Source organism: Hydra vulgaris, chromosome 12 (genome assembly GCF_038396675.1).
Source record: "Hydra vulgaris chromosome 12, alternate assembly HydraT2T_AEP".
Taxonomy (NCBI): Eukaryota; Metazoa; Cnidaria; class Hydrozoa; order Anthoathecata; family Hydridae; genus Hydra; species Hydra vulgaris.
The window spans coordinates 52,312,688-52,456,866 of NC_088931.1; the positions used below are offsets into that span (position 1 = coordinate 52,312,688).

Consider the following 144,179-nt stretch of genomic DNA (forward strand, 5'->3'; position numbering starts at 1 on the left):
GATTATTTAAAAAAAAAAAAATTAATAATACCTAACTTGCTACTTATAAAGACCTATTTAATTTCAGGTAAAGATATTGCATGTGGAATATTAAATTTTTTGTTATAGCCATTCAAACTTGTGTCACAGTTCCTTCCGTTCACAAGTTTTAAATGCCGATAACTAAAAATTTAGAATTCTACTAACAATGTCTTTTCTCAAAATTAAATAGATATTTATAGATAGTATGTTATTTATTATTGCCTTCTTCTAACCTCTTTTATTTTTTTTTGAATTTTCAATTTAGTTTACAAAGGTTAATCTTTAAGGATCGATTTATACGCGAGCATATTAGGTTTATATATAATTATTTTAGCAGCAGATTTTTCCGATTATCATTATTATTAACCACTAATTATTTACAACTAATAAAAGGTTAATAATTTTTTTTTGTTTTTTTTTGTTTCAGGTCGTGAACTGAATAAGAAAGAAAACTTCCAATATACACACTCAGTATTTTTAATGTCCAATCAAAAGGATTTGATACAGTAGATAATGCCATCTTACTTCATAAACTTATATACTATGGAATAAATAGCAAGGTTAAAAAGTGGTTTAAAATTCATTTTTGGTGTTTATCAAAAGGATTTATTAATTATATCTTGTGGTGTTCCGGTAAACTCTACATTTAAGTCACTTCTTTTCTTGACTTGTATTTATGACTTGAAAAAGTTCATTAAGTATTATGTTTCCAGAAGACACTAACACTAACTCCTTTTAAATAATGATATATGTAAACTTTTTTCTACTATGCATGACGAGCTTAAAAATATTTCAATGTAAAAAATTAACTTTACATTTTAATAAAACAAAACGTATTGTTTTCCATTTGCTTAAAAGAAAGCGTTATATACCCATAAGTCTGCTTCCAATTTTTAGTGACAAAATGGATAAACACGTTACATGGAAACATCACACTGATTACATCTATACCAAATATTCTAAAGAATATTGAAATTTTATTTAAAACTAGAGACTTTTTAAATGAAAAGAGCTTAAACCAACTTTATTATTAGTTTATCTATAAACATTTAAGTTATGCAAATATTGTCTGGGGAAGTACTGATAAAAATAGATTGAAACGTCTTTGTTACCGCAAAAAGCACGCGTTTCGAATTATAATTTTTGCGGATCGTCTTACTTATTCAAAGCCTTTACCCAAAAAAATGAGATTAATTAATATATATGAAGTAAATGTATTCAATGTCTTATGTTTTGAACATAACGTTTTGAAAAATACCTTTACTTTAAAACCTGGCAATAAGTATATCTTAAGAAATAATGATTTATTAAACCAAATTTTTTTGTCGAACTAAGTTTAAATAGTTTTGAATTGATTACCATGCATCATATCTTAGGAATAAAGTTGTTTTGTAAACTTTGATTTACCTTCTTCTTTCCCTAATTTTAAAGGTCAACTTAAAAGTTTTATTTCCATGGACAACTTGTATACTACTACTAGTTAATTTATTTATTTTAGTGTTTATTTCAGTTTCCTTTGTTTATATTATTAATCTATATGCTTTATAAAGTTTACTTTATTTCATCATTGTGAGAGGTTTATTACAGTTTATTTTATCTCATCATTGTAAGAAGCTTATAAGTTTATAACTGCATTTTGAAGAAGTGTAAAACAAAACATGAACAAAAAAATCAAAAAATCAAAAAAAGTTTCCACCAAAAAATCATCAGACAACTTACATACCATAGTAGAGTTTGCTATCATGGTGTACGTGCCATATTGGTTTCGCATCACAATCCATTATTCAAATGAGGAGTACGGTATCTTTACCATTTCATTCAGTCATCCAGACACTAGGATCAAGTTAACCACAACGTCATCAACCCAGCGGTTTCTTGGAATACTTATCTTGCATCTTCAGATTATCTGAATATGCAAAATAAGCACCAGAATCAATTGAGACGGTTAAACACGTTGGAATGAGAAAGTTCTATAAAAATAATCCAAATATAAACTTCAAAGCAAACGACTACATTAACCTAATTGATTGGTCATCTAGCAAACTCCAACAATACTACATAATAGGGTGGAGCGATTTTGAAAATTTTTGAAATTTGATTTGCCTGAGCAGCAAATCAATATCTTTTGGTGAAAAAAGAACCTTACTCTTTTTTTTTTTAGTTTAGATGAGTTCTTGAGGTTCCTCTTTGGATTCTAAATTTTTGATGGGTCCTAATATTGTTTAAATTTTTTTTTTCTAAACTATATCAACTTGATACTTAAAAGAAGCAAAATAATATGCTGATTTTGAAAATAATATTTGTTTTTATTAAAAAATTAAAATTAAAAAAGTAGAGTTGTTTTTTTTTTTTTTTTAATTTTTTTTTTTTATATATATATTCGTCATTATTAATATAAGTTTGTACAACACTTTACCGTGAAATATATGACTGGAGCAGTAGAAGACAATAGTCTTATCATCTTGCCCCATTTTTGTCGTTGACAAAATATAACAAAAATATAAACCAAATACAAATATAATAAAATATTTAAAATACATATAAATTTTTTTTTTTTTTTTTTTTTTTTTTACAATGAACATCATTAAATAACCAAGTAAGTAATATAATAGAATTTCAAGAAAAAATGAAGATTTAAAATGAAAAAGGAAAAATCTTAAAAATAAGAGATTGTTTCATTAATGTTGAGGTCTAGTAGCTGTTGTTTTACAACGCATTTAAAATGTTGGAATGAGTTTATCGTTTTTATTTTGTTTGTTAGAAATGAGTTCCACAATTGGGGTCCTCTGCTGGATATTGAGAATTTAGATTGTCTTAAAGAGGTTTTCGGAATATAGTAGTTCTTGATAGAGTATTTTGTTTGATATTTGTGATTGATAAGGCGAAAAAAGTTATGGAAGACTTCAGGGACCAGATCATTTTTGAGTTTAATCATGAACTGAAGAATGCAATAGATATTTTGTTCATAGATATTAAGAACTCTCAGTTCCTTCATTAAATGTTTAGAATTGTATTGTTTAAATTGCATTTCTATTTGCGTTTGTTAATATACGGCATGCTTGTTTCTGTTTTTTATATATTAAATCTAGTTTTGATTGGTAGGTACTACCCCAGGCAATATTGCAGTAGTTAATATAGCTATGTACATATGCAAAATAAAAACTTTTAAGGCATGCATTATTTAAAATATATCTGGTTTTATGCATAATTCCAATGTTTTTAGATATTTTGTTTTTTAATATATTAATGTGGTCTTTCCAGTTAATATGTTCATCTAAGAATACCCCGAGGAATTTGACTGAGAACGCTCGATTTAGTCTAACTTTGTCTAATAGAATATCTGGAAGTTTTAATGGTAGCTTGTCTGAATTGTATGGTTTTGTGAAAAAGATATAATTACTTTTCTCAATGTTGACAGAAAGTTTGTTTGCTTTAAACCAATCGCTCAACTCTTCAAGTTCCTGATTTACTGTATTAAAAAGTGTAGTAATGTTAGAGTGGGTATAGAAAGCTTGAGTGTCATCTGCGAAAAGAATGAAATTCAATATACTGGAAGATAAAAATATGTCATTTATATAGATTAGGAAAAGCAGAGGTCCTAGAATAGACCCCTGGGGAACACCACATGTGACGATTTCAAGAGGAGTGTATGTTTTATTGTAAAATAAGGCTTGTTTACGGTTTTTTAGATAGCATTTAGATTTTAGTTTTTTTCATTAAAAACCCCCGTCCTCAACAAAACGGGGGTTTTAAGGTATATTTTTGCAAGTATTTTTTTCACTGAAAATTTTTTTTAATAAAATTATTATTTATGAAACAAGCATTTTTTTCTGCTTTTTTTGAGTCCAAGGTTGATATGGTTTAGAAAAAAAAAAATTCAAAAATATTAGGACTTGTCAAGAATTTAAATTCCAAAGAGGACCCTCAAGATCTCATCAAAATCAAAAAATATTTTTTTACTTTTATCTTATAATTAATAGACATTGATTCGTGTCTCAGTAATATTGGTTTTTAAACTCTTTTTTTTTTGCTATGAAAATCGCTCCACCCTACTACATAATGTGACTACAGAAGATTTGAATAAAATGCTAGAAGAAGCAATACCAATTGACTGGACTTTTTCCATGCCACATACAAGCTGCGGAAAGAACAGTAAAATTGGTTCCGGAAGCCTCAAAGAAAGTTTGTGCTCATAAGAAACGGGGCGGATTTATTCGCTCCACTAGGAAATCGAGAAAGATCATGTCTGAATTAAGGTTCAAGAGACAGTACGAAACCTAAAGACCTAACAAAACATACAATTTCGTACTCTTAATTTTGAATACCTGTTTCTTAGTTCTTATAATAGTACGCAAGTATACTACAATTCAGGTTTAGTAGCCACGGCTTTGATATATATATATATATATATATATATATATATATATATATATATATATATATATATATATATATATATATATATATATATATATATATATATATATATATATATATATGCTGTTTCCAATATAAAAAACAGATGAACTTTGGTTTGAAAGTAATTGAAAAGTCATTGGTTTTATTTAGTTTTTGAAAAAAGTCACCCGCCATGACCCTTGATTACTGGGCTGGGTCTTAAAAGAACCAGGATTTCAAAAAGATTTCAGAAATAATAATAGTTTTAAATAACAATAAATTGCTTAAATTTTATATACAAAGAAACACAATATTTAATTAAAAATTGAGAAGGTCGTTTTTTATGATATCTTGTTACACTTAATGACTCACTTAATGAAGTGTCTTATCAACATTAAATTTATGATAAACCTAACTAAAAATAAAAATGCATGTTTAAAATGCTACATATTTTTGCATATAATAATTATATATATGTGCTAATAATTTACATTTTTTATATGAAACTTCTAAATAATACAACAATTGTCTTCTTTTTAAAACCTTTTTCCAAAGTAATAAAAAAGAGTGATTGTAAAAAAAATTTCGAGCTCACCCAAGACTCACCTGGTATTCATGTGATTGATTCATCAATCACATAAATACCAGGTGGGAAATCGGCTAGCGAATAGCTAGCTATAATCGTAATGATAAAGACAGCGATTTGGTCACGAGGATCGCTACCTTTTTTAAGTTAGCGAAAAATTATCGACATTTGTAAAGATAGCGATTTAGCTACAAGAACATCTAGCTTAATAAGCTAAAGACCCACTAGCTATTGTAGCTAGAGCCATATCGTAATAAAATCGCTGTCTAATCAATTTTAATATGTAACTATCAACCAGCTATAGATTTGTAGATATTTTGTAGCTAGCTACAAAGCTATGATATGTAACTAGCGACACATTGCTTCAAAACCGCAATGTTGAAAGTTTAATTATTCTTATAATTATATAATAGACTCAACACTAAAAATCAAATTTTTAAAGATGTTAAAGACATTAGGAAAAAATTAAAATAAGAAAAAAAAATCGTTAAACAGCTATAAAGCTAGCTAGTCGCTCGCTATGCCTTACCTCATTGCCCACCAGGTACATTCTCAAGACTCAAAACTCGACCAACATCTCATGAATACATTTTCCAGACTCAAAACTTGATCAATATCACATGAATACATTTTCATAAAGAATAAAAGATTACACTTAAAAATATCAAAAAGTTTCATAAAGCATTTGACTTAAAAATTACAACAAGTTTCATTGAAAAGTAATGATAGTAATTTACAAATGCAGAAATATTAACTAAATGATTTATGTAGCATTAATTACTTAATTAATTTAGATTAATTTTTTAAGAATAGACAATTCATTCTGATTTCAACAATTGAACTTTGAGAATTGGAAAATATAGTAGTGCAGTCGGTTGATGCTTTTTTACGTAACAATATTTCACTGCCGGACACCAACAAATCCTTTTGCACAACTTAAGTTTATATATTCCTGTATGTAAAACGATCGAGACACAAACCGTTAAGCGAATAAAATTGGTTAAATAGTGCAGCTGGCTATCATAAAAACATTTCACTTCTGGACACCAGCGTGTAACTTTGCATAGTGATAGTGGACGGTATGAGCAACAAAAAAATAGCGAGACACAAACTTGTTATGCATCTGGAATCGTTTTACAGATGAATTATTCAAAATGGCCAATGGCGGCCATTTTGAATGTATTTAAATGGTCATAACTGTAGAACTAGTAGTAATATCCACTTCAAATAAACATCGATTTGTTCTAAGAGAAAAGTTACATAAAACTGACTGAAATCAATGTTTTGAAATTTCAAGATGGCTGCCATCGGCCATCTTGAAAGTTTTTAAATGGTCATAACTTTAGAACTAGTAGTGACATCCACTTAAAATAAACGCCGTCTTGTTCGATGATGTAACAAGAAACTCATATTTACATATTTACATACATTTACGTATTTACATAATTACAATACACTTTTGGATTACAATTCGTCATGGAAGGAGATCTGGAGAACATGGTCGAATTCCGGGTCTTCTTCAACTTCTAGTTCTTCATATGAATCACCATTTGTTTCTTTGTAACAATAGCCGTTACATGCACACAGCTTAGTGCATGGTAAACCATGTCGTTTACATGAACAGTTTTTACACTCAGTTTTGCACGAACAACGAATCAGTTCCTGGCAATGTCGAGAAATCTCCGGCAGAGTGCACCAAAGTGGTGTATAGCACTCATCAGCAGTATCTTTCCATCCCCATTCAGTGGGTAAATATCCTGGAGTAACAGCAGACAAGCATTGTTTCCATAAGTGTGCCTGCAGTGCTGCTCTCTTTGTGTGCTGCAGAAGAGCGTCTGCAGTCGGCGGAATGTTTTCAATTGCTCTATTCTTTATGGTGTAGAGTATACGGCGGCATTCGTTTACGCCAGCAGCGGTTGATGATCGATCGTACATCAATACTACAAATCGCTCAATGGCCTTCATTGCCGTATCAGTTAAGACATCATTTTTTAAGTCTGACGTGGAAAGATTGTGAAATGCAGCATCAACTACTCGGTAGTTCATCCACGCTTTCCATGCCGTTCGTTTTCCAATCCCACAGAATGTTGATACTGTGTCACATCCGGTGAAGGCATGGAAGAATGGTAAATTTGACGATACACCATCTGGAATGTGTTGATGTAGATGGTGAACTCCTATCATTCGTCTTCCTTTTCCAACTCCAAAATCAATCCACAACTCTTTCACTCCAATCATCTGGCTAAACACAGAGAGAGCTATAACGACCACATCGGAGTCCACAGTGCGTATAGTTATAGTTAAGTTGCCATTTTTCAGTGCATGATTAGCATGGAGCAAAAGACGGCCATCTGCCTCTTCAGCACTACAAGGAGATATGGACGATACATCTAAATCTTGTTGACTGGCACATGCAGTTTCTTCAATGGTACAAACAATAACTTTTCCAACTACGGATTGCGTTAAAACGAATCTGGAAATAAGGCCGAACAGTTGCGTCTTATTGAAGTCCACAGATAGGAATTTGTCAAACTTTTTTGGAATAAGTGTACCCATTGTGACGTTTATGCGTTGCCCTGATCCACGATCTTCCCGTGTTTCGGACTTCAAGCTTTTTGGGACATACCGATCAAAAACAATGTCAAGGCGCTGCACGGATCTCAGAAGTCTGTCCACGAATGGTCCAATCACATTTTCGCAGTAGTCAGAGAATGTCTTTGACGATCTCGGGTGAAGCATGTGTACGAGTGCTGCACCATCAACAATCAGAGCAGAAACCTTATAGTCAAGGTTGAAGTCTTGTTGTTTCTCGCTACCATACTGTTCCAAACAAATGAGGACATCTGATTTGCTGGTGGCCTTACGCTTCCTTCCGAATTCAGAAATTGACGGCGGATAACGGTTGTTTTCGTGTGAAAAGAAATCCTCTATATCACTAACACGATTTTGACTTGCTACATACATTTTACAAAAGTAGTTGGAGTCATGTTTAAGATCAGCGATTTTAGTTTTATGTTTGGAACCTGGAATTTTCAAACTGTGGAACAATTCAAATTTGTTTCTTTTCAAAGGCTCATGAATTGACTTTTGTCTGGACACAAGACGGTCAGCTACGTACTCGTTGTATTGCTGTTGCCCTGTGATCTTGGCTTCTTGAACAGTTTTTTCGGCTGAATTGGACATTATAATCTTATGGTTGTCTGCTGTCTGCAGTAACTGCTCCGCAAAAGGATTCCCATCATCGCGCATAGATTTCACCACTTCAGACACGTGATGAAGATAACGAGTCTGAAAACTATTTCTGTCTTCATGATGGCGACGGTGTTGATAACCCAAAGAAGTGGAACTGCGAACTTCATTCTCAAACTCATTAATCATTCGAGAAATTTCTGGACCAGCCACCATCCACTTAAGAAGAGCAGTTTCGTTATGAAGTACATTGATTGCTCCTCCGTCACTCTTGATCAATTTGTTGTTCTGTTCATGAAGCTGGTCATCAGACATGGCAGAGAAGTCCGCGTTAGTTTTCCTACTTGTGAAGTGGCCCTTTTTGAATTCCTCAAACACATAAGGGTGTCGGACAGGTAGCTCTTCCAAGGTTTTGATGAAAACCGGCAACCAGCGAGAGTAATTAAGCGAATAAAATTGGTTAAATTGGTCTTTAAAGATAAGAAAGATTTGTGTCTTGTTGACGCCATTATATTACGTCACGGTCGTAGTAATAACCAAATTCGGACGAATAACGGACGAATAAATAAAAACATGGCACGTTGTTAATGATTGAACTTTGCAATGACATCGCAAACGGTGGACACTTTTTATTAACAACTATAAATAATTTTTTAAAGAGTGAAAAAAGAAAAAGAAAAATCAATAAATCAGGAGATATTTTGCTTTAGTTTTTCAAAAATATAATCAATTATAAAGAAAAAACGAAATATCTAAAAAGAAGAAAAAAGAACGAACTATTTGAAAGGATATAAAATAAACTACAAAAGTAACGAAAATAATAATAAACAAAAAAAAGTTTAAAAATGAATGAAAAAGGAAAGAAAACATTCGAAAATTTGGGAAAACTCGGCATAACAAGATTTTATATTGTTTTTACTTTTTTCATATTTCGTTAGTTATTCATTTCATATTATGATTTATTTTAAGGTAGTTTTATTTAGCTATGCAATGATGTTTTCCGTTATGTAATGATATTTTCTTTTCTTTAGTTTTTAGTATATGTAGTGCATATAGCTTTACTTATTATTTGTTGCTAATCATTAAAATCATTTGCTAGTTATTTACTCCATCATGTTAGTTTTATAAAGTGTTTCTTTTTTTCTTTCTATGTTTTATGAATTATTTATTGTTACTAGTTTGCTTGATTACATTATTATGCTTTGTACTTTTTTAGCGGTAGCTTTGTTTGTAATGTTTATCCCTTTTTTTGGTTTTTGTTTTTCACAGTGTTTTTCTGTTTTTGTTTTTTTTGTTTATTGTGTTATTGTGTTATTGTACAATATATTATGGTTTTCATATTTTAACAATTATGATTAACATATTTACTAAATCTATATAATTTTTTTAGTAGTAGTCGTTTTTATGTCATCGTTAATTGTTACGTTTTGTCAATTTTTTACTGTTTGTAACTGTAGCTATGTATGTATAAATGATTATTGTATAAAATGTAATATTGATTTATTTTATTTATTGTAATTACTGTATTACTATTATTATTATTATTACTATTAATAATATAATTATTAATATTACCAAGATTATTTGTATATATGTAAATTATTTTTTTAAGGTATTTACTTGTATGCTCTGTATGTTGTATTACTCTGTATGCTTATTTCGTGATGCGCTTTTCATTTCTTTCAGTTTTAATAACAATCATGTCTACCAGTAAAAGAAGAAAAATAGAGCTTGTTGATGTCACACAATTTCCTGAGGTACTTGTTCCTGTGCGTGATATCAATTGGGAATTGTGCATTTTGTGTCAGCGTGTTTCACCGGAACCTCTTATAATTCCCAAAGAGGCAGGTTATAAAACTCTAAGTGAAAACTTGATCGAGTTCGATAATCATGAAGCTTTGCCACCAACTATTCGCTTGGATAAAATAAGTGATGGAAAGGAGTTATTGCACGCATTAATTGTTAATAAGGCAAAGTACCACAAGCTTTGCCGAAACAAGTACGACTCTCAGAAACTGCAGAGAATCATTGAGAGAAACCAAAATGTGCAAGATGATTCTGAAAACGCCCAGAGCTCTGCTAGGTGCATGCGATCCTCATGTAAAGCAGTTGACATAAAAAGTTGTTGTTTGTTTTGTGATGGTGAATCTGTGACAGGCAACCCCTTAGTACAGGCAAGCACAAAAGAAATTGGCCCAAAAGTGTATGCTCTAGCCATTGAAATGCAGGACACAAATCTGCTTAACAAAATAGCAAACCAAGATTTCATAGCACTCGAAGTCAAATATCATAAAGACTGTTACAGGGGATTTCTCAACAGAGCCCGCAGTCATGAGCGCTCCTTTAGCAATGATGAACACAATCTCTATCGATTGACTTATGGCTCTGTCATTGCGGAATTGGTTAGTTACATGGAAGAGATGTTTATATATGGTACATCATCCCCTGTTTTTAAGCTGTCTGACATCAATAAACTTTGTGCAGATCGTATGTCGAGTCTCGGAGTTCAGTCTGAGTCTATCAACCGAACTAGACTGAAGGACGATTTAATTTCCTTAGTTCCTGGTTTGAGGGAAGACAAGTGTGGTAAAGAAGTCATCTTAAGCTTTGAGCCAGATGTGGGTAATGCCATACGTGATGCTTGCAACTTCAACGATATGTCGGACGGTATTTGCATTGCTCAGGCAGCTGGTATTCTCCGTAGAGATATGTTTAGAGAGTTTCCCAAATTCAGCGGCTCGCTTATAGGCGACTTTGGATCTCGTGATTGTGTGCCACCTTCCCTTGTAAATTTTGTTAATACTCTTTTAGGAGGCTACAATATCGACAATGGTTCACCTGCTTCCGCACCCGAGCAGGAAGCTGCTTATTCCATTGCACAGTTAATTCGATTTAATAGTGTAAAGCGTAGCAGAGCCAACAGACCTCAACAAATACGTCATCAAGCAAACCAAGAAACTCCATTGGCCGTGTACCTTGGTTTGATGATCCATAACTGCACTCGGAAAAGATCAGTTGTCGACAAATTGAATTCTCTAGGTTTAAGTATTTCATATGACCGAGTTCAAGAAATTGAATCAAGTTTGACTAATGAAAAGTGCAAATTTTATGAGCAAATAGGTCATGTGATACCAAGTTGCCTGTCTGAAGGTGTTTTTACAACAGCTGCGATAGACAATATTGATCACAATCCATCTTCAACTACATCTAACGATTCATTCCACGGCTCTAGCGTCACAATTATTCAGCATCCGGATACTCCCCATTCAAATTCAAAATCCACTTCAGATGGACTCCTTTGGTCTAGGAAAATCAATAGCAAATTGCCGGATACATACACCACTCTCCCTGCAACGAATAATGTTGTTTCCGAACCACTAATGACCACCGTGAATGCATCACCTATTGCTAGTGATCCAATAACCATTGAGCAGTTGACACCTTGGCTATATTCTGTGCAGGAGTCTGTGTATAACACATCAACAAATAAAACTTCATTCGCTGCTTTCCATGCGGAAAGAAATATGCATCCAGCAACCTTTCCATGTCATAACATACTATTGCCATTGCTAACAGATCACATTCAGTCTCCAGCAACAGTACGCCATTTGATGGATGTAATAATAAAAATAACGAGTGCTGTCAATAACAAACAAGGTGCTGTTATAACTGGTGATCAGCCCGTGTACGCAGTTGCAAAGTATATACAATGGAAGTTTCCGGATGTTTATGGAGAGGATAAAATAGTCATTATGATGGGTGGACTCCATATTGAAATGGCCATTCAAAACATGATTGGAAAGTGGTTGAAGGGCAGTGGTTGGACTGAAATGTTCATAAAAGCAGAGGTTGCTAGCATTGGAAGGAGTGAGTCGCTGCTTAAATCGTCGCACATAAAGAGAACAAGATATGCGCACGAAGTGAGCCTGGCATCTCTTTTCATTCTTCGTGATGAGGCGTATAAGCTAGATTGTAAGGACTTTGTTGAGTCATTGGAAGAGTGGATTTCCAGGAAAAGCAACGAATCTAATCAGTTTCTTTATTAGCAAACCGTTATGGAGTTGGAGAGCCTGCTACTGAGTTTTGTGCGCAGTATTCGCGAATCAAACTTCGAGGAGTACGTGCGAATGCTAAAGCAGATTGCTCCGTGGTTCTTCGCACTTGATCTAACTAATTACTCTCGCTGGTTGCCGGTTTTCATCAAAACCTTGGAAGAGCTACCTGTCCGACACCCTTATGTGTTTGAGGAATTCAAAAAGGGCCACTTCACAAGTAGGAAAACTAACGCGGACTTCTCTGCCATGTCTGATGACCAGCTTCATGAACAGAACAACAAATTGATCAAGAGTGACGGAGGAGCAATCAATGTACTTCATAACGAAACTGCTCTTCTTAAGTGGATGGTGGCTGGTCCAGAAATTTCTCGAATGATTAATGAGTTTGAGAATGAAGTTCGCAGTTCCACTTCTTTGGGTTATCAACACCGTCGCCATCATGAAGACAGAAATAGTTTTCAGACTCGTTATCTTCATCACGTGTCTGAAGTGGTGAAATCTATGCGCGATGATGGGAATCCTTTTGCGGAGCAGTTACTGCAGACAGCAGACAACCATAAGATTATAATGTCCAATTCAGCCGAAAAAACTGTTCAAGAAGCCAAGATCACAGGGCAACAGCAATACAACGAGTACGTAGCTGACCGTCTTGTGTCCAGACAAAAGTCAATTCATGAGCCTTTGAAAAGAAACAAATTTGAATTGTTCCACAGTTTGAAAATTCCAGGTTCCAAACATAAAACTAAAATCGCTGATCTTAAACATGACTCCAACTACTTTTGTAAAATGTATGTAGCAAGTCAAAATCGTGTTAGTGATATAGAGGATTTCTTTTCACACGAAAACAACCGTTATCCGCCGTCAATTTCTGAATTCGGAAGGAAGCGTAAGGCCACCAGCAAATCAGATGTCCTCATTTGTTTGGAACAGTATGGTAGCGAGAAACAACAAGACTTCAACCTTGACTATAAGGTTTCTGCTCTGATTGTTGATGGTGCAGCACTCGTACACATGCTTCACCCGAGATCGTCAAAGACATTCTCTGACTACTGCGAAAATGTGATTGGACCATTCGTGGACAGACTTCTGAGATCCGTGCAGCGCCTTGACATTGTTTTTGATCGGTATGTCCCAAAAAGCTTGAAGTCCGAAACACGGGAAGATCGTGGATCAGGGCAACGCATAAACGTCACAATGGGTACACTTATTCCAAAAAAGTTTGACAAATTCCTATCTGTGGACTTCAATAAGACGCAACTGTTCGGCCTTATTTCCAGATTCGTTTTAACGCAATCCGTAGTTGGAAAAGTTATTGTTTGTACCATTGAAGAAACTGCATGTGCCAGTCAACAAGATTTAGATGTATCGTCCATATCTCCTTGTAGTGCTGAAGAGGCAGATGGCCGTCTTTTGCTCCATGCTAATCATGCACTGAAAAATGGCAACTTAACTATAACTATACGCACTGTGGACTCCGATGTGGTCGTTATAGCTCTCTCTGTGTTTAGCCAGATGATTGGAGTGAAAGAGTTGTGGATTGATTTTGGAGTTGGAAAAGGAAGACGAATGATAGGAGTTCACCATCTACATCAACACATTCCAGATGGTGTATCGTCAAATTTACCATTCTTCCATGCCTTCACCGGATGTGACACAGTATCAACATTCTGTGGGATTGGAAAACGAACGGCATGGAAAGCGTGGATGAACTACCGAGTAGTTGATGCTGCATTTCACAATCTTTCCACGTCAGACTTAAAAAATGATGTCTTAACTGATACGGCAATGAAGGCCATTGAGCGATTTGTAGTATTGATGTACGATCGATCATCAACCGCTGCTGGCGTAAACGAATGCCGCCGTATACTCTACACCATAAAGAATAGAGCAATTGAAAACATTCCGCCGACTGCAGACGCTCTTCTGCAGCACACAAAGAGAGCAGCACTGCAGGCACACTTATGGAAACAATGCTTGTCTGCTGTTACTCCAGGATATTTACCCACTGAATGGGGATGGAAAGATACTGCTGATGAGTGCTATACACCACTTTGGTGCACTCTGCCGGAGATTTCTCGACATTGCCAGGAACTGATTCGTTGTTCGTGCAAAACTGAGTGTAAAAACTGTTCATGTAAACGACATGGTTTACCATGCACTAAGCTGTGTGCATGTAACGGCTATTGTTACAAAGAAACAAATGGTGATTCATATGAAGAACTAGAAGTTGAAGAAGACCCGGAATTCGACCATGTTCTCCAGATCTCCTTCCATGACGAATTGTAATCCAAAAGTGTATTGTAATTATGTAAATACGTAAATGTATGTAAATATGTAAATATGAGTTTCTTGTTACATCATCGAACAAGACGGCGTTTATTTTAAGTGGATGTCACTACTAGTTCTAAAGTTATGACCATTTAAAAACTTTCAAGATGGCCGATGGCAGCCATCTTGAAATTTCAAAACATTGATTTCAGTCAGTTTTATGTAACTTTTCTCTTAGAACAAATCGATGTTTATTTGAAGTGGATATTACTACTAGTTCTACAGTTATGACCATTTAAATACATTCAAAATGGCCGCCATTGGCCATTTTGAATAATTCATCTGTAAAACGATTCCAGATGCATAACAAGTTTGTGTCTCGCTATTTTTTTGTTGCTCATACCGTCCACTATCACTATGCAAAGTTACACGCTGGTGTCCAGAAGTGAAATGTTTTTATGATAGCCAGCTGCACTATAGAGGAAAAAACATATATTTTCTTGTCTTTTTTTATTTTTTAGTTCTCAATACTTTTTTGTTAAAATCAAACTTTAAAAAAATTTTTTTTTAAATGTACTCCTTGTCACAAAGCACCGCGGAAAAGCATTTAACAAGGAAGTTCACGCCTCTTTACTTACCGATGATGCGAAATATTCCCAGAGAGATTAAGTCACCATCCGTATCTATGAGATTTAGAAAAACCGGGATTTGCTTTTAATTTCGTTTAACTTCTGCTGTCACGTGCGGTACTCGCTTGCAATGACACCTAAGAGCATCTTGAATAGGTGTAAGCTCTTTGGGATTTCAAAAGCAACTATGGCATCTACTCAAAACTTCTTTCTTGGCAATACAATATAATTTACATATAAATTTTTCATTAAATAAAAATGTTATAAATTTAGTCAAAATTATATATTTATAAACTATAAGTTTTTCTATTCAGTCAAAATGGGTTACATTAAAGGTAAAAGAGTCGTAAAAATTCAGTCGTAAAGAAGTTTGAAAACTTATCGAACCCGGGAAAAAAACTTGTGTCATAGTCCCCGTTAAATGTATGAGGCAATATTATTTATATCAAGAATCCGTTTTGCGATAAAAACACCAATATCCACAAAAAAGTGTTTACCAAACTGGAAGAATAGAATGTAAATAGCAACACCTGTGTGACACAGGCTGTATCAACAGTGTGAATACAAACGGTGTTTAAACCAGTATATTCAACATGTTTTGTATCAACCTCATCTTAAGTTGTTTTTAGTGACATAATTTCTTTGCAGGAAACTTTTATATAAATATATATTTATTAGATAAAAAACAGAGAATAAGTCATTTGAAGAAACTTTTTGGTAGATCTCTTATTTATTGAAGTGAGTAACCCAAAAGACAAGTTTAGAATGGCGAATGATAAAAAGAATAACTTAGCTGATGAACTTGACTGCGTGTTTACAACAAAAATATGCACGTTGAGCTGTTATGCAAATATTTCATACTGTAACTAATTGTTTAGTAGAAATAAAAAAAGCTATTTAGGTCTTGCTTCTTCTCTTTGCTGAACCTGAAAACAGAGAGATCTTAATGGTTCTTCAATGGTTTTAATGATCCGGGTTGATAATGGTCTCTCACAGATTGTGTTTGTGAAAGCTTTGATAGTTAGTTCTAAAATAGAATCTAAAACTTCTCCGAACATGTTAAGTGTAACGTAAAAATAATATTTTCCTCAAACTGCTGTCAAACCAAAGATTTTATTTGATAAATATAAATGACTGAGGTATAAATTGAATTCAGTATAGTTTTTAATGAATTCAGTCTAGTTGTTAAATAAATGAAAAGATTCTAAGTTTAGTTAAAAGTAAAATAACAGCAAACTTACGAAGAAAGTTTACTTAGTCTAAACAAAGCGTCAGTCTGGTAATCCCAAATCCTGTTAGAATTTTAGGGAAGTTATTTTGACTAGCCTTCTATTTCTCACTCTAAAACAAAAGAGAACTTTCGTAAAAAGTCAATCGAGAAGAGGTGAAATTTTTCTATTAACCTCTTTCAAGTCATCTTCATAAGAAGGCCGTTCCAATTATATTTTTTTCCATAAATAAAATCTCGTGACGAATTTTTTGTGCAACTCAATAATCTTCTCAATCGGTTTAGGATAGATCATCTCTTTTAAGTTGGTTTTAGGATAGATCATCTCTTTTAAGTTGGTTTTAGGATAGATCATCTCTTTTAAGTTGGTTTTAGGATAGATCATCTCTTTTAAGTTGGTTTTAGGATAGATCATCTCTTTTAAGTTGGTTTTAGGATAGATCATCTCTTTTAAGTTGGTTTTAGGATAGATCATCTCTTTTAAGTTGGTTTTAGGATAGATCATTTCTTTTAAGTTGGTTTTAGGATAGATCATCTCTTTTAAGTTTTCAATCTACTTTAAAAGAACTTCAATGACCTTTCTCCTTTCAATAGTGTTGTTGTATAAAAAAGAATGGCAGTTTTTGGTGACCACAATTGAACAAAACTGTTGAATTCTGTAACGACAACATCGTTTCCTTTTCAACAGTGTCGTTGTCTGTAACAACAGCATCCTGCAAATTCCTTTCAATTGAAATCTTTTTTCCATCTATGCAATTTTCACAATAAAATTTAACTAGTTTGCTCGTATCGGCAGTTTCTAAATTATTTAATACGCGCCAGGGGCGCCAAAAACATTTTTTAGTCTTTGAGATAGCTAACTTCCAGACATGGAGCAAACTTCAAACATTTATATGTTTATACTTATGTCAAATAAGGATGCTTTGCAAAAAATTATGATGATTGGAGCTTGGGAACCAAAAGCTTTATGGTATTCACAAAACATCTTAAGAAAGTGCTCAGCTAGATTTAAGCAAGAAAAGCCCTAACTAAAATTTTAATCATTTTCTAAATTTATAACTCCTTTAGAATAGTGCTTTTAATAGTTGCACAGGCCAACAACAACACAAATTTTCTGTTGCTGAACAAACATTACGATTTATTATAGCATTTCCCAGCATTTGGGGTTAAGATCATAATATTCATAAATCAGGGGTAACGTTCATATATTCATATTGTCAAAAAAAAATTTTTTTGTCAAAGTATGTCAACTTACGTCTCTAATAAAGAGTATTTTCATAGATTTTAAATGTATCTATAATCCCTTAAAATATTGTTTAAATTTAAATTCATTTTTAGTCAAGTTTAAATTTATTTTTACTAATTAACCAATGCTTAAACTTAAATTTAAAAAAAATGTTTCTATAGTAATTTCAAAAGTAGGTAAGTATATATAATAGTTGCTCTTTTTATACATTTATACTACCTTGTTTATTTTAGTTAAATATGTAAACGCATATAAACTGCCTCGGATAATAAACAAATATTCAGAGTACAGCATTCTATATCGAGGTCCAAAAGTATGGAATACTTTTCAAAAAGGATTCAAAGGTACGGTAAATTCGTTAAGTTCATTCAAGTTTTTAACAAAAAAAGAAATTTTTAAAATATAAGAAACGTTTTTGGTTAATGATACTTTGAATAATTTCTCATAAATCTGTTTTTGTGTTATTTTTACTTTTGTTGGTTGCTTATCAATTTTATTAGCGAATTACGCGTTTTATAACGACATTTTACTGAAATTTTATTACGCATATTGTAACATATTACGATATTTTTTTGAAATCTTGTTATAGGGGCTCTATGAAAAGATTGCGATAACGTACTGTCATCCTCATCTTCTTTGAGCCCCTATCTGTTTTAATTATTTTATTTATTAAAATTTTATATTACGAAGTTGTAAAATCTTATATTATATTAAAACAGAGAAAGAAAAAAAAAAAAAAAAAAAAAAAAAAGATTTCTAATTTGTTTATAATTTAACTCTAACTTACGCAAAAAATCTATAGATTTTATGCGTAAGTTAAGAGTACCTTTTGCGCAACCTTAACTTTACGCTTATGCTGTGAAATGTTTGTAAATATCAAATCGTCGCGTTGGTTTGACAAGGTTCTAACTGATTCTTTTTATATTAGGAGAATAGCAAATAAATCGTTTTTTCTTTTTTTTTTTTATTGTCTAAATAAAAATATTTATATAATCGTTTTTTGTTTATTTATTTATTTTTATACATCAACCAAAAAAAGAGTACTTAGACAAATAAAAAAAACAATGATATAAATAATTTTAATCAAACATTAAAAAAAATTAAAAGATTTTTTCTAAATTATAAGCATCTGAAATTTATGTTGCCGAATGTGGTGGCAGCTTACGAGTAACAAACTTTGATTAAGCACTTTTTGTGTTGCAAGAAACGCCTCTTTTTAATGCATTAGGCTTGGAAAAAACATTTTAATATTTTCGCCAAACAAAAGCAACTATGGTTAAAATCAAATTTATTAAACTAATTCAGTTTCTTTTTTTAGCTCTGTTATATTTATAGTTTAGAAACACAACCCAGATCCGGTCAACCAAGAAAAACTACTAAAAGGGACGATCGTCACCTTTGTCAAGTGTCAAAAGGTGGTGCTCACCTTACTGGACCGCAGATTACCTTTGAAAACAACAAATATTCTGAAGTAAAAATATCAACTGTGAGAAAAAGTTTACGTGACAACAATTTATTTGGAAGACGGCCTTTTTTTGAAAACCATTGATTTCAAAAAAGAACTGAATAGCTCGAATAAATTTTCCAAAGAGCTTGTACTGGAATAATCAAGATTGGGGAAAATTGTTGTAGAATGATGAAAGTAAATATAGTTTGTTTTTATCGAATGGTATTCAGTATGTTAGACATCCACAAAATAAAAGAATAGACCCCGGTATACTGTACCAACCGTAAAACACGGAGGTGGTAGCACATGATGTGGGGATGTTTTTCCCGTGCTTGTGTAGGACCTTTAGTTCAAATTGAGGGCATCATAGATGCCAAATACTATACCAATTTGATGAAAAATCAAATTGGTATAGTATTTGGTAAAGTCCAATAAAAATTTCATTCTGCAGTAGAATGTCTCTAATGTACATTTAACAAAAAATAAATTAATGATCTCCACTTATCGTCAATGATCTCCACTTACCGTCAATGATCTCCACTTACCGTCAATGATCTCCACTTACCGTCAATGATCTCCACTTACCGTCAATTTTTTTTTTTGAGCAAAAACTAGTAGTAAAAATATTTTCGAACGCAACTGTACACCACGCAGTGGATCATATCAATTTAGTTTGTACTGAATTTCATCAGCTTCTCTTTAATGAATGTTGCGGCTCTGTTATCCCAAGTACATCGAATGCAATGTTTGACAGAGTTTCACTTAACGATTTTTACCAAAATCAAAGTTTGCAAAGATAAAAAATAAATTAATTAATAAAAGGCAAAATTAAAAGCAATTAAACGAAAAAATAAAAACCAAAAACCATATTAGAAGAAATATTAGCAGAATTTCCTTCGTTTCCTCATAAGTGTAAAAGTTTTTCAAGCATGCACTAACAATGTTAAATAAAAAGCTAGCGGAAAATATAAAAGCTCATCAATGTTGAACTTCTATATTTTTTATATTTTTGACAATGAGAGAAAAAAAGTTGCTGAATGTGTTGAGCAAAATGACGATTAAATGACTATGGCGCAAAATTTAGGGCCTGCTTCAAAAGTTACAAACATACATTTGATTGCAGCTATATCAACAACAAATGTCGTCATGATGGAAACTCGCAGAGAATCATTTAATATAGAATCTTGTAACGAGTAGATTTTGGTTATGTTTCACCAGTGGGTCACATCCGGGAATTTTTTAGAGGACTTAGATATCTGTTAAATACAATGCTCTATGTCACGCTCGTTCGGAAAGGGTGTTTAAAATTCTCCAGCTAAGTTGTTACGTTTAGGACTCAACAGTCCAATGTTAAACCCGATGGAAACGATCTGGTCAAAATTTAAATGTAACGTTAAAAAAGCGATACGCATTCCGTCTGTATTCGGTGCTGGGATTGTGGAACAACGAATACAGTATTTGGAAAGAATTGATACTGCGGCAAAAAATGCAATAATAGGAGATAATTGTGCACGTGCTGCTCAACATACTTCGAACCATTACGCAGCAATTTTAAATATGTGAAAGTGCCCAACTTGGTGTTTAACTCAATATTTCAAGGATTTTTAATAACATTGTTTAAATTTAATTAAAGTCGAATAATAGGAGCAAACGTAGTTTTTATAATATTTCTATTTCCGCTCACTGATAAATAATATGCCATTTTTTTGTTTTTTTATATATAAGATAATATTTTGTTTTTTATAATTTTTTTAAAATTAACAAGTTGGTAAATAAAAACAATTTAATCCACTTATATATTTTCCATAATTTAAATTTAATTCAAATCTTTAAATTTTTTGTAGATAAATTATTTTTGTTTTACTTACTATTCATCTGAATTTTTCACAAACAAAAAAAAAATGTCTAACTAACACCCGAAAGGATTTTTCCAGTTACCGTTAAAACCGCAAATGTCTTTTTCATCACTTTTTTTATTTTATTGATAGTATATTATTGTTAATTGAAAACCAACCCAGACGACCACCTCGGCTCAATTATGAACCAACCTTTAATTACAAGGTAAATTAAGGCAACAAAATTAAAAAATCAAAGATTTTTATTTTGAGAATCTACATTATAAACTTTTCTTATTTACAACTGTTATGTTCTGCATCTTACGATTTCTTATTTACAACTTTCATGTACTTAATTGCATTTGCGTTTACGTTATTTTATTTAAGTTTTTGTGTTTCATAATTACAACTTTCATGTTTCAAATAACATCTTATGTTTCTCAATTACAACTTTCACCTTCTCAATTTCATCTTACGTATCTTAATTACAACTTTCAAGTTTTCAATAACATCTTGAAAAGGTGGAGTGGATCCCATTTCACTGTTATCAGTAAACCAATTACGCTATAATTTTATTTTTTCATTAGAATTTAAAATTATTTTTTATTTAAATGAATTGCATCGTTAGTTATCTTCATTTTAAATACCCAGTTTTCTTTAGAATCGTATATTAAAGAATTTACCTATAATCTCAAATATTTTTTGGCATTGTTCCTCTGCTCACCTTTCTTGATATCAAATCAAATCAAATCAATTCAAATCTAATATAATATACTAATATAAAGTAAATACCTGAATATACAACATAACCTTATAGTCAATGATGAAAATAGATATAATAACTGATAACAATAATACTAATTATAACCATAATAATGTTAATAATAATAATAACAATAATAGTAATAATAATAATAATAATAATAATAATAATAATAATAATAATAATAGTAACAAAATGATAACAATTATAATAAAAGAAGAATTTCATAAATAAGGACAATAACAGCAGCAGCAAAAATTTAGTGAATAATGACAGCGACAACAAACATTTAGTACGAAGTAGAGAATGGTTGAATGAAAAGAGATAAATAGATAGATAAATAAAGAATGCCAAATTATTGGTACTAATATTAATAATATTAGAATGAAAAAAGTTTAAAAATGGCAGATAAAAAAAAATTTCAAAATGTTAAAAATATCAAATAATAAACTGAAAGATCACAAATTAATATACATAATAAAGAATTCCAATATTAATTTGTAGAAATATTTAATTGTATTTTTTTTTACAAATAATTAAAAAGCTTGATTTTGAATTCAGAGATTGAATTTAGAGATTTTAGATCAGGAGGTAGTTTGTTCCATGAGCTAATAGATTGATATTTAATGGATTTATTTCCATAATTAGTAGAGTGGTTTTTTTGGAATAACTAAGTTTAAGCTACTTGATGGAGCGAAGAGGATAGTGACTATTTGTACTTGTAAAGAAATTGTTAAATGATATGGGAAGGTTTTTGTGATGATAATTCCAAACGAATTGGTAGTTAAGGAATATCACAAGGTCGCTTAATTTTAATATATTGGAAATAAGGTATAGCACATTAGATTTAAAGTTATTGTACTGAAAATATATTATTTTCAAAGCTTTATTTTAGAGGACAACCTTGAAATGATTTGCCTATGGGACTGTCCCCATACTTGACATACATATCTTAGATGGGACCCAAAAATAGCATGATATATATTTAGTAGAGTTTCGAGATTTACATAATGGCGGACTTTGGCTAGCATTCCGTTAGATCTGCTGAGTTTCATTGCTAAGTCATTCAGATGGTCTTGAAAAGAAAGATTAGAATCAATCTAAATCCCAAGATATTTAATAGAGTTTAAAGGATAAATTTTTTTGTCCACTTAGTCTGAAATTTAAGTGCTTATTATTTGGTGCCAGATTGGATTTAAAGATGATCAGCTCTGCTTTGAACAAAGTTTCCAAGATCATGATTAATACATTTGTTGATTCTTTTAAGTGATTTGTCAACCAGTAGCATATTAGTATCATCAGCAAAGTGGTAAGCAGTTGCAAATTTATAAGAAGTATTTAAGTCATTAATAAAAAGAAGAAAAAGAAGTTGTCCTAACACTGAGCCTTGTGGGACGCCATTTGAGCAATTCTGCAAATCAGATTTAGTGGTATTAACGGAAACAAACTGTGTTCTGTTTTGGAGATATGAAGTAAACCATTTTAGTGGGATGCCTCTGATTCCATAGTATTCCAATTTTGTGAGAAGGATGGAGTGATCCACATTACCAAAAGCTCTTTGCAAATCTATATACACCCCATATTTACAATTAAAAGAAATCTAGATAGCCCATATAAAAAGGTTTCTGAAAGTGTTTATGTGTTCTACAACCAGGGGTGTCTTTTTTTTGTTGCTACAACCAGGAACAATTTTTAAGAAATGTCGGGAGGCCAGCTGGCCCCCAACATTTTTAAAAAGTTGACCTCTACATGAGCTGACTTAAGAGAGGGTCTATATTCCTAGGTAACACAGTTTTAAAAGCCCAATATTTGTGCATATTTCTTTAACTCGTGTTTTTTCAAAGTATTATAACATAAATTATATCATGTTGAAATTTATATTTTACACTGCTTCATATTTTAAAACTTTACGCATGAATGAAATTTCCCGCCCGTGTTGACCGTGGGTAAAGACGGTATTGACTACAACAATCTTATGGAGTCACGCTAAGTATTTGGAGCAGATAGTACAGTAGTAATTTTATGCAAACGAACCAAAAAAAAACAAACGATTCTCAGACGAACGCCTGAAAGACGTAAGGCTTGTATTGTCAAGATTATTGAATCGCAAAATTAAAAATTTTAAAGTTATCAAGAAAGAGTAAAAATTTGTGGCACAAAAGTACGAGTTTTCCGGTGTCGTAATTATTTATTACACGAGTAGAAATTGATTTTAAAATGTCACGAAAAAACAAAACAATAAAAGCACCTTTTTTAAGTATTTTTGATTTTTGCTTCATTTAAAATAATTTCGTCAGTGCAGTTATTTTTAAACCCATTTCATAAATAAAGATACCGTCACATATAATAAAAATATCGCCTTTACAATTTTATAAACGAAGGTGAATTACATAATGAAACGTGCAAATCTCTATAATTTAATATAAGAAGCATATTGATAAGGAATATCATTGGATTTGATAGTAAAAAGATCGAAAACTAATGCTTCGACTTGTTTTCGTTTACAAATCAAATATTGTTTGTGCAGTCTTCAGCCATATATTGGTCATATAAACAAAATCATCAATAAATTTTTATTTGCGTTAAATGAATAATAAAAATAAAATAAGAAACAAATGAATAAAACGAAATCTCAACAAAACCGTCTCAATTATGTTTTCCATGACCTAAAAAAATGGAGAAAATTTAATGAAAACGTGATATGAAAAACGTTACAAAATAATTAACTAAATTAGTATTTTAAAATTGTTTTCTTAATTCCATTTATTGCGACAATATTGTAGATTATCATAACCACTTTTTTTTAACTAAATTATTATATTACGTAATTACAGTTTCAATTTATTAATTATAAGTAGAATTCTGACCAACTGAGCTATTATAATTTGGTCAGAATGCTACTTATAATTTATTAATTATAAGTAGCATTCTGACCAACTGAGCTATCTCAGTTGGTCAGAATGCTAAACAATTTGTAAAAATTTGGACTGGTTGCGTTAAGAGTTCATCTCCGGCCATCGCTAACTCAGCGATAAGTTTTACTTTGCTACGCAAAAATATTGGTCGCTAATTTTGGATTAGTCTTTATGACTATTTGTGGTTGATCATACGCTACGCCAATAATATCTTTTGATATAAGAGCATTGTTTAACAAAATATAGTATTAAATTAAATTTTATAAAATTATAATGAAAGGACATACGCAGGTACGCGAGGAGAGAGGGGGGTAGGTTTACTCAAAAACATATGGATGCGTACAAGGGAGTACGCGGTTTGACTATCTCTCGTTCTCTGTTTCTGCTAAACTTGATTTCTTTTTTTTTTAAAGTTATAGAATTTCACAAGTTAAAAAATCAGTATTATTTTATGTAACATAGATATGTCAAACTAACTAAAAAAAATTTTGTTTTTAATGCTATGAAAAATTTATGAGTTGCAGAGTGGCATGGTCTTGTTATAAATAACGCCTGCGTACGCAGAGAAGGGGAATTGTTGAAAGCATACAATTGCGTACAAGAAAGAGAGAGAGAGGGGGGGGGGGAGAGGGAAAGGGGATCCTAAAACATTGGTTTTCACTGCGTACGCACTTTATGAATGCCCCCTTATCTGAACGAAAACATTAAGTTGATCCCGAACGATAAAAAAAATTATTTTAATATATATATCAAGACTTTTAATTATTACATATACTTTTAATCTTTCCTGCATTATTTTCAATTAAAAACTTTTAATTTCATTGTTAAACACATTATTTATTTAAAATATAGATTTTAAATCTATATTTCAGTATAATTAGATTTGTATTTGTTTTTCTTAGAAAGATTTATTCTGGCTAGGCATGGTGCTGTCTTTTATTGTATAGTACAAAAATCCATTCATACAAATTCATACATTTATCTATCAATATATATATATGTATATATATATATATATATATATATATATATATATATATATATATATATATATATATATATATATATATATATATATATATATATATATATATATATAAAGAAATACAGTTTCTCTCAGTACTAATAGTTTTATGATTTAAGAAATTTTTGCTGGGTTATGGATACCAGCATCATCAGCTTATTAAATATTACAATAATTAATAAGAAACAATAGTATATAATAAACAATATAGTCAGGGCCGGCGCGAGTAGGTGTCACGTGGGGGGAAGGGTCGAGCTATTACAACTTTTGCCAACTAAAAAAAAAAAAAGGTCCTTGTTTTTTAGAATTTGCCGACTACCTTATCGACATTTTCTGACTGACTGTCTAAATTTACCGACTAACATGTCTGAAGAGTCTACATTTGCCGACTAATTTGTCAAAAAGGGTCAAATTGTTGACTAAATGAACGAAAAAATCATTGATGGGGGGTGTCACATCCCCCACTAACCCCTATTGCACCGGCCTTGAATATTGTATATAATAATATAATAAACAATAGTCAATAGTAAATATTTTATATAAACTATAACGGTTAAAAATTATTGTAATAAAACGTATTTTAATATTAATTATTGTAATAAAACGTATTTTAATATTAATTATTGTAATAAAACGTATTTTAATATTAATTATTGTAATAAAACGTATTTAGTTTTTTTTACTCAAAGTTATAAGAAGAGAACCTTATAAGTTTGAGTGAAAAATTTTTATTTTTTATTTTATTGAATTAAATACATTGTAAAAGTTCTAGATTTTTTGATCTATATTCATGTCCAAATTAAAAACGTCTTTAAGTTTTATTTAAAATAGTATGAAGCAAACCGACTGAGCAAAACCCTAAGGAAGTTCAAAAAGAGACTTTAATTTTTCTAAAAATACAAGCAGAAGAAGTTGTTATAAAAAAAAAAATTACATTCATTTCATTTTATTTAAAACCTAAGTTATAGATTGTCAAAGATGAGATTTTTTTCTTTAATTTCGATTTAAGTTTTACTAATTTGCCTCAGCTAAGTGAGTGAGTGAGTGGTTTTTAACTTGATTGAAAATTTTCTGATAAGAATTAAAACCAATGATCTTGAGTCATTTTATTTTTTCTGCACAAAAAAAATTATATCGTATTTTCATCTCATAAGGTAATACCTCCCCCCCCCCAATTTTATTTCTTTGCAAAGTAGGCCCAGTCAGAGGCGATTTTTGTCAGAGGAGAAAAAAAAGTAACGGAATGGTATTCAGTAAATTAAAAATACCATCCTATCTAATCATTGTTATATATAGAGATTTATAAAAAGGTGGCGGAATGGTTTATACTTTTTAAAAAGGTGACGGGATGGCATCTCGCCTCATCCCGCCTCACTTCGAGCACAGATAGTATGTAAAAAAACGAGCAAATAGACAGTCTGTTTAATCAATTGTTATAGCATCAGATATAAAAAATATTTTAAAACAACTTATACCTTGCTCATGACGTTGTTTATAATTTTCTGGTTCTAAAACAATAAAAAGTTAATTTACAACTTAAATGTTATAATGTTGAATCTTTAAAAAAATGGAAATTACCTCGAGAATGGGTGTGGTGTATCGTGGGTGTAGGGTGTATTTTATTCTTTTTATTTTCTAAAAGGTGAAAACAATATTTTAATCAAAATTATGTTTTATTTTAAAAAACAAAGAAAATAGAACTCTATTTTAAAATATTTTTTTTTACTAATAAAAAAATTGCAATTAATATTCAAACTTCAATAACCACTAATAAAAAAAAAAAAATTTAAATTAATATCTTGTTGATGGTCTTGTTTATTCAGTTTTTCTATAAGAAAATTATTATTTATGTTTTATTTAAATTTTGTTGCAGAAGACATGAAAGTATAATAATGATTACTAATTTTATTATTTATTTTTATAATTTTATATAAATATGATATAAAATATTCATAACTTATAGACAAGTTTAATTAATTAATTGATAATTTCAATTTTAGAAGTTATGGTTGTCAAATTAAGCTTTTAATTAATTTTAGTATGTAATTAATTTGTTTTCAAGTTGCTGCCAATTTTATAATTTCAAGGAAAACAACTTCAAAATAGAAGAAATGGGATGATTAGGTGGAATGGATGAAACTTATAGAACTTTCTGATTTAGATCAAATTTGTAATTACCTTTATTTTTATGAAAAATGCTAAGTAGTAAAAAACTTTTCGAACTTTGTACATTCATTAGAATTTATAGAAAACTATATAGTATCAAACTCTATTTTTTTGTAAAATAAAATAAAAAACTTTATTTGTCTTTTCCAATTCTATACACCCTGTGTTGTGTACTCAGGCACGATTCTAAGAATAAAATGAGAAAGGGGCAAATCCTTAAAAACTGCCGACTGCCTTCGCTCTCTCTCTTTCTCTCTCTCTCTCTCTCTCTCTCTCTCTCTCTCTCTCTCTCTCTCTCTCCCTCTCTCTCTCTCTCTCTCTCTCTCTCTCTCTCTCTCTCTATATATACATATATATATATATATATATATATATATATATATATATATATATATATATATATATATATATAAAACCAACTATACTCCTAAAAAAACCAACTATAAGTTGAAGTTCGCCTTCTTTGGAGGTGTAGGGGAAGGAGACTACCCCATCCTTCCTCCCTTACCCCCCCCCCCCCCTACATAGACCCATAGAATTGCTATTAGTTGGTATATTTGATTTTGTTTCAAATAGTTTAATCTTAAAGAGTATTATTTTTAAAACTAAATATACCTTGTTTATGAGGTCGTTCAAAATTTTTAGGCCCTAAAAGAAAAAATAATAATGTTAGTTTTACCATTTTAGAGTAACTATGATGAATCGTAAGAAAAAATGTAAGTTACCGTGAGAATGAGTGTGGTATAAAGAAGGCGTGGGGTGTATTTCATTCATTTTATTTTCTAAAAAGAATTAAAATTAAATTTTTAATTTAGTACTTTTCAGATTATTTTTAGCTAAACTTGGAGTATCAGATATCCGGTTTTTGCGTAGGAAAGCGCCAAACCTACTTTTAGTAGGTTTGGCGCTGCGCTTTCTCTCATAAAAACCAGACATCCTAAGCTAAACAAACTTATTTTAAAATTTATTAAAATATTTATTAATTAAAACCACTTTGCAATTTTATTTATTCAAACAATGCAGTAGAATCTCATTCACTTGGACCCTAGATAAGTCGGGCTTTTACTAAGTCAACTTTTAATTCCCCTTGAATTATCTCTATTAACTTTGTATAAAATCATCAGCTTAAGTCGTACCGTATCGTAGTCGTATAAAATCAAAAGCCGTCGTAAAGTCGGACCATTCATCAAAACGTTTTTTTTTTGTGTCTCTTCGGCAAATAACTTTACTTAACTAAGACTTTTTCAAATGGCACATAGGTGTGTATATATATATGAATATATATATGCATATATATGTATATATATATACAGTGCTGGCAAAAAGTCTTGCAACAAGGCACAATTTTACACAAATCAAAGTTTTCACGCCAGTAGGCTCAGTGTTATCATCTTCTATTTTTATCTTTAGGTATAAATATATTTATAAAGACAATTTTGTAGCTTAAACAGTTAATTCAGTGAAAATCATGGCTAAGATTCGGCAGCTTAGTAAAGAAGAAAAAGCATGCACTCAACGTCTTGCTAAAAGTAGTATGTCTCATGCAGACATTGCAACAATTTACATGATCGAACGCACTACAATTTGGCGTGTTGTAAAGAAGGTTATCCCCCTGTCTCCTAAAAAGAGGTCTGGACGTCCTAGAGTCACTTCACAGCGTACTGACCTCAGGATGGTAACAATGGTCAGAACAGCATACCAACACTTTCTAATGTCTCAAAGCGCACAATCCGTCACAGACTTTCTGCGGAACTAAACTTACCTGCACGAAGGCCATTTAAGAAGCCATTAGTAACTGAAAAGATGAGAAAAAAGCGCATTGAGTTCTGCAAGAAGCATCAAGATTGGACAGAAGAGCAGTGGACACAGGTGATGTTCAGTGATGAGTCCATGTTTTGTCAGTTCTCTGATGTTAAGCTTTTTGTTCGTCGACCTACTAGTTCTAATCCTACCAATCCTAAATACACATGCAAAACTGTGAAGCATTCACCTTCTGTAATGGTGTGGCGTTATTTTTCTGCTCATGGCCTCCGAGATTTATACTTTTTGCCCAAAGGAGAATCTATGAATGCAAAAAAGTACCTCAACGTTTTAAATGAATCTCTAATCAATTTCATGATTATTCATCAGTGCACAATTTTTCAACATGATTCAGCACCATGCCACACTGCGAAGTCTGTGAAGCAGTGGCTTGGATCAAAAAACATACAGTTGCTTGATTGGCCTGGAAATTCTCCAGATCTCAACCCAATTGAAAATCTTTGGATGTGAATCAAGAAGCGTGTATCTGCTAACAACTGCAGTTCATTAGATGGCTTAAAAAATGCTATTCATCATGTATGTTGTACAGAAATTACATCAGGACTATGTGAAAATCTTGCCAAATCCATGCCCAAATGAATTAGTGCTGTGTTAAAAAACAAAGGATATCCTACCAAATATTAATAGTACATCTGTTTAAAATGATTATACAATGTAATAAAAATAATTTAACTTGTTTTTGGTGAAAATATAATATTTTTAGAAGTATTATTGTTTTTGGAAGTAATTATGAAAAGTAATTATGATGTTGCAAGACTTTTTGCATTTGTGTACACATTGCAAACATTGATTTGTGTAAAATTGTGCCTTGTTGCAAGAATTTTTGCCAGCACTGTATATATATACATATATATATATATATATATATATATATATATATATATATATATATAATATATATATATATATATATATATATATATATATATATATATATATATATATATATATATATATATATATATATATATATATATATACATACATATATATATGTACATACTTTTTTTTTCACAAATAGATATTTTTTTCAATTTTTTCACGTCATAATATAAGCAAAATATACTTCCTTTACAAAAGATTATATTTAACCAAATACCAATAATATATTTATGTATAATATATTTATATATTTACAAAAGATTATATTTAACCAATAAGATATATGTACAATAAGTAGTACAAATAAAAGTAAACCTCTTGATTGTCAACCTCTTGATTGTCAACCTCTTGATTGTCAACCTCTTGATTGTCAACCTCTTGATTGTCAACCTCTTGATTGTCAACCTCTTGATTGTCAACCTCTTGATTGTCAACCTCTTGATTGTCAACCTCTTGATTGTCAACCTCTTGATTGTCAACCTCTTGATTGTCAACCTCTTGATTGTCAACCTCTTGATTGTTAACCTCTTGATTGTCAACCTCTTGATTGTCAACCTCTTGATTGTCAACCTCTTGATTGTCAACCTCTTGATTGTCAACCTCTTGATTGTCAACCTCTTGATTGTCAACCTCTTGATTGTCAACCTCTTGATTGTCAACCTCTTGATTGTCAACCTCTTGATTGTCAACCTCTTGATTGTCAACCTCTTGATTGTCAACCTCTTGATTGTCAACCTCTTGATTGTCAACCTCTTGATTGTCAACCTCTTGATTGTCAACCTCTTGATTGTCAACCTCTTGATTGTCAACCTCTTGATTGTCAACCTCTTGATTGTCAACCTCTTGATTGTCAACCTCTTGATTGTCAACCTCTTGATTGTCAACCTCTTGATTGTCAACCTCTTGATTGTCAACGGATGTAGCGCGTCTTATATATTTTAAAGATCGATATACTCATGCCAAGGTTCTATTATATATGAGCATAATGTTTTTAATATTCTTTGTTTTATGTTTAAATTTAAAACTAATTCGTCCCCTGTTTCTTTCCATAATTTGTATTCATCAAAAGATAAAAATAAATGCATTTTACGCAATGATAATTTTGATAAGCAGCCCATTTTTCAAACAAATTTAAATTTTGTATTGATTATTGCGGACCATTTTCATGGGATAAAATAGTTTTAAAAAATTTTACTGAGGATTTTATTCATCAAAGTAACTGCTTTTCTTTTAAACGAAAGCTTAAAGAACTCATTTTTACAATTGAAGATTTAACAATATACTTCTGATATTTTTTAGTGATCTTCCTTTTTACCCTCTATTTAGATATGAATTTATAAAAATTATACATTTATCATTAACAACTGTTATCTACATATATAGTAGACATAACGCATTTTGTATTTATAACGGAATATTTTTATTTTACTTATTTTTTTATTTTTTGTTTTTATTTTTTCGTTTATCTTCAAGTATATATACTCTTAAAGAAAGTTTCTTCGTTAACTTATTATTTATCTTGAAAATATCTTAAATTTTAACGCGAACATTTCTTAGCGGTACTTGACGACAAGGTCTTCTACGAGTCCCCGTGTTTTTTTACTTTTTAATAACGATCATTATATATATATATATATATATATATATATATATATATATATATATATATATATATATATATATATATATATATATATATATACATATATATGTAAATATATATATATATATATATATATATATATATATATATATGTATATATATGTATATATATGTATTTATATATATATATATATATATATAATATATATATATGTATATATATATATATATGTATATATATAATATATATATATGTATATTATATATATATATATATATATATATATATATATATATATATATATATAGAGAGAGAGAGAGAGAGAGAGAGAGAGAGAGAGAGAGATATTATTATAAACTTGTATTTTTAATATAGTAACGAAACGCTTATTTAAAATGTAATAAAAAAAACAAAACAACAACTACAAAAAATATATGCAACAAAAAATAATAATAATAATAAAATAAAATAACATAAAGTTATAAACAAAAAAAATTAAATTTTAGGAAGCATTAATTGAATATAATATGAAAGACTTGATAAGATAGATTATGTTGTTGTAGGGAACTCGTAGAAGACTGATATAAGTCTTACTGTTGAGAACCTTGGGGTATTACGCAAAATATACAAAAACATTATGATTCTTATGTACAAACATTTTTAAAGTTATTGTGGAAAAATTTTGTTTTGTTTTTTCTAATAACATTATAATTTTTTTTAAATTGGTTATTATTATTTTTTAATGTTCTTGATTACTTATTAGCACTGAACCATAAGTTGACTCTATCAAAAAGGGGTCATTAATAGAAGTAGATGAAAAAACCGATTTGTATCATCTGCAAACATTATACAATCAAGATTTGTAACGGCTTTAGGAAGGTCATTAATGTAAATAAGGAATAAAAAGGGGGCAAAAATTGATTCCTGTGGAACACCACAGAAAAAAAATCTCTACAAAAAGAGTGAAGATGCATGTTTTCGTACATGAGGATTTGGATAAAGCATGTTATATGTGTTTAATTTTTTTTTTAAACCATCAAGCAATTTGTTTAAGGGTTAAAAATTTACTTTGATGAAAAAAAGTAATAACTTTCACAAAGACTTTGTTTTTATGTTTCTTCTAAAGTTCGAGTCATCGAAAGAATATTAGCCGCGTAAACAGATAGAATGGTTTGAGTGAAATTTCGAGTTATGATGAGTTGGAGTGTTTTTTATGCAAAAGTATAAAGGAGAGTTCAAGAGGAATTCAAAAGCACCTCGAGTTACTAGAAGCTCGAGTTTTCGGGTGTTCCAGCTTACTCCTGATAAATTGAAGAAGAACATACTATAATAGAATTATTGCCTTCAAACAATGATATGTTCAATATGTTAGTTATGACCAAAATCCTCTCACCACTCATAACTATTATAAATAAGCACTTACAAATTCAAAGTAAGCATGCTTGTAACACACTAAACAATCAACCGTTGTGTGAGCGATTGCGTTGTTATGAAGCAATAGGAAAATATATTTTATGATCTACATACATTAAAATCATGTGTAATTTAATTATTATTATTTTAAAATATGATTACTGTCTCAATGATTTATTGTTGCACGTTCGCATATGTCTCAGACTATTGTTCATGATGTTGTTCAGCGCATTAAAACAACTAAGATTTGTGTTAAGAATTTTATAAAAAGAAAACCAAGACTTCCATTAATCCTTTGATTGATCTTAATTAAACAAATAGTTTGGTATTTAACAGAAACGTAACAATATGGTTCATGTATTTTATTACTTTTTTTATTCCAATATTTTGCAATTAATTTATTGAATGAAAAATAAAACTGTTCTATTTTTAATGACTGTTTAAAATATAAGTTGTTTCTTGATTTGTAATAATTTTAATTAATTTCAATTAATTAACCATTTATCCAAAATTATAAAAAATGCTTTCACATATTCATATTTTATTATATAAAATAGGCGTGTGATAAACAGCATGCCGGGTCATTATCTTCCTTGTTTCAAGATAGTAGAAATTGAACTCTTTGTTTATTTATTTCAGGCATAAATATGTTTACTTTTAATCTTCTTCAGACAAAGACAAAAAAAATAAAAAGAATAATGAAAAAAACAAATTTTTTCGTAGTAAATGGTTGTACCCACCCAAATCGAAATCATCAGTCGATGTATGTAAAAGAGTGTTAGTACGCAAGAAAACAGTGTTTAAAGCCACAATTTTAAGGGCGATCAATTTTGTTTAATGTATATTTTCAATAATATTTGAAAAATGGTAAAAAACCCTCTTGAATATGCTTAATGTTTAAAAATTTAGAGGAAAATAGTTTAATTTGAATAAATTGCGAGACGTCTAAATTTTCAAGCTTAAACAGGTTTGACTTGGAAGCTCTAATCTCCACCAATGAAAAAATAATTTTATTCAAAACAAATACCTTGTTTATGATCATGTTCATTCTCTTTTCCTAAATAAATAAAAGAAAAAACACTAATTATAAAAAGTTGACTTTTTTTTTCTTAAATAAAACTTGACTTTCAAGAAATAATTGTTATAACTGCTATTACAAAATTTTTAATCAAAAGTTTTGTAATAGTAATTTTAACAACCATTTCCTGAATTTAATCAAAAATTATATTTTTCTTAAAATTTATTTTAGTTATAAACTCAACACAATTTTTTTAAAAAACCTTTTTAAATTTGTTGATAATGAAAATTAATATATTATGAGGAAATACAATTTTTGTTTCGAAAAACCACATTTCGCTGAGTGAGAAATATTTTTTGGTTTATTTTTGTTCCCATGCTGTTGTTAATGAAATTTTTGAAAATTCAATAAAAATAGATAAAAATCGCAAAGAAACAAATGAAAGTAGAAGAATCCAATGAACAAAACGAAAAAATTGGAAAAAACAAAATGAAAGTAGAAGAATCCAAAAAACAAAACGAAAAAATTGGAAAGAGCAGAATGAAAGTAGAAGAATCCAAAATACAAAACGAAAGAATTGGAAAGAATGAAATGAAAGTAGAAGAAAATACAAATAGAAAGAGTCGGAAAAAATCAAATAAAAGTATAAGAATCTAAATTAGAAAAAAAAATTAAGAAATTTACTATTTATAATCTTCTCTTTTAATGTTTTTTGTAAATTTTTAAGTCTTTCTAAATTTTACCGTTTACTATACAAGAAATCATTAACAATTAAAAATAAATGTAAATTTAAAAAAAAATGGAAATATGAATATATAAAATAGATTTAAGTAATTTTTTTTTTAAACAAGTTTATAAAAATAAATTCATATAGAGAAACTTGACGATTACCAAATATTGCAGCCACTAGCAAAGCAACGACAATGGCGAATAAAACTTGTCTAAATACAAAATACATTGAATTTTTGGTATTTTAATTTTATTTTTTCAAAACAAATTGAATAAAAAACAAAAGCTTTAAAAAAAAAAAAAAATTTACCTCATTTTGCAGCACAAAATATTTTGTTAATAAAAAATTCAAATGCAATATGTCGACGCGCACTCTTATAGCAAATTCTGACGTAAGTATGACAAAAATAACACATGAAGAATTCAATGGACAAATGAAATAGTTCCGTAATTCAATTAGGGATTTTTTCAATATTCGTATTCAAAATCAAGTTAGCAAAATTGCTCATCAATTTTTGAACTGAATAAAACAAGTTTAACTGGTTGCAGGTGATGGAACAATTTAATTATTTACAAATAGAACTATTCGTTCTATTTGTAAATACTTAAATTGTTAATAAGTTTTCTAAAAAAATATTAATAAGGATTAAATTTAAGGAAATTTAGTTCAAATTAAAAAGACTATTTTGATGTATCAATGATGTATACACATTGGAGATAACATATAGATGTGTCAAGAATGTATTCACATTAAAGAGAACACATGTTCTCTTTAATGTGAATATATAAATGTATGAATGTATAAACACAGGGCCACAGAGAAAAACTTCGGGCATAATAAAAAAAATCTAACTTAAAAAAAATTGAAAAAAATATATATATATAATTAAATATATTAATTATACATTATATATAATTATGTATTATATATATATATATATATATATATATATACATATATATATATATATATATATATATATATATATATATATAAAAGCTTTTCTCTGGTTATAAAAATACATTTAAACATCTTTTATTTTGCCAGTTTGTAGAGTGCTGTAAACTTTACAACATTAAATCAAAAGATATATACCTATATATATATATATATATATACCTATATATATATATATATATATATATATATATATATATATATATATATATATATATATATATATATATATATATATATATATATATATATATATATATATATATATATATATATATATATATATATATATATATATATATATATATATATATATATATATAGGTATATATTATTTTTTTAAATCTAAACCCTTTTTATTTTAGGTGTTCCAAGAAGTCCTCATGGTCTTATCCTAGAGCACCGCAGAAAAGCATTTGAAAGGAAAATATTTGATGAGTTTTTATTGATAAAACGCGTAAAAAGTGTAAAAATAAAAAATTTTGATAAGTGACTTTCTTCTAATTCATTATTGCTCTGTTCTTATAAAAACATACAGCAATCTACGTAGAATACGTTTTAAGTTATTCATATATATGTATATATATATATATATATATATATTATATATATATATATATATATATATATATATATATATATATATATATATATATATATATAAATATATATATATATATATATCTTTTCTATTTTGAGGGTTCTGACCTCGTTAATTGAAATGTATATTGTGGGAGGAATACTGGCAAAAGACGTTAAGTCAAAAAATGGCTCTTTTGATTTAATGTTGTAAAGTTTACAACACTCTACAAACTGGCAAAATAAAAGATGTTTAAATGTATTTTTATAACCAGAGAAAAGCTTTTCTTTTAATCCCATAGTTCGGCAAAACAACTTTTGAATAAAACATTTTAGAAAAATTTATATTATTCATTTATACATAATCATCTTAGCTATTGTAATATTGTCTTGGCAAACAATCATTCATCTTTCCTTAAAAGTATTTAAACAAAACAACAGCGAGCAAGTCGATTAATTTTTTACGCAGATAAGTGCGAAAGTGCCGAGTTGTTACGCAAGGAAATAAATACTTGAAACATATACGAACTAAATATCTACCACAGAGCCAGCGACACCTGGAGAAGGAGAGAGGGGGACCGGGGGGCGCTAGCCTTCAACATTTTTTTCAAAAAGACTTTTTTTTTAAAGAAAATTCTAGATATAGAGGACTTTTTTTAAAAACTGACAACTGTGCCCCTATTTAAAACCTGTGTCGTCGGCCCTGTACCATAACTTGTTATTTATGTTTAAACCTCAAAATGAAATAATTCCAAAATATTTTAATAAAAATTTTTCTCTAATTAATTATTAATATGAAACAAGACACTCAATAAGTAATTACTATATTCCACTAACATCGCTGAAAAAATCTGGCTTCTCAATTACATGTCGGGGAATACGTTTGAGGAACTCGGTTCTTGACGAAAAAACACTTATTAAAATTAAACAACATATATGTTTCTGGTTGTTTTTGTTTGTCTGTTTTAATTTTGTATAAAAAATGTAAATAGATGAATTTAAATCTTCAAAATGTTTTGAATCTTCTTAAATTCTAAATCTCTTTTAAATATTTAGATATATATAGTTATAAATTACGTATTGTATTAAAAATGTATACGTATATGTACCGATTTGTAAATTTTTTTTTTTTAAAGTTTGCTTAAAAATTAAAAGTTTGCAAAAAAGATTTTTCTTTTTTGCAAACTTTACATTTTTAAGCAAACTTTTTAATTTTTTTTAATCATTTTAGATTTACTCTTTTGTATAATATTAGAACTTGCAAAATTTTATTTTACTTTTCTCTGTTTTGCGAAAAGGTTTGATTATAAAACATCTTGCCTTCTACTCGCCCCAGTCAGACTGTAATATATAGAGTAGGTCAAAAAGGGGGTCAAACCGAACACCGAACAATAAAAAGGGGGTCAAACCGAACACCGAACAATAAAAGTCAAATAACTTTGTTATTTTTAAAACTTTTAAACTATTTTTATAAAATAAAATAGGAAATACCAAAAAGCACATTATTTATTAACTTTTTCATTTTTATTTTTAATTGAATTTGAAAATATAAAACCAAAAGTAAAAAAAATGATCGCTTTTGGCAGAAATTCTGTTAAAAGCGATCAATATAAAATACATTTAATAAGTTTAACATTTTATACATCTAAATGTATATGTATTTATATAGCATACAAACATAGGCTGTATATTTTTTACATAGCATACAGAAATAATAAAAGGTTTAAGATTTACATTTTTTACAAAAAATTTGAACCTATTACACATTTTTTCGGCAAATATGTTTTGTTGCAGAGTAAAGTATTGCAATTTGGATTCTCGCTTGACATCATGTCCGAATGTAACTCTTTTTTACACTTTTTACATTTAATAACTTTTCTTCTTTTGGCTGAAGGTGATGTAATCGGTTCTATATTTTGAGTTACTTCTTTTTCTGCATTGTTTGGCAAATACATTGGCATGAGGCAATGGCATTGGCAATTTACAATGGCAAGAGTTTGCTGATGCTTTTACGTTTTTTAGCTTTTTTTTCTAATGTTTTGCTAATTTCTTGTTTTGCTAATTTAAGCTGCTTAACTTCTTCTTTTTATTTGAGATGATCTGCAACATTGTGTTCTGCAATACATAGGCCAGCAATTTTTGGAATATTAGGTTGCCTCGATATTTTTACATAAGATTAAGAAAACTCTTTAGATCATTTTCCATTTTTGATTTTCATTCTCTCATACAGTGCTCCATACTTGTCAAACCTCAAAGCTGGTGTTGCTATTTCAGAAGATAATGCTATGGATGAAATTTTCTTTATCTATGTTTTTGCATTTTGTGTCTTTGTAATATTTGGTAAGAACTGCCTCCAACACTTGCTAAACATAGCAATAGATAACTCTATCCTGTGGCTGAAGAATGTGAGATAAATGGGCTGGTAGACAAATTAAAATTATATTTTTTTCCTGTCATAGCAATACACCTGCTAAACTGACGTGAGATGTATGTCCATCAAGTGTAAAATATGAGTGCCACGAATAGCTTGACATTCTGGCATATACGCTTCAACCATTCAATAAATGTGTCATGCTCTATCCAACCAGAATTCGATATTGAATATTGGTGCCAGTCGGACCACCTAAAGCTCTCAAGTTTCGTTTTTACTTGCTGTCATCTTGAAAGTGAATAGTTAACGGGTGAGGCGGAAGTTATCGGACAAAATAAAAACGTCAATAACTTATTTATAAATAAAAAAACAAACTACTATTATATTTTTTTTAAATAAAGCATTTATATTTTAATAAAAATATATTATTTCTTATATGAAAAAACACCACCATCTGCAATTGATCTCAATTTTGCTCTGACGCCTTTCATATGCGACTGTAAAAAGTTTAAATCAATTTCTTATAGTTTTAGTTAATGCGATCAATCAAAACTTGCTCTGTTGAAGCTTGCCAATCTCCTTTGTAAACCTTCTGTGCCAAATGTCCCCAAAAATTTTCAATTGGTCGTGCTTGAGGCACATTTGGGGAATTGGATTCTTTATCAACGTAATAGACATATTGGTCCAACCAATTTAGAGAATCTTTAGAATAATGAGAACTTGCTAAATCTGGCCAAAATAAATAGTTAAAGTCTCCATGATACTTGTGAATAAATGAAAGAAGTCGTTTTTCTAACCATTCATTAATATAGATTGATGAATTGATCGCTACAGCCTTGGAAGTGCGAAACAATGGCTCGGACGTACCACGGTCAGATATGGCTATCCACATTAATAATTTTTTTGGAAATTTCTCTTTTCCTATAAAACGAACACTTTCTGGGCATGTCTTTTTGTTGTTTGTGTAGTATCCAGAATTTCTAGGCATGTTGTCCCCTGCAAAACAAAAGTTATTTTCGTCATCGATGACTAGAAGCGATTTTGTGTTATAGAGTTGGTTAACTAGTTTCCTGCTTCTTTTCTTTGCCTTTGTTTGTTGTTCTATAGTGTATTTTGGAGTCTTTTCACGTTTTCTATATTTAATATTCATTTTTTTTAACTGACGACCAATTGTCGATTGATTTACACCGAATTTAAAACCTATTTTTCTCTGACTGACCCCTTTTCGATTTTTTGACAAGTCTTGTTAATTCGGGTTTCTTTTCTCTAGTCCAGGATGTCGGACGACCAGGCTGCTTTCTATCAGAAAACGATTGAACAGTTTCAAGCCTTTTTAGGTTATCATATATTGTACTTCGAGCAAATCCTTCCTTTTCAAAATGATTTACTATTTTTTTTTTTTTCATATCAGGTTTATTTACAAAAAACATTTTTAGTCGCTTTCGAAAAGATTCTCGTTCAGCTGCATTTAACCTCATTTTAAATAATTGTGTTTCAAATAATAAAGTTTATATTTTATAGAACGTTTATGCTTACGCATAAAACCACAAAAACTACCTATTATGCTCAAATAATGAAATTAGAATTTGTCCGATAACTTCCTCATCACCCGTTAATTAATATCATTGAGTCATCTTTATAAAATAACTTTATATAGGAAGAATCCGGAACAAACAAAGGAAAAAATCCAACACTTTATTTCACACAGGTACCTAATTTAAAAATTTACATACTACTTAATAAAAGAATTCAAAGTAAATATGTAAATGATTGGTTTTACCAGAAAAAATTTAATATTAATTTTTCTTACTTTTTTGTCTAACTTTTAACAATAAAACGAAAAAAAAAATGTAATCGGTATTAAAATTAAATTTTCTTCAAGATAGGAGTAAAACTATTTTTAAACGAATTATAGTCCCCAAGTTATTACGATAGCAAATAAAAAAAAAAGTAAATATTGTTGACTCCTTTTTTAAACTTTGATAAAAATAAAATGACTGAAAAATGACTTGGATTTTATTTTGACACATTTGAATAGAGGAGATGGTTCTCTTTCTTCTGATATTTTTATTTTTTAAATATTCCTTTAAGTTCCGGCTTTATTTAAATTTTTCGATCAGTAATCGAAAAAATGGTATGATCGGTGTGACCCGCTTTTACTCTATATATTTATGAGAACTTTAGGATAAAACTGTGATACTATGCATATTGACGAAATAAATAAACTAACTAACTGATTGTAGTAAGTAATTTTGTCTTTTTAGCTCAAGAAAAACAATTTTTTACCAATCTAGAAATTAACTTTGGGCAAATGTCCTCAGTTACTAGTTGTAACCTTGTGTATAATACATAATATTGTTAATTTTACTTTTAATTTAAAATTTTAAAATTTAAAATTAAATGTAATATTAATTAGAGTCAAAATTTTTTTTGCAAATTTTTAAATTATTTCAATGATCATTGTTGTACTGTTACCTTTGTTTGTACTGTTAAGATATTTATAATATTTATTAAAATCAACGTTTTACATTGATAACCTCCTAATTATTTGATTTATCTCCGTTATTTTACCTATTACTTTTGTAATCATTTAACTTTTTTAAAGAATACTTTTACAAATTTTAATTTCTTTTAACTATTATTAGTGAATTTCTTGTTTGTTTTTTGTTGTTAATAAGCCTGATGAATAAAAAAAAAGCAATTGCTTTTACTTAACGTTTTTGGAGTAATTTCTCAGCTTTACGTGAATAGAAATTTGAGCAAAACCGCTCACATTTTTATTCACGTAAAGTTGAGCGATTTACTCCAAAAACGCCGATTAATTTTTCCGCTTCACGCGAATAAAAGTTTGGGCAAAATTGCTCAAATTTTTGTTCTCATTGAGTTGAGCAGTTACTCCAAAAATGAAATGCTGAGAAAAAGTAATTGCTTTTTTTTATTCACCCGGCCTAATAATCGTTGTAAACCTTTAAGGGGAGTTTTTATATTTCTAGATAATATAATTATATATCAGTACTCTGTAACTTAATAATGTTTAGGATCTTTAATTTTGTACTTTTGTTCATTTAATACTAAAAAATCCGGAAAAGTAGACATATCTTGCTATAAAGTAATGAAAACGATGTCATGCTTTCAGTCAAAGATAACATGTAAACTTTAGAATAAAGTAGTTCTTAGTATTTCTATTAGCATTTTAACTTTCCTAGGTTAAAAAAATGTTAAAAACATGATTTTTGGCTTTATTATAAAGTGAAAGTAATCAATTTTCAACCAAAATTGACAGAAAATATGAGGCACATTTATCTTTAAATTTACAATACAATTTAATATACAAAAACAATGTTCCGCTATAGTAGAGGATTGTTTTGTATATTAATTCGTATAGTTGTCTTTTACATTGATCGAATGTTGTATTTTAATTATTTTATCTCTATTCGCCGAACGCTCACCTGCTACTCTCCTTAACGTTTCAAATGATTGTGAATCTGCTCAAAATGATCTGCCAGAACACATTGCCAGCAAAAGCATTTGCAAAATGTATGCAGATGACACAAAAGTCTTCGGTGTAGGTATTACTTCGGAAAGCAAATTTTGTCTGCAAGCTGAGGTTGATAATATGTCAATTGGGCCTAAAGTACAAGAGTCAAGAGTCTACTTACCTGTTTTATAACTTTGTCACAAAATTAATAACTTTACAAATGTTGACGTCTATTAAATGTGTGTGTGCTTTTCGTTAGAATAAAAATCGTAATATATTTCATATTATTATTATATTCGTATTCATATTTCATATGAATTTAATATAATACTATTAATTAATATAAAAGATAAATCATAACAGCTCAAAAAAAAAATATTTGAGTCGTTATAATTTATTATTTATATTAAATAAAATTGTATAATGACATTTTGGTTTAAATACGCGTTTAACTTTAAAGTTTTTATAATATTTATAATATTATATATATTATAATATATATATATATATATATTTTACTTTTAGTTTACATTTATTCGTCGTTGTACAACTTTATATAACCAATAAAATAATAGAATTATAAAACTATGATAGAAAATATGACAAATTTCAATAGGGTATCTGAAAGAAGATCACGAGGATTTTGTCGTCAGAACCTTAAATAACCATTTAACAACGACAAGATAAACAAAAAATTAATAAACGTTTACAAAATTGCAAGTTAAATAATCTATGTATCTGAAGAAAGATCAAGAGGATCTTTTCATTAGAGTTTTATACCGGCGTAAACCAAAACATAAATTAAAAAGTTAAAAATATAGGAACAATAAATAAAATAAGTAAGAATAAACTTCTATAAACGTAGACATATATGTAAACAATAAAAAAGTCAACCAAAATATATTTTTAACTTTTACTACTAATTTTTTAGTTTATTTTTAAAAAGGCAAAAAGTAATAGGTACTTCAATTAAAATTCGGTAAAACAATTTTATTAATTTTAAGGTGTGGCGCTCGATAGGTAATACAAAAGTCATTAAAGTTTGTTTGACAAAAAAGTTCATTTAAAAGTTTTTATTTCTAAATATATATTTACTGATTGGTTTAAAAGTAAAAAAGACCTTTGAAAACTTTTGTTATTTTTTAATATATAATATATATATATATATAATATGTTATTATTTTGTATCATAAAAAAAAATTATACAAAACATAAAATATTAAATAAATTTAACTCGTATATAATTAGAACTCTCATTTCAATAAAATAAATCTTCTAATGAGTGAAGCGATTTGCAAAATTAATTATACGGATTGTGCGTTTCTGACGTAGGAAAGACGTTGCAGCTTTTTTTCTGTACTTTCCCAAGCAATATTAGCATAATTTAAATAACAATGTATAAATGAATAAAAAATTTGGATTAAGACTTTTTTATTGAGGTAGATTCGTAGTTTATATAAGGCCCCATGTTTTTAAAAATCAGTGTATATATATATATATATATTTATATATATATATATATGTATAAATATATGTATAAATATATGTATAAATATATGTATATATATATATATATATATATATATATATATATATATATATATATATATATATATATATATATATATATATATATATATTATCGCTAAAAACTTCGGTTAATTGACCCAAAAAAGTTACTCCGGATCTAATACTATCTATTATATATCCAGAAAGCCGATAGGATTTGGTATTCCTGCTAATTTGCATTGACATGGTAGAATTGCTCACAAAAAGTATTCTTGGACAAGTTCATACAATGCTACCAAAATAAGTTTTTTTATTCGCAGAAAATATTGCAAAGAATAGTAAACCTTTTTTTACTGGAAACTTGATTTAAAAAAAAATTGTGTAAAACTATTTTGGTTTTAAAAAAGAAGCATGTTAAAACAGAACAGAGAAATAGATTGAAAGATCAACACCTAACTGATACTCTTCGAATTTTGTCATCCAGTATAAATGCAAGCATTGACAGTTTATGGAAAGAAAATGCCTACTTTTACATTAAATAAGTTTTTTTTACAGTTTGTTTAAATTTAATTAAAAAAGTTTTAAGTTTAAATAATTGAATATTTTAGAATTTATTTTTTGGCCCTCATATTGACACCAGAATAAAATAATGGTTCTTAATGCAAAAAAGATTGGACATTCCTGTTCTACGGTATACGGTACTTATATGTTAAACTTTATTTTGCAATTGTTAGTTATTTAAGTATTAAAATGACCAACAAAACAACCAAGACAAAAACAATTTTGAAAATTTTGTAATAGACACTCTTTTTTTAAACAGTAGCATCAACCCAGCTGAAAACTTTTTCGAACACGTTTAACTCTAACTACTTTTGTAACGAGGAAGTTTTTTTTTTAGTTAATGCATCACAAATTGCTTTTACAGTACTGACCTCAAATATACGCAGCGTGAGTAAAAGCTTTGATAAGTTTAAAGCAATACAAGACATTACCAAAAAAATTCCAGTAATTTTTATGTAATGTCTAAATGCCTTTTAAAAACATGGTGCGACGACGAAAAAATTTTAAACTTAAAATTTCAAATACAGTGATAGAAAGCTTTTCATCAAACTTGGAGTTGAGGTACTAGCGTAAGTTTCGACAGAGAGAAAACATTCACCTTTAAGGATGTAAAACACATGAGTGTTCTAAACGCAAACTGAGAACTTTTTACGGTTGAATTAACAAACAAAGATAAATCCAACGCATTTTAGAAAAAAATTCTAGCTGCAAAGAAAGATAAAACAAATGCGTATATAACTACAAACCACCAGCATATAAGCGTTAAGTCGAGGCAGTAGTAGGAATGCAAAAGAATTTCCGTAAATAATAAATATATCTTAGGGACTAATCAACGCGGTTAATGCATGTACTGGAAAATACACGAATTTTGCGTTTTTATAATAAGGTTATGTTTCGCTTCATTTTTTTAACCCGAATAATTTTTAGAAAAAAAAGTTTTTTTTTCTCCCAGCGCTTTAGTTTGTCTAAAATCAAACAAAGTTAAATTTTTTTTTAATTACTCAAGTTTAGATATAAAATTTTGCTTTATAGTTGATGGACCATATCTTGCTATAAAATAGTGCTGCTCTCAATGAAGATAAAACATTAAACTGAGAAAACAACTTTTTCAAACAAGTTTTAAGTTATATGTTTAATTTCTAACCAGTCATATGTCTGCAAACATATTAAAGGTCGAAAAAAATTAGTTATTTCAAGTTTAAAATCTGTTTTTTCCATTTTATATGAAAGTTTTTATTAGTATGAGTGTGAAGAACATACAAATTGACATACGACTAGTTAGACTTTTAAAGTTAATCCTCTTAAGGTTTATTTAAAAGTCTAAGCTCAAAATTCAAACATTACTGTGATATGAGCCATCCCTATTTTATAATGCCATAAAACTATTTAAATAAAATTCCGGTCTTTAAATTATCATAGATTAATATATATTTTTTATTTGAATATATATATATTTTATTTTTTTGTTGAAAATACATATTTTCATACTCCTTCGCAAAAGATATGTTAAGTTTTAAACAATATATATAGATATTGTTTAAACTTAACATATCTTTTAAAACTTAACATATCATATTGTTTAAAAACAAATGTTGCAGACCGGAAAAAAAAATATGTTTGTTATCACCGAGAACAAACAAGACAAAAAAGTTTGAGAACTTGCATAAACGGCGTTGAGTAAGACTTATTTCTAACGCTTTGAGTTTAAAACGTACGCTAGAAATCTTATTTTCTACCGCTGCTTAAAAACGTACGTTACATGAATATTTAATGAGTTTAAAACTCTTACTTTTGTTTTAAATGATTTGTTTTAATTTTTTTGAGGTTAACGTCTCTCGTAACTCCCAGTATCACCTTTAAAACTAAAGTAAACTTTGATGCAGATTTTCTAGTAAGGTTGCTTTCATTGTTCATAGCACAGATTTTTTTCAATTGTTCTTGGAATTGTTTTTAAAACTGTTTTTAAAAATACTTTCAACTTAAAAATAAAGTATGAATAACTAATGACTTGAAACGCGCTTGTTGAAAGTTTTTCCTGTTTAATGTTTTTTAAATTTGCCGCGGTAGCAAACTTGCTAGCGTTTGTACTAACACGGAGATAACGCGTGTATGCTTTAACTCTCTTATAATGTTAAATATGCTCTTTCAATTTTTTTTGTGCTCAAGAGCAATTCCACGACCGTCACAGCGTGACACCCGTCATTTTTTTTGTCTTAAGCCTTTAATATTTTAATATTAAAATAGATATAAGAAGAACTTTTTTTGCTTTTTAGTTAGCTCATAATAGGTGCTACAAAAAACAAGAAGAAAATTTGGGTGGATACATTGGCCTCTCATTCATGCAAGAAAATATAAAACGTCACAGCGTGACCAATATTTTCTCAGTATTTTTTAGTTTTTAGATCAACACCGTGATTCAGCTAATATAGATAAACTGAATTATTAACTAGGCATTAAACAAAAAGTTTAGACATTACTCTTACAAGTTTTATAGCTAAATTACATTTTTTAAATTAAATTTTAAACAGGCGCACCTTTAATTAACTAGTGGTGAACGTCACAGCGTGACGTCACAGCGTGACCAGACACATTTGGGTAGTTATAAACCAGGTAAATGGGCTGTTTTTAATAAATTTAAAACTTAGAAGAGAGGTATAAGACAAATATATAATTTCATCTTCATAAAAATAGTTCTTATATAGTAATCTTCAGAACACGCCCATACTATATCAGTGTCTAATCGCGTCCATATTATATTGCTGTCATATAAACAACGTTTTAAAGTTTTTTAGTGATTTTATTTGTAGACATAAGTTGTTTGACTAAATACTTGGCACTTGAATAGGATAGCATTTGTATTTTCCCATTATTGTTGTTAATTAGGTTCGCTGCAAATTTCTGGTTCTGCTGGTGTTTATGTAAATAACTTATCAATTTTAAATTTTTAAATTGTATTTATAATATCTTCCATAGAAACAAAATAGACATTGAAATTAGTCTCATTTTCAACAGCTTCATGAAAAGTTATGGCATCAGTTATTATATGTTTTCTCTGGATTATTTTTTGCGTTGCTATTCTTTTAACGGTCCCACCAATAGCATGGACCAATCCTTTCCCATGTGAAGCAGCAAAAAAGTTCCAGAATAATTTTAAATCATGCTGCTCTTCCAACCAGGGTATTGCTGATGCAATAAAACGATATTTAAATTGGTTACTTGGCTCGTCTGTTTAAATCTGTAGTATTTTAACACTTGATTCAATATGGTTAGATAATAAATTATGAACAAATACAAGAATAAATTTTTTTGAATGGGTTAAATCATCTGAAGCTATGACAGATGACGAGAATAAATTTTGGTACTAAAATACAGCAGTAAACACAGCAAATTGCTTCTTGTACCAATGTGCTGACTGCACTTCATCTTGCCACAAAGTTGAAAAATTTTCAGCAAAATTCACTTGAAGGACGGCTGTGTCTGGTTTACTTTGAGGTTGGATCTTATGATCACGATATCTTTGATTGTTTCTGTTTAATAAAATAATGCCAAAGAAATGAATCTAAAGATTTTGAAAAGGTGCTGTAAAGATCATCAACTATTCCCTTTTTTTAAATCTTTTTAATATATTCTTTTCCATTACCATCTGCAACTTTTTCCCATTGGTACCATGTGATGCATTTATTCTTGTCAATTTCATTCAAAACATATAGATTATGAAACTTTGCAGCATCTTTGCATGTAGTACACATATTATTATAACAAATGTCTTTTTCACTATCATATACAATGCTAAGAAGAAATTCATGTGAATACAATAGAAAATTTAAATCAAACTTGTGCTGGGCTTCCAGGATAAGAATTATATTTTGATGTCGCTGACAATAACAAACATTTCTTGACATTGAACTAGACAAAAAAACATGGGATGGGCGTAAACTTGCAAACTTTGATTTTCCAACTGATTCTTCAGGATAATCACATTTAAAAACAGCATAAGCTTCAATAACATTCACATACAAATGATGTTTTTGCAGTTTTTTCTTGTTCTTTAATCTTACCACAATGGTGTCTCTTTTACCGGGTGCTTGACGGGATATATCATCACGCTGGTAAAAATTAGGAACCAATTTTACAGTTAAAGCATCTAATGCATTTTCTTTAAGTATTTTTTCTGGACTAGGGGTTTCATTCATTTTTGTTAAAAGTTTTTGTACAACTTTTGCCGTATTTCTGGGTGATTTTGGTAGTGCTGATTCGGCTCTCTTAACAGCTTTTCCAAGAGTGCTTGAAGATTTGATAGAGGGTGATGTAACAGCTACAGATTTTGATTCTGCTATTTTTTGTCTGCTCTTTCTCTTTCAATGCCTTTCTTTTTCTCGTTGAGGCTCCAATTTAGCAAGTTGTCTTTCTTTTCTCTTTTTTGAATCTTTTTCTTTAAAAACTTTTTCGCCAAATTTTTCTAACTGCCTTTCACGATATTTCCTTTGACGTCAAGCATGAGTAAGAGACACCCTTGAAAGATTAAAAAAAAACAACACAATAGTTATGGAGATGGACGTATTACATCCAAGGCCCAATGGAGTTACAACTATCCTTTACAGAGAGGCTCTATGTATCCCAAAACAGAGCCTCAAGAATAACTGAGCAAATGTTGCCTTTCCAAAACATACCTATATTTTGTAGTTTTTGTAGAAAACCCAAAGAAAGTTAACTGCACAATAATCTGCCTGATTAAAGTTGATAAAAACTAAATTGTAGTTACAGTTAAGCAGTTTTGAATATTGTTTTAAATTTTGTTAAAAAATTGTCACACCGTGACGTCACGGCGTGACATAAAAAGATTCTAAAAATAACTTGAGCTAATTATTTTTTTAAACATGTTAGCATTTTTTTAGATGTACTAGATTGAGTTCTCATTGCGCTGTAATTTTGAAATCCTAAATTTTATTGGTTGTCTTAGAAATAAAACTATTGGTACCCTAATTGTCACAGCGTGACATGTCACAGCGTGACAATAGTGGTAATAACGTTTGATTAAAATAAATGGTTTTCTAAATTCGTCTGGCAATAAGTATGTTTTTATCATAAATAGCAATGATTAGTGCAGCTAAAAACCTCATTGCAATGAGCAAGACAGTTTTTGAACTTTTTATAGGCTCAATTGAAGTTCGGCGATTAAAAACGATTTAAATTATCGCAAAAACGCCTATTTTTACCTTCTGTTTCAGCCCATATAATTTTTATGATAGCGGCATGCTATAACAAACTATATATTTTATGAAAGAGGAAAAGTAGAGCTTTCTACTGATATATAGTACTATGTATATTGGCTTCGTTTAATTTTTTCATTTTTTGTGTTTTTTTTGTTGTTGTTTGAGAAGACTAAATGGTTTACTCCACTTGCTCTTATAAGAGCAACTAGTAAATAAAAATTTCTTTTTACCATTATAAAATAAGTTGATATAACTGAATTATAACTTTACATTATTTAAAAAAGTTATAAACTGGTTGCTCTTGCGCAATAAAAACTAAGCTCAAAAATTCACAGTCCTCGACAAATGGATATTTTCAAATCTTATAAAAAAATAAATGCAAAAACTCTATGAAAAAGTTCTTAAAAAAACAAAAGAATTTAAAAAATGAAAAAATATACAACCAATACAAAACTTATTTGAAAAACTATTATTGGTGTTTATTAGTGAATTATATCGGTAACACACACAAAAATAGAAGCATAATATCGGTAACACACAAAAATCATATCACTAAAAATCACAGTTAAACAGCTACTTAGACGACAAATTTTAATACAACAAGTTTGAAATAAAACATCATGTTGAAAAATTATTGTTTTCGTATGGAATAAACTCGTGCTTTAACACCATCGATTAGCTTTCTTTTATAAGTAAACAAATTACAAAAAAGAAAAATGTTACTTTTCAGGTTATCAAATCAACAATTATTATTAACTTTAATTAACTAAATTTAATTAGTTCCTAACTACTTGTTCATTAGTTTTGGATTATTGTTATAAATATTATTGGATGTTATAAATATTGCTCTTGGATCAAATGGAGTATACATGAATTAATTTTTAAAAAAACGTTCAAAAAAGTTATTCTACACTAAAAAGATGTTAATAAAATGGGGATTTGGGATAGATTGTTGTAATGATGCAAGTATTGTACAATATAAACAGTAGTGTTAGAGCCAGTACCTTCAAGGATTGCGAGCCCAATATTGGTCTTCGTCCTTAAAGGATGGGAAAAACAAACTTATAGGTCAGATCGGACAACCTCTTCCAGATAATCGTGCGTATGCATGCAATGTTAATGTAGTTAAAAAACTAAAAGTTTCTATTGAGAAAATTCATCCAGAGAACGAACCACAAAACATATTCGATGTGAATGAAACAGGATTTCAAACCGGTATAGGCGTAGAAAAGTAGGAGATAGAAAATTCTCTCAATTTTAATTAACATTAAAAAATCAATATACATTGTTACCACAACTTACTTTAATTGTACCTAGTGCAATGGGGGTTCAGATAATGCACGTTATAACTGTTTTACTTCGGGTTAGATAGAATCCACCCAATTCATGAAAGAGCTTGAAAAAATATTTATTGCCAACACGAAGCAACTAACAGGACTGAAACTTCTAATATTTAACAGACAAAAATCTAACATATCATCACTTGGCTATTGCAAACAACGCTTTCCTGCCCATAAGAGCAGTGTTTTACAGCCTTAGGTATTTTCAAGACAGTTAAAATATTTCTTGGAGGAAATGTTTGAAAAAATTTTACTATACATTTATACAATTATTTATAATAATGTAGATAAAGCAATTTTTCCACAAATGCTGAAATTGGGTATATCTGGTATATCAAGTAGCCAGATATGTTACAATATGGGTCATCCATAAATTACGTCACATTTGGAGGGGGGGGGGGGTAGTGGTTTCGTAATGACTTATACGGAACTTGTTACTAAAGAGTTACGATGTGGTGACAAGGAGGGATGGGGGGTCAAAAACGGTTAAAAATTGCATGATGTAATTTGAGGACGACCTCATACCTAAAGAAAGAAATCAAAGAAGACTCTGCATTTTTGGTATAGGTCCAAAACAATCTTTATGTAGATTCCCCAATTAGCACGATAGGACTTAAGCGTACAGTAGATTTAGGTGTTTCGTGTTTTTTATATGTTTGTTTTCTTTTTTTTCTTTTCCTTTTTTTTTTTACGAAAAAATCTTGTCAAAACCAAGAATATGCAATTTTGTTTTCCAAAATATCTGATAATCCAAGTCTTTTAAATTTTGATTAATAAAATTTTTCCATTTCTAGGGGTTTTGCGTCCTGTAATTTGAATAACTTTGTTTTGCGTGTATTATATGTACACACAAAACAATGGGTTATATAGCATGGGCTATAGCCCAGGCTATATAAATAATGCTAATTTTAGTGGCATTCATTCGAAGCATTGCTATAAAAAAAGGTTTTAGAAACTTGCAAAATTTTCAAAGGTAGAACCTCTTACATGGGTGTAACCATCAACGCGAGTAATAATGGTAATCAAAACGAGATTACACAGGCAATCAATGATAAAACCAATGATATGACCTATGTAAACTTAGCACTGGTGCAATCCTCAAGTTTAATTGTTATACAGTTTCAAGTTAAGCGTCTTGAACACACGCGACCTACGAAAAGCGATGAAAAAAAGAAATAGAATTAAAGGAGCATTTTAAATAAAATTAGTTATTAAGGTTCAAGAAGACCAAAAGATCTTATCACAACGCACCGAAGAACGCATTGAAAAATGCCTTGCATCAAATGAATTTTGTGCACGGTAATAGAATCAACCAAAAAAGTAAACCTAAAGAAATTAATTTAAAAAAGAAACCGACTAATAAAACCAAATGCACTGAACAGATCTTAGAAACCGACATTTGTTGCAAGAAGTAAAAAATTACAGGCAATGTTGGATATTATTGGTGAAAACCAAATAGAGTTGGGAATCCCGGGATCCCAAAATCCCTAGATTCAGCGGTTTTTAACTATCCCGATATCCCGGGATTAAGCATTTAACCCCGGGATTTTTTTATTTTAAACTGTTTTCGGCTAAACATTTTTAAAATAAAATTTCTTCGGTTGAGATTTGACTATTTTAATATTTAAAATTCTTGAATTTTTTTTTTTTCGTTTAATTGCAATCAAATACGAATTATACATATTCGAAATTCTTGCAATTATGTTTATGAATAATTGGATTTGATTTATTAAAGTAATTGAAATTGGATTGCAGTTAAACTTTATTATTATTATTCAGACAATCACCAAAATAAACCGATATCTTGCGCAAGTATGTTGCGGCTAAATTTGGGAAGCAACTAATTCTAATAAAAGCCTGCAAGACTTGACTGAACAGTCTTTTTTCAATGCTTCAACGCGTCTATTTATTAAAAAGTTGTATACAAAGAGGCATTAATAGACATAAGTCTAGTGGAAGATGAATCTCTAGCTTCATATAATAATGAGATTAAAACTGTGTCTGCTATCATTAATGCGCTAGTCTCAATAAAAGTAACAGCTTTTATTGAGACTCTTTGCTATCGGTGCACTAATTTGTTTACAGCCGATGTTGCAATAACTTTTATGTTACAAGAACTTAAAGATGTTAACAACGTTATAAGTCAAAAGTTGCATTAAGCTCTCATTCTTCAAATGCAACAAAGGCGTATCGATATAAGTGGGATCCTTCAGCGTCTGCACAATAGTAGAACCAACGCTCAGTCCAAATCTGAAATAGAGCAAGTAATAGTTTCAATAAATGTCGCAAATAAATAGTTGATTTACTCGAAAGACTAGACTCTTCAAATCCAGTTACATCATGATCAGCTTATGAGTCTGAATCTGAATTTAAACTTTCGGTTTCAAGTAAGGCACTGATCGAAATTGTTTCTGATTCTACTGATTCTCCATCTAAATCTATTTTTTTTTGCTCTTGAAATAAGCAAAAGAATAAGAGACGAACTTATTAAAGCTATAAAAAAAGCACATTCACCCAGTGTACCAATTTAATGTGAGACGCTGGCAGTGACAATTCAAAAGGAAATGCTGTTGTTTAAAAATGGAGGATCACGTGGTGATTTTTTGCAAAAATCTTGTAATAAGCTTGGTATTTCAAAATAAATGTTCCGTTGGTATTTTTATGCACATAGTTTGTTTTTGCTAAAGCATAAAACTTCGAAAATAAAAATAAACCAAAAAGTAAAAATAAGTAGTAAAAATAAAACAATTGTTGACCATAATTATTTTAAATGTATGGTACGACGCTATAGAACATTTGCAAGATACTAAACAAGCCTCTAAGTACTGTCTACACTGTAATTAAACGTTTTTTAATGACTGGTTGTGTTAAGAAAAAGCTTAGTAGTCGTTAAAGAGATCAGTTTGAACTCCTCAATTGATTAAGGATTTCCAGGGCCGAATTTCTCGGAATCTAGTAAGTTCAATGAAGAAAATGGCTAAAGAGCTCTCAGCGAATAAGCGCACTATCAGAAACGTGGTCAGAAAAGATCTTAAGGCAAAGTCAAGAACCAGGATTAAGAAACACCAGGTTTCTTCTGAGCCTCTTGAAGAGACCAACGACTACCCTCTTCTCAGATAAGAAATTGTTTACTGTTGATTGATGGAGCACCACCACATACGTCTAATAAGATCCAGACGTGACTTCAGGAGAACATACCAAAACACTTATCTAAAATGTTATGGCAAATGTTGGTCACCTCTTGACTATTTAATTTGGATGTATGTAGAGTCAAGGGCTTGTCAACATTCCTACAACAGGATCAACTTCCTGAACGCTGCTATCAAGAAGTAGTGGAACAAGATGCCCAAGGACTACACCAGACCACCTGTTCCAGATTCAGGAGTCGTCTTGATGTTGATTGATGCTGAGGGAGGACATATTGAATAAAATGCAGTAAATGTTTTCTGAACACCTTTTAATAAATAAATTTTTTTTATACCTTCGTGTTTTCATTCTGCATTAATTTCGGTCAAAAAATAATTTTTTTACGAAATTTGCGGTGATTTTTTTTCCCAAATTATACGGTGTTTTACATTATTTTTTTATACTGTTAACTTTTAAAACGAAACTCTAATTTGGTGCTAATATATATTAAATATATTTTATTTGTAAAAACTAATGTTACCCTAAATAATGCAACTTTAACATTTGCAGCATAAAAGTTATGTTTTATTAAAACATACTACTGTCAATGTTAACCCATATAAAGATAGCACTAACAGTTTCACTTCAATATCAAAAATAGTTATCTAGCTATAATATTACACAACTAGTTACATTTCATTATCAGTTTATGGCAGAAATATTATTATCAAACACGTAGAAATACTGCATACAACCCTTTTTGGATAGAGCAAAAAAACTAATATATTCTACAAAAATGTATCAATGTTTCCTGTTATATGTTACAAATACGTCACTTTACTTTTTTTTGGCATTTGACTAAATGCTTTATTTAGCATTTAGTCAAACGCCAAACAACATCTAAACTTTAAATATTGTAAAACTCATCTATGTTAAAGGCTAACCCTTTTACAATACTTGCCCATAGGCAAGTATTCTGCAAAACAGACACCGTGTTTTAGCTTTTAAATGTTGTTTGTGGTTATAATCACTCTATAGCATTGTAAGCATTCTAAATCATGAAGATTAAGTTTTTTTTTTATACCCTCTATAATTAAAAATACGATTTTTAATTAGAGAAGGTATGAATTGCGCCATATATATATACATATATATATATACATACACATATATATATATATATATATACATATATATATGTATGTATATATGTGTGTGTGTGTCTCTCTCTCTCTCTCTCTCTCTCTCTCTCTCTCTCTCTCTCTCTCTCTCTCTCTCTCTCTCTCTCTCTCTCTCTCTCTCTCTATATATATATATAAATTAGTAGAAAATCACTTAGCAAAATATTTCTCATTTTACAGTGTTTCATCAGTAAAGACTCGTCAGAAATGAAAGATCAAATTAATAAAACTTTAATTTATACCAAAAATTAAATTACAAGAAGTCGCAAGTGTCTTAACTACTGTAAATTTTCACACATTTGTGGAATTTGCTGACACTATTATAAAGAATTCTTTGAAAATGATTACTTTGCTTTTTTAGAAAAATACTTATTAAAAAAAGGGAGACTTAATGTAACTATTATTTGAGCTCATTTATTTTTATAGTTTTTTAGGAGAAACTTATTTTCCTGCCTACACATTTAGAAATTAATTCCGATTTTTTGTTTAATAAACATTCTTGGTTTGCGTGTGTAATTATTTCAAATTTTTCTTGAAGGCATAGTATACATTTTTTGGAAATATTGTTATATGCAGGCGCTGTTTTAAGGATGGACCAATTCAGTATAAAATCATCAATATTTTTATCTTTTAATTCCCATATATCAAAATATATAATTTTTGTTAAGTGATTTTCTACTAATTTATAATTGCTCTGTTCTTTTAAGAACATTGAGCACTCAATTTTGTAGAATACATTTTAAAATTGTTTAAATATATATATATATATATATATATATATATATATATATATATATATATATATATATATATACATATATGTATATATATATATAAGGTAAGTGTGGGTATTAAGGCCCGGCGGGTAATAGGCCCACTAATCCAAACTTAGGGAAAAAATAAATTGTGAAACTTTTTTTCGACATTAAAATATTAGAGTTATCTGGTTTTATCATTGGCAGCAAAAAAAAAATCAGCATTTCTTTACATTTTCATTTTTTTAGGTGGGCCTTAATACCCATACTTACCTTATATATATATATATATATATATATATATATATATATATATATATATATATATATATATATATATATATATATATATATATATATATATATATATATATATATATATATATATTAACTGTTTTGCGACACAATAACTGTTTTAAAATTATTAATAGATATATCCAAATATATGACCATACAGTCTTATTAGAACAGCATTTAAAATTTTTAATAGATATATCCAAATATATGACTATACAGTCTTATTAGAACAGCATGCAGTAGCAGATTGAGTATATATATCAATCTGCTACTATATCGCGTATTTCCTTATATTTTCTTGAGAATAAAAAACTTTAGCGAAAAAAAAAAATTTCAAAGATTTTTTTTGCAAATATATATAAATATTCTAACGAAAACATTTTTACTAATTGTATAAAAATAATAAAAAAACTTTTACAAAATATTTAAATACTCCACTGAATAAAAAATATTAAATACATTCATAACTTATAAAAAGCTTTCCTGAGAACCTTTTTTATCAGCATTAACAGAACCGTAATGACTAGAAACGGAACTTTCCTCATGCTCTGCGCTTTCATCAATAGCTTCAAAACGAACCTAAAATATAAAAAAAATCAGGTGTTTTTATAAAAGCAAACCATCGTGATCAGAGCCGTGGCTAGGCTCCCCAACGGCCCCATTTTTTTGGTTAACAGCTAAAAACAAAATTATTTTAACATCGCTTGTAATTAATAGTGCAATTTAAAATTAAAAAGTTCTGTTTTAAATTTAAAATGCGTTAAAATTAAAATTCCTTTGGACATTCATTTACTATCTTTCTAGTTTAATAACATAAACTAGCAATTTCTTTTTATATGAAATTATATTAAGATAAAAATAACAGCAATGTATAAAAATTAGGAGTGGAAAAAAACGTCAAAAAAAAAAAAAGTTGGGTAAAAATTGCTCAACTAGTTGAGCAATTTTTACTAAATCTGACAGATCACATGAACGGTGCTTTATTGGAAAGATACTTTAACCTGCTAAAAATTTGTTGAGAAAAAAGTATATTTTTGGATTTTTTTTTTGCCTGAAGTTTGCTCAACCTGTTCCAGCGAGGTAAGTTGAGCAATAGTGTGAGGTAAGTTAAGCAATCAACAAATAAATCAATATGGATAGTACAAAAATTGGGTGAATCATCAATAAAACATTTACAAACAATAAGCGTGTGTATAATTTATAAACTTTTTAATTTGTTTTTTTGTACACTTTAATGACGTAAGTAAAAGAAGAGAAAAAGTTAAATATTAAGAAAGTGTCATAAAATATAAAAAAAATCCTTTTATACATTTTATACAACTTTACAAACATACATTTTATACAACTTTGAAGCCCGATTTAAAAATTACTAATTTTAAAAATATATAAAAATAATGTACCATAGAATTATCTCTTATCAAAACAGTTTCTTTGTGTTCAATAGTTCCGTTTTATTTATTTTTCAAAGCTGCTCAACCTACCCCAACTAGACAAGGTAACACATTAATTAGGTTTTAAAGAAACCAGTAAGACTTAGGAAAAAACGGCTAATTTGAATTGAAAGTCCGATAAATTAGTAAAATATCAACACTTAAGTGATGGCAGATAAAAAAATTTATAAGCACCTAAGAGAAAAATAGCAAAAATATTTTATTTTTTTGGGCTAAAATAGAAGTGCCCGCGTATCTTACTCTACCGTTTTCCAGCAAACTTTTACACATTGTGTTAAGATTTTAATTCTCTAACTTTCACTCATTAGATTATTTGTCATGGGATGCATAGTTTTTGAGATATTTTAATTACCCAACATGCCCCTATGCTCAACTAGTCCCGCTCTATCCTACAGGAAAAAATATTCTGGAAAAAATTTAGCGGTACTATACATCTTTCAATACTTTATGTAAAATATTTTATGAATTAAATTCAAAGAACAAACAATATTTTTTCATCAAAAACAAAATAATTTATGTAAAACTATTACCCTATCAGCTATTTTGATTGGAGTCGTTCCACTATCACTTTCGTCTTCAGTTTTACTTTCATCAACTTCGCGTAAAATTTTTCGCACAGGACGTACTATATTTTGTCGTGTCCGTTTAACAATCAATGGACTATGTTCATCAATTTCTGCAGATGATGTCAAAAACTGATGAGCTGTTCGCTCTTCATTTTCAGACCACCTGTCAATCATATGAGTCACCGCTGCAGTATATTCCTATCAAAATTATTTAAACAAACAATAAGAATTGAATTCTTAGAAAAAAACATTGGACAACAATTTCGAAAAAAACAACAGTTGTTTCAAAGTTTTTTCTTTTTTAATTTACTAAAATAATTAACAGTTATTGCAGCTTATGTTTAATGAGAATCAAGTTTTGTTAAAGCATAATTTTTTCATTATTATAGCTATATATCCCTTACAAAAAAACCCAGCGAACTTCCAGTGAAAGTTCACTGGAAATGTAAAAGATCACTGGAAATTCACCGAGTTCGCTGGGTTTTCCGCAAAGTTTACGACTTCGCTGGAAGTTCACTGGAAGTTTAACAAAAAACGTCATTTTTTTTCCAGCGATCTAAAACTTTAGTGGAAATTTAGCGCCGTTTTCCAATAATCAAAAACGTCGCTCGTTTTATAACTCAATATTGATATAGCTTTTGATAACAGTTAAAACTTTCTTGAAATTTGACAGATATAACTGCTTGAAATTTTTTATTCCAATTTTTGTAATAAAGTAAACGTTTTTTTTTTGTATCTACAGTTTCAGTTTCTATTATTTTAAGTTCTACTCAATCTCTAAAACCACAGGTATGTTGTTCAGTATGTTCATTTTATTAAAGCGAATACATATTCAACTTTATAATTTCACAAAAGTTTATTATTATAAATTTCTTTATTGTAGATAATTGAACATAATAGATAAATATATATATATATATATATATATATATATATATATATATATATATATATATATATATATATATATATATATATATATATATATATACATACATACATACATACATACATACATATATATATATATATATATATATATATATATATATATATATATATATATATATATATATATATATACATACATACATACATACATATATATATATATATATATATATATATATATATATATGTATATATATATATATATATATATATATATATATGTATGTATGTATGTATATATATATATATATATATATATATATATATATATATATATATATATATATATATATATATATATATATATATATATATATATATATATACACACACAAGGGTGTCCCAAAAAACAACATTTTTGAAACTAATCTGCTCCCACCCCCTAAATGTGTTCTATCTAATACAAAAACACTAGGTTTAAAATTTTTTTGAATAAAAAATATTTTAAGGGGTCTCCAAAGTCCCTCGAATATATATATATATATATATATATATATATATATATATATATATATATATATATATATATATATATATATATATATATATATATATATATATATATATATATATATATATATATATATATCACCCTAAAGCCCAATTAGGTTAAGCACAATAGGTTCTCTTGTTGTCTTTCTGATGGTAATCTTGTTTAGCTAAAGTTTAATTTTTTCTGCTCGTCTCTTTTATTTTAGATGCCTAGAATTGGTTGCTACAAGAAATGGCAATCAGGGGAAGTAAGTGTTCCAAGAACAACACGTTGGAGGATGTCAAAAGTTGATTGTGCTCAACAACAGAATGAGAGCACCTCTGATGACAATGATTCTATTGACGATGAATTTATAGATCATTTATCTGACTTTGATGAACCAGAAAATGAAACAATTCATAATGAGTTTGATGAAAATGCAAGTTCAGAGAGTCCACCTCTGTATCCTGGCTCAAAGATAAATGTCTCTAATGCATGTTTATGCATAATGACTTTTATTTTGCGTTTTAATTTGTCCTACGAAGCCTTAGAGGCGTTGTTAACACTCTTAACTATTTTATTGCCACACAGTGTTTTGCCAACATCTAAATATTTGTTTTTGAAGTTTTTCAAGAAGGAAACAGATTTATATGAAAAAGTTTTTTTTTGTGATGCTTGTGAAGTTGCTTTAAGTTCTAATAAGCAGTGTACAAAATGTTTGAAATATTTTACATCATCCTATCTTTATAAGAAATGCAACTTTTTTCATATTTTAAACATAAACAAACAGCTTAAAAACACTTGTGATAACAATTGGATACATTTAGCAGATCTTGAAGAAAATGGGCAAGCAACAATTAGACTTGTTGTTAATACTGATGGAGTTCCCGTTTTCAAATCATCAAAGTGGTCCTTGTGGCCTTTGCTAGCATCCATTCATAATTTTCCATATTCATTGCAAATTACTAATATTTTGTTTTTTGGTCTCTGGTCTGGTTTTAAAAAACCAAATATACAATTATTTTTATCTCCTTTTATTGATATTTTTACTAACCTATCCACTAATGGTTAACTCTTATCTAATAATGTTCGTATTTTTTTTCATGTATCGATTTTTTCATGTGACACAATTGCAAGAGCTCTGGTTTTTTGTCGCAGGCAATTTAATGGTTATAATGGTTGCCATTGGTGTTCTTCTAGAGGGGAAAGAGTTCCAAAAGGCAGGGGGTCTTGTATGACTTACCCATTTTCTGATGTTAGTATGAATTGTAGAAGCAATACAGATTTTTTTTGTGTTAATGTGGTTGAAGGGTTTTTAGATATTTCACCGTTAGTAAGAGTGCCTAATTTTGATTGTGTAAATGGAACAGTTGTTGATAATCTGCACTGTATAGAGCTTGGTGTTATGAAAGCTATGTTTTCTTTCTGGTTTGATAGTTGTTATTCTGGTTCCATTTTTTCTATTCGTAGACACTGTACTGTTATAAATAATCTTTTATCTGCAATTAGTGTGCCAAGCAATATAAGGCGGACTCCACGATCATTAAGTTGCATAAAGCATTGGAAAGGTGTTGAGTTTTTTAATTTTTTAGTTTTTTATGGTCCTGTTATTTTATGTGATATTTTGCTTCCGCAGTTTTTTGACCATTTTATTCTTTTATCTAATGTTGTTTTTATGTTGAATAATAAGGTATTATCTGAAAGTGTTGTTAATGAAGCCACGTTATTAGTTAATCGATTTGTTTGTGAATTTCCTGGTTTGTATGGTAGAGAGAATATGTCTTATAATGTGCACCAATTACTTCATCTTCCCTCATGTGCTCGTCTATGGGGGCCTTTATTATCTTATTCTTGTCATCAGTTTGAAAATTTTAATGGCATTATTTTATCGTTTTTAAATGGTACTCAAGATATATCTACTCAAGTAATAGATCGATTTTCATATTTAACCACATGTAACATTCAAGCTTCTAATTCTAATATTATAGACGAAGATTGCATAGACTTTTTGGAAGACATGTTATGTTCTCATAATTTTAATTTTAAAGGAGTTATTATTGGCTCTATTAAAGTTTTAGATAAAGGCTGTAATTATAATATTCCTAATTGCGAGAAACTGTTTTTTGAGCATTATTTAGGTAAGCATATTTCTGAATTTCAAAAATATTACAAAGTTTCTATTGCCAAAAACATTTACCATATTCGTCATAAGAATGTTCGCCATTGTGACTCACTTGTTAAACTTACTTGTGGATCATTTTGTAGTATTGAATATTTCTTTATTTTTGAGATGAATGTTTTTGCTTGTGTTAAATTATTAAAAACAAGTCCAAAAGCAGCTAAGCATATTTTTATGTATACTTATGCAGAATGTCTATCTATAATTTTTGCAGAGCAAATTATACAAAAAGCTTTTTTGGTTGAAGGTTGTATTGTAAGTATTCCTGATTTATGCCCTTTTTAACTCTTCTATAATTATTCTTTGTGTAATAATATTATTTGTATTATTATTGCTTTTTATCTTTGCTTGATGATTTGTTTGCAACATTTTAATTTTTTTTTGTGAGCTGTTTACATAATTCTTTTTTGGTAAACTGTTTTTTTTTTGGTGAACTGTAATTATTTTTTGGTGAATTGTAATTTTTTTAGGTAAACTATTACATTTTGTATTTGTGACAAAAAAGTATATGTAAACTTCAACAGTTTATGTTGGCTTGTCAATTTTGTGAAAACTTTTGGTTTAAAAATATTGTTTCTGTTTAAAATTGTTTTTTTATTTTATTAAATTGATATTTACATTTTCTATAACTACTGGGTTGCTGTTTTTTTTTTAAATTTACCTAAGTCATTTTATTCAACTTTCTACACAGCAACAATTAGAGTTTTGTTATTTCAGAAGCATGGTACTAGTTAGAATCGGATAATTTTCATATAATCTTCTGTATCCTTAGACCGTTGCAATTTCTGTTACAATATACTTAACTGCTTATATGTTGTTACAATTTTTAAATACTTAAAGTCTTATTAATATACATCTATAAGTTTATGTAATACACATTTATAACTATATGTTGCTAATGAGGTATAAAATTTAATAGCAACTTATAATTTACTTCAAAATTTTTTCAAAATTATTTATTTATTTGTAATCTTTAAATTTATTTAAGTCTTAGTATTCATAATGTCTAAGTTTGCTGTTATACAATGGTCTCGCAATGGATCTGTCTCTGTTGAATGGGATACATCTGTACTTAACAGGGCTTTTCTTGTAAATAACAAAGAAGGTGATGTAAGATACACGAAACTTGCTAATCGAGATGAAGGCCCCATTGAGAAGGGTAAAGTTATATGTGTGGTTGGTAAGCTTCAAATTTGAAAATGTTTTAAGTTTCTTTTGATATTTTATACTTAAAGTTGTTAATTATTTCAATTGCGTATGTTTCCAGCATTTTAAATATTTCATATAATAACATTGTTAGTAGTCTTTTTTGTTTGATGTATTACTAACATCTGTTTTTAAAGATATATTTAGCATTTATGAAATAGTAATTATATAATTATATTTAGACAGTTTGGAAGAAGCTTTATTGAAAAAAAGCTCACTTATCAAGAAAAAAAAAGATAAGAAGTTGCTAAACATAACAAATGAAATTGAGGTTTATATATTATGAAATTTACTTTGAACAAGATCAGTTCAAACTCTGGATAAAACTTTGTTAATTTTTTAGGAGTCTGTTAGAGTTGAATATATAACAGTTCAGCAAATGGAGTTATTGTTGGTAAGTTTATTCTACTAATAGTTTCATTTATAAAAATGGTTTTAACTCTTCAAAAATGCAAACTTATCGAAACCATACAATTTTGGAAAAGTAGACATTAAGCATAAGCAAAAATTGATTAACCTATCCTGTTTATTTATAAAATAAAATTTTTTGTTACATATTTTTACAATATCTAGAATACTCATACTATGGCCTTAAAAGAAGATTTTGCTAAGAAGCTAACAACATTGTACAAAAAAATAGAAAGTAAGTAAACAGTCATTTGTATTCAAAATAAAATACTGACATAGATGAGATCAATTTTGGCAATTCTAGTTTTTTTTTACAATAATAAGAATGTTATTATAAAATGTTTTAAAAATTTTAAATGGAATTATAATAACTAAACATTTATAATTTACTTCATCAACTGTTTTATGATTATTACTAGGTTGTTCAAGTGTACTTCATTTTTCTTTTAGTCATTCACTGCTTGTGACCGTTCAGTAGATTTAAATGCCCAACTTTTCTGTTTTATATGACCCTCTGTTTAAAATACCATAAGTTTTATAATGCCCTATATTTTAAATTATATGTATTTTATTTTACTTTTAGGACTTGTTAGCAAAGCAGAAGGTGACTTAAGCGAAGAGTTGCCAAGAAAGAAGGCAAAAATGTTGATTTCCCAACCACCGACAACCCATTCAAAACCATTTCCATTATACTTACAACCAACAAATTCACAAATACCACCCCCTTTATCACAAACATTACCAGTAACTCCTTCTTTCTCAACCCAATCCCAATCCAAACAATTCCAATCTTTTTCAACTAATGACTCCATTAATGATCATCCTGATTCCTCTCTTTTTCTTAACAATCATAATTCGTTTCATGAAAATTCGTTCCATTCAATTGACTTCAATCAACTTCAATCAGAAAACATTCAATTGACTTCAAATTCATTTCAAACGCCTTCACCATCTTTTTCACTACCAGCACAACTATATTCTGTTCCACAAATGCCACCACCATTGTTGCATTCACAACCAACATCGCTAATAAATTCACACCTTCCACTATCAATGCATTCACAACTATCAGAACAAGTACCAGCACATTCATTAGTTTCCCATACAACACAGCCAACAGATTATATATGCAGTGACAAAGAAGTCACTGAAAACATGATTCCTAAAAGGGTCTTAACAGCACCCTTAGGAAAAAAGCTGGTCAAACAGTTATTAGGCTATTTTTATGAAAGAAATAAGTTGGTGAATGCTTCGCTATCTGGAAAAAAAGGCTCCTCAAAGTTTTCAGTTTCAAAAAAAGTTGGCCTTGATCCAGCTGTGTTGCATTTAATAACAGGTAAAAAAAAATATAAAATTTAAATACTTATACTCTGGAATTCCAGAATCATTTCAATTCGAGAAACTGCTAATCTGCAATTTTTACAGAACTTACAATATCCAAGTTTTCAAATTTTTCAAAAAATGATGTCAGTGTTGCGCTCTGTGAAAAAATTAATGACGAGCGCAGAGCTTATTTTAAAGCAGGTATTATATTTTAATGCTGGAGTTACTTTTCGCGTTTAATTATAATTTTATATCTTTAGTTTTCATCATTTATAAATAACATAATTTTGTGAAGACTACCATGTCTTAATTTTATTTTATAGAAAAACAATAAATAATAGGATTTTTTAATTTTTTAATTTCAACTTGTGATTTTTGTATGATCTTTTTTTTTTAATTTAAGTCTTATGTTTGTTATTATTGTCTTAGTATTTTTTTTTTAGTATTAATTATTTTGATTAGCGTATAATCTTTAATAGTAACTAACTTATATTATCGCAAGTTTGGCTAAGTTTACGTTGTAGTGTCACCAATCAAATTTTTTTTTTTTAAAGTAATGATTAATTTTTAAAGATAAATATGTTTTTGTTTTTATAATTTATCCTTGGTTTTTAAAGTTATATTTGTTTTTAGCTGTTATACTGTTTTATGTTTGCTTACTATTCTACTGTTTATTTTATATATTATATGTTTTTATATAATTATTATATATGCCCTTTATATATTGTATCATTTTTTTTTAGCTCCGAAGACCCAAACGGAAAAGAATGCGTCAAGCACTATATAATTTACGATTTTATTAATTTTTGTTTGTTTTGATAACTTGTCTGTAGAGAACCAACAGACCGCATTTATGATTTCTTCGCTTCAAAATATACTAAAATATCCTAATAAATAAAATTCAAAAAAGTTTAGATAAGTTATCAGGAAAAGTAAACAAATTGCATTTATTCGAAAACAAAAAAATGTACAGTCTTTTGGTTCTCGACTTATGAAATTCACTCAATTTTTTTTCAAACAAGCTCGGATAAGTTTATGCAAAGTAATTTTGCTTTATTAAATTTTTTTGTAGATTATGTTTTACGAATTAAATCTCTATCAAAACAAATAAATAAAAATACAATTAAGATCTTTTGTTTAGTTCGTTTAAATGGTTAAAATAGAAAAAAATTTGATTTAAGCTTAAAAAAATGTAAACCATTTAAATAAAGAAACATGCGTAATGTATAGTAAAGATCCACAATATGCTTACATTAACTTGTTCTTAACAAAATCTCTGAGCCAAGGTCAATAAAAAAACAAACATTTACTTTAATATTAGTGAATTTACTTTTTATTTTCTTGTTAAAATTTATGAAAGTTTGTATTCATACTTAAGGTAGTTTATTATTTAAACATTGTATTTCTATTTTAAGTACCGATATTTTTAAATAAATGTTATATTAAACATTTTTATTTTTCTATGCTTAATTTGTCTTATTTCGCGCTTATCGGTTTTAAATATTTAAAATGTTTATGAACGTTTTAAAAAATATATATTCTAAAAAACTACATCTTAAAAAATACAATTCCAGCGAATTCGCTAAACTTCCATTTTTTATATATAAACATGAAAGTTAGCTATGAAAGATCACTGGGTTTTGGAACAAGATCACTGGAAAAGTTCACTGGAAGTTCACTGGGTTTTGAAACAAGATCACTGGAAAAGTTCACTGGAAGTTCACTGGGTTTTGGAACAAGATCACTGGAAAAGTTCACTGGAAGTTCACTGGGTTTTGGAACAAGATCACTGGAAGTTCGCTGGAAAAGATCACTGGAAGTTCGCTGGAAAAGATCACTGGAAGTTCGCTGGGTTTTGGAACATTTTTTCACTGGAAGTTCACTGGGTTTTTTTTTAAGGGATGTACCCAAAATTAGTAACTACTGTTGAAAACTTTTTGTGTCACTTTATAGAGGACCCCTTTTATTTCGAGTGTACCTGTGTAAGAGGTTGACTAACTGTGTAAGAAATGATTCTAAATTTCTTTTTTAACAATATCAATTTATTTTAGAAGGTATAAAGAAAGCTGGCTCAATACCCGTAGCTTTAATATGTGATGATAACCGTGTAAAACATGCATTATTTTAAAGTTTTGATTGTGTTTATCTATGGTTGACTAAAGATAATATTTTCTTATTATATAACTTTAAGCATCTATTTATACCTGTTTAGAATAACTGGATTAAAAAAAAAGTCTTAAAATATGATAATTTATATCAGTTATGTAGTTGAAAAATTTAAAACCTATTGAAACACTTAAACCTATTGAAACGCATAGAAATTTCAACCTATCTTTAAGTCTTTTGTGAAACTGAAGCTGCTTAAGCACTAATAGAAACATGAAAAAACAAAATCAATTTATTTATTGAAACTTTTGCGCAATTCTTAAAAATTGTCAATATGCATCGACTGATACACTTATAGAGAACAGATAAAATCAACAAAGCAGTGAAATTAACTTTGGAAGCAGCAAGATTTTTATTTGGATTTTTAATTAGTTAACGATAAGAAAATAAATGAATACTACAAACGGAAACAGATTTTTTATTTTAACAAATTTAAGAAAAGAATTAAAAAGCAAGAAAAAAATAGAAAAAAGAAGAATTGTTAATCTTTAAAATGTATAAGCAAGGAAAACATAAAATGATAAAATGTTTAAAGAATAATTGGAGGAATAGTTCAAAGAAAATAAGATCAAACCCATGTATAAGAGATGGAATGTTAAACTTACCTTTGTTAAAAACACTGTTATAAAATGTCTCTAGAACCTAACTTCTGAAACAAAATACAAGATTTATGTTAAAATGATCTGATGATTATGTTGAGAACTATGATTTAATCTGAGAATAATGGAACTTAGGGTTAACATATGCCTTTTGCATCAATTTTTTGATAAAAAGATGTTCATTCTTATGAGTTTTGTTCTGCTGAAAAATATGAAAAAGCTAATTACAATTAGAAATTAGCTGCTAAAGCAGTAGAAAATCATGAGATAAGGTGAGACAACTTAAAACCAACAAACAAACAAACAAAAAAAGTAAATTTTAACTAAATTCAGGAGATCAATTAAAAAGTAACAATTTTTAGCAAAGTGATGAATGACAGGCGAAGGACCATCACAAAGAAAATCATAAATAAATACCCAGTCAGCTAGAAAGAAATAAAAAGAAGTGATATGAAAAGGTAAAGGATGTGCAAGAAGTATGAATTTAATCTTTATTTATTAAATTAATTTTAAAATCATAAACTGAGCATAAGCTCAGACTAAAGATGACACAAATGACGTAGTGTGATTTGGGTTACCTGGAAAATGAGTCAAATAGTTAATTATTGCTGGTACTACAATCAAGCTACAAATTAATGTCACCAATAAAAACAGTATTGGCAGATATATAAGAAAGGGATTGACTAATTTAATCAGAAATAACATCAAAGAGTTTTTTGTCTTGAAAGAAAAAAAGTTGATTGAGTGAAAACAAGAAATAAATAAAATAATAGTCATAGGATCCTGAATTCACAAGTAAACTTAACAGTAAATTGATATGAAAGTATATGCCCAGGCTAAGCATTGGAAGCAGGCCAAGCATTGGAACATCAAGCATTGGAGTTTTTGCAAATCAAAGAATAATAGCAATCAACACTGAAGATCCAAAATTTAAACAAACAAATGAAAGTCTCACTGAAAGAGTAATATGCGGTAGTGGTGTCATGGTAGAGCGCTCGCTTTATAAGCGAGAGGTTCCAAGTTCGATCCCCACCACATCCCTGGTAGTACCGCGCTCAACTTATTTCTCCGCGCAGCGGCCTTGTTCATCAAGGTTCGTGTTTCGGAGTTATAGAGTTGAGCGAGGGTTACAACCACAATTAAGTAGCCTCCTCGAATGTAGTGGCCTTCTTGGCCTTGGGGAGGTAAGTTAACAAAAAAAGAAAAAAAAAGTAGGTCTGGTGAATTTTCCAAAATGTAAGCTTCTACATATAGAAAGATATTTTGAAGAACACAAATACTTGTAAAGAACAGATTGAAACAATTTGGTGGCAATGATGGTATAAATATTTTTAGGAATTATAGTCATCATTTAAACCATTATATACACTCAAATGTATATAGTAACTGTCAACCTATGCAGCAAACTATGTAACTGTCTCATTTCTGCCTATCAAGCTAAAGTTGTAACAAAGGGCTTCTTATGAGGCCTCAACAATGCACAACAGAAGTGCTATCAGGGACACCATCCATGCACAAAATGGCATTGTTAATTCTTTAATATATTACAGCAGATAATAAAATCAGCTGTAATATATTATAATATCTATAGAGTCAAGAAGATCTAATATTCATCATCCTCGACAGGAAACACTTCAACAGGTTAACATCAATGCTAGCCTAATACAAAATTACAACCCTAGCCTATTACATCAGGTTAACATCAACATATTAAAACAGGTATTGAAACATATAGCAATAGGTAACATCAATGCTAGCCTATTTCAAAAAGGGGTGGGAGACAGTTCAACAGAAATTTTATGCTTACCCATAATGCCTTTACCTAACTTCATTCAACAAAGTTTTTACTATACCAAGAATTTTTTTTATCAATAACCAAAATGATATAAAAGCGAATAAAGTATAATAAAAAAAAAATTAAATGAATAAAAATTGGATCTTTGAACATTTTTTTACAAACAAAATCACTTTGAAATTATCTGTGAAATTAGTTGTTATTGATAACCCCCAGCTACATGAGTTAGATGTGTACAAAATCTATTAGTACAGATAACCATGGCTGTAACTAATTATTAGTACAAATAGCTAGGGCTGTAACAATTATTAAAAACCAGAATTAATAATCAGTATTCATAATATTCAAAACTGTTTGCAAATCAAACTACCTGTGAATCATTTTTTCTGATAAAAAATGGCATCAAATACTTCTTATCAAATCGTCGCCATCCACGAATTATACTCATAGGAGATTTCCCAAATCGTGCTTTATATTTAATTGTTTGACTTGAGGCTTCGGAGGGGCCTACAATTCGACCTAATTTCAATGATTTGCTAAATCCTGATTTAAAATGTTTCCTTTGAACTTTCAAAAACTATAAATTTAATAATTTATTTAATAAAGTATCCGTTATAAAAATTTATCTTCTAAATAAAAACTTTAAAAGTATACTAAAAACTAATAAAAATAAAAAGAATAAAATGTAAATATAAATAAAATTTTAAATCAGATTAAATCTTAAAGCACAAATGACTAAAAACTTTTATTCAAATAAAATTTTAAATAACATCAACCTTAACCAAAGGTAAAGTAGAGATGCCAAGAACCACATTTGTGATTACAACAATAATGAGTGTAGTTGTTATTATTAGTTTTTGAGCTTCATTATTTGCAAGTGGAAGATGAAGACTCTGAGCAAATGCAACAGCTCCTCTTAAACCTTTACAGAAATTGATTTAAAAAATATTAAATAACTTATATATATATAAATATATATATAAATAAATAAATATATATATATATATATATGTGTGTGTGTGTGTGTATATATATATATATGTGTGTATAAATAAGTAAAAACACTTATCTAATTTTTAGTTGTCTTCAACAGCATGTTTCACCATCAGCAGGTTCGACAGGAAGCCTGATGTACCTGCTGTAGTGTTTTTACTAATTTATTATTGCTCTGTTCGTTAAGGACATTGAGCACTCTATTTGTAGAATATACTAGCATAATTTATATATGTGTGTGTGTGTGTGTGTATATATATATATATATATATATATATATATATATATATATATATATATATATATATATATATATATATATATATATATATATATATATATATATATATATATATATATATATATACATATATATCTACTATAGCGTATATATGTATATATATACAGCGGTGGCCAAAAATTAAAGACCACTCATTTTTTTTTCAAAATTTATTTTTAACCTTAGTATAATTTTATTTTGGAAAAAGGTATCAAAAAAAGAAAAACATTTTTAGAAAGAATTTTTATTGTATTTTATATTTATTAAAAAAGAATTTATAATTTTTTTACAAAATAATGTTAAAAAATTAAATAACTGACTAGTAAAAAATATAAATGGGAAAAAAAGTTTCAAAAATATTTCAAAAAGCAATAAAAAAATAATTTAGAAACATGTTGTTCTACCATTTGTTTTCAAGCACTCTTGTGCTCGTTCTGGCATTGAATTCATTCAAGTTTTGATTACTTCATCAGGCACATTTTTCAAATGATGAGAGATAGAAGATTTCAAATCTTCCAAATTGTACAGTTGTTCTTTACCAAGCTTGTGATCAAGCCACGACCATAAATTCTCTATTGGATTCAAGTCTGGACTATTGGCAGGCCATGGAAGCACTTGAACTTTATTAGAATCGCTGACAACATGCGCTTTATGACACGGTGCATTATCTTTCTGGAAAATAAATCCATCTTGCAACTGCCATAAATCAATGCTAGGAATAAGAGAGCTTTTCAAAATTTCGATGTACCTTTCTTTGTTGAGTCTACCATTGAATAAATGAAAAACGCTAACTCCACAGGCACTCATACAGGCCCAAATGCCTATTGAACCACTGCCTTGTTTTGTTCGTTTCAAAATGCATGATTCATCGAACCGTTCGCTCGGAAGTCTACGCAACGTTATGCCACCTTTTCTGTTGTCTACCTCAACGTTCATTTCATCACTAAAGACCACACGGCTCCATTGATCTGTTGACCAATTTTTATGTAGTTTGCACCACTCTTTCCTGGCAAATTTTTGTTTTTTATTTAAACGTGGTTTTTTTGCAGCAGCACGCCATAAATAATTTAAATTGTGGAGGACCCTTCGCACTGTTCTAGGGCTTGCTTTCAGACCATTTGACAGTGTCCATTTCGTAGGCAAGTCTGTAGATGATGCTTGTCTGTTTTCTTTCATTAATCTCACTAATGAGCGAGCATCACTGTCATTTGAAATTTTATTGCGTCCAGTCCTATGACGATCATTAATTGACCGGGTTTCTTTGTATCGTTGAATTATGTTAATAATTATTAACATAATTCCCTCTTGCATTATAATACAAGAGTAAGACCTTCCGAGCTTTTCTGCTATTTGTCTGATGCTATAGCCTTCTTCTTTTAATACAAGAGCCGCGTATCTGTCTTTTTCTTCGATCTTTGCACGCATTTTTGTAATATTTTTATATCCTTATTGCAATTCAAAAAAAAAATGTTTATTTGATATCGAAACTCAGGTTTCGACATTTTATTTTATAGCCAACATAATAAGCAATTAAGACAGTTAAAAAAATAATGGATTATTATTTTTAATAAGTGCAAATTAAAGATTTGAAAGTGATCATTAAATTTTGACCAATTTATTTAAAGAAGATTTATAAGTACTCATCAGTTTTTTAATAAGTTAAACGCTATTTAATTAGAATTAGATTAAAAAAATTATATCACTTTAATCCATATGTTTTAATTAACAAGATATTAAAAAAAAAAATTTAATATGTCAATTAGAATCTTCTTAATTTTAATTTAAAGATTAAGAAACCAACTAAAAAATGAGTGGTCTTTAATTTTTGGCCACCGCTGTATATATATATATATATATATATATACATATATATATATGTATATATATATACATATATATATATATGTATATATATATATATATATATATGTATATACATATACATGTATATATATATATATATATATATATATATAAATAAGTTTAATTTTGCTGTGAGCATATATTCAGCAAGAGTGCTCGATGAATGATATCAGAGCTATATAATTGATCTTTTGACGAGATTAAAAAAATAACTACATGATTTTTACTACTAAAAGTTTCATGCGTTTAGCAATCATCAGGTAAAAAATACATTGTTTTTTTCGTTAAAAAATATACTCAATAAACATCGTGGCGTTCAAAAACAATTATAAAACTATAACTATTTGCGAGCGTGGTTTGGTTTTAAAAACCAGATTAAAAAGATTAAAAAACCAAACCACGCTCGCAAATAGTTATAGTTTTATAATTGTTTTTGAACGCCACGATGTTTATTGAGTATATTTTTTAACGAAAAAAACAATGTATTTTTTACCTGATGATTGCTTAACGCATGAAACTTTTAGTAGTAAAAATCATGTAGTTATTTTTTTAATCTCGTCAAAAAATCAATTATATATATATATATATATATATATATATATATATATATATATATATATATATATATATATATATATATATGTATATATATATATATATATATATATATATATATATATATATATATACAATAAATAGAACATATTAAATATACACATACAATTTATTTAGACAACACTTACCACTAAACCAAATAAGAAATAATACTTTCAAAGATATTCTGTTTTCTTTAGGTCGACAGTAAATAAAGAAAAGTGACAAAGGAAAAACCACAACAGCTCTTGAAAGTAAACAAGTAAACTAAATGTGACAAAAATCATTATTAATAATTTAAATGTAAAAAATAAAATTTGAAAACTGTAAATGTTTTCAAATTTTATCTTTTTTTGGTAATTTCTTTACCTGTTCTTCAACCAACGAAAATATGATAAATTACTTTTTTTACAGAAGTGTTATTTGTGTATGTTTTATAAGTGTATTTTTTACACAATTTTTGCATTATATTATGAATATTATGTATTATAATGTGAATATCGGGTAAGTTTTTTTGTATTTTGTTGAATTATTTGTAGAATTTCAACGTAAAAGTAGTATGAACTTAACATTTTTTGCCACAAAAGGGATATATATTTCCACTCAGCTAAAATATAACCAAAAACAGGGTAACTTTAAATATTCAATTTTACCCATAAATGCTTTTCTTGCTGTGTGGGTAACATTGCAATAATACATATTAAATAACATCTTTTTTTGTAGTAACCTAATTAAAATAACTATTGCTAACATATTTTGATATTTTAATTTTTAACATTTTTTATAAATGTGGCTAATATGCTATTAATAAACTAATTTTTATTAACAATATCAGTTATCTTCATATTTTTAGCATTCAAAAATGTCAAGAAAATGTTTGAGAACAAAAAATAAACACTGTAATGGGACATCATATTGCCTTTAGGAATATTGTTTAATACCATTTGGCATAAATGACTTAAAAAGTTGTTAAAATCTATCTGGATAATAGCAGAAAAAACAAGACAATAGTTTAAAAATTGCCAACCAGGTTGAAAATGGTGTTAGCTTTATCTTGACAGATATCTGTTGTTGAAAGAAAAAATGTCTTATAGTATTTCAAGGAAATGTGTGTTTAATTGTCATATAAAATTACTTTTCAGTTTTTCAAAACCAAGAGAACTAAATAAATGGAGTAATTCCAGGTAACATGCACAACGTGGATATAATGTGAAATATTGATGTTTAACTCAATATTGGATAGTTTTTTAAAAAATATGTTGATGTTATTTTTGTGATGATTATTAAGTTATTGGGGAGAATGAGCTATTTATTAAAGTTTTACATATGCCTAAAAATCATGCAGTTATTTCATTGGAACAAGTAAATAATTACAATGCACATGCTTTCGAAGATCATGGTTATGCTATAAGAATTTATTGTGGCTCAACCTAATCACTTGTGACAATGAACAAATCTAAGTTGATGGTGATTTTTTAAGTTGAATGAGACAATCATAACACTTATGACATCTACTAACACCAAAAACCAACAGCTTGTAAAAAATACATTTTGTCTTATCGGGTATGAGGGAGCTTATAACCAGGCCAAGTCAAAAAATTGAAATAGCTGATAAATTGTTTGCAAACATTTTAAATGAGTCCATTTTAATTGATGAGAGTGTGTATACAATAAATGATGACATGTTGCTTGCAGAATCGCATTAATTTTATTCCCATTCAGATATTATAACTTTGACTTTTTGTAAAACTTTAACACTGTAATTTTTTTATAGTAAATGTTTAGCATGTCTTTAAAACTTTTTCTTTTATAACCTTAAAATTTGATCAACAAGTTTATTTAGTGATTTGCATTATTTTATTGAATAACTTGTATGTTTATTGTCAAAATTTTCTTATTAGATGTATTTAAAAATTATTTTATAGCAATGCAAAGAAATCTAAACAATTTTTTAGAATAAAAAGATTAAAATTGACATTCAGTTTAATAGTATTCAAAGTAAATGCAAGTGTAACTTTGAATCCTTACTTGAACTAGTTTTTTTTTAAAATAACAAATTAAAAAAAATTATAAAAATCTAGAAAAAGGAGATCATCAGAACACCCTTTATGCAAAAATATTTATTTGATTTGTAAAAAATTTTATGTAGAATTAAAACTAGCGCAAAGCATACAAATTTACCCGGAATGACTATATCTGAAACATGTTTGTTTATGATGTTAATCATAATGGTAGCAACTTTTTTTTTTTAAGAAATAAAAAATTAAATTTTAATTTGCATAACCTACAAAAACACAAGGTTGAGTAACAAACTGTGTTCAATAGATAAAGAAAATAAAGAAAATAAAAAATGTGTCCCAAAGATTAAACCCAAATCAATTATAAAGATTGTAAATGTTGGAATGACCTAATACAAGTATGTCAAGTTGAGGTGGAACCTCATACTACAATTAGATTTTCATCCTTTGATCTGATGAACACAAAAGAATCTGGAAAGGTTTTGCCACTTACATATCTTCCAAACTCTCAATCAATTAAATGTGCTGTAAAGTCTGTAACTAAAGCATCTAAGCTAGTTTATGGTCTCAATAAAAGGCACAACTTTATTCTTACTAAAGATCAAAGTAAAAAAGAAAATCACAGAAATGTTAACAAAACCAATGATTTTATCCCAAGCAAATGATGGTTGATAATTAAAAAATTTTTAAACTGATGTTTTGTTTTTACTCGATCAATGACATAAACTCGGTAAAGTTTACACTTTTTTACTATGCATTGATCTGAGAGCCTCTTTTAGCTCTTTTATCAAACCCATATTTTACGGGTGACATCCAAAAACATTTAAGGTCTTATATCTTAACATTAATACTCCAGTTTAACATTTAATGTGCTTAGTTACTGTTTAATGCGCTTAGCTACTATTTAATGTGTTTAGTTACAATTGTTATAACAAATGTAATTGGCTAAAATAGAATCTTCTAACGTGTAATTGGATATTTATGAAAAATCTAATTTAATGCACATAGTTACAACGATTATGATTTGGGCAGTTTATTGAAAACAAATTTAACAGTTTATACGTGAACAAATCAGATAATAGGTATATATAACTTAAAATTAATATTTTACTTTATTATTTATTTTTTACCTTTACTATATTTTTTTGTATCTAAATAATAATTATATTTTTAAATTATTATTATTTTTAACTTAAAACTATTTTTTTTAAGATAAATTGTTTGTAAGTTGTTAATTTAATGCACTTAGTTACTGTTTAATGCACTTAGTTGCAATTGTTAGTTATTCTCCCACGTAGCTTTTTGAACTAAATCATGTTCTTTAACTCACGCTGTTCTTCTCAATTTTAAACACTATTTTGAATTTAATACATTTTGATTAGGGTTTATATTTGACTATGTTTATATTTGTATACATATATGTTTTGATAAATAAATAGTTTATTTTTTTAATTTATCAGTTTTATAGATTTTTCAGATTTTTGTTGCATTGTTGTTATTTTGGAAATGGCATGAAAAAATAAGATTGTTATTTGTTAACATGTAATTACATGTTTACTTATGTAAGTTTATATACATAAATATAGGTATACTTCAGTAATTTTATACTTCTCTGTATTTTTATGTATATTTTCTCTTAGACAAAATAATTAGGAATAGTAAAATAAAAAATACTGTGCTGGAAGTAGTAGAAAAATAAAAAGATCCATGTTTCTTTGTTTAAAATGTTATGCTACTTTTTAAAGGTATTGGAATATATATATATATATATATATATATATATATATATATATATATATATATATATATATATATATATATATATGTATATATATATATATATATATATATATATATATATAAATATATATATATATATATATATATATATATATATATATATATATATATATATATATATATATATATATATATATATATATATATATATATATATATATATATATATATATATATATATATATATTTACAGTGGTGGCCAAATTATTAGACTAGGCTACAAAACCAAGATTATTTTCGAATGTACCTACTTTGGCACAAATTAGTTATTAAATTAATGTATATATAATTACTGCATGTATAGCCCAATGTTGCTTAAGTGAAAATAAGTGCAATTTATTTTATTTTCGCTCAAGATCCATTTTATTGAAAACTTTAACTGTAAATTGAATATTAAAGTTTGGTCACCTGCTATCTGTTAGAGGTCAGTATTTTCTTATTTGTTTGATGTTTATGAGCAGAAATTAAAGGAAAATGTACATTAATAAGAGTTGCTTGACATTACATTAAGGTCAATCTTTTATTTATTTTTATTTTCTACATTAAAAATAAAGAAACATGTTTAATTAATAAAGCATTTTATGTCCTTTTAATAGATGGGAAAACTAAATTGCTAAAAATGTTGGAATAAGTCAGAAATCGGTATCAAGAATGAAGAAGAAGATGCAGACTGGTGAAAAATTACGAGGCAATCGTGTTGGCAATTGTGGCAGAAAAAAATCAATGTCTGTGCGAGACAACAGGTACCTCATGAAATGCTGTATAAGAAACCGTAAAGCAACAAGCAAGATGTTGCAGAAAGAATTACAAAAAAGTAATGAACATGTGTGTACCAGAACAGCCAGAAGACAATTAGTTGTGAATGGTTTTCGACGGCCACGCAGAAAACCAAAGCTGACTCCAGCAATGATCAAGAAACGTTTGGCATGGGGAAAACAACACAAGAATTTCACTGAAAATGATTGGAGTCAGGTGTGTTTCAGTGATGAATCATCCTTTTACATCATGGATGAGAAAGCAGCCTATGTACGTAGGAGACCCGGTGAAGAATTTCATCCTGACTGTGTTGCAGAGACAGTAAAGCACCCAACGTATGTCATGGTCTGGTCAGTTATCTCTATTCATGGGCCTGGATGACTGTATACTGTTGAAGGCACCACGAATCAAGTTCAATACAAGAAGGTGCTTGAGACACAACTGCTGTCTCAATTTGGCGAATGGTGTCGACGGAGACCATTCACTTTTATGCAAGATGGAGCACCTTGTCACACTGCGAAGACAGTCAAGAAATATTTAGCTGACAACCACGTTAAGCTTCTGCAGTGGCCAGGTAATTCACCTGACATGAACCCCATTGAGAATCTGTGGGAGATTGTCAAAAGAAGAGTAGGAGGGATGAAACCAAAAAACAAGATGGGACTGACCAAGGCTTTGAATAATGTCTGGCATCATGATGATGAAATACGTAAGCTTTGCCCAAAACTTATTCATGGGATGCCTTCAAGAGTCCAGGCACTGCTTAAAAATAAGGGAAACCATACAAAATATTAATTGACATGTTTCAACTATTCGAACTTTCATTGCCATTGTAATTTATTTCATTTTCTATTGTTACTTTTTGCATTTTTATTGTAATTTTAACTTAGCCTTATTAATGTGAATTTAAAGCCATCTTGGCATTTGAATATCAAGTCCTAATTTTGCATTGTATTTAATTATTTTTATATTTAAACGGTTCAATTTTATGCATTTTTACAATAAAATATTGCGCTTCTTAACTTTCTAATTTTTTGTAATGTTTTGAAGTAAAAATGTTGCATTATTTATGAATGAATTTCACAAATGCATCAAAAATTGCATTTAGTCTAATAATTTGGCCACCACTGTATATATATGTATATATAACCTCTTTGTTATTAGAATTGTAGGATTTCGTTAAACTTTATTTGATTTTGATTGATAATTATCATTTGTTTTTTTATCGTGGATATGCTCTGGGGTGTTTAATACAAGGAGTGGTGGGAATAAACAGAGGAGGGAAAGGGATATATATATATATATATATATATATATATATATATATATATATATATATATATATATATATATATATATGTATGTATATATTGTTTTTTTTTATTTTAGAGATGTTTTTTGTTAACATGTAAAAATTAATAAAAGGGAGGTGGGCGTCTTAATAAGCTTGGGGTGGGAGAGAAAAAATTTCAAAATTAATAAATATCCCCTCCTATTTATCAAGCATATATGAGTATGTTAAAAATATGTAGTTGTTTTTTAACTTGAGAATAGTATATATTAAATTTAGTCTCTCATGATTTAATTTAATTTTTTTAATTATTTTTTAAATAATAGTGGTCTATTAAAGTTACTTATTTTTGTCTTTTCTTCACTTTAGAGTAGTAGTAAGAAATTATTTATAGAAAAGATCACAAGATTTTTTATGTTTATTCGTTATATACAGTAATAATGCAGTAGTGAAATTGAAATGGATGTTATTGGGCTTGAAGAAGTTGTTAGTGTAAATACTAATAGACAACTTGAAAATAATCGTCAAAATGACAGTGATAGAACAAGGTAAAATGAAATTAATCATCTACAAAATGTAAGAGATGCTGCTCGGCAAGGAGAAATTAATTTGAACCCTAATGAGAATGTGGTTATGCCAGTTAATAATAACCGTCGTCGAAATGAAAGAGATGGAACCTAGGAGAGATCAAATTAATCATCTACAAATTGTAAAAAATTCTGCTCTACGAGTAGAAATTAATTTGAATCCTAATGAGGATATTGTGTTTAGGCAAATTAATAATAATTGTTGTCAAAATGAAAGAAATAGAGTTAAGTGAGATGAAATTAATCATAAAATTAATCTAATTAAGTGTATGAAATGCAGCTAGACAGGGAAGAATGCATTGTTTAGCAAGAATATATTAATTAAATATAAGAATTGTTTAGAATAATATTCCAGATTATAATTTTTAAAGAAATTTTAAATTGAACCCGATCTGTCAGCATTGTGGTGCTAAAAGATTTCCGGATAAAACACATTTTCTATGTTGCTATAATGGAAAAGTAGTTTTGCCTCCACTTTCACCACCTCCAGAAGTTTTATAAGATCTATTTACAGGGAGTTTTATAGATTATAATTCCAATATGAATTTTTTTAAATATATTAAAAATTTTAATGTGTTTCATTTTCTTCTGATTTTGCTCATTTACAGCTAATGTGGTTCAACCTAGGAATCATGGGCCACCTTGTTTTGAAAAATGTGGTCAAGTTTTTCATTATGTAGGTAGTCTTAGACCAGATCAAGATATTCCCCCAACATATTGTCCACTGTATATCTATGACCATATTTTTTGCAACAGTAAATTTTATAATGCAACAATGCGGCAATAACCTTTGTTTACATGATTTAATGTTTCATTTATAAACTATAATTCATGAAGTGAACCCATTTGCTCTTGCATTCAAAAACATGACTGAAGTAGAAGGTGAAATTTTTCAAGTAGCTATAGAAGATTGCTCAGTCTCAGTTGTAAAAATTTCTTTACTTGAAGCGCAGCATAGATGCCATTATAATCTGCCTTCACATAATGAAGTTGCAGTTGTATTTGTTGGTGAAGATGGTGCTCCACCTGTTTTGAGGAAAGCTTTTATTTACCCAAGAGATCATCCTCTGAAAATTATAAAGAGTATGTCAGCCAAAAGATGATGCTGATTGGCATAATCAATTGGTTCACAACCCTGAACATGCAACACTTGTTAGAAACCATGTTAATGCTTTATTTTTTTTAACATTACCTGCTGTTATAACTGATTTTAAATAGTTATAGTTAGGCTGTTATACTAGCCAAGCAAGTGTTATGACTTGCAGTGTGTGTAGAGTTAGGCTGTTAAACTAGCCAAGCAAGCGACTTGCAGTGTGTGTAGAGCTAAACTGTTATACTAGCCGAATAATTTTTATAACTAAAATTCTATTTAAAAAAAAGTAAAATGATGTAAAGCAAGATTGCCTTGTCAGCCAAGCGGTGTACTTCACAGAGGTGTGACAGCAGGTGGATAGCTGGACAGAGGTGTTACTGTTGTATATCTAGGCTCTGTTGTCTAGCCTTTCATAATTATATAGAAAACACATGCATGTTAATATTTAGTGTAATGTAATGTGATTATATAAATGTTACGCTGTTTGCTAATGCTCTTTGTAATTGTCGTGTTGTACTTTATTGTAATGCTTTGTGTTGATAGGCAGCTTGGCTTACCTTTCAGTTATGTCTATAGTTAAAATGATTATAGGTAGTTTCAATGATTCTGTTGCTACAACATTTTTATAATTAAAAAATTCTTTAAAATCTACTTTATTTGAGATGTTTTCAATTTTACTTTAATTAATAATTTTCCACTACTATAGAGTTACATAATATTTGTAAAACATTTTAAATCATCGTCCCTATCAGAAATAAATGTTTTTAATTATTACAATATGGTTTTCTTTATAATAGGCTGTGCTAGACTTCAGTCCTGTAGATGGCGGCTGTTATGACTGATTTTGAAAAGTACATTAATTACAAAAATAATCAGCATCTTCAATGTTTTCTAAGAAAATTGACAAATATAGTGTTTTATTTAAGTTTTTGTTTTTTTGTCTTACTAAATAATATAATTCAACATTTTATTAAATATTTAACTACATATCATTTTAAATAAATTTGTTTTAAAGATATATAAATTTAAGACACTCTGTTTTTATGGATTTGTTGAAAAGTTTTTCAAAAACACGAGTTTAAATATATACTTTTGAGATCTGTATTCTAACCTTTTCAGCTCATTTTTATATCTATACAAAAAATAAGAAAAATTTTGATTAAAACTGATAATTTTATTGCAAAATTAAGACAAAGGCAAAATATGTTCTGCATACTTTTCCACATTATTCAAATATGACATAAACGAATAATGAAATACATATATGGTTGGCATATGTTAACAGCTCTAAGGTAAGTCGAAATATTCGCTTACCTTATTATTAAATTACAATAAACACCAAAATTTCAAAAAATATTGGGATACTCTACAAAGTTAAACCTATGTTGTCCCAACATAATCTTAAATGGCTTTATTTTTCTTACATCCAAAGTTATCTTATGTACACTAATATTACATGGACAAGTACACACAAATCCAAATTGAGTACTATATAGTCAAAAACAGTACTATATAGTCCTATATAGTCTATAGAGTACTATATAGTCCTATTTAGTACTATAGTCCTATATAGTACTATATAGTCCTATATATAGTACTATATATATATATAGTCCTATATATAGTCCTATATATATAGACTATATATAGTATATATATATCTATATAGACTATATATATATAGTATATATATATCCTATATATAGTACTATATATATATATAGTCCTATATATAGTCCTATATATATATATTTAGTACTATATAGTCCTATATATATACTATATAGTACTATATAATACTATATAGTCCTATATAGTCTATAGAGTACTATATAGTCAATAGAGTACTATATAGTCAATAGAGTACTATATAGCCTATAGAGTACTATATAGTCAAAAACTATAAGTCAAAAACATGCATCAAGATCAGTTTGTAATAAAGATAAACTCCCCCATGCTAAACCCTTACTAAAAACCTTGAATGCACTAAATATTTTCCAAATCAACATCTACCAAAATGTACTATTTACGCTTAAATACAAACCTGGACTAGTCCCATCGTATTTTTTAGATAAATTTTTTCAATTTAACTGTAATAGCTATATAACAAGTGCAACAGGCAATTTCACATTACCTAAAAGAACAACAAAGTTCTCACGGTTTTCTTATTCCTACCGGGGTTCGTACCTATATAACAAAACAATATCTGAAAATATAGAACTTAAAGTATTAAATAATCCTGCCACCTTGAATAATAAATTAAAATGCCTCATACTTTATATGACTATATATAAAATGGAATTAGACTTTATTTAACCATTTAAAGAGGTACTTATTGATATGACACGTTATACGTGGTACTATTATGTTATATTTTATACGTTGCATTATATTACATCATATAATTGTAACATAATGGTGTTTACATTTATTGAAGTTGTAAAAAAAAAAAAATTCTTGTGTAAAGGATCATGCTTTTTTGCAGACAAGCAATTTTCAAAACTTTTGTTTTTTGGCCTGCTTAAAACTTGCTGATAATCTTAATAAAAAGCAACTTTTTTTGATTAAATTTAATTCAAAAGCTAATTTTTAAAAGTAAAATTTTGATAATTAAAAAGCATCTTAAACGTTTAGAGTTGATGCAAAATATTTACCATCCCCCTCTTACTTCCTTACATTCAATTTTTTTGGGGTGATTTTAGCATAAAAACGCCAATCTTATACTGTTGATTTAGGTGAGCAGTGTGATGTCATACTGAAATAGCCTACTGCTGGGGGCTTCAGTACATACATCGACTGACAAATAGCCTGACTTGCAGTGGAGTGCTGCTACATTGACTATATATATACATATATATATATATATATATATATATATATATATATATATATATATATATATATATATATATATACATATATATATATATATATATATATATATATATATGTATATATATATATATATAATTATGCATAAACACATAATATGCACCTATACTAATAAATATATTTAATTAAACTTTTAAAAAGTACCAATGACCAAGAGATAAATCTTATATCGAACAAATGTGGTCCATTTAAGATAGCCATGCCCAAGTACAGAAACACAATTGTTTCTAAAGACAATATGTATATGTATATATATATATATATATATATATATATATATATATATATATATATATATATATATATATATATATATATATATAAACACATTATGCGTATATACAACACGTCTCACATAATATCTATATAAATAACAAAAATATTAAATACAGTAATGTGTCAAAGAAAAAACATAAATTAATTTTAAAAAGTACTGCATCAAATAATAAATGAAAATAACAAATTATAAAAAATAAATTATATTAAAATATTAACATGTAATTTTGCATTTGTTTGTTTTGCGTCTTTTGCATTCACTTTCCAACTATAATTTCAAGCTAAATTTATCAAATAAAGATCCTAATTTTTAACTTTATGAAAAAAATTTGCAAACCTGTCACCAGTGCCATTAAACGAAAAATTTGCTGGACAGTTATTTGAGTAAGGGGAGATAAGTTAAAATGTGTGTAATGTGACATGGTGATTCCACATAACAAAATTGCCATAATACCTATGCAAAGAAACACTTATACATAATAATAAAGAAATTCAAGTGAAATAAATAAATATACAGCTAATAAAATTGAAGTGAATTTCAATTGGTCCTAATGTAATCATCAGCATTATTTAGTGTTAGAAGTTTTCTTTTTTTTTTTTTAATTTCCTTGTTACTTTTTTTCTAAGTAAAAATCAAAATGTTTTGAGTAGCAATGTATACAAGATAATAATATAAGATAACATAAAATAGATCTTCCACCAGGTTTAGGTACCAGATACAAACACAAGATTTTGAAAAGTTGAAATCTAAGTAGTGGGTAAAGTAATGCTAGTCACAGGTAGAATATTAAACAATATTTTGATACTTTAATAAGATTACCAGATAACTCAACAGCTTCACAAAACCCATATGGCATAAAAGCAAAGATGATCATGGTCAGACATTCTAATGAAGGATGATTGTTCATGCGAATATGCTTCAACAGCTAAGACAAAATAACAATAAAGTTTATATTATTAAAAAAGGATGTAAAATAGAACCATTAGAAAAAATCTATAAAACTCATAAAAACCATACTCATAAAAACCATACTCATATTAGCAATAAAAGTCATTAATTTAAAGACGATACAATAATGCAGATCAGATCTAAACTAAAAACCATACTCACTAAGGCACTGGCAAGTCCAAACAAAACACCAATAATAGATGACAAAAAGAACATCATGCAAAACTTTCCAATGGAATGAAGAGCTAAACTGCTGAAGTGAATATCACCAGAGTCCATCTGTTCTGCAGCACTCATTATAGTTCTTAAGAAATTACATATTATATTTTCTACAAGCTTATATTTTATTAAAGTTTTTTATTTTTTATTTAATAGGACCATATTATATTGGCAAACACTACATTGTTTAACTTTAGTTAAAACTAGAGAAATAATTATTGCTAAAAATTAAGTTAGTAAACACCCTTACACAAAGAATCAGTAAAACTTGTAGATTTTACTGATTAATAATTGTAAATATAAAACTGTTTATTACAACATGGTCTTGATTAGTAAGGTATTTGTTACTAGTTATAAACTAGTTTAATTTTATGAGAAATAAAGTTATTTTTTTACATTAAAAAAACTTTAAAACATAGTTAAAAAAAAAAAAGTTAAAATCTTTACTTACAAAGTTAAAATAATAGATACTGCATCATTGAGGACACTTTCACCAAATACTATAGCATACAAATCTTGGTCAGCGTTCATAGCACTAAATAATGCTAGGGTTGAAACAGGATCAGTAGCAGAGATCAAAGAACCAAATGCAAACCTAAGACATAACTTAAAATTAAAAAAAAAAAAAAAATAGTTAAACTATTAAAGATAAAAAAAAGTGAAACAAGACACATGACTTTGTATGGTGATGACCATACAATGTCAGCTTTCTTTTCTTTGAAACAGTTATGTTTCTTAAATATAACAAACTTAACTGTTACAAATTTTTAATAACATTGTTAATAGCATTTAAAAAAAATTGACTTTGAGCAATAAAAGTTATTAGAAATTAATTTATGTATAACCCAACGAAGACTTCAAATAACTTTTATTGCATGACATCAATTTTTTTAAAGTTTTGTCCTTGATAATTGCTGAGTTTTTCTCATTTTTTATTTATATTTTTTATTTCATATGTTAACCAAAGTATTTTATATGTTAAGCAAAATGATATGGGTTAACCCTAAATATGGGTTATCTATGATTTTCTAAAAACTTTGATTTAGAGGACAAAAAAAAGGTTTATCACCATAAAAATAGGTTTATCACCATAAAATCACCATAAAAGCTTTATCACCATATAAGGTTTATCACCATAAAATAAGGTTTGTAGACTAGAAGAGCTGATAATATGATAGATAAATAAGTCAAGATAAACCTTGAAAAAGAAAAAAAATTATGGATGACATTTGCTGCAGATGATATTGGAATACCAAGAGAAAGTGTGGTAAGCTTTGTGGAATTATTTGTGTTGAATAATACCTGCAGGCCTTGTCAGGAGGTTTTGATGCATAACTTAACTTTGATATTTATACTGTTAGAAGTTGAATTGTATTATTAGCATATTTTCAAGCGCCACATTCACTTGCATTATTTTAGACTGTTTTACTTAACTTTTTATAAACCAAAATCAAAATCAAAACCAAAATAAGAGTTATAAAATTTATTTAAAAACAAAACAAAAAAACTTACGCTTCCACTCCAGCTATTTCATGAACCCAACCTAACTGAAAAATTCCAAAATGTTATTTATATTCACACACACCGACATATACAGTAGCGTGCAAAAGTTTAGAAACACCTACTTTTTTTCAGTTTTTAACGCATAACTTTTCACAAACTTTCTCAAATAACCTGAAATTTTTACCAAATGTGCTCTATATTATAATAATTCAAAATCCATTTCACAAAATTTTTAAAACTCACCGATCAATTAATTTTTATTGTTTTTTTGAAAAGGCTTCCGTGCAAAAGTTTAGAAACAGCTGAATTTGGATTATTACTTATTTCTATAAAGCTGAAATATTTACTAAAACTTTCAAAGTTTAAATTTTTTTAATAAAATAGTATTAATAAAAAAGTTAGTATTTGGTAGCATATCCATTTGCCTTTAAAACAGCATCACAGCGACGAGGTATCAAATCAACTAAATTAATGAGAACATCCTGAGGAATATTATACCAACATTCTTTAATCAAACCAAATAAATTGTCTTTGTTGGTTGGTTTTCTACCAACTAATTGCCTGTCAATGTACTCCCAAAGATGCTCAATGGGATTTAGATCTGGGCTCTGTAAAGGCCATTCAAGAACGTTGACTTTTTTTGATTGAAAATATTCCTTAACAGATCTGGCACAATGCTTTAGGTCATTATCTTGTTGAAAGATCCAATTGCGATTCATTTTGTCCTTTGCATGGGGCAGCATAATGTTCTTCATTATGTCTAAATAAACTCTCTGGTCCATAATACCTTCTATGCAATGAATGGGACCCAGGTTGTCACGACTAAAACACCCCCAAACCATAACATTTCCTCCTCCATGTTTAACAGTAGGTAACTGATTTTTGGATTAAATCTGTCTACTATTTGACGTCTGACATATCTAATTCCGTCACTACTGAATAGCATAAACTTTGATTCATCGGAGAAAAGGACTTTTGACCAATCATTAACTGTCCAACTGAGATGATCTCTCGTAAATTTTATTCTGGTTCTTAAATTTCTCGCAGATATAAAAGTTTTATTAACTGGAAGGCAACCATACAGATTGTTTTGTTATAATTGACCTTTAGTTGTATTAACGCTACAGTTTGTGCAATGAAACTGATGCATAATTGAATTAAGTTCGACAGCAGTCATGCAAGGATTATTCTTGCAAAACCTTACTAATAATTTATCAGCCTTTTCAGTTGTAACTTTAGGTCTTCCAGAGTGAGGCTTGCTTTCAATAGTTTTGCGCTGACGAAACCTTTTCATAATGTGACATATTCCTGGTTTAGAAACATTGTAAAGTTCAGTAATTCTTTTGTAAGTCTTTTTTTTCCCCACAGCTTTTATGATAAATTTCTTTATTTCATCTGAAACTTCCTTAGCCTTTCCCATGCTTTTAAAATATCACTACGTAATTGAATTATAAAACTTCACAAATAATTTCTCAATCAGTTATATTTCATTGCTTTTGAAATATCTCAAGTTAATTCAAATAATAAATTTCAGAAAAAATTTGACCTTTAATAATGCTTTTGTTTACAAAAACCAGATATAATTACAGGTTATTAAACTGTTTCTAAACTTTTGCACAGAAGCCTTTTCAAAAAAATAATAAAAATTAATTGACCGGTGAGTTTTAAAAATTTTGTGAAATGGATTTTGAATTGTTATAATATAGAGCACATTTAGTAAAAATTTCAGGTTATTGAGAAAGTTTGTGAAAAGCTATGCGTTAAAAACTGAAAAAAAATAGGTGTTTCTAAACTTTTGCACGTTACTGTACATGTATATTCACACGCATGTGCATACATATATATATATATATATATATATATTAGGGCTGTACCGGATTCAATTTTTCCAAATCCGGCCGGAGCCGGACTTGCCGGATTTAAATTGACAAATCTGGCCGGAACCGGAGCCGGATTTCGAAAGCAAATTACAGGAGCCGAAATCCTGTAAATCAAACAATGTTTGAAATGGTAAACAATGTTGACCATTTTCAATACCAAGTGACAACTTTTTTCTGTTAAACTTTTTTTTTTTTATTAAAAAAGAAGGAAAAATTTTCAAACAATATAAATAAAACTATGTAACAGAACAATATAACAGAACAAAATAATTGATAAACAATTTTTTTCTATTTATTAAATTAATCTATACGCATAAGACTAAATAGTATTTAGTCTTTGATCAGTTTCGAATTGTACTTAAGAAATATTAGACGAGCTGCATTATGTGGAAGGAGTGAGCTGCGGTGATCATTGAGGACCTCCCCAGCAACACTGAACAAACGTTCTGATGGTACACTTGTCGGCGATGCATCCAAATAAATGCGAGCTACTGTCGCCAGAGCTGGCAATCTCTGCATATTTTTACTCCACCACTGTAGTGGATCAGCGAGTCTATTTATTTCTGGTTCTGCCAGATACTGGCTTAGCTGAATTTCAATGCTTGTTTGGAATTGTTGTTCAGGTGCTGACGTAGATTGAACAACTTCATCAATACATTGCCAGAGTAACGATGATGATGTTGAAGAATTATCCAGCCGGATTTTTTTTGCTTGAACTTCTTCAATTTTGTTTATCTGCTGCTTAGCATGCTCAGATTGACTTTCATCTTGCATCGATACCCTCTGCACTGTAACTTTATTGAATGCAAGAAGAACCGCTGCCTTTGCAGCTGTCAGTGTTGCCTGTGATGAAAAGAATTTATTTTAAATCGTGGATCAACCAACGTCGCCACTATATAAAGAGGTTTCTCCTCAATGCTTTTAAAACGCTCATCCAATGACTTAAGTAGTGTTGACTTCATAGTCTTTACACCTGCATCATTGCCTTCATTTTTCAACAGGTTCCGCAGAGCTGTTACAATAGGGATAACCAGTGATATATGTGCTGTTTCATAGCTAACTTTACGAGTAGCCTCTTCAAACGGAGCCAGCACACAAACTACATTCTCCGCCACAGATCATTGATATGCAGTTGGGCAATAAGTTCCATCAACTTCTGAACAGTAGACAGTTAATGCACGACGCTGTTAACACAGTCGGCGCAGCATGTAAAATGTTGAATTCCACCTTGTACTCACCTCTTGTATCAGCTGGTGGTCTGGTAAACAAAGTTCAGCCTGCAGCTCCTTGAACCGACCAGTTGCAGACGAAGAATGCCTAAAATGACTAACTAATTTCTTAGTAATACTTATTATATCTGATACTGCCTGCTGGTTGAGCAAGCCATCATGTACACATAACTGAATAGTATGTGCAAAGCACCCAAGGCTATTTATGTTAGCATCACAGAAACATTTCGATACGTTTGCCGCATTATCGCGAAGTATGACATGACAGCGTCCAACGTCAATGTTCCATTTGTCAAGCATCTGCTAAAAGGCAGTCATCAGTGCAGGGGCAGTATGATGTCCAATGAATGGCTTACAATCCAACACAAAGCTCATGTTTTCAAAGTGCTCTGTTAGCCAGTGGGCAGTTAAAACCATGAATGATTGCACAGTATTGCCTGATGTCTATGTATCAGTGGTAAATGACAGAAATGGAGAAGTTGCTGGATCTAGTATTACCAATAGTTGAGCACACACTTCATCGTTTATTTCAGGAATTATTCGCTCTGAAAAATATTTCTGTGATGGAACAGTGTACCGCCTCTCTAAAACTCTCATCAGTTCAACAAAGCCTGTCTTCTGAACAACCTGAATCGGTTCCATATCAGTTATAATCATCTTAGCAATGGCACGATGAATTCTAATTGATGAGTAGTTGTTGATATCCCATATTTGTTGATATCCCAAGATGCTGGGACACAGTAAGCACTGGCATTTTGAGCTGTCGCTATCCTTTAATTTGAAGAATTCCCAAACTGGACCGCTTTTATCATTTTTTCCTTTGCCTGCCATCTAGTTAAAAAAAGTTAAAACAAATCTTATGAATGACTATACAATTTTTGCAAAGTAGTTGAATGTAATATCTCAACATAAATATAGCTAAACATTAGAAAATTATTTATATTATATTCTTAATTATGTTTGAAATAAAAAACTTAAAAAATTTGATATTTTGAATAAGCGTGAATGATTTGATTAATAAGCGAAAATAAAGTAATAAATTACTTCTAAAGATTGTTTATAATAAATAAATTTTATTTAAATTATCAAAGAAAATATTATATTATGTTAATAAGGTAGTTTTATTAATTGAATACTTTAAATAATCTAATTTTTAATTAAGTATGTATTTTTATAAATTTAAATCTTTCAGAAATATTTCAACGACTAATTTTTTCGAATTTCGAATTTTTTTTTGCTCTGAAGTTACCAATTTTAATTTTCGCAATGAATGGAATCGATAACTTCAAAGGGGAAAAGGAATTGTAAAGAAATGTAAATACAGATACCTTTACAAACATGGAGTACATAGAATATAGAATTACAAAGAACATTGATTTGTATAAATAAAAGCAAAAAAGATGTAATAAATAACTGACCAAAACTCAGAAATCCAGCTACAGCCCTAACATATATATATATAAATTAGTAAAAAACACTTATCTAACTTTTTTCTTCAACTTTAAGTTTCACCATTGCTGGATCATCAGGAACTCTTCCTGATGATCCAGCAATGGTGAAATTTAAAGTTGAAGAAATAAGTTAGATAAGTGTTTTTTACTAATTTATTATTGCTCTGTTCTTTAAGAACATTGAGCACTCTATTTGTAAAATACACTAACATAATGTATGTATGTATATATATATATATATATATATATATATATATATATATATATATATATATATATATATATGTATATATATATATATATATATATATATATATATATATATATATATATATATATATATATATATACATATATATATATATATATATACATATATAAATTATATATACATTTTCAATGTACCTGACCAAGTCCATACATTGAAAAACCAACTATTATTGTTGACACAGTTGTACCAAGAAGCGCATAGGTTAATATTGCTCCAATATTACTGAAAAAATCACCCTAAAATGTTAAATTTATTAAATGAGAACAATATAAATATACAAAATATGAAACAAAAAATAAAAATTTAAAAATTACAGTAAAATAAAATCTAATGTATTAAATAAAAGAAGATGTAATTTAATTAAATTGTTAAATTTATTTTATTTGATTAAACACTTTTAATTAAAAATTAAAAATCAAACTTTGGAATTGAATGAGGAAATGAGGAATTTATTTTCGATGTCTTTGTAAAATACCATTCCATATTTCTCATAAGAGCAAAGTTTACAAATTGCATGGTTATTTACATCTTTTTGAAACCATTAATTATAATTAAGTGATGGCCATGTTCTGTGCTGCCCAGAGGAACATAATGGTTGACATTGAAAACTCCATTGTTTTTTCAATGATTCCTTAATGGTATCCAATTACCATTTCCTGAATTCATTTGAAAAACTAGTTTTAAAATGTTTTGATACAGAAAACAACTTTCTAAATATTTGATGAATAAACTTGCTTGTTTATTGGTTATATTTTTAGATTCGCAATATTCTTTAGTTAAATTTATCCATCTATAGTTAAAATCACCACATAACATGATGCCTGTACATTTATTGATTAAATATAATTAATTAACACCCCTAAAAGATTCAATAAGGGATACACTACCATGATCAGAGATTTTGCTTTTTTGATAGAAACATCCAATTATATCTAAAGATGGTTAACTATTTGCTTTTGTTTTTCAAGATCAAAAAACAGTTGTTTTAATTTATTATTTTCAGTTCAGAAATATGTTTTCAGATGATGGTTAATTTTGACATGCTTTTTTATACAACTTTTTTATTAGTATAAATAAATACATACACCTCTCCTTTTAATGTGTTTGATATGGAACAAATTAAAACCTGGTAATATAACAGCTGATTTCTCTGACCGCCGTATTTCACTAATTAAAATTATACTTGTTTTAAAATTGATCATTTCTATTAATAAAAAGTTGAGTATAAACATCTTGTCTTTTTTATCTTTTTCTTCTTTATGAATTTTTAATGATTCATTTAAACCATAAATTGAAACAATTTATTTACTACATTTTTCTGCTTCTAGTTCAGAAATTTATTTTCTAAACTATATATTATTTATATTTTCTTATCTTTTTCTTTTAACTTAAGACTAAATTAATTTAAAACTAATTTAAGATTTTTTTTTCTGATGGTAATTTTAGTTACCATCAAAAAAACTCTAAACTTTTTTGATGGTAACTTTAAAACTCAGAAATTAAAAATGCTACCATCTAGCATTGATTTAGTTTTTTTTTTATTGTAAAATTTTGTAGTTGGTTACTTAACAAAAAAAAAAATTTTCAGTCATTTTTTTTGTTTTTTATTATGATTTTTTATTTTATTAATTTTTTGACTATTTTTTAATCAAGAGTTTTCTTCTGGTTATAATAATATTTATTGCTGTAACAATTACAAATTTTTTAAAATATAATAAATTATTTAAAAATAAAATGAATTGTGGAACACGATGCAAGCATCATGTTATAGACAGTCCAAACAATTTACAACACAAATTATCAAAAATATTTAATTACTCGTGTTTTGAAAACATTCAACGATTTTGCTTTTATGATTTCATTTGGTAACAAATTCTAATTATTACAAACTTGGTTGGTGAAAAAATTATATCTCGATAAACATTTGTACATTGATTTAATTCGTCCCTTTGGAATGACAATAGCAATGATTTGGTTAGCTGCAGATTTTAATTTATAAATAAATGGAAAATAATAATTTCTGCAATATTTTTTTGTTTACACAAACATTTTTAGCATATATTTGACTTTACCCATTAACAAAAAATGCTGTTTTACATAGCTAACATTTGTTATGTTGTTGATACAAATAAATTTTTTCCATCAACACAGAATTTTAAACTAATCGAGAATAACACACATGATAAACAGCTACACAAAAAAATCACAATCAGCCATAAAAGAATTGGAAATTGACAATCAGTAGCATAATTTCTAATTGAAGTATGAATTCAATTAATCAAACTCTGATCAAATAAAATATAAAATATAAATAGAGATTATTACATAATTTATGTTAATTATGTTACCTAACTTTCCTTTAATCAAATTTTACCTCTAAAAAATTTCACTAAACATTTTTGACAGTAAAAATTTCTCTGCCAGTATACCAATAAGGCATGTGACCTTACTAAGTTTTTTTAAAAACATTTAGGTTTTTTTATTTTTTGGGTACTTTAAACTTTCAGGTATTTAAAACTTTCAGATATTTAACAAATTTTTCTTTTAGAGTCAAATCAACATTACCACAAATATATATATATATAAATTTTATTTTTTATTTTTTAACCTTGGATTTCAGCTTTTTTTCAATTTTCAAAACTATAATTCCTCTTAAATTTCTAACTTTCTAGTTTTATATCTAAAAATACAATATATATTTACCTTTTGCAGAGTGTAACCTGATTCAAATATCATCGGAGGTAAGAGTACTAAGAAGAATACATCTGGATGAAATGACTCCATGTTCTAAATATAATAAAGAATTACACCTACAAAAATCAAAATAGCAATTTTCAAACTGAAATTAATTTTTTTTCAATTAAAAAGAACGGCTTCAATAAACAAAAACTAGAAAACAATAAAAAGTAATTTATTTTTTTAAGGCAAATTTAAAACTCTTTCCCTAAAGAAAAAAGTATAGGCAAAAAAAAAAGTTAAATCTTGTATTGTCATTTTTTATTATTTTTATAAACCTAATAAAATTCTGAAATTTAAAACACTTTGCAGAAAGTGAAAAGTAGAAAAAGTATTGAATTTTAAGTCTTGAGATTATATCTTTTATTTTCATTTTTTTAAATCTAAAGCTTCACAGGTTAACATTTTATTCAATCTGAAGCTTCACAGGTTAACATTTTATTCAATCTAAAGCTTCACAGGTTAACATTTTCACAATGGCTGGTTACTCCACTGGTTCAATAAATATTGCGGCATAAACATGCTTGATCTTTTTTGAAATTATGATAACATGTCAAGTCTGTGGTACTTTTAAAAATAACGCTACAAGTTTAAATAATTTAATACATAAACTGACCTATCATCGCATTGTTTTGACAAGGTACTAACTGTATTAGGATAATTTAGAATAATTTTTAAATCTTTTTTAATGTTTAATTAAAAATATTTATATTATCATTTTTTTTTATTGTTTATGTATTCTTCTTTTGGTAGATGTATAAAAATACATTAATAAAAAATAAATATATAAATACTTTAAGGGGTAAACAGATTTTATCTGTTGACCAGCCTCGCACCCCTTCTTCATCTATAAGGCTGGTGCAGATGTATTTTTAATACATTGTTTCCAGTTTAGGATGTTGAATCTTCTTTCCAGTTTAGGATATTGGATCTTCTTGACTTAATGCATGGGTTTTGCTTGTGTCTCTGTCTTTATGACTAAGCTACTTATTCTATTATTTCCTAATGAGGGTACAGCTCTAAAACTCAGTTTTATGGTAGTCAGGTTTCCCAAACTCTATGGTAGCTCTCAGAGAGGCTGATTCCATCAATGGCTGAAAAATATCAAAGTAGTAACAGTCCCATGTTGCGCATGGATGGTGTTCCTGTTTGTACTTTTTGGTGTGCATTGCCAAGGCCACATTTGAAGCCCTTTGTTACGTTTATACTTTCAAAACTATTTAACAATTGCTTATCAGAGTCTTGTTTTCCAGCCTGCTGGAAAGCAGCATCTGTTATCCCCATTTTCAAAAAATCTGGAGAGCGATCTGACTTGTCTAACTACCATATTTTTTTTACTGTAAATCATGCGCGGAGTGTTGCTACATCAACTATCTTATAGCCTGACTCGTAAGGGAGTGCTGCTACATCGACTGACAAATAGCCTGACCCGCAAGGGAGTGCTACTACATCTACTATCTTTTAGCCTGACCCGCAAGGGAGTGCTGCTACATCAACTGAGGGTTTGGTTGGGGGAGGCATGTATAATAAAACATTCTATCACTCTGAGAGGCAACAGCTGTAATTTGCATCTATAAAAAGTTTTATATTTTTAATATATTTAATGATGATGATTTTATAATATTTTATAATTATAATATAATTATAATATATTATAATTATAAGATTTTATAATATTTTTTTATATATATAAAAAGTTTGATTTTTTAATAAAAAAAATTAAATTTTATTTACTTCTATGAGAAATTAAACAGATATAACATAGATTTAAAAATTTACCTTCCATTTTGTGACATCAACACCAACATTTGCCAGGACAAAATTTATAATAACGGCAATAACTACACCTAATAATATCATATATTCAAAGTTTTATACTTTAGTCTATCTTACAATTTATTGCATGCAACTATATTCAAATAATTGACAGGGTTGCCACTTTCCTGATTTAACTTACCATTTTAAATAAAAAATTTAACCTTATCTTTAAATTAGAAATTATATTCAAATACACGAAATCCTTACAGGTGGCAACCCTAACAGTTGATGAAAACCATTTAAAGCATTATAAATGTGTTTTTACCAAATACCATAACCACAAGTGCTTCTGGTATGAAATGAAGTTTTTTGTTAAGCAAAAAGGTAATGGCTATCACAGATATCACTAAAAAAAAATGTAATAATATTTTACATAAAAAGTGTATATATATATATATATATATATATATATATATATATATATATATATATATATATATATATATATATATATATATATATACATATATATACATACACATATATATAGATCTATAGTTTGTTGGCTTTGGGAAGAGCGGAAGGAAAAAAGTGATTTTTACGCCAACACATACGTCACTTTTAATTACTTTTGACATTTTCGTGTTGGACGAAAGTCAAAACCATTAATTTAATTACAAATTAATTGTTATATAAAAAAACCACAAAAACGCAAATTTAATTGACCAGAATGTTTTTAAAAACATTCTGAATGTTTTTAAAACATTCTGAATATTTTTAACAATATAAACAATGTTTTTATTTTTATTTTTTTTAATAAAATGTTATTTTTATTTTTTTTAATAAAATGTTTTTATTTTTATTTTTTTTACTGTAAATCATGCGCGGAGTGTTGCTACATCGACTATCTTATAGCCTGACTCGCAAGGGAGTGCTGCTACATCGACTGAGGGTTTGGTTGGGGCAGGCAGTCTATCATTATTAAAAAAAAAAAATTCCGGTCTTGCATTTTAATTTTTACTTTTTGTCAACAAAATATGGAAAAAACTTTCGGACAACATCTAAGGGTTCTATATATATATATATATATATATATATATATATATATATATATATATATATATATATATATATATATATATATATATATATATATATATATATATATATATATATATATATATATATATATATATATATATATATACATATATATACATACATATATAAATATATATATACATATATATATATATATATATATATATATATATATATATATATATATATATATATATATATAGAACCATTAGTTTTTGAGAGAAATTTTTTTCAATATTTTGTTTACAATAAATAAAAATTAAAATGCAAGACCGGAATTTTTTTTTTTTAATAATGATAGATTGCCTGCCCCAACCAAACCCTCAGTCGATGTAGCAGCACTCCCTTGCGGGTCAGGCTATTTGTCAGTCGATGTAGCAGCACTCCCTTGCGAGTCAGGCTATTTGTCAGTCGATGTAGCAGCACTCCCTTGCGAGTCAGGCTATTTGTCAGTCGATGTAGCAGCACTCCCTTGCGAGTCAGGCTATAAGATAGTCGATGTAGCAACACTCCGCGCATGATTTACAGTAAAAAAAATTAAAATAAAAACATTTTATTAAAAAAATAAAAATAAAAACATTTTATTAAAAAAAAAAAAAATAAAAACATTGTTTATATTGTTAAAAACATTCAAAATGTTTTAAAAACATTCAGAATGTTTTTAAAAACATTCTGGTCAATTAAATTAGCGTTTTTGTGGTTTTTTTTAAAAACGATTAATTTGTAATTAAATTAATGGTTTTTACTTTCGTCCAACACGGAAATGTTGGACGAAAGTTAAAAGTAATTAAAAGTGACGTATATGTTGGCGTAAGAATCACTTTTTTCCTTCCGCTCTTCCCACAGCCAACAAACTATAGATCTATATATATATATATATATATATATGTATATATATATATATATATATATATACATGTATATATATATATATATATATATATATATATATATATATATATATATATATAAGATTTAAATTTAAAAAAAAAAACTCCTTCTATTAAAGATATATGGAATATATTTTTATGGGATGTATTCTAATAAAGACAAAAACTATTTATTTACTATTATTGTAATAAATACAATCTTTTATTCGTGAAATGATATATCTGTGCCAGTTTTATATATTTTGCCACAAACGTCAATGTGCAAAATTTTTTTCGCTCAACTTTTAGATTAGCATTTAACATTATTTTTTAGTTTTTAATCATAATCATAAGAATGAACTTTTTTTTTATGACTATGTTTTAGTGGTTTAAGATCTTCTTAGTTCCATTTGTATAGCATTATGTACAAGCGTCTGTAAGTGTAAATGTCTTTAACATATGTTGAGTTTGCAGGCATTATGTGGAATAATTGCGCATAATATATATCTAAAATGAGAAAACTTTTAAATTTTATTTTAAATTTTAGAAATCATTTTTGCTAAATTATTATTTTTTTGCTATAAATATATAAGCTAGATTGACAAAATTTCAATATTTATTATGCTAAGAGGAGTTCTTAAACCCCCCAAAACAAAACAGATGACAGTGCACTTAACCACTGAGCTATCAATGAAATGTATTTAGCAGAAAAACAAACCTATTTATAAGTTTCTTATAAGTGGTAAAGGTGCGCATGTAAATTATTTTGCTCTTGAAGTTTTTTTTCAGAACAAATTTATTTTACTAAAAAATATTGAAGTAAATAAGGAATAGGTATAGAAATAATCGGTGTGGAATTGATATGTGTAGAAATGGTAGGTTTATTAAAGACCTGTATTTTACGGATCCGGAAATCTAGGATATATAAGGAAAAAGCATAAAAAAGTTTGGTTATGAATAGACTTACAAAGACCCATATTTTTACAAGTCCGATCTCAGCTAGTCATATATATTTTAATTATTAAAGATTATGTATACTGTATGTATTATTAGGAATTGATAAAAGAATTTTTGGTTAAGAGGGTATGATAAAACTCAACAATTAAATTAAATTAGCCAGCATTTTTGATTACTTTAACAATAAATACCCTTTATAAGATTTACAGTTAACGAGCTTAACTGCTTGTTAACTATAAGTTTTTTTTACAACATTGTAGTACAATCAATCAAGCTGTGTGTAAGTTGTTTTTTCTTTATTTTGAATGCTTTCAAAATAAAGAAAAAACAACTTACACATTAGGTAAATATGATTTAAAAAAATAAAAATTATATTTCCTGGTCATTATTTCCCTCATATTGATTTCTAATAAATATGATTTATCATTTAAAAATTAAGCCCAAACAATCACAGACACTAATACCCAAACACCAATGTATCCAGTGTTGTTAAATTAGAAAAATATTGGATCCTGAAATTGCAGTACTATGGACATGTGCCAGTGAAGAAACAAAAGTATACAACCATATTGTCTATCTTCCCAAGCATCTGCCAGCAAGTGAGATTTATTTCAATATTTTTTTCAATATTTCAATATATTGATATCCTGCTGAGGATATCAATATATTGGTCAAAACATTTGTCAAAAACCAATCTGCAAAGTCCAAGATAAAATGTTTTTTTTCTTGTTAAGAATGAAAAAAACATCCACAGATGTGCAAATGGCTTTCAAAGCTGCAAACTCCATTTTCTTTTTACATTTGTCTATCTTCAGGTTACTTTAAAAAATGTCAAAAAAGAAAAGAAAAATATTCTAAAGCTATTAAAAGTAACAAAAAGTTAACTTACATCGATTTAGAGCCACAGTTATTGTCATATGAAGTCATAGAGCTTCATTGACACTATACGTGTTTGAGAGCGAACAATAATTTCAATTGGCGCATCAGTTGAATAGAAAAAGACACATTCCTAAATTCTAAATTTTTTTGCCTTGTTGAACACATTGGAAAATACTCACAATCATATCCACATGGAAACAGCAACAATACGCAATCTACTTATGTGTGAATACCCAGATCAACCATGGATGCTATTGCCTCACAAGCAAAAACTCAACAACCTAGATAGACCTACCAGGACCTACTACTGAACTATAAAGAAAATGATGCTTCAAATAATTCCAAACAGGTGCACAACAAGAAATACTGATAAAATGAAAAGCCAGGCATTAAGATCAAAAGGAAACCAAAGAAACATCGCAGGCAATGTTTGAGTCAGTTATGCTCTTTATAATCACCCCATTGTTCAGAGTTTAGAACAGATAAAGAATAAAATTCCCAGTGTAACCCTTTATTTGAAAAAAACAATGTAGCAATTGAAAGCTGACTTTGAACTTTAATCTTGGAGAAACATGTATCATTGTTAGTAACAATGATACATGCTTCTCCAAGTTTAAAGGTTCAATTGCTGCAATTTAAATACGGCAATGCAATTGAAATACTGTAACAAAAACAATTTGTTACAGTATTCCAATTGCAGATTGTAGTCAGTAAAGATCTCCAATGGATTTCAATCTTTATTGGGCCATCGTTTCTGCATGATGATGCATTTGATGGTATATATGTCCATTTCTTCACAAAATTACGGAAAAAATTCAAGGAAGTGTCATGCAAAACTAAAAATTTTTTGTGTGGAACTGATCAAAAAAATGCTATGATATCAGCCATAAAATTTGATTTTCTAGAATCCATTTAGGTCTTATGCATTCAACACATAAAGCAAAATGTGGAGTCATATCTGACAGAGAGTTGGTCTGGAGAAATAAATGTCAAGTGGCCATAAACAGTTTGTTTGGAAGTCAAGGTGTAGTGCTGTCAGATGATTCAATAGTATTTAAAGAACAAATCAAGACTGTCCAAAACGTCTGCAAAAACAGAAATTTTTATGAAATAAAAATACTTAGGAAGTTTGTGAGACAAATTTCTAAAGTATTTGAATCAACAACTTGCCCAATACTAAAGGAAAATGTGTTAAGACCTCATCTGAACAGAAATGTTTAGAATAACTGGACAAAAAATAATATAGAATCTGCTAACCATATTCTGGAATGTGTGATTGAGTGGATAATGATATTAACTACTTCATAACCTACATTTTGTAGGTTATACAAAATGTAGGTTACTTCATAACCTACATTTTGTAGGTTATCTGCAGTGAGCTGTTACTGGCACAGGAATATTCACTCTGGCACCAGAATATCAACAAGATGTTATTTCTCTACAACAAAGGTCAGACGTTGACTGAAGAAAAGCAGGAAGCAGTCAAAAAGTTATTCTGCAAGGATACTCAACAAGGCGATAATATTAACTGATGGAAAACTCACAGTGCCCAAGGACAGTAAAAAGTCAGTTCAAAGGAAAAGGTTAACAGCTGAACAATCAATGACCAGGCCAAAACAGCAAAAAATAACATGACTTAACAAATAAACAGAAATAAACTGGATTGACTTCTTTAAATACAACATTATAACTTTATAAATTGTAAATAATAAGAAATATGCAGATAAGTGGTGCACCCAAGGTTGTCTGGGCCTCAAAAAATGTTTAGATCAACATTTTTAGAGCACTAAATTTTGAATATGCTGCATGCCCTTAATGTGGCACGCTCTTAATTTGGGTTTCTACTGAACTGTTGGATGTGAGTTAATGAGCCACTGTTGCAAATATCTTTATTACTTCATTTCTTATTGTAAGAGTTACATCACAATAAATGACCAGGAAGTCAACAGCTGAGTTTATATTGTTTGTACAGTGTCAAAAACAGTAAAAACTAGCAGTGGACTTAGCAGCCAAATATTTATATTTGCATTAATCTACATTTTCTTGCTAAACCCCTATACAATTTGGACTTTATTTTGGGTAATTTTGTCTTAAAGATGCACCCCAATAAAAGTGACATTATTTTAAGTACACTAAATCACTAAGTGACACTAAATCTGACAAATCAACACTTAAATATTCCTAAAGAAAGTGTATGCTACTGCATAGACGCTATTTCCTATACAATTAATTAATTTGATTTTGTCGCTAAAAGACTGGTGTCATTAATCAAATCCTGAAACGCAAAGGGACCCATACCAAGTTTTGGGCCAGGGCCCCAACAATATTAAATCCTTAATACACTAATTAAAACTACTTACATAGTAAAAGAAGTACAAGAAAAAATGTTAAAGCTTGTTCTTCGAGCAATTTTCCAACTGGATCAAACTTTACTAGTGCTGATGTATTTTTCAAGTTTTCACTTGTTTCATTTATCATTTTTAAAATTCTCTTAGAAAGAAACAATTTAAAATTTACTTCACTATCACAAAAATATAAGGTAAGAATATTAAAAGCAAAAATAACAACAAAATAAAACGAAACAACATAAACAATAATAAGCAACAAAAACAACAAAAATTAAATCTGTAAACACACGCATACACGCGCACACGCACGCACGCTTGTACAAATTTATAATATATAAAAACAAAACTTGTTCACATTAATTTTTAAAATGTCAAAGTTAAATTTAATACACAACATATAAACAAAAGATCTAAGCAATTGATAGAAAAAAGCTTGAAGTCAAAAAAAAGTTTGTAAATAATAAATGTAAACAAATACTTGCTTTAAAAATAGTTGGGGGAAAACCAATAAACACTAATCGGATTATTTGCATAAAACCGGTAAGATTTAACTCAGTCAGTGTCTAAACATTTTAAATACATACGATACATTCTAAATCTTTTGCTAAAAATAAACGGATATTTATTCGATATTTTTATTAACAATTAATTTTCAACGGAGCGTTGGAAATCGTTAAATGAAGCGTGTCTCAGAATACAATATCTTTGTTTATGTTTCACAGTTTCATTGCTGCTGTTTATTAAGTTTGGATTTTGTAGCAGAGCCAACGACACGTGTTTCGAAGTAGGAGAGGGGGGGGGGGCGAAACTGGGTACAATCGTCAATTCTTAAAAAAAGTCTTCTATATCTAGAATTTAAAAAAAAAAATTTAAAAAAAATGTTCTTAAGAAAAAAAGTGGGGGTAGACGTGCCCCCCTCCCCCGCACCCCGGGAAAAGAAAATTATTTTTAAAATTGATTAAACGTCAGCCGAGAACCAAGAGGCCGTTTATCCATTTTTTGTGTTTCCCAGAATGTCCGGCTAATTCTTTAAATATTTTTAAAAGTTGTATCATTTTTGAGACTAGATTTATTGGACACTTACTTCATTCATAGTTGAATATTTATTGATAATAAACAGAAAACAACATAAAATGTGGACATAGTGCCTCTTGGTTCTCGGCTGATGAAAAGTTAAAAGATCGGGTGTCATTTTCCGCCTAATTTTCTCCTAATCATTCACCTAATTTTTTTAAAAAAATACATTGAAAAAGTACGATTTTTACTAATAAGTCAGTCAATTAAAATTAGTAATAATTTAAACCGTTTAAATTATTAGTTGCTCTAGCTACTCGAAATAAAGAATATTTTTTTTTACTTTCTAATATAGGTAATTTCATATCTGCTCTTATTATGTAACTCCTCCAATCAATCATTTGCGCTAAGTTTGTGTCTAATTTGTATATTCTATCAAATAGTTTTTTTTTTTTTCATATCATTAATTATACTTGTTCAGTAGGAATTCTGTCTTATCGCTACGCCTTTTAAATAAATAAATAAGAAAAATTATGCATCTTCATAAAATTACAAAACCCTTTTTACGCTGTATCAAAATATTAGCAACTTATAACACACCCAAAATATAATACTATATCACATGCAAGCGAATAGAAGCATTCATATTTGAAAAGATTTAATTATAAAACATAAGTAACATTGCTGTTAGAGTTTCTATTGGTACTTTTCTATTACATAAATCTAAAACGTTCAACTCACCGATTTTTGTGAGGTAAAAATTTAATATGACCAAAAATAGAGTCATAAGTGAATACTTATAACTAAAGTTTTACTTATTTAATTACATTTGTACCAAGCAACGATTGCATAATTAAGAAAGCTACGAATAAAAGAAAAGTGTGCGCTTTTCAGACAGGTTTGGTTTAATAAAAAAGTTTTAAAGAAATATCTCATTTTTCAATAAGGCGATGAAAAAAAGTATGTTCAGTTTTATTTTTATTTTTGTGGACAATTTATTAAATATTAACACGTCTCTTAGTTTAACCATCACTTTTTTTACTGTTAAACACAATAAAAAATACTCAAATACAGTTAATTGGGCCACATGCTTTGCTGATCTATTTACTTTATATTTATGAAATCTAGTTGTTAGTTTCAAAGCTTTAAACAAAAATGATCAAACCACTGTTAAGCTTAAGCAAAACTACTTTATTATGATAAGTGCTTAACCGATATTTATTCTTTACAAAGCCATTATTTAACATTCGAAGGACTAAAAAACAAGTTTTTAAACATATAAGATTTCTCAGTCTTTTTATAAACTTTACAATACGAAATATTCAATAATGTTTCAAGACACAAGTAGTTTGTCAATATATTGACAAATTACTTGTGTCTTGTAACTTTGGTAAATATAACTTTTGAAACTGATAATGTTATAATTAATTTTTAGTAAAGGGAAACGCCTTAACAGCTTGTTTGCAAATCCATCTTATTGGCATACGCCTAAATAAAGTAGCAAAATATAACATACATTCTACATCCTTTTCGAATAAATTATCTTAGGGATTATGCAACGCTAAATTTATGGACCGCTAAATTTATAGAAATTTAGCGGTTCATAAATATCGGTTTTGTTTATTAAATATATTTAGCGTTGCGCAATTTATGGGCGATCCTTTATTGACATACACCTAAATGAGTAGCCAGACAAACCTAAATTAGCTGGCGCTGTGCAACTGATTTAAGTGAGATAGCCCGTAGCTATTGATCTTAACTTATTAATTTAAAATGTCAGTTTGTAAAAATTGGCATGTGGATCAAAGTTTACCTTTCTGTATAACTATTATAGGACTAAAAAATGCAAAATCTTTTCCTATTTTTTTTTTAGCTTTAATGATAATCTTCGGAAATGCTTCAAATAGTAACATTTTATTAATTTATATCTAAATTTTTTTTAGAAACTGCTTTAACCAATAATTTAAACAATAATATACAATTTTATTATGTTTTCAATTTAAGTATAGTTGGTATAACCATCAAAGCATTTAAGAGCGATTTTCTGTAAGAATCAGGCAAAAATACAAATTTTTAATAGTGACTTCCGCTAAAGTTCTTGCTTTTTTAATATGTTGTTAATATTTACGCGAGAAGTTTTATTACAAAAAATTTTTAAAAAGTATCAATTGGTTTTATAGATATTGGATTTTCGAAAGCATTTTTATACTTGAAAATAAAACAAACACTTTCAAAGGATATTATTGATGATTATTATTTATTGGCTAGTTAAAAACTAAAAATGATTAATAATTATTTTTAAATGTTTACAATACCTTCATAATCATTGATTATAAAATTGATGTAAACATTTCGGCCGGTGTAAATATCACGCTTTAAAAATACATAGATTTGACTTTTTTTCATTTTTGATTTTCATTTTCACCTGAAACCTCCTAGTGTTCCATAACTTATTTTTTACTTTTTATAAATCTTTATCTTGTATAGTACTTAAAATTAAAAACATACTTATTAGAATTTAAAGAGTTAATTTCTAATAAGTATGTTTTTAATTTTCTCAGAATCTCTCAAATCACTGCGATTTTTTGCACATCATTCACACTTGACTTAAGTATGAACATACTTAGGTTTGCACAATACCTGAAAGTGTGATATCTCAACCATCAAAAAATCCTGCCTACGCTACTCTATATCCGTGCTTTACAAATTATTTATTGAAAAATATAAAATTAAAATAAATAATAGTTAGTTTAAGAAAAATTTTAAGATCAATATTCATCTTAAGAATATTTAAGTAAAGAGGAAGAGTTACAAATAAAAGAGCACACGTTCGCAAGAACCGTAATATTTACGTTTACTTTACAATCTATTTATTTAAAAATAAAAAAAAGTAAAATATATAACAGTTCGTGGTTGGTTAAGTTAAAATTTTAATAACAATGTTCATGTAAAAATTCAAGTACTTCAAGTAAAGAAAGATTAAGTTATTTTGAAGAAAAGTAAATAAAATTTTTAACATTATTATTTGAAGCATGTTTATTTAGGTCAATGTTTAAATCTCTAACTAAAAAGACATGACTTCGCGTTTTATTGATATATGTTGTGAAAGATTTAGGACGAGTTTCAAATTTTTTTAAATTACCCGATGCTGGTCTATATTTTGCATTTATAACTATGTTTTTGTGTTTATATTTGTTAATTCATTGCATAATGACTTACAATCTATTTCATTCGTTACGTAAATTGTAATTAATTGAGTTGTGGATAAAAATACTTACGCCTCACCAATACCAAAATTACATGTGTGGTGAACTGATTTGACATTTATTTAAAGACATTTGAGTGAAGTACTTTTCAAAAAATATTTGTTTGTTTTCTATATATTAAACTTCAAAATTTGACAAATGTTAAAGAATTATTGACCAAATCGTGATAAACGCATTTTCAAACTTGAAATTAGAACAAAGTCTATACTTTCAAATGGTTATTTTATTTCATTATTACTAGCTTTTTTAGGTCTCAACTATTTAATATATCAGTTCAGATCTAAAAAAAACCTAAATGGTATGCTTGTCTGAATATATTGCTTCAATAGTAATAATCAAACTTCAAAAGATTTTCCATATTCAAAGTCTTTGATAGCTATTATTTTTTTTTTAAAATATGAATCTTTATTTAGTAAAATATATCAAAATATAAAAATACCCATAAAAAAAAAGGCCTAATAGCTGTTTATAAATTACGTTGCGCTGAAGAAGGTGGGGGGGGAAGGGAAGGAGGTATATAGACTTGTGACACTTTACAACAAGAGTGAAAAGGGTTAAAAAAACTCCATAAATATATAATGTAATTTATGAAGAACCCCGTCGTTGTTAAAATCAACTCAAAAACAAAGTTTCGATTGTTTGGCGAATTATTTGCAACATGAAATTGAAACCCTAGGGATGTGTTCCCTCCCCCCCCCCCTCACACGAACACGCCTATTTTATTTCTAGAATCGCCCTTGAATAGTGTCAAAAATTTAATAAAGCACAAATAAATTTGATGTGATCTAACAAACCAGAACGCTCAAGTAGTTTACATGCATCGACTGACGAAATAGGTAGAACATGCAGGGAATGAACATCCATAGACTGACGTATATAGGTAGATAAAACAAGATGTGAAAAAAATCTTTGTGTAAATCACTGTTGATAAACGGCGTAAATCTTCTTGCCTCCGCTTTTCTTCCGCAGCAGAAAGCTGGTGCCTCCCGATGAATTTTTAGCGGCAAAACGTTCTTTCTTCAGCCTCTCTATTGGCGGCCGCAGCCAGAGTTCTTTTTTGGAGACAAAATGTTTTAGAGGCTGACGCCAATAAAAAGGCGGAAGCTAATAGTGGCCGCCTCCAGAAGAAATTTTGGAGGCAAAGCCATTTGGAGGCTGCCTCCAATGGCTTCTGCCTCCTAACTGGCTGCGGCCGTCAAATTGGAGGCGGAAATATTTGTCTCCTGCCGGCGTATGTAATTAAAAATAATTGCTCATTTGCTTTAAAGCAATTAAATATTAACTAGAAACAAATGTTAAATACTTGACATCAAGTTTCATTTTATATGATTCTTTGCAAAAGTTTTAAGTATTTAAATTTTTTTTTTTTTTTTAAACTATTAAATCTAGTAGAATAAATTAGTATTTTAAGTATACAGAACAAAAGTTATAAGTTGGAAATTTAACTTCTATGCGAATATTGGCGAATAAATCTTTTTGACAAAATAAAAAATATATAATAATTGACTATTAATTGACTGATTTTGGTAAAAGTTTTTTAGAATAAGTCGACATGCTAAAATTTTTATCTATTTTATCATTTACCATAACGTTAAATACTTATTTTTAATAATTGGATATTGTGAATGTTATTAAAAAAATATCTGCGAATGTTTATTAAAAATTTGCGACCACGCTGTATTACGCTAATAGTTTTGCCAAATTACAACAACAACAACAGCAACAAAAAATTTATAAATTGACTCTAATAAAATTCATAAATTGACTCCATACTTTTAAAACGTTTAAAAATTTAAAACGTTGAAATGTTTAAAAAGGCAGAATTGAAAATTGAATTTATAAAGTTTTAAAATATTTAAATTGTATGTATCCTAAGAAACATGAAAAATAAAAACAAATAAATTTTTAATAAAACATTAATTATATGAAAAACAGTAATGTTAAAGTTAAGACGCAAAATCTAATTTTATTTTTTGTTTTTTAAAAAAGATAAATCTAAAAAACACGTATCGATAACGTATTAATAATTATTATTCATAATGATAATTTATATATTTATAATACAAATAATAAGTATTATTATTAATGTTATTAATAAATAAAATATGCACAACAGTTATAATATTTAAACAAAGTATTTTAAGATGATTTTAAGAGGTCTCTTGGAACGAGTGCGCAAAAATAAATTTATTTCGGCCGCTACGGCATTACCTCTTCCAGTGGGCATAGTACGTTTTTTAAACGTTTTTTGGACGTTTTTATTAGGTTTAAACCTCATAAAAACGTACCGTGCCCATTGGGCTGGCTATTACATTAGTATGATTTACTCCCGTGTTATTTTTTTTTCTTTTTCTTCCTTTTTATATACTACTTTTATATACAATAAGAATGTCATATTTAAACTTTCACTTCCAGGTAGAAAATCTCCTATAAAATTTTTTTTAATTTAAAAAAAAATTTTATGAGATTTTTTTTGAAAATTTATATAAAGAGAAAATATTAAATTAAATTTAATAATTTCTTTTTATATAAATTTTGTGGAGCCATTATTTATAATTTTATGTAATATTTGATTAACATTAAAAAAGTTAATTTCACTGGTTTTGAAATTAACTTCCATTAATTAGAGACAAGATTTGTTTTATTATTTAGAAAAAGTAATTGTTTGTTTTACATTTTAAATTAAATAGCGTTACGTACATTCATTTTTTTAATAAAGGTTAACGTTGTTAAAAGAATTTTACTTTGTCCAGCAAATCCAAATTTTGTCTCACGACTAATATCGCGTTTAATGTTTCATCCGAAAGTCGAGTTCTCAAATGAGTGTAGACCATTGCAAAACTACTAAAATCTTGTTCAACTTTAACCTGAGAAAATGCAGCACCAAAAACAACTAGAGAAATCTTACAGAGTTCCTTCGAATTATAATCATCACGTTTTAAATACCAATATTCAAGAATATTAAAATTTTCATTTACTCCAATACGTGGTTCACTATACACAATATTTGTTATTTCCTGATAAATTCTTGTATCTGGCTTAATATGTATGGTTTGAAGTTGACCTCCTCCTTAAAGAAGATAGATTAGTTATTTATCAAGCAACAAATTTTATCTAATTAATCTGATTAAATTCAATCAAATTAATAAGATATACAAAAGCTTTGAAAACTAAACTTACTTGTAAATCAATAAAATGTTATACTTATTTTTAGTTTGATTTTTGAAAAGAAAATAGATGAATATATGACCCTAACTCTTGACATTATTAATTTTCTATTGATGATGAGAGTTATTAATATAAAAGTAGAAAGTAGTATTGAATTTTTATTGATTTACAATGAAAACTTTTGAGGGCTAAAAAAAAAATTTCTTTTATTTAAACTATTTAATAAAAAAAAATTTAAAATCATTATATCAAATTTTGATTAAGTATTAATTATCAAATAATATCGAAATACCTGAAAGTTGAGTCAAACGGTCTTCACCTATATCTGGTACATTTTCATCATGTCGAACAATTTCATTAAATTCTACTTGTGAGTTTATAAAATAGTGAATTTTAAGTAGGTGATTTACTTCCACGACTTCTCAATAACTTGTTGAAGACTTCATGACCAGCAGTACTCCATGCGAAACGTGGATCCAATAAGAGTGCAGCAATGAAAGCATCGCACTTAAAAAAATTTTCCCAACGTATATTTAAAGCTTCGAGAAGTTTAGATTTGAAATTGTTTTTTCCATCGTGAATTTTTTCCAAATTCATTACCATTCTCATTCATCCTCAAAAGTAGTCCGACGTGGTTTAGTTTGATCTTTGAAAAGCCTTCATTGCAAAAAAAAATTGGTTCAAATACTTTTGTATATTCTTCAATAAATTTCCAGATTTCATCATTAAATCTTAGATCGCGGTTATATCAATTTGTTCCAATCTTTTTATACATAGCAAGTTTTTCAAACATGTCTGATACCATAATATACGTACTACCCCAACTCGGAGCAATATCTTTGCGTGGTCTTCTAAGATTAGCAAAAATTGCATCATATTAAGGCGCTCGTGTATTTTTTATAAATTTTCTTATTTCAGAAAGAGTGGCTTTAAACGGCTCAGTAACGTCTCTAGCAGCTAATTGGCAAACGTGCGCTCCACAAAACATCTTGGTGCAGATTGTGCCAACATTGTTTTCTAACACATTTAAATTTCTCCCATGTTCTAAAGTTTGCGATTGTCTTTCGTTTTCGCTATCTGTATTTTCGAAATTTTCAACAACAACTTCTTCTTCGAGATTGACTCAATCAAGCAAATCAAAATCAAACTTTTGTGCTTCTTCGACAAATTCATTACAAATAATCAATTGATTCATTTCTTCGATCTATTAGAAGCTTTGATCATGTTCTTACCTTGATCTGAACAAGTTGAGTAAATATTGTCTTATCCTTTCCCTACTTTTGCAAGCATAGTGATCAGCTGGTCGGATAAAACCGTCCTAAATTGTCGTCCGTGCTGAGTGAGCATTCCCAAAGTTCAATCATACAATTTTCCGTCTTTTGTAAACCGAATACTTCCAGAAAAAACATTCGTTTTGAGACGAGACGCTGAATCAAACATTAATGATGGATATACATTTTCTATGTCTTTTCCAATAATTTCATAAATTTGATTAGCAGCTTTAAAATAAATTCTTTTGCTTTCTGACGATTCCGTGTCACACCAAAAGCTTGAAAAGCTATTGTAATTATTTCATTCTTCCCCATATCATGAACAATGGTCATTGGCAAATTTCTCATTAGAACTGACTTTATAAAATCTCCTACTGTATTGTTAATATCAAAGTCATACTTAACCGTTCTACGTGAAACAAAAACTTTTTCAACGTTATCATAATTTTTATTTTGAACTCTTTCAAAAATTCCAAGTTCGATGGCAATATCCTTGTGCTTTGAATGCAAATCTTTTTTTTGGCGTGGCGAACATCGTGGTGAACAGACGCGTTTTCTTACAGTTAAATAATTTTTTGGAATTTTTTTAATTCGTTAAATAAAAATTGATATGTCTAAATCAGAAGAGTTAGTTTCAATTGCTATGATGAGAGAGCTACTAAATATTCAAAAAGAAACAATTTTGTCTTTTTTTCATGAAGCATTATCGAACATAAATGAGAGGTTTGATAACTTTCAATCAAGTTTTAAAGAAGTTCGGCGAGAACTCGACGAAATGAAATCTGGATTAAATTTTGTTGGCGATGTATTCAACGATAAAGCTAGAGCAGTTGAGGAAAAAATTAATAAAGTTCACGACGATTTATCAAATGTACGAAAAATGCAGGGTAAAATATCTTCTGACAATATTGAGTTAAAATTAAAAAGCGTTGATATTGAAGACCGTAACAGAAGAAACAATTTAAGAATTGACGAAGTCGTTGAAAATAGCGAAGAAAAGAATTGGGAAATCACAAAAAAAAAGGTAAAGCAACTATTTAAAGATAATCTTGGTATTGAAAAAGATATTATAATTGATCGGGCTCATCGAGTGGGAGTAGCTAATGATAAACGAGAGCGAACAATTGTCTTGAAGCTCCGGGATTACGAGGACAAAAAAACAGTTTTGGAAAGAGCAACAAAATTAAAAGGAACTAATATCTTTCTAAACGAAGATTTTAGTTTTACCACGCGAAAAATTCGAAAGGAACTTTTTGATCAGGCGAAGATACATCGTCAAAATGGCTATTTTGCAAAAGTTGTTTACAACAAACTTAATGTTCACGATTTTCGAGAAAACACCCGCAACACAGATGTTATTCTGACATGCGTAAATGAGTAAGCGTTTTGAGTATTTTAGTTTTTAATTATATTAAATATTTTTAAGTTATACATCTTTAAAAAATGGCAGCGCTTTTTCCACAGAAATTAGATTTTCACAATTTAAATTTAGACTTTTTTGAGGACAACTTTATAAATAACCTATCAGAAGAAAATATAAATATTTTTCAAGAAACTCAAATGAACTTAGTTAACACACCGTATATTGATCCTTTTGAATTTAAAGTAATAGCAGATGATGGCTCATTTTCTGTATTACACATAAACATTAGAAACATGCTGCAAAATTTTGATAAACTTAAAGAATTTTTAAATATTTTAAACTACACGTTCGACATCATATCTATTTCAGAGACTTGGCATGGTACAGAAAGTTCTCTTGAATTAAATTCTAATTATATATTACCATTTTATAAACTAATAAGTCAATCAAGAGGAAATGGGAAAAAAGAAGGAGGATTAGGAATTTGTGTCTTAGAAAAGTATGCTTTCAAGATAAAAAATATACTATGCTTTTCAAATGATAATTATGAAAGCTTTTTCATTGAAATTATTAATAAAAAATACCGAAACATTTTAGTTGGATGTGTTTATCGTCCACCGAGTGGAAAAATAAAAAATTTCGAAACTTTTATCAAAAATACGATTATGAAAATAAATAAAGAAAATAAGACATTATATATAACTGGTGACATAAATCTTGATGCTCTTTCTAACACAAAATTTCCAAAAATAAAATCTTTTTTTGATATGCTTTTTAAATTTAATGTCTTGTCAACTATTAATAAACCAACGCGAGTAACAAAAACCTCTGCAACCGCAATAGACAATATTTTTATCAATAATTATTTAGAAACGACATTTGAAACCGGTATATTTTTGACAGATATTAGCGATCATTTCCCGATATTCATAAAAATAAAAAACTTTAAATCTATGTCTGATTGTCATTCAAAAATTATAAATTTAAAAAAACGAAATTTAAAATTGAGTAACATTAATAAATTAACAAGTAGACTAAAACAAGAAACATGGAACAACGTATATAAATGTAAAGATACTAATGAAGCTTACAATGCCTTTTTAAGTACATTTTTGGAGTACTTTAATGAAACCTGTCCAAAAGAGATAATAACAACTAAGTCAAAAGCAATTGCTAATCCGTGGATGGATAAATCGTTATTAAAGTGCTCAAAAAAAAAGCAAAAACTTTACAATAAATTTTTGAAAAATAGAAACAATGATAATGAACAAAATTACAAAAGTTATAAATTTTTTACCAAGATCTCATTAAAAATGCAAAAAAAAAAAATATTACAGTAATCAAATTAACAAATGCAAATTTGATAGCAAAAAAACATGGTCCATCATTAATCTTATAATGGGAAGAGAAAAACTAAATTCACCTTCTCTTCCTAAACGAATTGTTATTGAAAATAACGATATATTTTGTCAAAAACTAATTTCAGAAGAATTCAATAAATATTTTACAAATATTGGTTTAAATCTTGTAAATAAAATTGTACCAACACCTGTATCATTTAAAACCTTACCATCTTAAAACCACGAATAACGTTACCATGCTTGATTATGAATTAGACTATGAAGAATTAGAGGCAGCCTTTGCCTCCTTAAAAAAAATAGGCTCCAGGATTTGATGAGATATCTAGTGATATAGTTATTGCAAACAAACACAGTCTTAATAGACCCCTGATTCATATACTTAAGCTCTCATTAAATTCTGGGATATTTCCGGATGTACTTAAATTGGCAAAAGTAGTTCCATTATACAAATGTAATGATCATTCTGACATTACAAACTACAGGCCTATATCAATACTTTCTGTATTTTCAAAACTCTTCGAACGTGTAGTTTATAATAGAATCTATGATTACTTCATTAAAAACAATTTTTTTTACCCAAATCAGTTTGGCTTTCAAAAAATCTTTCTACAGAGCATGCAATCATTGAAATAGTAAATCAAATAACTAATGGTTTTGAAAATAATAAATTTACTTTAGGAGTGTTTCTTGATTTATCAAAAGCATTCGATACAGTGGACCATTGCATTCTCTTAGATAAATTAAGGCATTACGGAATAATAAATAAAACTTATTATTGGATTAAAAGCTATCTTACAAACAGAAATCAATATGTAAATAATGTCGAATCTGGAGTATTAAATGTCATATGTGGAGTCCCGCAAGGATCGATTCTTGGTCCACTTCTTTTTCTAATATATATAAATGACTTTTGTAATGCATCTTTAAAAATGAACTCGATCATGTTTGCAGATGACACAAACTTATTTCTCACCAACAATGATATCAAGAAATTATATGCAGACATGAATATTGAACTTTGTAAAGTAAACAACTGGTTTAAGGCAAACAAACTCTCACTTAACGCTGAGAAAACAAAGTATATACTATTTCACAAAAAAACACAAGAAGAAAATCTTCCTCTCTTGTTGCCTAACCTATCTCTAAATGATAAACTAGTAAATAAGCAACCCAATATAAGATTCTTAGGAATCATTGTTGATGAAAAATTATCCTGGCTTCCACATATAATATATATCCAGTCAAAAATCACCAAAATAATAGGTTTGATGTATCGAGTTCGCTCATACGTCAATAAAAATAGTCTTAAATTAATCTACTTTGGGCTAATTCATAGCTTTATCAGCTATGCAAACATTTCATGGGCAAGTACTCACGCGGCAAAGATTAAAAAAATTTATAGTCTACAAAAACATGCCTGCAGAATCATTTACTCAAAAAATAGGCGTGAACACGCTAAGCCCTTAATGAAAGATATGAAAATGATGAATGTGTTTGAAATAAATATCTACCAGCATTTAATTTTCATGTATCGTTATAATCACAATATCTCTCCTATAAGCTTTAATAACAAGTTTAAAATAAATAAAAATGATAGCTATAATCTTAGAGCGAATATGTTCAACACATATAAACTGCCTCGGATAATAAACAAATATTCAGAGTACAGCATTCTATATCGAGGTCCAAAAGTATGGAATACTTTTCAAAAAGGATTCAAAGGTACGATTGATTCGTTAAGTTCATTCAAGTTTTTAACAAAAAAAGAAATTTTTAAAATATAAGAAACGTTTTTGGTTAATGATACTTTGAATAATTTCCCATAAGTCTGTTTTTGTTTTATTTCTACTTTTGTTGGTTGCTTATCAATTTTATTAGCGAATTACGCGTTTTATTACGATATTTTATTGAAATTTTATTACGCATATTGTAACATGTTACGATATTTTTTTGAAATCTTGTTATAGGGGCTCTATCAAAAGATTGCGATAACGTACTGTCATCCTCATTTTCTTTGTGCCCCTATCTGTTTTACTTATTTTATTTATTGAAATTTTATATTACGAAGTTGTAAAATCTTATACTATATTAAAACAGAGAAATAAGAAATAAAAAAAAAAAAAAAAAAAAAGATTTTTGAGGTGAGAAACATTACCGTCAAGAATTAAGTTTTTTTCTATGCACACTTTGCATTTCCATTTCTTATTTTCATTCACTTCAAAATAAGAAATGGAAATGCAAAGTGTGTATAGAAAAAAATATAGAGTAACTCTATATTCAGCTTAAATTGTTGTAAACAAATTCTCAGAAAAAGTTACTTTTTTGAAAAAGTCATACTTATTTCTTGTTATGAATGACGTTATCTATAATTATAGACAAATTAATGTAATTGATAAAAGTTGCATAATAATATACATCCTATGTAATCTTAATTACCAAATAAAATTACTTTAAAATTTAAAACACTTATAATTGTATTTAGTCGTGAATATGACATGGTTTGTTAACGATATATCCAAATATTTTCGGTATATCAAATATTTCATTCGGAATCACGTAACAAAAAAACAGTATTAATGTAATGCTTTTAAACATTTTAAAGATTGTTGTTTGTTTCAACCTGTTCACAAAAAGCAGTTAAAAGCATTTATTCTATGCTATTAAGTCAATAGTATTGACAAAATACAACGTAGTCACAAAATACATTTTTTCGAGGGAAGTCAAAATCTCAAGAAAAAATTAAAACAAATTCTTTACTGTTGATTAAAAATAGTGAAAAAAAAGTGATGAAAAAAAAAGGTGAATAAAAATATAAAATGAAATTTTTTACTGGGTAATAAAAATTTATCATTGATAAAAAACAGAGTAAAAATCTCATACTACACCGGAATTTAAAGAAGTAAAAAAATTATTTATACATTTTTAAAAGAAGAGTTTGTAAAAAATAATTAAATATGTGTCAGTTACAAGAGTCTTGCTTGAAGTGGGTGTTAGTTCTGCAATTCTTTACTTTAATGACGGTAAATACGGTCTTAACAGAGTTTTTAATTTCCTTAATGTAAAATTTGACTTGAAAAATTTATTGGCGTTTCATCAAAAAGATACGTTTAAAAATTATGTTTAAAAAAGATGATGTCAAAGTTAAAAAAAGAATATCATGCTTATTATACATAGCAGACAATTGCTAAGTTTCAAAGCTCGAGCATTACTATAACTTTAAAAATCGTGTTGCAAGTGTAGCTATTAAAGCTTTATTTTAACGTGATTTTGACAATTTTCTCCTTTTTTATGAAAGATCCACATATTTAGCGATATTTACGTTGTAAGATATATATATTAATTAATTTGAATCAAATAGTGGTTTTTCAAATTTTTGTTAGAGATCTGAATTTTTTTTTTCTTTGTGGTCATCCTCCTTAAATTCTTAATTTTAATCATTTTGTATTGTAAAATTAATTAAAAAATATTACATTCATAAAAAATTAACAAATTTCGTTTAATTTGATGTCAGCTTGAATTATATTTTTTTCCAATAATAAAAACTTTTACAAAAGTTAAACTTTTTTTTGAAAATCAATTTTTTTTGCACCCGAATTTTTAGCTTGTGTTCATATGAAGAGTTTATAGGCCACCTTAGCGGGAACCCGGTGATTCATAGGCGAGACCTCGCCTAGGCAGGATAATAATATTTTATTTTTTATTACATCCGCCGACGGGAGGCAAATATTTCCGCCTACAATTTGACGGCCGCAGCCAGTTAGGAGGCAGAAGTCATTGGGGGCGGCCTCTGAATTGCTTTGTCTCCAAAATTTCTTCTGGAGGCGGCCACCATTGGCTGCCGCCTCTTTATTGGTGTCGGCCTCCAAAACATTTTGTCTCCAAAAAAGAACTCTAGATGCGGCCGCCAATAGAAAAGCGGAAGCCACTGGAGGCGGAAGAAAGAACATTTTGCCGCTAAAAAATGATCGGGAGGCCGCCGCCAACAGCTTCCAACTCCCTAAAAAGTCAGCCTTTAAGCAGAAAGTTACTTTGCCACCGGGCGGCATTATCAACTCTGGTGTAAATCATATAAACTTTTATATTCACTTATACCAGCAATAGTATATTTAATTTTTCTTTGAAAACAAATACAATTGTGATTTGTGGTTTTTATCTTTTAACAATATTACTATTTTTGATAAAACAACTAAATTGGAAACATTACTCTTTTTAACTATTTGCGGCACTATTTATTTTTTAGTTTTTCAACACTATTGCTTTTACTTTTTGTAACGCCATTCCTTTATTATGCGACATTAGGCCTTTTTAATAACTTCAACACTATTCCGAAGTTCATTTTTGACACTATTCCTGTTCATTTTTTGACACTATTCCTGTTCATTTTTTGGCACTATTCCTGGGTTTTCAAAAATTATAAGAGAAACCTGAGCACAGTTCTTTTAATTATCAGATTCAAAATAATATTTGAAGAATTTTTTTAATAACTACTTGGATTTGCAACTAAAAGGCTGTTCATAAATTACGTCATGCATATTGTGAAGCAATTGACCTCATCCTTCCTCATGTCAACCACCTCCCCCACCCCTCCCCGATAACGTTATTTATGATTTGTCAAAAAATTACCATGGAAAAGTAAAGAGTTACTTTACTTCCCCATGGAGATTTTTTTATTTTGAGGTACTTTACTAAATGAAGACTAAAAATTGAAAAAAAAATTATAAACTGCAAAAAGTCTTTTAATGAAAATAAAGATTGAAAATAACAAAAAATTAGGTTTTCGTTGTTTTGAAGCATGGTGTTAAGACAAGCCACCTACTTACCATGTATTTTATTCTTTTTTAGGTTTCAACTAGCTTATATATAACAATGAAATGTAATAACTATGCATGTGTATACACTTTGTTCTGATCTCAAGATTGAAAATACGTTTGTCACTTTTTGGTCAATAATCCTTAAGTATTTTTCAAACTTTGAAGTCCAATATCTAGAGAACAAACAAATGTTTAAAAAAAAAGTTTGAAATGACTTTCTGGTACATATAGTAACTACATATTAAAAAGTAAAAATTTTGAAGTAGGTCACTATTGCTCTATCTGATTCGAACAGAAACCGGCCATTGAAAAATAATCTATGTTAAATATGTTATTTTTTTCAAAAACAATAATTTTTTTTCTTGTTTCAAGAATGTTTTTGCTCAGAATAAGATTTTTTTTTCTTGTTTCAAGTATTTATATTCTTAAAATAAGAATTTTTTTTCTTGTTTCAAGAATATTTTTTCTCAAATAAAGATGTTTTTTTCTTGGTTTAAGATTTATTTTTATCAATAAGAATTTTTTTCTTATTTCAAGGACATTTTTGCTTAAAATAAGATTCTATTATCTTGTTTCAACAATATTTTCCTTGAACGGTTAAACAATATTACAAGAGTATTTTTTCTATGGAAAAAATGAAACATTTTGAAATTAGGATGATATAAAATAAGAATATTCAAAAAGTATTTATACATTTAAACAAATCTCATCGTTGAAATAAAACTTGTTGTTCTTTGGAATGTCCAATTATTAGTAATGCTTGTAGCGGCAATACTCTTCCCATAGGCTACCCATCTGACTTAAACGAGTTTCTGTTGAGCTTTTATCTTTAAATAAAATATAGTTTAAGTGTAAAATATAATGTAAATTGTGTATGCCGTCATGACATAGGCGTCATAATCCATGTCCATCACATAGTGTATTCCAATAAGTCCAATCACGGCGTCAGAAAATGAAATACTTCGTAAAATAATTATTTCGCCATGCATAACGATTGGCTCGTCTCCATCGTCTGTTATGATAAGGATTTATTTTATCTAAAATTAAATTTAACAAACTCAAATCTAAAATTTAACATCTTTTCATGTTAAAATTTTAGAAATCCTTACTTTGATATATATATATATATATATATATATATATATATATATATATATATATATATATACATGCTGATTTAGGTGAGCAGTGTGACATTATACTCAAATAGCCTGCTGCTGGGGGCTTCAGTACATACATCGACTGACAAATACCCTGACTAGCAGTGGAATGCTGCTACATTGACTGAGGGTTTGGCATGGGGTAGCAATCTTTGCATTCATTATTTTTTGTTTTTTCCTTTTTTTCCCAAAAAAGCCATATCGATTTAGATAAGTAAAAAAGTGAGAAAATGCTTACATAAATATGCTATATCAACCCTCGGAATTAGGAAAAATGAGGTCAGCAATATTTTGCCAACCTCAATCTTTTAGAGGTCGGCAAGAAAAGTTTAATACAAAGGTCCTACACATAGAAATGAGGTCAGCAATTTTTTGCTTCTCAAACACCTTTTAGGTTGGCAGTTAGGTTGACACTGCCGAATGCTGACCCTAATTCCGAGGGCTGATATATATAATATATATATATATATATATATATATATATATATATATATATATATATATATATATATATATATATATATATATATATATATATATACTTACAGCATTTTCTAAAAAATATGTCTAGTTTTAGTCTTTTTTTCTCAGAATTTCATTTGGGAATAACCCTGACCTCGTTTTTATTTTTTATGGTGAAACCTTTGTGAAAATGGTTTTATGTTTGCCAATTGTAATCTGATGTCGATCTGCAACAGTTTAAGGTCGGCAATTTATTTCTCACTATAGTTTTCTTAATTCTGAAAATTTCTTGATTTCTTAATTAACTACCAACTTGAGTATTCCAGAATGTAAGTGTGTCGATTCTTAAGCCAAGCTTACTCTCACTGAGTCAACTGTGACAGAAGACTTTAATACACAAGCTATCTCGCCAATAATCTGAAATAAACAACAATAAAAGAAAAGCATACAAACAATTTCAAAAAGCAGATGATACTAATAGAATAAACTATAAGGGCATTGCAGTTTTGAAAAAATAACTACTCACTTTAGAAAGAATTTGCAATTTCTATCAACTCAACATGTCAACTGAACATTTATTTATCCAAGTCCTTTTTTGAGTAAATTTAGCATCCAATTTCTAATAAAGTAACAGTTTCTCCAAAAAAAGGCATAAAGACGAGTTTTAATATAGTTTAGTGATTTAAATTTAATATTTAAAAAAAATTATTCCATGAATAAAATATGGTAAATTATTCCATGATTTTATGCATTAGTTGTGATTTATGGTCGCACTAACTGAACAATGATTTAGGATATATAATTTAAGGTTACTAAAAGATGGAAGATAATAACGAGAACTTTTTATAGAAGTAAAAAAAATTACAGATTGAGAGAGGTATGGTAACTTGCGTGTGACTCCAGACAAATAGACAATTTAATTTGTTGATAATTTTGGATAGAAAGTACTAGATACTATAATTCTTTACGATATTCTTGAAGGTATATTATTTTAAATGTCTTGTTTTTAGATAAGATATTCTTAAAAGATAATTGGTTGATAAGTAGTTTATAGGATATTTCACTGAAATTATATATATATATATATATATATATATATATATATATATATATATATATATATATATATATATATATATATATATATATATATATATATATATATATATAAATATATATATATTAATACAAACAAGGTACAAACAACAAAACATACTACAAACAAGGAGGTGAATCCATTCATAATAAGTATAATAAATTATTTACCATATATCGATTCTTTCTCCAAAAAAAGGGCCTAAAAAGTATTCCTAAATAATATAAAAAATAACAATAGCCATCAAAACCTAACCATATAAACAGAAAGCTCTTTTGATCTTTATTACATTTTTATACACCTAATTTTAAAATACATTTTTACAGCAAAATTAAATTTAAGCAACGACTAAAAAATAGTCAAGTATAAAAAAAAAATAATAGTAATGAAAAAAAAAACTTTTAATTTGCGCAGTTAAAAATTCTCAAAGTTTATTTCAAAAAAATAAAAAAATCACTCAATATTACAACAACAACGACATCCAAAAGCAATATATTTACCAGAAATATAGATGTTTTACATAAGCATGTAACATGCCTATGTAAAACATCTTGTATCATGCTTATGCAAAACATGCTTATGTATAACATGCCATGCTATTAAATTAAAAAAAACATATGTGCAGTCCACATTTTGGATTGTTCACTCTCTTATAGCCTCAATATTATTTATTTACTAATAAAAAAAAGACATTTATTTATTGAGTCAGAATAATAATATGGTTGCATCATAAATTTTTACAAAAAAAAACTAAAAAAACAGTTGCTATATAAAAAAAGATTATGTAGCTAAGAACCGCAGCCATTTTAAAATTTCTGATATTTCTAAAAACTTCTGGCATAGGCGCACCATAACGCAACAACCGTACCTAATTAAAGGTTTTTGAGATTTTTGGGCCCTAATAGGTTGGGGGGGGGGGCAGACCTTTTAGCCACGCACTGCTCTACAAAAATTCCTTGATACGTCGCTTGGCAGTATATTCATTTTTGCTTTATTCATTTATTATAAAAAAGTGCACAGCTTTGGAGCTCTTCAAACCAAATCGCACTTATGCATGTTTGCACTTATGCTTGCACTTAACACATATTATTTTGCAACTACTTCGCCCTTACAAAAGATTCACATTATTACTAGATAGGTTTATCCAGATTCACAGATAAGAAAATCGCACTTATTGAATGCAAATTCTATAGAACTCTTGTATTATATGCCTCCTTCTGCTTGGTATTTTAGTCCTAAGGTGGTTTACCAGGGAATAAATTTTTTTGGTCAAATTGAATTTTTTTTTTCAGAATATTAAATAAAATAGTTCCAATAGCGAAATTTAGTTACTAGTTATGAAAAAAAATTTGAATTTCTAAAATTTTTTATAAAAAAACATCAAATTTTAGCCGAAAAAGGCATTTAACTGTACACATGGATGAAACAAGAAAACTCAAAGATAAATTATCTTTTTCTTTCGAAATTTTGCACAAATAATCTTGCTTATATTATCTAGTTCCTGAACTAAAATGAAGTTCATTGCACAAGTAGAAAGGCCAATTATTAAAATTTGCTATAACTTATACCACTTTTCAGGGGGTCTACATGAAAAAATCATGAACAATGAGTAATAACACTGTAAATAGAGCACCTTATGTCTTGATTTTACCTCAGTCTCGAGATCTAAGTTATAACTGCAAATGCTGAAAATTTCAGCTCCATATCTTAAACCGATCTGGAAATATCTTGTTCCACGTAAAGGTAAATGGCAAAATTTTTTTAATAAAAGTTTTTTCTTTTCTCTCCATATTACTAACACGACGCTTGTCCTTTTTCAATGAATCGGTTACAGTCTTACCACTGTGTGGTATATTTAGATACTCAAAAACGAGTTTAAGACCAGATGTTCATTCATTAAAACTCAATATAGCTGAATTCACTCCAATTTCAAGGGTAGCTTTCTTCACAAACACATTTTTGGGACACCTAGACCAAATTACATTATTGATCCCTTCATTGCAATTTTGTGTTTCTCCACGAACACACTTTTTCAATAATTGGTCATCACTTAAATCATTGAAATCACTTAATATAATATCATGAACCCATATAGGTAGATTAACTTTTGGTTTATAATTGTCATTTCCCTGGTCATCTTCTAATTTTTTTCCACTTACACCAACTTTCAGGTCCTACAGGACATAAAACATGGCGTTGTGATTGACTGTTGAAATTGGTACAGTGAAAAAGTACTGCTCTAATGTTCTTTTTCATTTGGTATATCTTTTGCGTATCATTTAATTTGCAATTTTTAGCAGTTTGGCGAATAGCTATTCCAAAATAGTTCTGGATGATATTCACTGCCCTTTCTGTCATATTATTTTTTCCAGTTAACTTTAGCCCTCCATGTTTCTCTTTACGACGATTACGGAGACAGGTTCCAATTCTTTTCTGAATGTGTCCAATGCACTCTAACTTTTCTGGTTTGATATCATACTCAGCGTAAGGATCACTTGCTACTACATAATTAAAAGAAGAGGAGTCCCCATCTCCAAGATAGTACTTATATATGAGTCCATACAATTTCAATGAGCGTTGAAAGATATTAAGTACACCAATCCTTTCCATTGCCCCTGAAAAGTTTGTGTGGTAGAACAATTGTGATTAGTTTTCATATTTAGAATGTTGTTTTCTGTTGAACCGAATTTGACACCCTCTGCAATACTTGCTTAATACATCTGCATCAACACATCGACCGCTACTTAAAGCAGTAACTACACCATTAAGAGAAGAATGTCCTCATTTCTGCCAAGTACCATCAAGAGAAACCTGGATTAATGGAACACCGGTAGTGGATTTTTCAACAGTATTTGCTTTAATTTCATTTGCAGCAAACTTCATACAATCTTTAGCAGCAGAATCATAAGCAGCTTGAATCAATTTATGATTATGTTGAAAAGCATTTACATTCATGCAACTCATATTTGTAATATATTCATGCCCTTGACCAATCTCACGAAAAGCAATAATCATTCTTAAGTTAATATCAAATGCACTCCTGCCTTTAATTTGTGTGCTTTTGCCCGCAGTATTACTTGTAAAAGTGCACCATTCATATGAACATGATGTGCATTTGATTTTCAAACTATGTGAAAATCCCATTTTCTTTGAATCATCATTTTGTATGGTTACTCCATTTTGACAATCTGGGCAGCTACCAACTTGCATTAATATTTCTTTGAGAATAGGAAAATACATAATTAAATTAAAATCATCTGAACACTGTTTTTCATTCAATTTAAATTTGTTAAGCTTTTTAGCACTACATGATTTTTTTAAGTAAAGTTGTTGTTACTATTTCGGTTTTACTTTGCTTTTTGGAACTTGTTCCCAGCGAATGTCCTCTTTACTTTTCTTAAATGATTTTTTTTATTTCCCATTAATTTTTATATTAGCTATATTTAAATATTAAAAGAACTAAAATCCATAAACAACTTCATTAGTAAAGGTAAACATAAATATAAAGTTTTGTCATTTATTCATCTCTTATATAACACTGAAACTAAATGAAGTTTGTTTATTTTTTTTTAATCTACGGTATAGAACAGACTTAACCATCATACTAAAATTCAATTTTTTGAAAAGTATGCCAAGTATACAAAAATTAGTCCAAAACAAGAAAGAAAAGTGTGTTGATAGGGGCCGTTGCTATGGAAAATTATTTTAACCACCTCTTTTAAATCTTAAAATAAACCTTTTGTGTTTATTTTTCTGAAAAACAGGTTTCAGAAATGAATCCAGGGATAATTAATTATCTTAAAACAATCTAAACTGAAAATTTGAAAAATGTGAAAAATCTAAACTTTATTTCCTGGTAAACCACCTCAATGGCGATCAAATGGATTAGACTATTTGATTACATAAAATAATGAACGCAGAGTCTATCAGATAGTGGAGGAGGGGGAACAAGAGGGGAATTTTAGTGGCTTTAATTCTACTAAATTTAGGGGTCCCATTCAAAATTTAATAATTTTTTTAAATATGCCTGTAAAAAGGAAGGGCCTTTGATATATATATATATATATATATATATATATATATATATATATATATATATATATATATGTATATATATATATATATATATATATATATATATATATATATTTATATATATATATATATATATATATATATATATATATATATATATATATATATATATATATATATATATATATATATATATATATATATATATATATATATATATATATATATATATATATATATAGGGCCGGCGCGAGTAGGTTTCACGTGGGGGGGGGGGGGGAACCATTACAGCTTTTGCTGACTGAAAAAAAAAAAATAATTATGTCCTCGTATTTTAGAATTTGCCGATTGCTTCATCGAGACTTGCCGACTGACTGTCTAAATTTACCGACTAACTTGTCTGAAAGGTCTGCATTTGCCGACTGACTTGTCAAAAATGGTTAAATTCGCCGACGAAATGAACGAATAAATCATTGATAGAGGGGTGTCACACCCCTTCCCCCCCCCACCCCAATTGCACAGGACTTATTATTATTCCTAATTTTATAATACCATTATGATATTATAAAATTAGGAATAATGTTTTTTATTGAAATATCCTTAAATAAGAAAGAAGTTCTTAAAATAAGAATCAAGTTTTTAAAACAAGAATCAAGCTCTTAAAATAGGAATCAAGTTCTTAAAACAAGAATCAAGTTCTTAAAATAAGAACAAAAGTTCTTAAAATAAGAACAAAAGTTCTTAAAATAAGAACAAAAATTCTTGACCTAGAATCTTGGATTTTGCTGTATATCAAAAATAATAAAAAATCAATTTTTACCTATTTTTAAAGCATGATATTTAGACAGGCCAAAATGTTTACTAAACCTATTTAGTTATTTTTAATTTTGAACTAACCAATAATAAATTGAAATACCCACTGTAAGTACACACTTTTTTTTTTTCAAGTTTAAAAATGCTTTAAAACACACTTAGTCATACTTTGAAGTTCGATATCTAGATGAATATATTTTAAATATTTCTTTTGGAATTTAATTTCTAGTATGAATAACATGAACATACTAAAAAATAGCAATTTTGAAAAAGTTCACTATTGAGGTCTGTCTGATTCTTACAGAAAGTTGCTCTTAAACAAAATTATGGACAACGATAACTCAAGCCCGTTTCTTGCACTAAACTTATTGAGGCATAAGAAGTAGCTCAATGAAATTTAAAAGTTTAAAAAAAATAGACCAATTTGCGAGTATGAAAGCTAAGCTTTCATTAACTCGATAAAAGTCTTTATCGAATTAAGGAAAATGGTCAAGGGTATAGTTTTGCCATGATATGTCGTAGCTCTATAAAAATAAATAAGTAAAATTTAATGACTCACAAATAAAAAATAATATTTTTTCACTGGTTTCTGAAACAACGTCGGTGGTTGTCGTCGAATGTCTAATTCAAGATTAGTATAAAACTTGAAACCGTATAAACCACGATTAAAAAAATAGTATTAAAGAGTGAAAATATTAAATTCCATTAAAATGCTCACTTTGTAAAAAAACTAGCAAATTAAAAGATGATATTGTCATAAAATTTAGAACAATTTTTAAGGCTAAAAATACGCTTTAACCACTTGGTAAAAAAAACATTTTGTATTATGCAGAAAATCTGTGACTTAAAAAGATATTTAAATTTTGAATCAATTTTAAAACATTAAATAATTCATTTCTTAATTGTTAAGAAAAAATGACTTATACATTACAATATGCTTCTTCAATAAAAAATATCATACTCTCTTTAAATACCTTTTTAAAAGCATTTTTCATATCCATTGAAATTTTGAAATTTTATCCGGATAAACAAAATTCCTATTTTTGACCTAGACTTTTTTACTCCTTAGATTTTTTAATACCTCTAAAAGTTTAGTAAAAAAACTAGTCTAAAACCAAACAAGTCTAAACACATTTTCTTAAAAGCGTTTCTATATTATATTGTCTGTTACTTAAGTACTAAATACTATCTACACTAAATTTACACTTAATCCAGGCTTGTTAATAGATGACGTTTCTCACAGGCTATCAATTCATGTAACTAGATACACAAAGTTTCGAAAATAAAACAATTTACAAGACTTATGTTAAAAAATTTGAAGTTCAAAGAAAAATGTTAAACAAAAAAGTTATTACATAATTTATTAGAAAACATAAACAATACTCAAAACACACATATAGGAACTTTTAAGAGAAATTACAGGCAGTAAGAAATCTAAAACAGACTCTTTACCAAATGCCATCAAAATTAATGATGAAATTTTTTATGATCCGAGAGTGATAGCTGATAAAATGAATACATTTTCTATTTCAGTTGGAAAAAATTTAGCTAAAAATATTTAAACCGAAACAAAAAAATAATTAATTTTAATTTTCCTCTAGTGTGTTGTCTAGATTCTTTTGAATTATCTTTTGATGAGTTTGATAAAGCATTTAAAATGCTTAAGTCAAATAAAGCAATAGGTCATGATGATATTAGCGAAAATGTGGTTTTTAACTCATATGAAACCATAAAAAATATTCTATATAAAGTATTTAAACGTTGAACTGATCAAGGAATATTTCCTGATCAGTTGAAAATAGCAAAAGTTACACCAATATTTAAAAAAAGAGAGTTGTTAAATGTCAGTAATTACCGTCCTATCTCTGTTCTCTCTAAAATTTTAGAGAGAGTACTTTATAACAAAATTTTCCAACATCAGTCTCAAATATTATATAAAAATCACAAGTGAAAGTAAAATATTAATCAAAAATGACACAAATTTTTTTTTATCTCATAGCGACATAACGACATTATTTTCTTGTATGGACAATGAACTAATGAATGTTTCTCAATGGTTTAAATCAAACAAACTTTCTCTGAATATTGAAAAAACAAAATGGTCTCTTTTTCATTCTAACTCTAAAAAAACGTCTACTTCCAATCGAGCTTCCTCCTCTTTTTATTGATGGCGTTCTAATTAAGAGAGCAACATGTACAAACCTTTTAGGGGTTCCAATTGATGAAAATCTCACATGGAAAAAACATATCAAAAACATTACCTGCAAAATTTCGAAAAGTATAAGTTTATTATATAAAGCAAGAAGCATGTTAAATAAACATATTTTAACTCAACTATACCACTCATTCATTCATTGCCACATAAACTATGCGAATGCGGCTTGAGGTAGTGTTAATAAAACAAAACAACTTCATCGCCAACAGAAACATGCTTATTAATTTTAAAGACCGTTTTTCACATGATAAGTCTATTTATATTGAAATAAATGTTTTAAATATATTTAAACTAAATATTTTTATTGAAATAAATGTTTTAAATATATTTAAACTAAATATTTTTATTGAAATAAATGTTTTAAATATATTTAAACTAAATATTTTTAATGTACCGTGTTTTATGTTTAAATGTAAAACTCGTACAGCTCCGGTTTCTTTTCACAATTTATATTCCTTAAAAGAAAAAAATAAATATAATTTAAGAAATGATAATTTTCTTCTTCAACCAGTTTTCAGAACCAATTTAGGCAAGTTTTGTACTTTTTTTCGAGGGGCGTTTTTATGGAACAATAAGGTTTTGAAACATTTTGATTTTTCTCACGACTGGAACTTTTTCGCATTTAAAAGGAAATTAAAAAATATCATTCTCTTTATTGAAAACATACTTATATATTTTTAAATTTAGTTGTTTTGATTTATTTTTAATGTTTTTACGAATTCTTATTTAAAAATATTTATTTGACTATATACTTGTATATTTAAATTTTGTTTTATTAATTTTTTTTTGTGTATCACGTTAATTTATTTTATACATTTTATACCTATCAAGTCTTGTATTTGAAGTATTTATATAAAACGTTAATTTTTACTACTAACTTTCGCTTAATAAATTTATTTGACTGCCTTATTTATTTTATACACATTATAAAATTGTTTTTACACGTTACTATTGTTAGCGGTTCTTGATGACAAGATCATCTGATCTTCTGCAAGTCTCCGCGTTCTTATTTTATATCCAACAAAATTTGTAATTTTTTATTTATATACATTTTCTTTTATTTATTTTATTGTAATAGTTATTGTGAAGAAATAAAAGAACAAAATAAAAAAAAAAAGTCTGCTTGTACCTAGAGCCATATGCGTGTTTCTCTGATAAAGAACTTGTATGATCACGAGGTAGATTGTTGAATTTGGATTGGTGCAGAGCGTTTTTTAAGTTGCGGTTGTTTTGGGATTACCTTTATATGCGTAAACTTATTTGTTAATTTTGCTCAGAAATATTAGTGAATTTTGTTATTTATATATGTGTTGTAGTCAAATTGTATTACCTAATGTTCAGAACTTTTTGTGTAATTATCTGATACAGATAGTTCAAAGCTTATAAGCTTTGAACTATCTGTATCAGATAATTACACAAAAAGTTCTGAACATTAGGTAATACAATTTGTATATATATATACAATATGTATACATACTTCTGCTTAATTCATTGTAACATTTCCAATGCAAGTATTACATGGGCAAACTGTTAACCAAAAAAACTAATTCAAAAATAGTTCTTTGTTCATAAAAACATGCTCGTAAAATTATATACAATAAAAAACGGTGGGAACCACACTAAACTTTATTGATAGATATGAAAATGATGAACTTATAGCAAATTACTATTTACCAGCATTTAAAATTTATGTATAAATATACAATAACTTAAATCCTGAAATCTTTGTAAGTTTAATAACAATTGAGAAGTATTTTAAAAGAATAAATCAAAATAACACATATAAATTAGATAAAAAAGTATACACAGAATATGGTATAACTTATAAGTGACCGAAGCTATAGAACACATTTCTGAAAGACAATTTAAATATGGAAAAATCATTAAAGTTATACAACATACCAGCTTTATTGTAGATTGCAACTACTATTTAGTATACCTACTCTGTGTCGAGCAGAAACCAAAGTAGTAAATTGTTATTTATAACATATGTCAGGTAAATCTTCATTATCTGAAGAATCTAGATAAATAGAAAATACCTTATGTTTATTGGATTTTATTTCATTTTTTGTCATTTCACCTTTAAATTTCGCCTCCTCCATCCTCTTTAACCGAATATGCTTATTCTCGTGTCAGATAGTTAGACTTACAAAATTCTCGAACTAAACTGTTCTACAAAAAGAATATCTACTAAAAATTAGAACTAATTTTCAGATAACCTACTGAAGCCTAAATTGTTTTCAACTGATTATAGTCTTTTTTATTTTCAACTGATATTATAGTTGAAAATCAAAAACGTCATAATCTACGATTTACAAATTTCAAAATTAGGTTGAATTATAGGCCACTCTTATTCTCCACTGATTTCTTGAATTATTGGTCCAGCTTTTCTGTAATATACACGTTTCTCTCCTTTCTGATGAGATAAAATTTAATTATTCTCCTTTTAACATTCTTAAAAAAAAAAGCAATCCTCAAAAAGTTTTGGTATAGCAATATCAAAGAGTGAGTTAATCTCCTCTAAAAACTCATTCTGTATCTTACAGAAGTTGCTAGCACTGAATTTTTAGTTTAATAAATTGAGACAATGCAGATGTGAATAATTATTATGGAGTGTCAATATCTTACCTCTGGGACTGGATCCACTAATGATTAAGTCTTGAAACACTTCTTTCTTCCAAATATGTTTTACAGCATAGACAATGCATAAAAACTTTTTTCAACTTTTGCAGATTAGCTCCCTGTTTTATTTTATTTATTTTTTTTTAAGCATCTTTGCTTCCAACAAGGCTGCAAGCAGCCACTTATTAAAGTTGGAAGTTACTGGTAGAGAATAGATGAAGATTGTAGAGCAAGATAACGATTGATGGACGACTTAAAGGATTGCAAATTATATGAATCAGGAAAGCAAGATTAAGAAAGCGAATTCCAAAGAGCTGATGTTCGAGGAAAAAAACTAGATGAATAAGCATTTTTGGAGCACTTAGGAACAGTCAAAGAAAAAGGCTGAGACTTAATTGAATAAGGAGTAACACGAGAATGAATTTTAGTAGATGGCACAAGAGACGCTAGCTCTTAAGAGCAGTGTCCATTATCGTATTTGTAGAAAAGAGAAAAAGAAGCAACATTACGACAATATGATAATGGTTGGAGGTTGGCTGCAAGAGCAGGTCCAATTATGTTAACAATACGTTTTTGCACCTTGTCTAAAAGAGAAAGGGCATCATTAGAAGATTTGCCCTAGATATGGCAACAGTATTCCATGCAAGGATGGATTTGAGATTTATAAAGATAAAGAATAGAATCCGGAGTAAAAAAGTGTCGAGCTCAATAAAGAGATGCAACCTTAGCAGATGCTAATTTTGCAACTGATTTGATATATGGTTTCCAAGAAAGATTGGAAGTAAGAGTTAATCCTAGAAGATGAAGGGTAGATGACTCATCGAGTACATCACCGTTCATAAATATATGAAGAACTAAATTATTACGATAACGATTGGCTGAAAAAAATTGAGTTTTATCTGTATTGAAAGTTCACCAGCCACTGTGAGCCTTATGCTGTAGCAAAAGTAAGATCCTTTTCAAGCTCAAACGCCCCCTCCAAGCAATCAGAAAGTGTTGGTTTCTGATCACGACAAGAATAAATGATAGTATCATCAGCAAACAATGCCACCTTAGATGTGAGAATATCTGGAAGATCATTAATGTAAATTAAAAAGAGTATATGGCCAAAGATAGAACCATGAGGAACCCTTGAGGTTACAGAATCGGAAGAAGAGTGCTGTCCATTAAGGATACCTTTTATACTACGATTGGAAAGGAAGGATTCAATAATCTTAAAGATGTTGCCAGATACACCATAAGAAGAAAGCTTATGGAGAAGACCAGCATGCCAAACTTTATTAAAAGCTTTTGAAATGTCAAGAGCGATGGCCTTAACCTCCCCGCAATTTATCTAATGCACAATAAAACCTATCAAATATTACTGTTAGCAAATCAGCTGTAGAACGAGAAGATCGAAATCCATATTGATGGTCAGAAAGTAAGTTATTAGATTCAAGATAAGAAATTAAGTGTTTGTTAATTAAAGATGCAAAAATCTTGCTAATGATAGGAAGAAGACTAATGGGGTGGTAGTTAGACAAATCAGAATTTTTGAAAATAGGGATAACAGATGCCGTTTTCCAGCAGGCTGGAAAACAAGACTTTGATAATCACTTGTTGAATAGTTTTGAGAGTATAGACGACAGCTCCGGAGAACACTTCTGCAAGACTCTTCTACAGCATGCGGCCCAGACAACATAACAGGTATGTTGTCCGGGCCACATGCTGTGGAAGAGTCAAGGCAGGAAATCACTTTAGTTACAGAAGTTGGAGTGATACAAATGTCAGGCAATGGATCAACCTGTTTGTTGGCAATTGAACGCAACTAGTGGAATCAAGAGTTGATATTGATAAAAAGTTTTTAGCAAACTATCAGCTTTGTCTTTAGGTGAGGTGACAAAGTCTGAACCATACAATAGAGGTGGAATTAAAGAATTGCCCTTATTATTAATACTATTAAAGATTCTCCAGAAGTCACGAGAGCCTAATTTTTAAGATGAGATACGAGATTTCATGACCTGAGAATAGCGGGCTTAGGCGTTAGACAATACCTTTTTACAATGGTTTCTAGCAGTAATAAACAGACGTCTGTTTTCTGGAGAGTTGTTTTGCTGATAAATATGGAAGTAACGGTTTCGATTGGCAATCGCAGCAGCACAGTGTGAGGAAAACCATTGAGGAGAGTGAGGCTTGACCTGGAAGAAATCAAACTGTGATCAGAAGCACCTAAGGGTGAATGTGGAGAAATTGAGCACTCACTAGGATCAGAAACAAGACATAAGTCGAGTAGAGATGGTAAATGATTCGGGTTGTCTGGAAAGCGAGTTGGAAAGTTGACTATTCGAGTTAGGGATTGAGAAAGGTTCTTATGCTTATGAAGGCAGAATACTATCAAGTTAGTAGATTGAAATCTTACTGATCTAAAATAAAAATAGATAAGTGGCTTATTATTATTGTTGTTCTTATATGTTTGCTTCATGGCATCTAATTTTTTAACGCCTGGGATTGGAGACGGAAGATTGGACAGAATTTGTGTTGCATAAGCTTTTTTAACGCATTTATAAAAAAAATTGAACTTTTTTAGTTCTATCTGGGAGTTAATACATCTTAGAAAATTTCCATTTGTTGGCAGCTGTTTGTTGGAAGATCATTGATTGGGTACTTCAGGAGAAACAGCAGCCTCCTTGAATTAGTATACTTTCTTACTTTTTTTACTTTAAGTATACAATGTGTTTTCACTTCCCACTCTTCTTCTTCTTCTTTTTTTTTTTGAGTACGACTCATTTCAATTAATACTTGTATTAAAAAAAAACTGTCATTTTGTTTATTCAACTGTCACCAAAAAAAAAATAACTTTATTTTGTATAAATTGCGTTACATAAAATCTTTATAAATATTTCATATAATATATGTGGAACATATATAAATTTTTATGAAAAAATTAGTTATATTATATATTAAAAAACAGTTTTAAATTATATTACAATTTTAATAATCTTAAACAGTCAAATTTAAACAATATAAAAAAAGCAGTTAAAACAAAATAATAGACAATAAACACAAAGGTTGTTTAACTAGATAAAATTAGCAACAAAAACGTAAAATTGTGGGGATTGGATCTACAAAAATGTAAAAATTTCAAAATTTAAAACAAAAATATAAAAAAGTTGGAGTTATGGTTCATGAGTCATAAGTCGTAGTTAAAAAAAATACATTTAAGAAAAACTTATATTTAATTTTTCAACCATAAAGCTCAAAAATAATACATTATTTATTGCTTTTTAATCAATAAAATAAAAGAACGTCATCATAGTTAAAGCTTATATACAGTTTTTTTTGTGTAGAATTTCAACTTGCCAGGGTAATGTTAATCCTATTATAAGTTTTGAATAAACTGTTTAAAATTTCACTGTAAAGATAAATTTAATCTAATTTCACTGAGTTTTTATTTGTTAAAAGAAACAACCTGTTCCGATTAAGAAATCAAAATGTTTCAATTTAGGAAACCGGTTACCAAAAATAGTACCTCTGCAAAAACAAATTTATTTCCAATAACATCGCAATCAAATAAGTCAAATTATGGTTAAAAGTATAGCTAGGTTGTTTGTTTGTGTTAATCAAATTATAAATATTTATTCCTTTAAAGTCTGCTAATTAAGACTACTCTGCCCTACCGGTATTTATTAGCATATTATTATTATATGCATACATACATACACACAAACATACATACATACTAGTGTTGTCAAAAGACCCGGTACTTCGGTACCAAGTCGGTACTAAAAAAATGTAAACGTCACGGTACCAAGTTTTCTTAAGTACCGGTAGTACCGAAGACCCGTTCAAACCCGATTCCTTGATGCGCATGCGTGCAGTAGCGCGTCCTCTTTATTAAACTGCTGAGAAATGGCGACCGGTGGTGCAGCTTATGTGGTAGCTCTAAATACACTTGTTGAGAAAAAAGGAGGAAAGAGCCATGTGTGGAAATATTTCGGATTTGTGGCTGATGACAAGGGGAATATCATTGATAATCAAAAACCCATTTGCAAACGATGTCGCCGAAGTTTTCACTCAAAAGGAGGAAACACATCGAACTTAATAAAACACCTCAAAGACCGACACCCGGATCTGATGAAAGAGTTCAAGCAGGTAAGTTTCAAACTAATTTCAGATATAGAGCTTCTGACTTCTATACTTATAAAGTATATTTATTATATTTTCCTTTTACAGCTGCAAGCTGAGGAAGACCATGGAACACCCCCGCAAACTCATAAACAGGTAACAGTTACAGAAGCTTTTCAGTGGCAACAAAAATATGACAAAAACTCACCTGAGGCAAGAAAGCTGAACCTAGCTGTTGCTTAATTCATATGTATTGATAAAGTGCCTATTTATACAGTTCAAAAATGTGGATTCCAACAAATGCTCCATCATTTCAACCCAAAATACCAGCTTCTAAGTCGAAACTTTTTTATGTACACTGAGATTCCCCGCATGTACAATGACACCAGAGACCTCATAATCCAGCATCTCAGAGACAAATCATTTTACAGCTGCACAACAGATCTTTGGACAAGTAGAACTGCAGACACTTTCATGTCTTTAACTCTGCAGTACATTACTAAATCATGGGAATTGCAATCCTGGTGTCTTGGCTGTTGTGGTCTCAACACAGACCACACTGCTGAAAGTTTGAAGGAGACCTTTGAAGAAAAACTTGAAGACTGGAAGTTGGACATTGCAAGAATGTCAGGCATCACAACAGACAATGCCACAAATAACAAAAAAGCCTTTGAGGACCACACCTGGATTCCTTGTTTTGGACACAATCTCTACCTTGCTGTAAATAAGGCATTAGACATAAACAGGGTGTCTGCAGTGCTGTCAAGGCTTCGAAAAACTATTTCTGCCTTTACAAGATCCCCAAAACTTTCACGCCAGCTGACCAAGAAACAGAAAGATCTGTCCTCTCCAGACCACAAACTCATTCATGATGAACCCACTTGCTGGAATTCTTCATACGATATGGTGGAACGTTCTTGGAGCAGCAGCAGGTTGTCTGTACTGTCCTGGCTGAAGACAGGAAAAAATGGCATCTGATGCCAAAAGACTCAGATATTACAGTTTTAGAAACTGTTAAAGCAGTTCTTAAGCCACTCAGTCCCTTTACTGATGCACTTAGCGGGGAAAAACATACCACCCTGTCTTCAGTCTTGCCGTTACTCTGGAAGATATTTGAGTGTCTCAGTCATGAACAAAGTGACTCTGCATTAGCCCAAGAGATGAAGGAAACGATACACGAGTATCTTCAGCATCGCTATGATGACCTGCAGCTACGGTTTCTTTTGAACACTGCAACCTGCCTTAATCCACGATTTAAGAACAGCATTGTCTCTCTAAAGGATGATGTGAAGCAAAGTCTCCTGGATGAGGTGAAAAAAATGGGCAATGAAAAAGAAGGAATTGCATCTCGGGTGTCTAGAGGATTGTCAAGTAAAGAAGTCAGGCCATCAAAAAAATCCAAAATGACCTAAAGTTTCTGCTTTCCACCATACAAGGGGAAAAGAAAGAAAAAGAAGAGCCAGCATCCTCAAGTCATGCACCTCTTTCTGCAAGTGACGAAATAAATGGTGAATTCTTGGTGTACGATCAGATGCCTGAGGTCAGTGCTGAGGATGATCCACTTATCTGGTGGAAAACAAATATGAGTACTCTACCTCAACTATCAGAGTTTGCCAGGAAGTACCTTTGCATTGATGCATCTAGCTGTTCATCTGAAAGAGTGTGCAGTACTGCAGGGTACATTGTTAGCCCAAGACGCTCAAGACTGAGTCAGGAACATGTTGATATGTTAGTGTTTCTATCTGAAAATCTGGAAATGGCAAAGAAAGTAACTTAAGGAATAACTGTGTTGACCAGTATTGATTTGGGTGGAAAATGTTGTTATTTATCTAGTTATTTAATTACTCAAACGTTTACAATCCTTGACTTGAAATACTTAAATTATGCCGTTGTTGTTTTGTTTTTTTACATGTATAATAATATTTTAATTTACAACTTGTTGTTCATTTATGGCATTTTTTGTTTAATTTATAAAAATGTTAAAGTTTATAAATAAGAGTGATTATTCAGTCATGGCTTATTGTTTTGTTATTTATCTAGTTATTTAATTACTTAAATGTTTACAATCCTTGGCTTGAAATACTTAAATTATGCCATTGTTTTTTTACATTTATAATAATATTTTAGTTTATTACTTGTTGGTCATGGCATATTTTGTTTAATTTATAAAAATTGCGTTTTTTAGGTTTGTAATTTTTCATTTATTATTTGTGGAAAAAGTTGAAACACAATTTTAAACAAGTATGAAGAATGGCATTGTTTAACTTTATTAATAAAAATAGTGTGTTTTTCAGCTAGCATGTTTTTGTGTTTTGCTTTGATACAAAGAATCGTGAATTTTTATTGGCAAATTTAGTCTAAATTAAACTTTGGTTTGGTACCGAAATTGGTACCGAGAACCGTGGATTTTCACTGGTATCGGTACCGAATACTAATTTTGGTACCGTGACAACACTAATACATACATATATACATACATACATACATACATAAACATACATAAACATACATACATAATACATACATACATACATAATAAATGCATACATAATTACATACATAATACATAAATACATACATAAATACATACATAAATACATACATAAATACATAAATACATAGTACATACATACATACATAATACATACATACATACATACATAATACATAGATACATACATAATACATACATAAATACATACATACATACATACATACATACATAAATAAACATACATAAACATACATACATACATAATACATATATACATACATACATACATACATACATACATACATACATACATACATACATACATACATACATACATACATAAACATACATAAACATACATAAACATACATAAACATACATACATACATACATACATAAATGCATACATAATGCATACATAATACATACATACATACATACATAGTACATACATACATACATACATACATACATACATACATACATACATACATACATACATACATACATACATACATACATACATACATACATACATACATACATACATACATACATACATACATACATACATACACACATACATACATACATACATGCATACATACATATACACTATGACTATGAAAGTTATCTAGTGTGTGTTTGTGTGTGTAAAATTCAATAAATACGGGTGATAATACGCATATAAACTTTTTTGAAAAAATGTAAATTTTGTTTTTGTTTTCGTTTTAACATATATTGCTCGATATTTCGATTTATCCCTTTAATGAAGGCACAGGTTTTGCATTACTATACCAAAAGGGTGCATCTTTAAAATTAAAAACAGCAGAATTATTGATCATGACCCAACACCTACACTTGCTACAAAATTTCAAAACAATTGTATAAATTAAGAAAAGAGGGTAAGTTAGACAACTACATATTTTAAAATGTATCCATCAGATTGTGTGCCACCTAGAATATTTGGAATAATTATGGCGCACAAACCCGAAAAAGATTACCCAATGCGTCCTGTTGTATCACTAATCAACACACAAACATATGGAATATCCAAATACCTGGTTAATATCATTTTAAAACTAAACAAAAACAAAAATAAACTTTTCCAACACTATACAAAAACAAAAAATAGACTTATTAATTCGAACAGTTTTCTTTGTGGAGTCAGGCAATGGAAAATAGATCCCGATAAAGTTCAAGTTTTATTTGATATAGTTAGTTTATATCCATCCATACCTATTAACTAAGCTATTCCAGTTATTATTGATATATTGAAAAATGACATCGACGACTTAAAGACTCGAACTAAACTTTCGCTTGAAGACATACACCAAATAATAGAGCTTTCATTGAGTATTTGCTATTTTTAATATAAAATTAAATCCGAATAATACCTAATTCAGGTCCTATCGGTTTGTCTTTAATGGTTGTTATGACGGAAGCACTTCTACAAAATATAGAAAGAAAATCCCTTAATATAGCTACTATTTATTCATGTAAACCAAAAACTTTCATGAGATATGTAAACGATTGTCACGCTTGCTTTAACTCAATAATACAACAATAAATGTTTTTGAATATCCTAAGCGAACAAAATCCTGCTATAAAATACACTGTTGACCTCGAAAACCACCAAAAACAACTTAATTTTCTAGATATTAATATTACAAACACAATGCATGGAGCTTATGAACTTCAAGTACATCGAAAAGAAGCAATAACTACTATTCAACTTAAACCTAATTCAAATATCAATCCTAATATTATCACTGGCGTGATAATATTAGGATTGATATTTGAATTAGGTTTAAGTTGAATCAAAGGGTTTTTACGCCGTGCAAAAAGAATATGCTATTAAAAATACCTCCGACCAGAAATTAATTTTCTAATAAAATATTTATTGAGAACGGGCGCGACAAGAACAATCTAACTAATATCGCCAGTGATTTTATAAAAAAAGATTTAAAAAGTACCAATTATCAAGCAACTGACAACCAACCATTTATAAAGCCACCATGGGTACTAATTGATGGTCCTAAACTTAGAAAAAAATTTAGAAAACAAAACATAAAAATTATATTCACATCAGATCCAAATTTAAACAATATATTCTGCAACAATAAGATAAAACTTCTACAAAATACAAATCCAGGTGTCTACCAAATAAAATGTTCATGCAATTCTATATACATTGGTGAAACCAAAAAGAAAATTATATCAAGATGTATTGAACACCAGAAAAATAGTATATAAGGAAAATGGTCCAGTTCAGGTGCTACTGAACATTCCAAATCATGCCAAGGTACGTTTGACTGGTTACATCTGAAAACCATATCAATTTTGGGTTATTTTTTATTAGATTATCTGACGTCAACATTTAAAACTTATTTTGTATTTTCTCATGCTTTTTTAATGTTACTTTTTTAACGATTTGTTTTTATTATAAAATTAAATTAAGTTAAAACATCTGTTTTTAGTATATAAACTTATCCTTATAAAAATCTTTATAATACAATACTCTATTTTTAGGGGTTATTATACCCTCGTTATTCAAGTAATATAAAAAATCGTTAAAAAAAAACAAACAAATAATAAAACTTCAATGTAATGCGTTCTTGCCTCTTAAATAAGAAAAATGAGGTTTTCAAAACGAAGATGTGATGTGATTCCGTCATCTTCATTTAAACTACCTTCAATTGGACAACTCTGGTGATACTATTTCTAAAGACTCTCCCCGTTGGGAAAAGACTCTCTCCGGTGGGAAAAGACTTTTCCCGGTGGGAAATGAGCTAGCTAATAGCTAGCTTCAAAGCGATTTTCAAGCGATTTTTTTTTTCTTATTTTATTTTTTTTTAATGTCTTTAACACCATTATAAATTCGATTTTTAGTGTTGAGACTATTATAATTATGAGAATAATTGAAATTTAAGCATTACGATTTTGTAGCAATGTGTCGCTTGCTACAATTAGTCCAACAAAACATCGCAAAAGTTGGTTGTTTTTCCAATCAAAACTCACCGTTGACCCAATGTATAGGGATCAACAATGATCTAATGTATATGGATTAACGTTAACAAAACGTGTATAACCCTACATTAGTTCAAAGTATATGAATTAACATTGATCCAATGTTTATAACGCAACGTAAATCCAATGTCTACGGATTAACGTTGAATTATATTAATTGGAGCAACGTTGATTCATATACATTGGAATAACGTTGGATTATCTACAGTGGATCAACGTTGTGTTAGCATCGAGAAAAGACAGATATAAAAAAATATACAGGTATATGTATGCGGCCCTGTATGGCAATTAGCCGGAGGCTAACTGGTAATGTTGCCTCTGTATGGCTAATTGTCATAAAGAGGCCACATTATTATTTTATCAATATATATATATATATATATATATATATATACACTAATAATAAGTTTAGTTATATTTTGTTCATAAATTTAAAAATTTTTACGTTAAGACAAGTTGGCTCTCAAGTACAGATATAGTATATAGTATATATATATACTAGTATTAGTATATATATATATATATATATATATATATATATATATATATATATATATATATATATATATATATATATATATATATATATATATATATATATATATATATATATATATATATATATATATATATATATATATATATATCCCGCTAAAAAATGAGGCGTTGATTTGATGTTAATTCAATGTTTCTCGTCAATATTGATTCCATATTGATTTTTTGTCCAAAATGTTAGCCACTTATCAACGTTGATTTGGTGTTTACAAAAAACGTTGATCGAATGTTGCTTTTCAACGTTTAATCAACAAACATTTATTCTGGTGATTCAACACTGATTTTTACAATAACCGACGGCATTTTGATATCGCTTTTTAATGCATATATCAAAAAAATATATATCAACAATTTACGAAATATATATATTTAAACAACTTTAAAATGTATTCTAAAAAATTGAGTGCTCAATGTTCTTAAAAGAACAGAGCAATTATAAATTAGTAGGAAATCACTTAACAAAATTTTTTTTTGTTCAACACTGTGTTTTACCAATAAAAAGACTCATCAGAAATGCTCTTATCAATAAAAAACTCATTATTTCTGATGCGTCTTTTTATTGATGAAACACAGTGTTAAATAAAAAAAAATTTTGTTGAGTGATTTTCTACTAATTTATAATATATATATATACATTATGTAAGTATATATGTAAATATATAAAATATTTGTATATAAAGTTTATACATATTGCTCAAATCTTTATTTGTTTTGTAAAAAACAGGCTGTAAATAAAAAATTTAGCGAAAAATTTATTGATAGAGCAATTCAAAGCTAACTCAAAAGAATAATTAAAGAAAGTAGGCATTGCGTTAAATAAGAAATATTATTGAATTTAACACAAAATTTACATTTTTAAACAATTTGTTTAGCGTTTGCAGCATTGTTCATTTTTAAAACTTTTTGACTGAGTCGTGTTCCTGATTGCCTTAAAAATTCCGAAATGCCTGAATGACATCCGCAAATTTTTGCATCATGATGCAAAAATTTGCGGATGACTGTGATAAACAAAATATATTTCCCGTAAAAAAAAATCTAAAAAAATGCATAAAACCATTCTTTCCCACTATCATATGATACAGGGTGTATGTTTTAAAATTTATCTTCAATGAACCACCAGAGACATTAAAACAGGCCCCAGCGTCCTCGCTCATCAACAACTTTCCAAAAGCAAAAGCCGATTTATATGAAGTATTACCTCTACAACGACTAAGAGAACTCATCTATTATAAAAAAAATAAAAATTACTTAAGGGTCAGAATACATATTATATTCCTTCTATATGAATGAAACTATCTTGATTTCTATACATGGATTTTTAAAATTGATTCTTGAATCGCTTTTCTGATTTGATTCAAAATTTTGAAAATTTGTGGGAGCCTTGTGTAATCCTTGATATTAAACTAAAAAGCAACAGTAGTACCTTTTAATCTATTTTGTCATCCAACTCAACGCAACTTTTTGAATATCTTAAAAAAAAAAACGTATTAAAATAAATAATATTATTATTATTTATGTAAAATATTTTGTAAAAAATTAACCATGAAAAATTACCTAAATGGAAAAAATAATTAAAACTTTGATTAACACGTAAAATATACATTCTTAAAAACTTAATTTACCCTGGCAAGACAAATGTCTTTCTCTGCTATCCTCTTTATCCAAAACACAATTTTTAGAGCCATTTTCTACCTAGGTATACATAAATTATACATACAAAAATTAAACAATTTAAACAAAATTTTTAAACATTCTATAGTGATTTTTATTTAAACTCCTCAACAAACATATATTTATAAAATAATTCTATTAACTTTTTTACTGCACACGCACACAGATTTTAATTAAAACAAAAGCAACATTAGGACTTTTTTTTACCAATATATTTGAAGAAAACATCATTTTCTCTTGAGATAGATTAGTTTCTTTCGAGAAGTCAATGTTATTTTCAGCAATTGAAAAGCTTGCTATTTCACTGTGTAAATGGGGGGATTGATATTGATTTAAAAACATCTATAATTCAGTAAAAAAATAAGCATGTTTATTTTAACAAACCATTATTTTACTTTTACAAAAATAGTTAACCTGCTATATTTGGAATCACGTTAGATGTTCTTTGGCTATTTGAACTATCAAAATAATGTCTTCCGTATAGTTCTTCATCACCAATCACAATATCCTCATCACTTTGCACAATGAACCAGAGTGACCGCCAGGTTTGAAGTCTCCCCACATCAGATTTTTTTTTTATAAATACTTAGTTGTATATATGAAAATAAATATTTGGTTAGTAAAAACCTCTAGGGGAATGGAAAAATGTATGAAAATCAAAAAATAAAAATTTTTAGTTAAAAAATTTTCAAAAAAAAGGGCTATAATTTGCTAATCAAATACCGGCGTATTTTGATTTTAAACATACTCTGGTACACAACGACTTGAGTTTTATTAAATGGCGGTCAACAATTTATGTGCTGTTTGTTTTAAAATCTTTGGTAAAAAGTCAGCAAAGCTTCATAAAATATCTAAAGCTATTGAAGAAAAAATAAAAACTTTTATTTGGGATAGCTATAATCAAAGTTTAGCAAACCATCCTAAAGTTATTTGTAGCAATTGTTATAAAAACCTTTATTGTTTGGAAAAAAACGATACAAAATACCTTGATAAGTGGCTAAAGCAAATTTCTCAGATTAGTTGATAAAATTAATAAAAAACTATATTTAAGACTTAGTGTTTAATTAAATAAATTTGTTTAATTTTTTATTAATTTTTAAAAAAGAAAGAGCTGTGTCTCAATGAACTTTAATAAACTTGAAAAAAAACAACAACATTTGAACAGCTTGTTTAAGGAACTAATATGTCATCGATGTGTTTGTTTTTATTGTGTTATATTTTTTATATTACTAATTTATATAGTTTTAGATTTTTTTTTGTTTAGATAAACCGTCAAGATATCAGAAGAACTATAGATGTTTCAGAAATATCAAAAGATATTAACATTATTACTTCTGAGTTAAATGAAGATAAA

The 144,179-nt window shown here is 28.5% G+C and overlaps 7 protein-coding genes across 10 annotated transcripts; 4 read left to right on the forward strand and 3 right to left on the reverse strand.

Annotated features, from left to right (window-relative positions):
- Positions 1-6,414: 6,414 nt before the first annotated feature.
- LOC136088817 (uncharacterized) lies at positions 6,415-8,633 on the reverse strand. The gene has a single exon (XM_065813656.1). The coding sequence runs from the start codon at positions 8,507-8,509 to the stop codon at positions 6,470-6,472; it is 2,040 nt and encodes a 679-aa protein (XP_065669728.1). The 5' UTR covers positions 8,510-8,633; the 3' UTR covers positions 6,415-6,469.
- Positions 8,634-8,783: 150 nt separating this feature from the next.
- Positions 8,784-14,590, forward strand: LOC136088816 (uncharacterized). The gene is made up of 2 exons (XM_065813655.1): positions 8,784-9,163; positions 9,881-14,590. The coding sequence occupies exon 2, from the start codon at positions 9,895-9,897 to the stop codon at positions 12,238-12,240; it is 2,346 nt and encodes a 781-aa protein (XP_065669727.1). The 5' UTR covers positions 8,784-9,163; positions 9,881-9,894; the 3' UTR covers positions 12,241-14,590.
- A 25,084-nt stretch (positions 14,591-39,674) lies between these two features.
- LOC136088186 (uncharacterized) lies at positions 39,675-40,295 on the reverse strand. The gene has a single exon (XM_065811865.1). The coding sequence runs from the start codon at positions 40,293-40,295 to the stop codon at positions 39,675-39,677; it is 621 nt and encodes a 206-aa protein (XP_065667937.1).
- A 16,675-nt stretch (positions 40,296-56,970) lies between these two features.
- On the reverse strand, positions 56,971-102,483 carry LOC100210855 (sodium/hydrogen exchanger 8). Of its 2 annotated transcripts, XM_065813657.1 has the most exons (16): positions 102,327-102,483; positions 96,486-96,566; positions 96,182-96,249; positions 94,370-94,453; positions 91,801-91,902; positions 86,845-86,879; positions 85,784-85,927; positions 85,276-85,417; positions 84,985-85,090; positions 84,502-84,618; positions 84,033-84,115; positions 73,601-73,718; positions 70,498-70,643; positions 70,092-70,298; positions 58,587-58,820; positions 56,971-57,184 (listed from the first exon to the last, which is right to left on the reverse strand). In XM_065813657.1, exons 1-16 carry the CDS (start codon positions 102,442-102,444, stop codon positions 57,074-57,076), a joined length of 1,896 nt encoding a protein of 631 aa, XP_065669729.1. In that variant the 5' UTR covers positions 102,445-102,483; the 3' UTR covers positions 56,971-57,073. The 2 variants fall into 2 exon arrangements, with proteins under 2 accessions (XP_065669729.1, XP_065669730.1); XM_065813658.1 differs by lacking the exon at positions 102,327-102,483 and having other exon boundaries at positions 96,428-96,514.
- Positions 59,159-62,810, forward strand: LOC136088819 (uncharacterized). The gene is made up of 2 exons (XM_065813662.1): positions 59,159-59,411; positions 60,272-62,810. The coding sequence occupies exon 2, from the start codon at positions 60,272-60,274 to the stop codon at positions 61,115-61,117; it is 846 nt and encodes a 281-aa protein (XP_065669734.1). The 5' UTR covers positions 59,159-59,411; the 3' UTR covers positions 61,118-62,810.
- Positions 63,193-66,051, forward strand: LOC136088818 (uncharacterized). Of its 3 annotated transcripts, none has more exons than XM_065813660.1 (7): positions 63,193-63,383; positions 63,613-63,701; positions 63,774-63,824; positions 64,004-64,073; positions 64,422-65,174; positions 65,264-65,362; positions 65,905-66,041. In XM_065813660.1, exons 1-7 carry the CDS (start codon positions 63,227-63,229, stop codon positions 65,946-65,948), a joined length of 1,263 nt encoding a protein of 420 aa, XP_065669732.1. In that variant the 5' UTR covers positions 63,193-63,226; the 3' UTR covers positions 65,949-66,041. The 3 variants fall into 3 exon arrangements, with proteins under 3 accessions (XP_065669732.1, XP_065669731.1, XP_065669733.1); XM_065813659.1 differs by having other exon boundaries at positions 63,194-63,404; XM_065813661.1 differs by having other exon boundaries at positions 63,261-63,400; positions 65,905-66,051.
- A 33,569-nt stretch (positions 102,484-136,052) lies between the features above and the next one.
- LOC136088187 (E3 SUMO-protein ligase ZBED1-like) lies at positions 136,053-136,852 on the forward strand. Its single transcript, XM_065811866.1, has 2 exons — positions 136,053-136,446; positions 136,512-136,852. The coding sequence occupies exons 1-2, from the start codon at positions 136,053-136,055 to the stop codon at positions 136,850-136,852; spliced, it is 735 nt and encodes a 244-aa protein (XP_065667938.1).
- Positions 136,853-144,179: the final 7,327 nt, after the last annotated feature.

What these genes read in the sequence shown, in the direction of transcription:
- LOC136088816 (XM_065813655.1), top strand. Translation starts at nt 9,895, where the DNA reads ATGTCTACCAGTAAAAGAAGAAAAATAGAGCTTGTTGATGTCACACAA.
- LOC136088819 (XM_065813662.1), top strand. Translation starts at nt 60,272, where the DNA reads ATGCCTAGAATTGGTTGCTACAAGAAATGGCAATCAGGGGAAGTAAGT.
- LOC100210855 (XM_065813657.1), bottom strand. Translation starts at nt 102,444, where the DNA reads ATGATAAATGAAACAAGTGAAAACTTGAAAAATACATCAGCACTAGTA. An exon ending in TTGGACTTGCCAGTGCCTTA is followed by an intron (nt 85,091 to 85,275) that starts GTGAGTATGGTT and finishes ATTTTGTCTTAG; the next exon opens with CTGTTGAAGCATATTCGCAT. An exon ending in GATTTATCTCTTGGTCATTG is followed by an intron (nt 73,719 to 84,032) that starts GTACTTTTTAAA and finishes TGTCACATTTAG; the next exon opens with TTTACTTGTTTACTTTCAAG.
- LOC136088187 (XM_065811866.1), top strand. Translation starts at nt 136,053, where the DNA reads ATGCCAAAAGACTCAGATATTACAGTTTTAGAAACTGTTAAAGCAGTT. An exon ending in GGTGTCTAGAGGATTGTCAA is followed by an intron (nt 136,447 to 136,511) that starts GTAAAGAAGTCA and finishes CCACCATACAAG; the next exon opens with GGGAAAAGAAAGAAAAAGAA.
- LOC136088818 (XM_065813659.1), top strand. Translation starts at nt 63,227, where the DNA reads ATGTCTAAGTTTGCTGTTATACAATGGTCTCGCAATGGATCTGTCTCT. An exon ending in ATTGTACAAAAAAATAGAAA is followed by an intron (nt 64,074 to 64,421) that starts GTAAGTAAACAG and finishes TTTTACTTTTAG; the next exon opens with GACTTGTTAGCAAAGCAGAA. An exon ending in TGTGTTGCATTTAATAACAG is followed by an intron (nt 65,175 to 65,263) that starts GTAAAAAAAAAT and finishes CAATTTTTACAG; the next exon opens with AACTTACAATATCCAAGTTT.
- LOC136088186 (XM_065811865.1), bottom strand. Translation starts at nt 40,295, where the DNA reads ATGAATATTAAATATAGAAAACGTGAAAAGACTCCAAAATACACTATA.
- LOC136088817 (XM_065813656.1), bottom strand. Translation starts at nt 8,509, where the DNA reads ATGTCTGATGACCAGCTTCATGAACAGAACAACAAATTGATCAAGAGT.